Below are 144,179 nucleotides of genomic sequence, written 5' to 3' on the forward strand. Positions count from 1 at the left end.
TACCTAGTTAATAAGGGTAGAAAAATCCCTCCCAAAACAGAACACACATGCAGGTGCACATTGATCACGCATAAAAATAGGCAATATTCACAAGAAACTTAGAAGAATTTTATTTATATAAAGTGTACTCTCTGAACAAGCTGAACTTAAACTAGAAATTAAAAAAGTAGAAACATAACTGAACCATCCTCAGATAACTGATAATTAAACAATACACTTTAACCCACGAATGAAAGAAGAAGTCACAAAGGAAATTGGAAAATATTTTGCACTGAATGAAAATAGAACACAGCAGTAAAAGCAGTGCTTAGGGGGAAACGTATAGCATTAAATGCTTATTCTGGAAAAAAGGATAAAAAGTCTTAAATAGATCACTTAAGCCTCCATCTTAAGAGACTAGAAAAAGAAGAGTAAATGTAATAATAATAAGAAATAATAAAAAGTAGGAATTAATAAAAATAAGAGCAGATGTTAATAAAACAGAAAACAAAAATACAATAGAGAAAAATCAATGAAAAGCAATAAAACAGTATCTTGTTGTGTAAAGGCACAAAAGTCACCCTGACATTCTCATCTGGGCTCTGATGTGACTTATCCATCATAAGCAGACCTTGACAGATGTTTAATTTTATTACTATTCTTTCTGACTCTCTCCCTAGGGGATCAGTCACACCCAGGGCAGCTAATTTAGTTGCTGGAAGGTGATACCTCCCCTCTGTGTGCCAGTCAGTTCGGGATCAGTGTCCCTGCACAATACCGGCCGAGAGGAATCCGACCTTGACAAATCTTAACCACGGAATGACCTGAGAGATGGTCCTGGGTGGCCACATTTAGTGATCAGCTTTAAAACTTACCTAACATACAAACTTAGTTTTCAAAGATTTCCTTTTAGAGGGATGATGTGTAAAACTTGCCTATTTTATATTCCACTAATGGGCTCACAGCATTCCAAACTTCTCATGTCCAGAACAGACCTTTGGATCTCCTCTCCACTCATCCCCAGCTCGTTTTGGCTCCCAGTCGTCACCACCTTAGTAAGGGACATTAGTAAACACCTGTTGCCTGCTGTAAGAAAGAGGACACCAACTTGCTTTCTCCTCCTTCTTCATCTGCCTCTTTTAATCCAACAGCAAGACCTGTGTCTCCCATTTCCGGTATAGATCTGGGATCTGTTTCTCCATGCCCGCTGCCACCGCTGTGGTCCAAGCCACCATGATCTGTCCCCTGAGCTAGGGCAAAAGCCCAATAGCTTCCTCTGTGGACGTTTCACATCCCTCCTTGTCTTCTTCCAGTCTGTTTCCTTCACAGCAGCCAGAGTGGTCTTTTAAGCACACAAATCAGGTCAGGATACTCTCTGCTTAAATCCCTGCGTGGCTACACAAGGCACTTACAAATACCTGAAACTTCTATTTAGGCTCAACAAAGTCCTGAATGGTCTGACGTTTACTCATATCTCCAAACCGATCTCAATCTGCTCTCCCTCTAGCCAACTGTGTGCCAATATCGTTGGCCTTTTCTTCTCTTCCTGAAGCATGTCAAGTGACCGTCCAGGGACTTTGCAATCCCCTTCTCTGCCAGGAATATGCTCTCAGCCACCATACCAACTGCCTCGATAGTACCGTCTTCCGGCTGAGCGTCAGCTCTTCCGGGGAGCATTCCTGACCCTTGTAAGTAGGTTAGTTTCCCTCCCACCCTCATCACCACCCTTTCATTTCCCTGCATGGGCCCCCTCCTCACGGGGTTAATAAGTTCCTTGACAGTGGAAGTTCACACCCATTTTGCCCGCCATTATATAGGCGGCATCTAGCCAAGTATGTGGAAACCAGCAGTTGTTCAGTAAAGACTTCAGGGCCTTCGCGCCTGTTGTTTCCTGTGTTGAAGAACATCTTCACAAGTCCTGCTCCTTCAGGTCTGTTCCCTGGGCTCTGCTCACCAGTCACCCCCTCACAGAGGCCTCCCCTGACCACAGTGTAAGCCTTCTCGCCATACCCGCCCACCGCTCTCTTTTCCTTAGTTAAGCGTTCATTATCTTCCTTCTTACCACCTGATGTTGTGTGAATGCCATTGTTTATTTACTTGTTGGTTGTCCCTCTTCCCCTAGGGAATGTGACCCCACAAAGGCAGTGACTTTGCTTAGTGCTGTACCCCCAGCATGGAAAACAGTGCCTAGAACGCAGGAGACACTTCATAGATATTTATTGAGTGAATGCTACAGAAAGCCAGGCAAGGTCATGCTAAATTCCATAATGAAATGGTGGTGAAGATTAGAAAACGATTTGGCACCGAGGTCCAATTAAACCTTCAGCATTTAGGGATTTAAACACCTTCCCTTGCCTCCTGACTCCATCCCTGTGCTGTAAGATGAGCAAAGAAAATGATCCAGAGTGTTGGTCTCCTTAAATCTTTCTAGTACCCAGTGTATTTTCACTTCACTTTGACAGCTTTGTGTGAGCTGTGCGTTTATCTTTTAGCTGCTGGGAAGCAAAGAGAAAGTGAATGGAAGAAGGAACATTTCAATGAGTAAACGGGAGCATTCTCAGTGGAGGCTTGAAGGTGTCCATCACCCCTCCCCTTGGAGAGTCACAAATGGCTTGCAAAGCTTTGTTGACGTGATAAAGAAGAGTCTCCCAAATCTGGTGCATGACAGAGCTACAGTGTATCCGTAATAAAAATGTATGTTTTACAAAAGATATGTCTCTGAAAAACCCAGAGAGCTTTATCTATATTTATCTCAGGACTCCTTCTCGCAGTCGTAGAACCTAAATCATTTCAATGTATCTGTATTGGTATTTTTCAGAGAGTCACTCACTGGGGGTTAAATTTGAGTGCTTGTGCGTTGTGCCGTTAATGGAGTCCTTACAGATATTTTGGGTTAATATTTGTCAAAACTGAAAGATTATTTTCAATAATCAAGGAGTGTATCTTAAAGATGTTAATCTACTTTTTGAAAACATTTTCTGATTTAAAAATTATAGTTTTATGTGTAAATATATAAAATGTGTGTATAAGCATGCATATAGATATATAAATATATATACATATAAACATATATATACATGTATACCCACACAGAGACACACACAAATCAATAGTAAAACACTGTTGTAACAAGTCAACACACTTGTGGTTATGAAACTAGATTGTAAAACACCTATTAACCTGCTTTGTAAAGAACGAAGAGTTATAGGAAAGTATTACATTATGTGTGCATAATATTTTCTTAGAACAAATTGTGTGTTTTGTTCTGTTGTCTTGTGTGTACTTTGACTGACCCATGATTATTTAGTACAAATTTTGAGTTATTTCCTTTGGTGGGACATAACCAAGACCACGCAATTTGTAATGTGTCCGGCCAAGGTCATGGATAGAGCCTACAGCCCTGACACCATTTTTCTTCCCTGTCATCATGTGCAAAGAATAGCATGAACATCTGGGGAGGTGTGACCCTTCTGTCATTGAGTGGTTGCTCACCAGCTTCAGAAGGAATGCACCGATATTAGCAAAACCCTTAAGAAGAAGAAATGAGGAAATCAAAGATGAGACAGTAGAAAGGCTCAGAAACGCGAGTGCGTGCAATGCTGAATGCCTCTCTGAATTGCTATATTCATTCCTGAAAATCTTTCAAGAGGATAGAAACTGAAAAAAAGAGAGAGAGAGAGAGTGGAATTTGGGGGTTTTGACCCGATCGAGCAAGGCTATAGGTGCCATTTAAATAACCAAGCATATTGGGTCAGGTTAATATGCAGATTCTTCCCCTGAAGCCTGTAAAGCAGATACAAATTTGAACTGTAGGAGCCAGAATACACACAGTAAATATAAAAAATATTTAAAAATATATAAAATATTTTAAATATTTTTAAATTGTTGATATTTAAATATATATATAAAATATAAAAATATATAAATATAAAAATATTTTTTAAATATATAAAAGTATGTAAAGAACTTTTAGGACCTGTGGTTCCTAATCAAGAGGTTCAACAGAATCACCTGGGATTCTTTTTTCAGAATAAGCAGGCCTGGGCCCCCTCTCAGGCTTACTTCTTTGTAAGGTAGGCTTGGAGAATCAGCATTTTAGTGTGGACTCGCCATTGGGTTGGCCCCTCTTCTGTTTTCATCATTTGGAGCACTGGGTTCCTTGAAAAGATTTTCCCAGTCGATGTGGCCCTAAGTTCCCTATGGGCTCGTGGCTCCCATTTGGCGGGAAGTTGGCCGCCACCTGTGCGCCCCATAGGATCTGGCAGCGAGAGGATGGATGGTTTTCTGAGAGGCCAGCAGAGGGAGCTGAGAAACAAATTTTCCTCTGGCCACGTATTCGTTCCTGTGGCTACGGAGGCAGACAAACAGGTACTTTTTCTCTATCAGATGATAATTTGGAGCAAATTAAATCAAGATCCTAAGATCCTGAAATTTGGCAAATGAGTGTGCCTGGCATTTCACCCCACTTTCCTCCCGGAGCCCGCCGTGTGGTCCTTGTCCCACGAGTAACACCCCATGTGCCAAAGTAGAAATCCTTGCTGTCTTATCCTCTTGGGGAGGGAGACGAAGTCCGCGCAATCACATCGGACTCCGGGTTACAAGACAAAACCACCAATACATTCTCTTGTATTTTTTTTTCCTAATTGGTTAAAGAATCGCTTTCCTTAGGGTGATAGTGTTATTCTTTTTGAGAGATGCCTTTTTGAAAGGCCTGACGCCAAGCTCTTCCATTTGATCCATAAAGGAAACAGCTAATTACTGGAGACAGGTAGCATGAGGCTGATTTTATGCTAGGTCTGCCCATGAGTCAAACAGGTAATTTATAAATGAAAAGGAGAATCAGCCACAGAAAGGGAGGAAAACATAATAATTGGACCTAGCTTTACAATTGCAAAGAGAAATAGAGATACTTAAGGAAAAAAAAAAGATGAAACCCGAATTGTAAAAGAAATGTGCTGATGAATGGAATCCTTTCAGTTCCTGAGCAAATGGGATAATAACAATAAGTTTGTACTAGTGGCAGAACTTCGGATTATTTCCTGGGTATTGGTGGGAAATGATGACCAGAACTAAATGGAACATAAGTATTATTTGAATCAGAGTCCTTATTCTTCAGATGATGAATGAAATAATGATTTTTTGAATGAATCAGCCTAAAAACAGCTAGAGGGCCTTTTTCCCCCCTTTCTTTCTTTTTCTTTCTTTTCTTTTCTTTTTTCTTTTCTTTTCTTTCTTTATTCATTCACTCAGAGAGACATCTGCAATGGCCCAGATCTGGCTTTTCTGGTTTCTGTGGAGATAAATGGCAGCCTAGGAGCTCTCAGAGTTGTTCTACCTGAAGGTTCTACCTGAAGGACTCAGTTTTTGGCCTATAGCTCCCCACCCAAGTGGCTCTGGACACTGCTAGCCCACCGCCTCTCCCAGAAAGTTGTCTCTGAGTGACAGCTCCTTCTGAGGAGGTCAGAGCTCCTAGGTACCTGGCAGCTTCACAAGGTTGAAATATTTGCTCCCTGACATGAGCTTAGTGGCCTTTTCTAGTTCTTATATAACTGGGTGTCACCTGGGGGCTGACCTGCCCCTGGAAACATAGGTGAAATATCTTCAACACTCTCATAACTGGGCCTACGGAAGGTGAAAACCCTCTCCCTCAGGAAGACCAACCTTATGTTATTCTCTGAGTGTTCTTGACCTTCTGTTTCTTCCTAGGTTATCTGGATCGTCCCATGTCAAACGTGAAACATAGCTGCTTTAGTTCCCACCATAAAATATCACTCACATAGCATGGGTAAGACTCCTAGCTGAAGAGGATCCTGGGAAAATATGGAGGATGTGCAGATGAACTCAACATAAAGCCCACCCCTCTCAATGGTACCATTTTTCTCTCTTCCTCCTCCCGGTTCTCCCCTGGATTTTCTGAGGAGGTCCGACAGTTTCTCCCCTTATTTTCAGAGCATTTCAGTCTTTTTCTCTTGAGTCTTGGTGCTGGCCTTCATGGAGGTCTGTGCTGGTGGTGGTGGTGGTGATGGCGGTGGCCTGGGGAGGAGCAGAGGTGAGCTTTTCCCTACATTCTTGTCAAATTATTTTCCAAAAAGGAAGAGTGCCATTCTTAAGACAAATTTTGGTGCAAACCATGGGTTAATAGTTTATCAACCTTATTATGATGATTTTAACTCAATTACTGGTATCTTTGAAAGATAACCACTTCCATGTTCATGAAGCTCGATTCCCAATCTTGATCTTCATAGGTACATAGAAATGCCTGGTTGGAGTAAGGAAGAAAGTTGAGACTATTTAGTAGGAAAAACGTGCACTATAAAAGTGTTCTTATTAAAGAATTATCACTCAATAACACCAATGAAAAGAAAAAATCCAACCAATTCAGATGGGCACATACACAAAATAAAATATATCATCACTTCCTTCCTTCCCCCTCCTCTCCTACCTGCTTCCCTGAGGTAGCCACTTGTGACCATTTCTGTTTTTAGTTCTTCTGTTGGTTATAATCATAACTTCCCTGAATGAGAGGGATGACTAAGCTTTGAGCATGAGGCTGGGCTGTGTGCACCAGGCTTAACTTGAAACACGTGGGCAGGAAGTCACGTTAGAACCACTCAAAATGCCGAAACAGGATGGGCCCTTTCACTGTTGGTTGTCTCCTCAAATCTAGTGATTCTTAAACCAGCACCATCAGCATCATCTGGGAGCTCGGCAAAAATGCAAACTCCCCAACCTACCACGGGACTCACTGAATCAGAACCTTTGGGGTGGTGCCCAGAAATTGGTTCTTGTTCGCCAGGCCATTCTGATGCCCACTCAAGTTTAAGAAGTCCTGCTCTGAGTCAACCACAGAAATTCCATTCCTCTTGATAGTGACTGGTTTAGGGGTGGGCATGTGACCCTGTTCTGGCTAATGAGAGGTCGTAGGAGGTTAGTTCGGGGGGGGGGCTTCTGGGAAAAGAGCTCTTGCTCTTAGAAAAGAGGCATGGAGGAGTGGGAACCATCCTCCGTCCTTGCGCCGGATGTTGTTATGTCTTGGGGGGAGGATGAAAGGGCTGCTGGCACCTTGTGGTCATGGGTGAGCTGACACGCTGAGCAGGGCACCAAAGATGCAAAGAATCTGCAGGCTGATGTCCTGATGTCCTAGAGTCCCGAAATGAGCTACCCTGGAACCATCCTACCCTGGACTTGTTGTGCGAATAGGGGAGGAGAAGGGGCAGGAAAACGAATCTACACCACCATTTCTTCCATAGGCATCTGTTCATTTTCATACCCTTCATCCCTGAGCGCCCCCCCCCCCCCCCCGTTCTTTGCAGCTTTATCTGGAGCATGTTCTGAGCTGATGTCCCTTTTGCCCAATGTTTATTCCTCAGTGTACTTCTACCCAATAACTGTCTTCCAGAGATTCATGAGAACCCTGGTCCCGCTGATCGTCTCCTATGCCCTCCATTCTTCTTTCTCTGTCGTTACTGTCATGTAGATGGGATTTGGGGAGGGCAGAGAGAGAGAGGAATATGCTTAGTTTGCCTATTTGCATCAGAAGGCCCAGTCTGTTTGTTTGCTTTTATTGAGATGTGGCGCCCATAGAGAAAGAGGAGAGCTGTTCAGTGAGGTCTCCTCTAGAACGTCCATGGAACCCTTGTGGGACACACACCGATGCCATGGCAATTATTCTTAACCCTTATACGTTGTGGCTTCTCCCCAAATGTGGATTCTTCAAGACAGACAGGAATAGTGCAGTGAAGCAGCATGGCGGTGAAGAAAGCCAGCAGCGCTCCTGAGCTTGCCTTTGGTTGCTTCCCCCCTCCCCCAGAGCTTGGGTCCACATCCTTCCCTCCCAAAAAGTAACTCAGAAGCTGTGGAATATGGATCCCTTTCCCGTCATAATTCTATAAAACTGAAGTTTCAATTGTCCAGCACATGATGATTGAGGATGTATATATAGTTTTATTCCAACTCTCAACCGCATGATGTCATCTTGAGGTAGCACTTACATTGGTGAGAAACCACCATGGGGTCTCCAGGGCCATCTCAGATAGGCATCTGTACTCTACTTTATAGAGTTTTCTGACCTAGACTTCCTTCAGCCCGATGTGGTTTTGCCACAGCTGATATTTCACTTTACTCTTTGACCCTAGTTCGTCAAATAAGATGTGTGATTCTCTCTTTAAATGTCAGAATGTGACATTCTGTTTGTTTATAAGTAGTTGCCTTACGTGTATTCCTGACTGCTTCTCTTAGAGTTCAATCTATGCTAAACAATCGGTCTTACGCTGTTTCTAATCAGGGACCCTGTGAAGGGTAAGGCTTGACAGAGGCACCATGATCTGGCATGATCGTGGTGAGGTTTCCACTGGTTCTAGAACCGAGTCAATTCACTCCTTTCTTTTTGGGCTTCAGATTCTTCTTCTGAGAAAGACAGAGATTAATCACAGCCTCTGACAGGTTTGTGGTGCTGAGGCTTGACAGGGGTGGTAGGTAACAACTGCAGTGTTGTGTAAGTAAAACCAAAGGTCTGAAGCATAAGCAAGTACACGGTCACCACCACCGAGAGTGGTAGCAGCCACTTGACCTTCAATTTTTCACCTAAAAACCAGATGCATATCCTCATAGCTTTTCTTGTTTACGTGTTTGTTATGTATAATGCACTCATAGGACAATTTTGGTTTCTTTAAGATGGAGTGAAAATTTGAAGGCATATTTTAAAACATTGTAAGTGCAAAGAGTTTTAGGACTCCCCCCTTCTCTTACCCACATGTGATTTGACATCTTTTATAGTGATACACATTTTCTCTTTCCAAATCCATTAACTGAATTTTCATAGAAAGAGCTCTGTGTTTTTTATTTGCACTCATATTTTATCAGTTGAAGTAATCAACTTCATTAATTATAATTAAAAGAGTAGGTACAGCTTGTATTACCCTGGGATGCATTTGCTTGGGAACAGATCCAACCAAGATAATATGTACAGTTCAGTTGGTGGGAGTGAAAGTGAATGATGTACCAACAGTCATGAGCACTCCGCAGACCCTGGGCACCCATCAAGGAATTCCACAAAGGACTGGATACACTTGGGAAATCGGTTAAGGGCAAGTCCATTAATAGAGGCTCTTGTGTGCCCAACAAATGTGTTCCCTTCAAAGCGATCCTCTAGAGCCTGGCTACTCAAACTGTGGTCTGGGGACCAGCTGCACAGCATCATCTGGAACGTGTTAGAAATGCAGAATCTCAGGCCTCACCCCAGGCCTCCTGAGTCAGAATCTTCATTTTGACAAGAACTCAAATGATTCAAAATCACAGGGAAGTCTAAGAATCACTACTCTAGGGTCTGCTTTAGGGCTTCTGTTCTTCCCACTCCTTACACTCTCTCCTTGGTGAGCTCATCTACTTTTGAACCTGGTACAAAATAGGTATGGCATAAATATGTGATACTCCTGTTCTGAAAAAATGAGAGAAGTTGTTTTGTTGGAAATTGCCTCCAGAGCCAACTTACGGGCCACCCAAGAAAATAAGTTTTATAACCTTTGTATGAGTTTCTGCTTGCTATTGTAATAAGTTACCACAATCTCAGTGGCTTACAACAACACGGACTTGTTCTTAGATAGTACTGGAGGTCAGAACTCCAATATTGGTCTTTCTGGGCTAGAGTCAAGGCGTCAGCAGGATGAGCTCCCTCTGAAGACACTGAGGGGAGCTCTGTCTCCTTACCTTTTCCAGTTTCTAAAGGTCATCTGCATTCTTTGGCTCGTGGCCTCTCTTCCTTCCTTCCTTCCTTCCTTCCTTCCTTCCTTCCTTCCTTCCTTCCTTTCTTTCTTTCTTTCTTTCTTTCTTTCTTTCTTTCTTTCTTTCTTTCTTTCTTTCTTTCTGATTTTATTTATTTATGAGAGAGAGAGAGAAAGAGAAAGCGAGAGAGCAGGGGGACGAGCAGAGGGAGAGAGACAAGGAGACATACCCACTAAGCAGGAGCCCGAAGTGGGGCTGGATCCCAGGACTCTGAGATCATGACCTGAGCCAACACCAAGGGTCAGCTGCCCAACCAGCTGAGCCACCCAGGCACCCCTCATGGCCCCTTTCTTACCTTATTCCATACTTCACATCAATCTCCCCCTGCTTCCTTCTGATAAGGCCCCTGTGCTTACACTGGACCCACCTGGACAATCCAAGATACTGTCCTCATCTCAAGATCTTTGACTTAATCACATCTGCGAAACCCCTTTACCCTTTCTCAAGTTCTGCAGATTAGGATGTGAACATCTGGGGCGCCTGGGTGGCTTAGTCATTAAGCGTCTGCCTTCGGCTCAGGGTGTGATCCCAGGGTCCTGGGATCGAGCCCCGCATCGGGCTCCCTGCTCCACTGGGAGCCTGCTTCTTCCTCTCCCACTCCCCCTGCTTGTGTTCCCTCTCTCGCCGTCTCTCTCTCTGTCAAATAAATAAATAAATAAATAAATAAATAAATAAATAAATAAAATCTTTAAAAAAAAAAAAGGATGTGAACATCTTTAGGGGGCCATTATTCAGCCTTTTACAACCTGGTTGTCAAATCTTGTTTAAAAGAAATTTAGCATTATCATCATTGCTATTTAACAATGCCTGCTATGTGGCAGGAGCTTTCCATACGGAGAGCCTAATCTTCACAAGCACAGCCCACAGTAGCTATCATCAACCTGTCCTTGTAGACGAGCAGCCTGGGGTTCAGAAATCACAATGGGATGGAGCAGGGATGCCTCCCATGAATCCAGGTTTATTGAGCACCTCTTGCCTCCTGGCTCATGTCACCAACATAATCACCTGATTTATTTCCAAACGTAGCATGCGTGATGTCCGACAGCCCAGGTTGTCCGGTTACCTGTTATGTCCGTTGATCTAAAGTCCATGGTTATTTGGAGAAGGGATCTTTAAATGTAAGGCAGAGACCAAAGTGATGGTTTTGGTGGAAAGCCCTAGCAACTTGCTGTGCACTATCAGCTGACCGATCAGGGCTCATTTCTAGAAATCACACACCCAGACAGGGAGGGTCCTCATCTTTAAAATCAAGGAGTCAGCAGAAATACTGCCCCTTGGCAGGAGGTGGTTTCAGAGATGCCCCTTGGACGAGCTTCTATGACAAATTGTGGCTCAAACTTTTGCTAGAGCAGAGGATGAAGCTGGGTCAGAACAGAGATCACAGACACGGAAATATTTCAAGTAATTTTTTTTTTTTTTAATGATACTAACTCTTCTGCTTGCCCTGGAAGCTCTGCTATGGGCAGAGATCAAATTCCCCTCAATTATGCGGTCATAATCACTCTGTTATTGGAATCATTCAAAAGAGCATGTTGTTGGTGCAAAAGGACCACAGCGCTCCTTCAAAATTTCCCCACCTCTCAGATTCAGATGCTTTTTAGCAAGGTGAGCAAAATCTATGTGGTTTTAAAATGTGTAGGCTATTTTTTTAAAAGATTATTTATTTATTTATGTGACAGAGAGATAGCTAGCGAGAGAGGGAACACAAGCAGGGGGAGTGGGAGAGGAAGAAGCAGGCTCCTAGCTGAGGAGCCTGATGTGGGACTCGATCTCGGAACACCGGGATCACACCCTGAGCCGAAGGCAGACGCTTAACGACTGCGCTACCCAGGTGCCCGGTGTAGGCTATTTTTGATATGATACGTCCCCAAACCCCACAAGATGTTTTGGAATATTTGAAGGTGATCGTGATAGACTCCTCTGCTTGACCAGTATTATCTTTCTAGAAGGAAATACATTTTTATAGAAATTCAGCTATGCTCACTGATGGGATTGAATGGAGAAATGTTTAAGACACCCTCAGACTCCAAAGTCTTGTTCTTTTTTTCCTCATTCTTTTTTCCTTCCTCATGGTCATGAAGCTTCTTGGTAACAACTTTAACTGATACCAACTTTACATTAACATCGCAGATAGTTATGTCTCAAATGAAAATGTGTACAAGTCTTAATGACACTGGCTACTTAAAACTTCATAAACAAAACTTTTTTTTGAACAACAGGTAAAGCATGGTGACTCCTTTTATGAAACTGACGAAAACTCATTTCCTCTTTTTGCCATAAGAACTAATAATCAGAAATTAATTCCTTGCTTTATTTTGAATTTTATACTTTATTTCAAGGGTTATATTATATATTTTCTGACCATTAAGATTTGCAACAATGCAGCGCCCCTGGGTGGCTCAGTCAGTTAGGCATCTGCCTTCGGCTCAGGTCATGATCCCAGGGTCCTGGCATGGAGCCCTGCCTTACGCTCCTTGGTCAGCGGGGAGCTTGCTTCTCCCTCCCCTGCTCCCTCTGCTTGTGTTCTCTCTCTCTCTCAATCTCTGTCAAATAAATAAATAAAATCTTTAAAAAAAAGATTTGTAACAACTCTTGAACAAAATACAGATTTCTGACTTGGCCCTTAAGCAAATTGCCTTGCCGGTCCATGCCTCAGTTTTCTTATCTGTAAAATGGATGAACAATACTTGCCCTATTTACGTGAGGGGAAAATGGATTTGCAATGGGTATGGAAGTCCAAGTGTTCTCTCTGCCAGTGTGGAATTACTTTAAAGTGAAGTTATATGCTCGCACTGACTCTTCTCTTGCCCCGGGGGGTCTGGCTTTCATGAAGTCATGTGAAATGCAGCTTCAAGGGCTCTTTGTGAAATTATTCAACGTGAACTGTGGGTTTCGTATCTTTGGTGGAATCAGCTGCCTTTGTCACTTCCTGTTCTGGCAGCGCCCTGCTGAGCATCTCGTGATCTCAGGAGTGTAGAAGCCGGCTGGCAGAGCAGTCCAGGCATGGCTTAGAAATACCGTTTTCAGACTGTTGGCTCAGATGTCCTCGCAGCGAATCCCCAGGCAGACAGAAGACTGCAGGGGTGACTGTCTTCAGCTTGGATCCCATTCCCTGTTCTGGGCATGAGGATTGAACTCTCCTTTCCCACCTACCTCTCTCCACAACACCACTTCCTTCCTCCCAGTAGGTCCAGGTTGATAGAACTGGGTGTGTCATTGTGTGCACATGTGCGGGCGGCTGGGCGGGCGAGAAGGGGCCCTGGAAACCACACCACGGGGTTGTGGTCCGGAATGGGCCTCCATCGTCAGCAGCTCAGCGCCACAGGGCTGTGTGGACGGACGGCGGCCTCCCTCACGCCTTTCCATGCCCCTCCCCAGCTGGCCTGAGACGGCTTTGCAGCCTCATGAGCCTTTGAAACAGGAAAGGGCAGGCCCCTCCTAGACCCCGGCTTGAAGCAGATGGAGCATATCTTGACTTGTTAACTTTCAGCTTACCTTCTTATGAAGTCACACGAAATGCAGCTTCAAGGGACACCTCATCTCACCCGTGGACATTATCTTCTTTTCTAACATTTATTAAGAGCTCGCTACATGCCAGACACCATGTTGAGGATTTTCCATGTGTAATCTTATCTGATCTTCTCGTCAGTTCTATGAGATAGACATAATTCCCTTCATTTAGCCTATGAGAAGAGTAGAGCCCAGAGAGGTCAGTCAGCCTGAGCACGGTCACACAGGTAGACAGCGGAGGAAGTAGGAATCAAACCCAGGAGGCTGGCTCCCCTAATGCTTCTCACCCCAGCTCGGGCTCCTGAACTCCCTGACCCTTCCACATCACTGCGGGCGCACGAGCGCTCAGGGACAGCTTTGTAAAACACTGTGAAGGACTCAGGGCAAACACAAGCACGTTTTACTAGGTGTCGACACCCTCGGGCTGGCCGTTGCCAGGCACAAGGTTTTCCCCAGTCTGGAGAGTGGCCTGGGTGGGCCTGGATGCACACGGGCCTGTACGCCAGCAAAGGGGCGCTACCTCCTCTTTGCTCTCTCTTCTGGTGGGGCAGCTGTGACAGTGGCTGTGCTTGGCTCTCAGGCTGGCCATTCCGGGGCTCATTTAGATGCATTGGCTGTGGTTGATAAGGAGCGTGGAACAGCCAGCGAATTGCACGATGCCGGACGTCCTGGCAGGCAGTGGTCATAAGTGGGGTTCCCTGTAGGCAGAGATTCCCAGCAGATGACAAAGGAGGTCATTTATAATCTGTCTGTGGCCATCCACTTGGGAGAGGTGAGAGGGGGATCTTCCTGCCCTGAGAATGGGTTCAAGAAAGCGGAGCCCTCTATTTGGAAGCAGGGAGCATATAACGTTAATCTGCTGGTTGGGGCCCAGGCTAGAGCATCAGGGATTAACCCCGTTCACCCAGCTGACAAGCAGGGCTTCTCAGTGTCCGACAGATTCCTGTGGCTCTTCCCGGTCCTTGGTGGCTGTCTCCTCACCTCGAGCAGGCAACCTGCCGGCCTCTGTGGCCTGCCGTGGCGCTACTCCAGTGGCTGCTACAGCCGAAGCCTCCTTGGGGTTTGTCACTCCCAATGCTTGTTGCAGAAATGGTCCCTGCTATGGAGCACAAGTCTACACTCGCAGCTGAGAGGAGGCGGCCCTGGGTACCGGCTGAGCCCCCACCCGTGGTCCCAGTCCGCATGAGTGAGGCGCCGAGCCTTCTATGGCGGAGCGCGCTGAGGTGCAGTGAGTGCTGGCCCACGAGGCCTGGATAGGGGATCAACGGAGTCCTTCAGGGCGGAAGATTGAAGGACAGGGTGACCTCCACCTCTCCGGGCCAGAAAAAACCCTGAGAGGGCGGGTCACTGGCCCTCAGGACGGTTGGTGTCTGGTGGTCACGTCGTCGGCTGTGGACCAAAAGAGCCTGAGAAGGAGGGTCCCTCAGAACCGCTGAGCTGTGGGTGACATGTAGGGGGAGCGGGAGCCGCGGGCTGCGGCAGTCAACCCTCGGCTTCTCCTCATGAATGTGAAGGACCAGGGGAAAAATGGGACCAATGGCATTCGCTGGGACAGAGCAGTTACCGTCCAGTTACACTCTGAGGCCTTGTGGGGAAAGAAAACTGGACTCTTTAAGGCCCACAGCACGCGAATCTTTAGACGGACTCTATGCAGTTGAGTAAAGCCAGACAACCTGCACAAGGGGGTTCATGCAGGGCCTTTTATGGCAGAATAAGGTTTCTAGACTGGCTGGTCAGTGGGGGTGACACACCCGCCCTCCTGTGGAGCCAGACTCCCAGTGAACAAGTCCACATACCTGTGTGGGGTATGTAGCTTCCCAGAGACCCTGGATGCAAAGTTGAACAGCCCTGCTAAGACCACAGGGGTCATGAAGGCTCAGCCTTACGTACTGTTGTAAGATCCCAGACAGGATGGGAGCAACTCCCAGGTGTCTACTCAGGAAAGAGTTAGGAGATGAGGGGTAGAGGAAGCTCAGAAAGGGAAAGTGGGTGCCTGCCATGACAGCCCCTCACCAAATCAAGATGGTTACCAGCTTTTCGATAGATGAGACATGGAGGAGTATCTAATTCTTAAACCAGGGGAAAATACTGAAAGTCTGAAAGGGAAAGCCAGGCTCAGCAGGGTCGGAGGAGAACTGGGGCAAATGCACATGAGTGCTGTCTCCCCGGGCACTTGTCCTGGCTGGCCTGCACAAGGCAATGGGCTCGTGTTCAAGGCCAGGGGGACAAACCTGGGCTTGAGAGCCTGTAGGCAGCCACTTCGGTGTCTGTGCTGCGGCTGCTGGTTGGTCATTCAGGGTGACAGGTGTTCTGGGGGGCTGACCACACTGGGCCTCTTGGGCAGCCTGTTCAGGCCTGTCCCTACTCCAGGACCAGCTCAAAACAGAAAGCCAGGGGGCCATCCCCAATCCTGGAAGGGCCTTTGGAAAATTATAGGAAGGAGCTACATCTATTGGGAACCCGCTTGCGGCAGTTTGTAATCACTGGGAGAGAGTACAAAGGGGTAGATGTGAACCTAGAGCAGTTATGATAAGGAGTGTGACCGTCCAGAACATGGTCAAGGAGGAAGACGGGCAACAACGGCTTCCTTCTTGCATTAGGGTTCCCTCTAGGGATCAGTGAGCAAGCCCCCCCCCCCTAGGTTCCAAGGGCTTGGAGGGAAAGGAAGGGGACCTGAATCTCGGCATCTTGACCATATCAATGTAATTTTGGGATCTTTTGTGAGCTGAGTGCTTTGGAAATGCAGATGCATGGGCTTGCTGAGGGGGCTGTCGCAAGGCCTAGACCCCTCTACCACAGGGAGACTCCTGGAGCCTTGAGCGTGGAGATCTGAGGGATGGGAAGTGGGTGGGAGAAGCTGTGCCTCCACCGCCTTGCTCACCTGGCCTTCTTGGCCCAGGTCATCCTGCTGGTTGTTCTGACCTCCCATCCGGGAGGTTAGTGCCTGGATCTGCAGGGCACTTTTAAACGTGCCTGAGTGTGGGGGAGGAGGAGGAGACAGACTCACCACTGCCATAGTCTGGGACGGACACAAACTGAACATATCGGTGTGCCTTGGGTGATTTTACTAACACACTGGCTGGTCCCTGGAGTCACGTGTGGTGGCAGGATGGGGACGCCCAGATCCCCACAGAGCTCATTGCTCCAGTGAGATGAATAACTCGGCCCACTTTGGCAGAAGTGAAAGACCCCAGTTGGTTGGGCAGGGACACTTTCAACCCTGGCAAGTGGGTGGGGTGGGGTCAATAATCACCCTCTTCCTAATCCAGATACAACAGGCTCTGCACCTGATCGATGAGCTGCTGGGCTCAAGGAGCAGGGCTGCGAGCTGGGCAGGACTGTCCACTGAGTGACCTAAGGAGCTGGGGGTTGGCTTCCTCCTGCCGGTGGGGAAGGTTGAGACCCTCGTGGCCTCGACTTCCCACCGTATTGGGGCCCCCAATTATCCAGGTGTTAGGTTGCTGACATGCCTCCCAAGTTCCCTAAACATCTGGCCTGTGATTTAGTCTGCTTGACATCCCAGCCTATTGTGTCGGTGTCTCCCGGCTAAAACCTCTCTCACGCTAGCCCCACGAAAAAGGAGAATGACACTGGGTAGCTACCTCCTCTCGGTCGTGTTAGGCTTGCTTCCACCTGTGGTGAGGCTCTTGCACTCACTCTTCCTTGTTCTGGAAGGTTCTTCCATCCATATTTACTTGGCTCAATCCTCACTCTCCTTAGATCTTTACTTAAAAGTCGTCCACTTAATGAAGGCTTTACTCGCCGGCTCTTTCAAACTGCAGTCACCCCTCCCGAAACCTGCGTCTTCTCTCACTTCCCACGACATATTTACTTTTCTGCACAGCACTCACCACCAACTAGCTTGTTACACTTCTTTCATTGATTTATTCATTGTGTGCATGTCTGTCTCCTCTCACATAAGCTTCACCAAACCAGACATTTTTGTCTCTCTTGCTTTTGGCTACGTTCTCTGCACCGAGGACTGTGCCTGGTACATTACAGGTGAACAATTCATTTGCTATTTATTGACTGACTACGTGGCAGGAAACAGAGTGGGCCTCTCACAATGAGCCCTATGAAAGCCTTGTGTTTGCACGTCGAAAGCAGTCAAATATCAGCAACTTCATGTGGTTCAACCAAATATGTAACCTGTAACTGGCCCAAAGGAGGTGTTATGTGGGGGAGCATTTCCCCCGATTTGCTTTGTATGCTCCACTTCAAAAACTTCAGGGTCCGTTTATAATCCCGTGGTTATACATTTCCCCTTTTAGATAGACATTCGTCTCTGTTAACCCCACGACCCAGGGAACAGTCTTCCTCTTGCTAGAGCACTGGCAGTGACAATGGCTGCCTTGGCCTTCAGAGCTAGAAATATCTCTCTTTTTCCTTCTTTCTTTGGCTATGGGAAAAAGTAAGGGTTAGTGGACTATCAAACTGTGACCAGACATCAGAACCAACACCAGGACCTTGGCAGAGATGAGATCAGTCACAGGCCTGTCCCCCTCATTGCTCAGGCCCCAGAGGAGCCAGGCTCTGAGCCGAGACGCCTGTAACTGGTCCCCCGAACTCAGAGTGTTCAGAGCACAGAAGTCTCTTCCTCTGCCAGGGTTTTTTGTTACTGCCTTTGTTTTCTGTTTTCCCATATGGCCAAGGGAAAGGGAAGCAAATTTCGAACTCGTGCCTTCTAAATTCAGCTTTCTTAGAGATATAGACTCCTCACCTCCATATGAAAAACATCTTTCTTTTTGGGGTCTGCAAATGCCACGCTCCAGGGCACATATCCTGGGGAATCGGCCACAAGTACCAGCCGTGGCCGTGCGCCTGACACCCATTAGCAGCAGCCAGAAGTGAGCGGCTCGGCGAGCCCTCTGCGTGGGCCCCACGCCAGCACCCGCGGGAGCCATGCGGGGAATAGAAGCAAGAGAAACTGGGGGGCTCACATCCACAAAGAAACACGTTTTCTCCCAACTGTTGGGACCTCAGACTTTTTTCCTTCCCACTTTTGAATGAGACACCGGTGGGTACCACGGATTACATTTTTTCTTCTTCAGTCTGTTCTAAGGAAAACAGCAGGACACACGTGCCTACCAATGATACCTGTCCCTGCGTCTGGGGAACGGACGGGTTTTGGACCTGTGTGAGGAGGGTCAGCCTCTGCCCGTCATCTTGTGGGCATTGCTGACTGCATTGCTGACTGTCTCAGGAAGCCAGAAACATGCATTCCCATGTGAATCTCCTGTTTAAGATGAATTCTGATAAAGAAAAAAAACCCTGTGTGAACAGACAGGGGAAGGGGTGTCCAAAAAATGGGTGCCCTAAGCAGGGGACTTTTAGGGCAGTACACACGCCTCTGTAGGATACCATGATGACAGACACATGTCATTACACATTTGTCAAACCCATAGAATGTACGACACCAAGAATGAGTCCTAATGTAAACTCGGAACCTTAGTTAGTAATAATGTATTCATATTGGCTCATCAATTATAACAAATGCACCACACTAATGCAAGATGTTACTAAGAGGGGAAATTCAGAGTGTGCGGCGGGGTTGAGGGGGGAGGGTGGTGTATGGGAACTCTGCTTTCCATTCAATTTTTCTGTAGACCTAAACATGCTGAAAAAATAAAGTCTATTAATTAAAAAAAAGGGTGCTCTACTCAAATTGTCAGGATACGCTCATTAAGATGCAGTCTTTTAAAGTTTTTATTTAAATTCCAGTTAGTTAACATACAGTGTAATGCTAGTTTCAGGCATACAGTTTAGTGATTCGACACTTCCATACACTATCTGGTGCTCATCACAAGTGCATTTCTCTTTAGCACAGCGTCCTGCAGGCTTTCTGACCAAGCCATCCAGTTCAGTTTCAAGACTCATGGAAAAGCTCACAGGAAGTGGGGGTTTCTTAGGCCACCACTGGGGAAAAGGGGGAAGGGCTTGGATAGAAGTTCAAATCCTTTAAGAAGATGGGGTGGGACGGAGTGGGGATGGTGGGGCTTTTGCAAGCGGGTGGTGTAATCAATCGAAATGCAGAACCTGGCAGGTTCTACAGCAAGGAGGAAATTCCCCGTGGATGAGGTGGGATTATCATCAGCAGGGGTCGTGGGGACCCGCCATGCGGGTAGGGATTGGAAGTGGTCCAACTAAGGGGAGGAGTGTTTAGCACAGACATTATTTAGAATTACAAGGCGTGGTGATGATATTTAAAAGTAGGTGGCTTTAAGTTTTGTTATACTTTTAAGATTCTCTACAGACAATGCACTCAGCTGCCTGATCAGGCCCTTCCCATTGCTTTCCCTTCTTCTCCCACTGCACACTCACCACTGAAAAACGAAGACATTAGATTCAAGGAACTGCCACCATGGTCAAGGCAAGCAACTCTTCAAGGACTGTGGGAGACAGGTGTGAGGGAGCCCAATCCTCAGCTACCTCTTCATATTCCAAGAGTTTTTTTGGTTAAATAGTAAAATGGAAAGTCCCTTCTATTTAAGCTCCAACACGAGGAGGCTCAAGATTCATCTTTGCTCACATCCCTCCCCCAATATACAATTAGTTCTGTTAAAAACAGCATCAGCAACATCATTTGGGTAGCACTAGCAACAAAGTTCCTCTTTGATCTTGGGAAGGAGAAACTTACAGATCGTAGGGAACCGTCCTACCGCACAAGGACCCCAGCCCAGAGAAACCTCCCTGGCTTTGTCTCATGAACAGAGACCTCCTGACAAAGGTGGGCACTCGGGCTGTGACTCTCCTGGAGTCTACTCGGGTGATCGAACTGTGGAGAATCCAGAAAACTGAACCCCCCTTCTCTGCCGTCCGTTTCTCTGATGCTGATCCGTGAGGCAGCTGGTGTATTGTTCTTCCATATCCTCCGGGCGTTGTTAGGAATCCTTGCAAAAATCAACAGCTGCAATCGTAATGATGAGGTTGATGGTAACAACCACAACCTGAAGCATGCAATGGGGAGAGACAGGGAGACATCTGATGGCAAGTGGGTCTCTGAGCAAATCTAATCGCTGCCGGGAAGGTGTGACTGCTTTTTTATGCAGAGCTTGAAAATTCCAGACAGCCAGGCAGGGGGCAGGGGAACGTGACACTTCATTTGGAGCAGAAGTACATAGAAAAGAGACAGCTGGAAATTTGGGATGATATTTAGCACAATGCATATCAGTTTTCCCTAAGGAGGGACTTAAAGAAAACAAAACAACATAGAATGTAAGTCAAAATTGGAGGCTTAAGTTTCAGCTGAATGCAGTCCTTATAGAAATGCAGATTGCCTGCTACATCTCTGGATATTTCAAGAAGCAGAATGCAGGTTTTGGAAAACCAAACCAGCCAATAAGCACACAGAAAGATGCTCAACATCATTGGCCAACAGAGCAACGCAAGTCAAACCCACAATGGCGTACCACTTACTACCCGCTAGAATGGCTAAGATCAGGAGGACTGACAATAACAAGAGGTGGGGAGGATGTGGAAGAAATGGAGCCCTCCTACATGGCTGAAGGGAATGTAAAATGGTGCAACCACTTTGGAAAATGTTCTGGCAGTTCCTCAAAAGTTTTGAGTCACCATATGACCCGGCAATTCCACTTCTAGGTACATACCCGAGAGAAACAAAAGCATACGTTCGCATAAGAGCTTGTACATGAATGTTTATAATGGCATTATTCATAATACCCAAAAGTGGAAACAGTCCGAATGTCCATCAACTATTGAATAGATAAAGTGTGTTACATCTATACAATGGAATATTAATTGGCCATCAAAAGAAATAAGGTTCTGACACCTGCTACCACATGGATGAACCTTGAAAACATTATGCTAAGTGAAAGAAGTCAGTCACTAAATGTCTCATATTATACGATCCCAGTTATATGAAACGTCTAGAATAGGCAAATATACAGAGACAGAAGATAGACCAGGGTTTGCCCAGGGCTGGGTTGGGGGGAATGCGAAGGAGCTGCTGATGTACGGTATGGGGATTCTTGGGGGGGGGCAATAAAAATATTCTAAAATTGATTGTGGCCATGGGTGCACAACTCTGTGAATATACTAAAAATCACTGAATTGTACACTGCAGATGTGTGAACTCTGTGTTATGTAAATCATATTTCAATAAAGCTATTTAAAAAACAAAACCAGTGAGATGAAGCACACACATGAGAGACTGTCTCAAAATGCAGAGGATTAGTAATCCAGGTGACAAAATGAAAGACAAGGGGGCAACAAAGTGGAGGGTTAGCATGCAGATAACCGGAGGGTTTGAAGGAGCCAGGAACCTGAAAGTCACAAATAAAGATTTAAGAACCCGCCCCACCCCCCTCATCTGCTGATTCTTTGCAAAATCACTCAGACGCACAGACACCTAGATGTTTCTGACCCCTACAAATGGGCCGCAAGCACATTAAAAAATAACTTGAGTTGCACTATTTTGTGAAGGATTGTTTGCTTGAACAGTTGGCAATGGTTTGTTTTGTTTTTGAAATAAAAATGCCAGCTGTTAGTGAGGCCAGGAACTCGCCCTCTCATAGAGCCCTGATGGATTTAAGTAAAACCTCCCAGAGGACAGTTTAGACAGACATATCAAGTCTTAACGTTTTCTCATCTGCTTTCCCAGCATTTCCACCTCCAAGAATCCACCTATGGGTGGAGGGGGGTTGGGGAGGGAATGGATTTCCCCAGACATTTAGCTACGGGAATATTATGAAAATGTGTATACATCTCACATTTTGCTCTCACTGTAATTACAGACTATGAGGCCATGAATGATGTTTTGGGAAAACGTTTAATAAGATGGGTTTTGCTTTGTTTCATTTTTGTCAAGGGAAGATAACAGCTTGGAAAACAACTACACACTAATTTTTAAATTAAAAATACATATACACACATTATATATACACATAAACATAAAAAGAGTGTTAGAGATTGAGATGGGAAAATTGTCCTTACACATTAAATGGTTAACAGCGATTTTTGAGTTCTTTTTAAAAAATATTTTATTTATGTATTTGTCAGAGAGAGAGAGAGTGCGAGCACAAGCAGGGGGAGCAGCAGACAGAGGGAGAAGCAGGCTCCCCCCTGAGCAAGGAGCTCCACGCGGGACTCGATCCCAAGACCCTGGGATCATGACCTGAGTGGAAGGCAGATACTTAACCAACTGAGCCACCCAGGCGTCCTGATTTTTGGGTTCTTTATGCTTATTGGAATCTTCTCTGAAGATCAGGCATGGACTACTGTAATGGTAAAAAGAACAATGAAGAGGATGTTTAGAAAAGCTCTCCAAAGACCGTGACCTCAGAGTGCAGTCCGATCCCTCAGGCCGCACATCAGGCCTGGGTCCAGCAGGCCCGGCCCCTCCGCCCCCTCCGTCCGGCTCCCGCTCTGGCCTTACCCTGGAGCTCCATGCCCGGGACTTCCCTGAGAACCGGCCTGTGCTCTAGCAGCCGTCCCCTGTTTCATCTGCCCGGATGTCCTCCTCCTGCTCCCCCGCCTTGCTTCACGCCCGGCTGCTCTCCCCTGGGTCACCTTTCCTGGGAGGCCGTCTCCGGCCACCCAAGCCGAGCCCCCCGTTTCCTGCGGTCACCCGAGCCTGTGCGTGCGCTCCTTTTATACCTCGAACAGCACTGCCGTTATGTGTACGCTTCTCTCTTTTCATTGAGTCATTGGGGGGTTAGGCCAGGATCTTAATCATCCTTGTTTACTCAGCATCCAGCCCCATCCTGGATAAATGTTTATGGAGTGAATAAGTGAACGAATGAATGCATGTGTCTCCTGAGCTCTAGGCTCAGGACAGCTGTGCTCCAGGGGCCCACAGGTCTCCGACTGCAATATACCCCAAACTCAGCCCACTGGCTTCTCGCTGGAGTAACTGTCCCCCGGCTTGTCATCAGCAACCCTCGTCGTTTTGGCGCGCTCTCTGACTTCGTGATCGGAGCTCCATCCGCCTCCCGGGACTGGAGCCAGGACCATGCACATCTCTTTTCTTCCCACAGAAATTCCCCTGGGTAGTCAATCCCGCCACCAGAATGGCTCTTGCCTCTTTTTCCCTACTTTGCCTGCACACTGCCGCTGACCTCTCTCTCTCCCTGGCTCTCACCTGGCTATCTGCCGCAGCCCCTCGTCCTGACCCCAATAACAATGTCTACATGGCTACTCTTTCCTCCAGGGTAAAGCCAAAACTCTTTACCGAGACTTACCGGGGCCCATCCCCAATCAAGCCATCTCTTCATCTCTCCTCCCTCCCTACCCCTTTCATCCTTTTCCGGAGCAATCTGATGAGTTCTTTCCTACCTCTCTGTCTCTTGAATGCCCTTTGTTTTGTCTGGAAGCCTTTCCCAACCCTCTTGCCTCCCTAAGTCATTCATCAAGCTTTCATGTAAAAGACATTTCCCCCAGGAAGCCTTCCTTCACTCCCCAAGTTCTTATCAGGCACCTCAGATAGAAACTCCCATAGCTTCTGACATGACCCTTCTCATGCTGTATTTAACATTTCTCTCTCCACAAACTGTTGAGAGCAGAAACATGAAAGCAGAAACAAAGTCTGCTTGTTCATGGACATTCCTCCAAAGTCTAGCAAAAATGAAGTCCTTACTCAAGAAATGGTTAATATTCAGGAAGCAAATAGATGAATGGATTTTTGCTTTTGTTTTTGCTACTGCAGATGCTGATTTGAACTTTGCGGCCAGACAGGACATCCAGTTCTTCGTTCCCCGAAGGTCAGGAAAAAGGAGAGCAGCCCCGCTGCAGACTGTAGCTCTCTAACCCTGCCCAGCAGCTGGCTGACCCAGAGTGGGCTCCCCAGAGGGAAGGCTGCTGGTCTGGGCCTTTCCAGGGGTGCTTTTCATCTGATTGCCTTTCCAAGCATTCACACCGAACTTCCCCATCAGTCATGAGTTTTTCCAAGACTTATAGGAACCTACCCTAAAGAGCAAAGAAAGTTCTCTGTATGTTTCTAAGTGCTAACTTCAAAATATTTTCAGAGTTCCTGAGTTAAAGGTCCCAAGACTGGAACTTTGGATCATGGCAACTTCCCTGTGGAGACGCTGCTGGGCTGGGGCTCAGGATGCTTATCCATCGCCTCTCCCCTCCAAGTCAAGATGGAGAAAAGAGCGGTGGTGTTTGGCAGTAATGCAGAATTGGGGCTCCAAAGTCTCCGGTAGGCTGAGTCAGCCTCAAAGGAACCCAGCACCCCTGGGGAAGTCGGAGGGTAGCTGGGTGAACTGGGTCAGTGTGATGGATTGGACTCTTGATCAGCAAATAATCACTCCCTTCTCCCCTCCCCCACCACCTCAGGGCTGTGTGTACTTCCTGCCGCCCCGCCTTTGGACTTGGCCATGTGAGGTGTGTTGGCCACTGGAATGTGAGCAGACATGATGCAAGTCGAGGCTGGAAGTATGTGTATGTGGTTCTTCCATCCTACGCTCCTTTCATCCACAATGGGGACATGCCTCAGGTCACCATCGCTCCTTCAGCTTGGTGCCCTGAATATAAGTTTTGGACATGATTTGTTTGAGATGGTTGTTAGCTATCTAAGCATGATTTGGGGCTTGGGGTTGTCTGGGCTAAAGACCTACACTGGCACGACCAGCAGAGGCATGGCACTTAGCCCTGAGGCAGATGAACTCACCAAGGTGTGCGTGCGGATGGAAAAGAAGTCCACTGAGCGAGTCTTGGTTTCCTCCAATCTCGAGAAGGAACCAGCAAGGAAACCGAGAGGGAGCAGCTGGAAAGGCAGGCAGATGACCAGGCCAGTGAGGGCTCCTGGGAGGGAGGCAGAGAGAGAGCTCAGAGCTGGAGAGAGTGGTCTGTGTGTCCACAGCAGCGGGGAGAGCACTGAGCTGACAGGCAGAACTGACAGTGGTTTAGTGACAGGGATGCTGTCGATGTCCTTGATCAGAATATTTTCCATAAAATCCTGAGGGCAGAAATATCAACAGAACAGATTCAGGAGAGAGTAATAGGACAAGCATTTGCAAGCGTAGACAATTCTTACCAAAATGTTGCTCCAAAATGAAGAAAAGAAACGGGGCTGTAGCAGAAGGAGGAAGTGGAATTTAGAAAAAAAAATTTATTTTTAAACAAGCTTGAATGCTGATGGAATGATCCAATTGAGAGAAGGAATTGATTCAGATGGAGGAGTGATAGGGGTGCCTGGGTGGCTCAGTCTGTCCGACTCTTGGTTTCGGCTGAGGTCATGATCTCAGGGTCATGAGATCGAGCCCTGGGTTGGGCTCTGCGCTCCGTGTGGAGTCTGTTTGAGATTCTCTCTCTCCCTCTGCCCCTTTCCCTGCTCATGCTCTCTCTAAATAAATAAATAAAATCTTTAAAAAATAATTGAAAAAAAGATGGCAGAGTGATAACATGGTTCATCCATTGTGACTAGGAGAAGACTGAGTGTGTGGGCTTAACATGTAGGACTTAGATACAGTAGTCGGAGCTTGCAGACATTCTCTTCCAGTTGTACCAACTTTTCTTTTCTTTTTTTTTTTTAAAGATTTTATTTATTTATTTGACAGAGATAGAGATAGCCAGAGAGAGAGGGAACACAAGCAGGGGGAGTAGGAGAGGAAGAAGCAGGCTCATAGCGGAGGAGCCTGATGTGGGGCTCGATCCCAGAATGCCGGGATCACGCCCTAAGCCGAAGGCAGACGCTTAACTGCTGTGCCACCCAGGCGCCCCTGTACCAACTTTTCTCAATAAAACAGGAAGTCAGGTCACCAACAGAGAATGAGCATATGTGAGGTGAAGAAGAAAGTATGACAGAGTCATCCAGGAGGGTTGAAGAATGCACGGACCAAGGACGTGTAGCTTGCAGGCGGGCGAGCGGTGACTCTTGTGAGCACTTTTGCCTACTGTCTAATAAAGCCTCACAACAGACATATGAAGTAGGGCCTATTATTTGCCTCATTTACAGATGAGGACATTGAAACACAGAGTGGTCAAGAAACTTGTCCAAAGTCACACAGCAAGAAAGTGATGGGACCAGGATTTGTATACAGGCCATCTGGCTCTGGACTCAAATCCTTAATCATTAGATTAGGCTGACCCTGTTAAACATATGGAAGCCTGTCACAGAGCTGAACTAAATGAAATAAAGGTTGAGTTAACATTCGTGGTACAGCCACCGTGGGTCAAGCTCTGTACTAGATGCCTTCATAACTCTTTGCAGTCATGGTTATTACTGACCTCATTTTACTGCTTGAGGACATTGAGGCCCAGAGAGATTCAGTTGTTTGTGAAAAGCTGCAGAGCTAGGAGGTGGAAGGCCTGCGTTTTGAACCCACATCCTCTGATTCCTAAACTCATACCCTGTCCACACGCCAGAGAACCACTAAAACATGTGAATGGGGCTACCCGGCTAAAGCTAGCTTAGTGCTACCTACACCAGAGCCCTCGCCACACGAGGCTTTATCCCGAGCAGGTGGGGAACTTACTGTTCGGTCTTAATAGCAGGGAGAATTTAAAAGAAGGAAGCTTTGGGGGGAGGGATGCAGGTTGTCTCACTGACCATTTTTGGATGCTTGATCCACTCGGTTGGGAGGAAGGCTTAGAGGTATATGTGGGTGTCTTGGAATTTTGTATTTCTTTTTCTTTTGATCGAAGCTATAGCCTTATATCAGAAAAGCACTCATTCTACTTATACAAGCATTTCCAAAAACCGTTTTCTCAAGAAAGAGTGCTCATAATGCATCATCTACACCGAACAGCCACCCACTTCCTCAAATGCAAGGAAGCAGACAGTTAAAAAAAAAAAAAAAAGCCGAGAGGCCGCAGTTGTTTATCACGACCTCGCCTCAGTGAGGCCCGAGATTCTTTCGAACGGGAGCTCTGCTTCTCGTGACGCAGAGCGAAGTATCAACCGGGATAGTTCTGGTAAAACCGAAAGCAAGAAAAAGCAAGGTGCACACTTCAGGAAGTACCAGCCCCCGTGGGACTGTTGGAGGCCTTGGGGGGATTTGGGCGCCAACCCCAAGTGACAGACAGATGGATGGACCTTTCTTCTGAAAGAAAGGAGGACACATGCTGGCAAAGCAACCTCAAACCCAAGATTGCTTGTGAAGAAGTCATCAAGGGGAACACACACACAAAACCTAGAGGGAAAGATCGGAAAAGCGAGAAAGGCGGGAATCGAGACAGACTTGTCGCTTCAGCAGCTACTCACCCGAAGCGGGAGCAAAATGTCCCTGAAGTTGCCAAGAAACTGGGATTTCAACCTGAAAGTGGAGGCTGGGAAAATAGGTACGGCCAATGTCTTTTTGTTGCCCTTGGGGTCTCATACTTGAGCACCCACCATTTGCATGTTGGTCTGCAGGGAGCTTCATCTACTTAAAAATGGATCTCTCAGCAAATCTGAGTTTGGGGGAAATTTGCATTCAAGTTGGTATGTTGGCTCAAAGTTCCCAAACACCGGGAGGGGGTTCTTTTCTGTTGGGAGGTGGTGTTGGAATGGAGCTCGCCGGTGCGTGATGGGCAGAGACTGCAATGGGGTACTTCAGGTGGGCTAGGGCTACAGATCACACACAAACCTGAGAGTTTTTCTCTATTTTTCACGAGCAAAAAGTAAACAATGAAGACCAGACAGGATTGTAGAGACAGTTGAAGATGTAATAGGACCCTTTTAGTTAAAAGGACAGAATAGAAGGGAATCTTAGTGATGTTGAAAAAGAGGAATGCATTGTAGATTAATTTAGGGACGATGGTATGTTTTCTGAGATATTCTGGCTTTTAATCCATACCTCTTCTTATTAATGATGATTGTGATACACTGGTTTTAATCTGCTATATAACTGTCATCAGGAGTTTCTTTATATGGGTTTCTTCTATTACGAAGTCCATCACAGTCATTAGGGGGAGAGCAGTTGGGCTGAAACGGATTTCCCTGTGTTTTACACTCACACCTGCACAGTGAGCCAACTTCCTTGACGTTAGATAAGTGGGGAGGTGTTTCATATGGTTTGGAAAAGTTTTGCTTGGAACCAGGTTTAGACGTGGTCTTCTACCGGTGGTTAATGTGTTCCCAAAATAAGTGGTCCACTGCAGAGCCACGTAACGAAGGGTTAATGATGTAGGTCTGAGAAGAGATTTGAAAAAAAAATCGAGGGTAATCAGAGAAGCTATTAATCTTGGTGTCCAGGGAGGACTCGTGGTCCCTAATCAAGCTAGGAATCATTGCATGCTGAGGTTGGTTCTGAGACTAGCTAGTGTGCATACCTCTTACATAAGCAAGAGATTTTTCTCCTAGTTAGCGTTGATACCAGTGTACTTGACAAATGGTCATTTTATGATATGCCGTAAAAATTAGTTTTTAGAAGTAAAACTTCTATGGTTTTGTTCCTTTTTAAGTGTCCCGCTTCTATCTACATGGGGTCATTCTACCCTCTCGCCATCTGTGTTTGAACAGGTCTTACTCTCCTGTTTAAAAATAGGAAACATGAGATTAATGATTAATTGATTAAATGGTTAAATGATTTTTTTTCCCCAGGGATATAGGAAATGACCACATTAGAGCTCAGGTCTGCATGTTCTCTCAGACCTGGGATTAGGTTGGGCAAATGTCATGATTTTACCAATGTTTATTAAATCATGGTCCTATGGAGAGCCTATATGACAGTCACCTCAAGTACCTGCTAAAAATGCAGGTCCCTGGGCATTATCCTGAATTGTGCAATCAGACCATCTGGAGGGGGGCTCATGCCCCTGCAATTGAACAAGCACCCCTCCCTCCATCGCATCTGATGAAGAAGGCCTGCTGTAGGGGCTGTGGTCTATGTTAGTGAACTCAAAGAGCTACCATTCATCCAGCATAGAGCATAGTGTCTGGTCCTGGTGGGCACACAATAAACATTTGTTGACTAAATGAATGATTGACTATAAGCAGATGATATTGTTTAGTATTATTTAATGAAAAAAAATAATTACATCATGAAATATAAAGAAGCCCTTCTCATTATCCATGTCATTTACAAGTTTGTCACCCCAAGAGATTGGACTGCAGCCAGAATATCTTTCATGAGTGTCATGCTGATGAGAATTCAGATCACAAGCTCAGTTCTCCTAGGAGAGAGAGTCACTGACTCAGCCACAGGACCCCGGTCCCCTCTCCAGCATCCTGTGTCCATGTCCAACCATAAGAACTGGCTTAGCGGTGTATCAAAGAATCCCACAGCTATTAAGAAGACATGTGGAATTGGCAGTCATGTCAGGGGAGTCAATGACCAGCCTGCATAGTGAGGAGTAGATCAGGGTTTCTCAACCTGGCCACTGTTGGTATTTTGGGCTGGATAATTCTTAGTGATGGGGGCTCTCCTGTGCATTAGAGGATGTTAGCAGCATCCTTGGCCTCTCCCCATTAGATGACGCTGGCACTCTCCTACTACCACCAGTTACGAGAACCAAAAGTGTCTCCAGACATTGCCCAACGTCTGGGGAGAGACATCTGCCTGAGTTGAGAACCACTGGAGTAGATGATCATCCCAAAGAGTGTGGAACCCGAGTATTACCTCACGATTCACTGCCTGGGTCAATTTTCAAGAGACTCTTCGTAAGCTCTAACTTTAGTGGGATGAACAGTAGCCTAGGGTGAATACCAGAGCCAGCACCTGCTTAGGGAATAGCAAGGCTCTGACACATTACATGACCGAAGAGGGCATCTCAGCTCTTTCTTTTTGCCAGCTGTGCTTCCAATTTCCCCTAAATCTTGTAAGTGTGGAGCTTGGGCTGGAGTGAAAGTGAAAGTCTGTGAGAGTGGGGGAGGGGATCCCCAGTGCACTTCCATCTCAGAGAGCTGAGGGTGGAGTGTGGGGGGATGGTGTGGGGACTGGCTGGCAGGGCTGACCAGAGACCACCTGCATGGGCCCGACAGTGCTGGGAGAATGTGACCCGGGCCAGCCTGCATCTGCCTGGTGATCTTAGTGGACCACCCTGGAGGAGAGGGGAATGGAGAGAAAACAGATTTGACTTCAGGCGGAGCCCAGAGCACGCATTTCTTTGATCCTTTATCATCTTCTATTTAGTCCAACAGTGAAAACATGACCACCTTCCACTGCTTTCATGCACTGTCCGTCAAATCTCCTTTTCCACGTATTCATCCTTCTCACTGAATCGGAAGCTTCAGAGGGCGGGTTCCCAGGCTCAGCATCTTCTCTTGCACGCAGTTGGGGGTCTGGCACATTCGGCGCCCAGCGCCCAGCGTGCAGAGGGCCTTGACCGTCCTGGGAAAGCCCCCTGGGCCACCCGTATTGCCTTCAGTCTCAGGTCCACCTTATTTTGTCCTCAGTTTCCCCAAGTCCAAATGGGAAGCAGACACTAGAGAGCATATGGGCTCTGAGACTCATAATGAAAGGAACTGCGGACCTGGTGTGCTAATGTTCCTTTTCCTCTTTGAAATTTAATGTTGAAATCAGAAACAATTGAGAAACAAAATGTCATTATTCTAGTCTCCCAAGTAGTAAAGGGTATAATGACAATGGTGGGGCTTCTTTTCCTTACTTGATTTTTTTTTCTGTTTGATAAATCATTATTTGTCTGATATAGTTTGTCTAGTTCGGCCCTTTAGAAAACCAGAGGAGAGGGAATGAAAACATTTGTTCCTTAAGACTGTTGTAACTAGACCCAGTTTATAAAACCTAAGGTTTTATGCAACGAAGGTTCTTATTCTTGTTAAAAGAAGTCAGATTTGAAAGTATAGTTTTAGATAAATAGATGCATCAATAGATCCCCAGATACACAGAGAATTCATGTATAAAGCAGTCGTATGAATCAATAAAAGTGATAAAAATAATAAACAACATGAATAGGAATTTTACAGAAGAGGAATGATACCACCGTAAACCTATGGAAATATGCTTAATTGCAAAATCAAGAAATGTAAGTTAAAAGCACGACAAACTCGTTGTCACCCACCAAATTGGCTAAAATGAAAGTCTGACAACACCAAGTGTCCTTGGACACGGAACAAAAGGAACTCTCTCGTACATGGAAGACACAACCATTTTTGAAAAACAATTCGGCACGGCTCAGTGAGATTGACGATGCCTCAGCCCTCCCGAGCCACTGTTCTCGCGGAGATGGTCCTCTGGAGAAGCGGCTGTGCATGTGAACCCCAAGAGAGGCTCGAGGGTTCTGTGGTAGCGCTGCTCGTAATAACAGGGGACAGGAAGCAAGCCAAATGCCCACCAGTAACAGGTGGAAAAAGAAACATTCCATTTTTATTAAATGGAATGCTGCATAAGACCAAAAAAGAAATTACAGTTAACAACTTTAAATGAGATTGAATAGCAAAAACATAAACTTTGGAGGAAAAGGAAAGGCACAGAAGACCAAAATGGGAGTCATGTACAATAAGGTTAAAAACTCTACCTGTGCGGGGACACACTGTAAGGAAAAGCAAGGAACTGACTAATATAAAATTCAGGGTGATAGTTACTTCCAGAAGGAAAACGAGGGAAATGCATTTGGGAAGCTTCAAAGGTGCTTAACCACAGTGGTAGGTACATGAGAGTGGATTTTATTATTGTAAGTAAAATGAAGAAAGAAACATGTACATAAGCCCTCAAAAGTCATAGTAGTTAACTACGGGTGGAAGGTTTGTGGGTGAGATATACCTACACACATGTATGATAGTAATGAATAATAATATTATTTATTTAATAAATTTATTTATTTAATAGATATTTAATAATAATTATTATTATAATTATTATTATTTTGTGCACTCCTTAATCCCCATCACCTATTTCACCCACCGTCCCTCCCTGCCCCTTCTGGTAACCATCAGTTTGTTCTCTATAGTTAAGAGTCTGTTTCTTGATTTGTATCTCTTTCTCTCTCTCTTATTTTTTCCCTTTGCTCGTTTGTTTTGTTTCTTAATTTCTACATATGAGTGAAATCATATGGTGTTTGTCTCTCTCTGACTGACTTATTTCACTCAGCATAATACTCTTCAGCTCCATCCATGTTGTTGCAAATGGTGAGGTTTCATTCTGTTTTTTGGCTGAATGATATATTCCATTATATATATGTATACCACTTCTTCTTTATCCACTCATCAATTGATGGTCACTTGGGCTGCTTCCATATCTCAGCTATTGTAAATAATGCTGCTATAAACATAGGGGTGCATGTATCCCTTTGAATTAGTGCTCTTGTATTCTTTGGGTAAATACCCAGAAGTGTGACTACTGGATTGTAGAGTCGTTCTATTTTTAACTTTCTGAAGCATCTCCATACTGTTTTCCACAATGGCTGAACCAGTTTGCAATCCCACCAACAGCGCAGTAGGATTGCCCTTTTCCCACATCCTGGCTAACACCTGTTGTTTCTTGTGTTTTGATTTTAGCTGTTCTGACAGGTGTGAGGTGATCTCTCATTGTAGTTTTGATTTGCGTTTCGCTGATGGTGAGTGATGCTGAGCATCTTTTCCTGTGTTTGTTGGCCGTCTGTATGTCTTCCTCAGAAAATTGTCTGTTCATGTCTTTTGCCCATTTTTAAATTGGATTATTTGTTTTCTGGGTGTTGAGTTTTATAAATTCTTTATATATTTTGGATACTAACCCTTTTTTAGATATGTCATTTATAAATGTCTTCTCCCATTCTGTAGGTTGCCTTTTAGTTTTGTTGATTGTTTCCTTCATTGTGCAGATTTTTATTTTGATGAAGTTCCAATAGTTTATTTTTGCTTTTGTTTCCCTTGCCTCAGGAGACATATCTAGAAAGAAGTTGCTATGGTCGATATCAAAGAGATTACTGCCTATGTTCTCTTTTAGGACTTTTATGGTTTCAGGTCTCACATTTAGGTCTTTAATCCATTTTGAATTTATTTTGGTGTATGGTGTCAGTTCCATTCCAGTTTCATTCTTTTACATACAGCTGTCCTGTTTTCTAAAACCATTTGTTGAAGAGACTACTTCCCATTGGATATTCTTTTCTGCTTTGTCAAAGATTAATTGGCCATATAATTGTGGGTTCATTTCTGGATTTTCTGTTCTGTTCCATTGATCTGTGTGTCTATTTTTGTGCCAGTACCATACTGTTTTGATTACTACCGCTTTGTAATATAACTTGAAGTCTGGAATTGTGATGCCTCTGGCTTTGCTTTTCTTTTTCAAGACTGCTTTGGCTATTCAGGGACTTTTGTGGCTCCAAACAAATTTCAGGATTCTTTGTTCTTGTTCTGTGAAAAATGCTGTTGGTATTTTGGTAAGGATTGTATTATTATGTTATAAATGTTTTCCAGGCTTCCTGTGATGAACAAGTATTGTGTTATTAAAAATATCTAAAACTAGGGGCACCTGGGTGGCTCAGTCGAGTAAACGTCTGCCCTCGGCTCCGGTCATGATCCCAGGGTCCTGAGATAGAGCCCCAAGTCATGCTCCCTGCTCCGCAAGGGAGTCTGCTTCTCCCTTTCCCTCTTCCCCTGCTTGTGCTCTCTCACTCACTCACTCTTTCTCAAATAAATAAAATCTTCTAAAACATACCTACAGCTAAAACAGATTCCAAAGTGCTCAGTCAAGCGTGCTGGCATAAGCTATTACAGGCACACGCGTTCTTTGGTGATCTGTAGCCGGCTCCAAAGCCTTCATCTGACTGCACAGGTTGGAACAAGCCAGGACCCACAGCTGATTATCTGCAGACTTTCTGCACCTTTAGACCCAGGACAGAGGGTTTTCTTGGAAGAACTACATGGTCCCAAAGTCACCAGGCCTCCTTGTTTGAGCATATTTCTCATTTTATATGAACACAGAAATGCTGGTTCCCCAGGTTGGGAATCCCAAGACTGTGAAGCCCATGGTGAGCTGGTCTGTTTGGCATTCAGCTTTGGTGAAGGCTTGCTTTCTTTTATTTTTAAATGATTTCATTAATTTATTTGAGAGAGAGAAAGCGAGCACGAGCAGGGGAAGGGGCAAGGGAGAGGGACAAGCAGGCTCCCCGCTGAGCGGGTAGCTTGACACGGGGCTCGATCCCAGGACCCTGAGATCATGACCTGAGCCGAAGGCAGACGCTTAACAACTGAGCCACCCAGGCGCCCTGGTTTATTCCTTGTTCAAGCAAAAATGCCCGCCCTATGTTGTCATCAACTTACCTTTAGGCATAAATTAAATTCTTTCCACAAGGTGCGCATCTCCTGCTGCCCAGGCCGAGAGCCTCCTGGCCATTTGGGGAAGAGAGACTGACGCTATTCTAAACAGCAGCAGAGTGAGGGTCAACTTGAGTGGCGACGGGGAGACAAGATCTTGTTTTCTGCTCACTCATTGACCAAGTCCTCCCTGCAGAGGCCAGGCAAGGTTGATTTAGCGTCTGGACTTGTGTTAGATTGGCAACCAAAGTAGGCTTGGATTGGCGGAGGTGAGCTCAGGGGCTTGGTGCGTGTATCTCGGAAAATGGGTCTTGAGTGAGGTACCCCATGGTCCTCGCATGGTACACAGCCAGGTGTCTTCCAGTCCCTGTAATACTGCCGTCTCTGGCTCACAATTTATAAGCATCTGCACAGACTGTCCGGTGGGGAACCATGTGGAGACTCCGCCCGTCCACTTCAGAGCTGGAGTGTGGTCCTTTGCGTAAGGAATGTGCTTTTTGGGGTTTTGGAAAGCTCCTGGGAAAGACTGAGAAGCATAAGCTGGTGATGATGACCCTTCATACACAAGGTGCTTGAAAGGAAAAAAGTATGAGCTCTCATGAAGCAGCACCGTGGCTGGCTAACTGGATGCACGAGAAGGGAGTGTGTGAAGAGCTGACGTGCAGCCCCAGCTGTAGCCACAGCGGTTACGACCCACTGGCAACGGTGAAGAACGGGGGGCAACACCAGGGGACATCCATGGGGAGGCACAGGCCAATCGAGGGATTCCTTCCAGGAGATGGTATGTAAATTTTGTAGAGTTCCCAGACAGGAACTGAGATATGGAAGTTACAAAAAGAGAAAATAATTTACATTTCTTGTTTTATGCTTTACTTGTCACCATGTTTCTCCTTGAATTTTTTCCCCCTTTGATCATTTTCTAAAAATCCACATATCACTTTACACACACATAACACAATTATACCCATAGATCTGGTAGCCAAATACAAAGACAGTCCTGCTCTCTGCTCCTGCACGGCTTACGGGCTTGTGGGGCACAGACAAGGAGACAATTGTAAGACAAGACAAGACCTTTGATGAGAACAGCCATGAGAGCCCGAGGAGGGGACCGTGGAATTCTGGTCCAGCCGCCTCCCGCCATCGCTATCATTCTTTTCTTTAGGACATAGATGTGTGCTTTCTTTAGTGAGTCCCAGCCTTGTCATCTTTCTCGGGCTGGCTTTCCTGTACTTCGTTTCTGTTTCTTTGGAGAAGAAATTTTGTAATTTTGTACAGCTCCTCCTGGCGAAGGGATTCATCTCAAAGCCCTTAGGATCTGGCCCTGCTCACCGGCCCACGTGTCCCCTGCATCCCTGCTTCCCCAGGCACACACGCACACTCATACGCCAGGCCTCGGCTGCATCTGACCTTTCTCAGCTCCCTGCTCTTTCTCATCTGCCTGGAGCCCTCCCTACTCAGGGCTCCCTTTCTACAACCCAATTCGACCTATGCTTTGGTCACAGCGTGGACATCTTGCCCTCTTGGAGACTCTAAGTCTGCAAATCACACTGGAAGGAGAGTAAAATAACCCTTTCTCAAGCTGCTTAATTAGAGAGGTTTATACCTTAAAGACTGTGGCCCTCCTATGACGTGAGCACCGTGAATGTTCCCGAACTTCTGTATATGTGTCAACTCCACCAACCTATGGCTTTTGAACCACAGAAACTTGTCCTGTTCCAAAATATGCAACACCGGTGCTCTGGGCCTCCCTGGAGAGAACAAACTCGAACTGCCTGTAAAAACCATGTATGGGACGAATTGCTCATTGGCTTTTCTCCACAGGAGTGTAGGCGGGTAAGAGGGTGTGCGGTAGAGAGAGGAATTCACGTGCTTAAGAGCCTTCTGCTAATTTGCTGTGAATCCCAGGGCAAGTTGCTTAATTATCAAATAGGGTAATAGCACATATGCTGAGAGGAAAAACATATTTCGTGCACACAGCACGTTTAGGTGTTCAGCAAACACCTGTTTCCTTTCTTTATAGATCTCATTTCCAGCTCAGATCAAACTAGACGCTGTACTTGGACTTCATGACCTTGGCACCCTCACAGAATGGGCTCACTGAGTTATGCTTCCATATTACACGCTCGGATTTGTCTTTACTGCAAGTAATGACTTCATGAAATTCACCCCTGATTTGTGCAGTAAAATGAGAACAAGGAATGGACAATGCCATTGACGCCCATGTGAAGCTCTGTGTGAGAAAACTCAGTGAGAATTTGGCGTTTGAAAATACGCTGTCTCCTTGGAGGGACTGGTGCGCTTTCTCCTTTCTGCAAGGTTGTGCAAGTCCCTGTGTCTCTCTTTTTGTCTTGGCTGCCAGGAAGCTCAGAGCTAAACTGACGCTCGATCACAACTTTTACCCATTCCCTTCACACATGCATGTTTTCCTTTGTCTTTGATATAAATTTATGTCTTCATTGCAAATGAGTTTTCTGTTTGAATATGAAAAGCCAATTAAGCCCTTGAGGAAAGGAGCGTAATTATTGGCAACATTTAGCACACAATTCCTCCTCTATGCTGTGGCTAGGTTTCCCACTTCTCAGTGGCAACTGGGCATGATAATTTTTTAAAGAGTGGAGTTCAAAGAATGTCAGTGCTAAGAAGGAGGTTTTTTTAAGTTTATAAATAAAAATGCAATTCTATGACCGCTTATATTCTTTCCCTGGAGTTGAATGAAATGATGGCATCCTCAGGACATTGGGGCCAGTCATTTCTCTCATTCATTCATAAAACGTGTATTTGCAGACTTCGATATGATAGGTCCTTTTCAGGGAGCATTATCAGTGTTGTACTCCTCACGCTGATAACACACGCTACCCACACCTCCATCTTTCTAAAAAAAGTGTTTTCAACGTTGGTGCCACCACATTTTCTCCATAAACTGTGAGGTGTCAGTCACCAGGACTGTGACTGACTCAGGTGACAGCTGCTTCACTTCCTTGCTTCCTCCTTATGCTACCCGCCCACCCCCCAAATGTGCACACACAGATCTTAGTTCCAGATGGGGCTGGTGATTCTCTACTGCTGGAACCCTGGCCTGTGGCTTCTGAACCATTCGTGTGCTTCCTTGTTGGTTTGGGAATTTCAAAGTGAAAGAGGAAGTGCTATGGTTTAGAGTTTAAGGCTGTGTAGAATTCTCTTAATATTTTATAAGAACGCTATGAAGATGACAAAAAGAATTTTCTGATAAAGTCCGAACGTGCTATAATAAAAGGAGCCAGCTGTAGATGTGGTACGGTAGTTTGAAAGCTAGCTTTGGAGTCAGACTGCCTGAATTTGATCCCGCCATCACGGATCGCCCACGATGGGACTTTGAGCCTCCGTTTCTTCATCTGTAAAATGGGCACAATCGTAGTGCTAAGCAATACGGCTATGGTGAGGATTCAAGGACGTGATCTTTGTAAAACCCTTAGTGTAATAGCAAGCACTGGTGTGTGCTGTATAATATCAGTTGTCACCATCACTGCGTGAGCATTACGACACTGTCGATACGCTATCAACTCCTTCTAACGGGTCAGCGCTGAAAGCCACAGCCAGCAGTGCTCGGGTTCGGTTTGTTTGGTCCAGTTTAGTTCTTCTATCTTTTCTTTAGACAAATGGTCTCTGTAACATCTGCTGATCCACTTTCCTGCCCAGTGTCGGTCCCTGTCCCACCACAATCGAGCTGGGCTGCTGCTGACAAGCCATCTCTTGTCTCTCCTTTTATCTCTAATCTTGGAATGTGCAGTCCTTCCTTATTTTCAAATAGCTTCTTTTTTTTTCTGTTTTCTTTCTTCTTGTTTTTTTTTTTTAAAGATTTTATTTTAGAGAGACATAGAGTGTGAGAGGGGGAGGGGCAGAGGGAGAGGGAGAGACAATCTCAAGCCGACTCCAAGCCGAGCATGGAGCCTGACGCAGGACTTGATCCCAAGACCCCGAGATCACGACCCGAGCCAAAATCTAGAGCCGGCTGCTTAACCGACTGAGCCACCCAGGTGCCTCTCTTCTTGCCTTTCTTTTTCTTCTTTGTCATTTCTTTCCTAAATCAGTAAAATACCTGAGTTATAACTTTCTGGGAAAGCTTAACAGGGAGCTTGTGGTAAGTTCCTTGCAGAACACGCCAGCTGCAGAAATGTCACTGTCCCCATGCTGTTGTGGGAGGAGAAGTCCCTCAGACTTCCCTTCCTTTGGGGAGGAAAAGAGTGACTCTGGGCTGTGCACGGCCTGGGAGACCCTCCCCCATTACTGAGGAAACACTTCCTCCAGAGCTGCTAACCTCTGCCACTGTCACGTGTACCTATGGCCGCTGAGTGAGGTTGGAAGCTGTGTGTCTGGGCCTTACTGGAGTCCGTGTTGGGTGTCAGTGATCAGTTACATGTGGGTTACAGGAGCAGCAGGCCAGTTTTTCCGGTTTACTGTAAGAATCTTACTCTTGTGGCCTCCCATTCATTTTCAGATCATTATTTTTCGGTCTAATTATGAGGAAACGGCAGGACCTTCAGAATGAGGCTCCCATTTTCCCTTGGCCTCAGTTCTGCTGTTGCAACCCCAGGGTTTTTGTGTGTGCGTTCTTCCCCTCTGATATCCTTCTGCATCGTACTCTGTGTGCTCGGTTATTTAGAACTCGGAAACCCATTTTGCCGCTGGGGGAAAAATCTCACCACGAACACCACCCAGAGTTATGAGGATAACAGGGACAGAATATAGTTGTCACCTTCTCAGCCAAGGCTCTTTGTGCTGTGTCCTGCCACCCACTTGCCTTCTCTTCATTCAGCAGCGACCTCCCTGTGAGCCATTCTGAGTTCTCCCACTCAGCTAGGGTGACCAGCTGTCCTGATTTGCCTGGAACTCAGGAGTTCCTGAGTTATGAGACTTTCAGTATGAAAACCAGGAAAGTCGCCCCGCTCCTGGTGTTCAGTCTGAGAAAATAAGGTATTTTGAGAACATCGTGAGAGGTGCTCTGTATATCTATAGAATAGAATTTCTGTGAGGTCACACAGTTTAGGGTAAAATAAAATTATAGGAAAATTTCTTTAAACCTTGACTTGTCCTTTTTTTTTTTTTTTTAGTGTCCATGGTCAGAAGGAGCCCCTCCAAATTCTTTCTTCACCCTATCTGCATCTAATATATTAGCTTCCTCTACCCGTTTTTATGAAATTTTTATTCTTGCTCATACTTTCTCTGGAAGGATTGGGAGCCTCACCTGTCAGCCATGTCACAGGGTACTTCCTTCCAGAATCAGCCCCCAAATCCCTGTCCTGCGGAATCTCTATATCTGCCCCCTAGGTTTGCCATTCTACTTTCTGGATTTTCTTTTTGGGTCTACTCCTCCCACCCCCAGCACCACGGCCACCACCCCTCTCCTCCTGGAAGGCTTCCTGAACTGCCCAAATGAATTAGTCCCTCCTGTTCTGTGAAATTGCACCACTTTGCTCATTTTCCTTCTATTCTGGTTAAGACATATTTATTGGACACCTACTATGTGCTGGGCACTTTACTGGACTCGGGATGTAAGAAGATGAAAAAGACTAAGGTCTTGACCTCAAGTAGCTCACAGTCTCAATGGGGAGACACTCAGAGGGAAGCAGGGCTTTCCCACTAAAGAATCAGAAGTTCCTAAGGGAAGTAACTACGATCGTGAAATTTATTTTTTTAAAGATTTTAGTTATTTATTTGAGAGCTAGAGAGAGAGAGAGAGAGAGAAAGGTAGAGTATGAGCAGGGGGAGGAGGAGCAGCAGGCAGAGGGAGAAGCAAACTCCCCGCTGAGCAGGGAGCCTGATGCAGAACTCGATTCCAGGACCCTGGGTTCATGACCTAAGTCAAAGGCAGACTCTTAAACCTACTGAGCCACTCAGGCGCCCGCGATTTTGAAATTTAAAAAGCTTGTGTAACTAAAACTTCCTTGCCCCACTTGATCCACAGCCCTTAAATATCTACAAGGGGCAAGTTTTCACTTGGCAATTCAAATTACTGTCTTCCAAGAAGAGACAAATCATTTCCGATCCCAGGCTGCTATTCTGACTGATCGCCAGTAGAGGGCGCCCGCAGACGGTGTAGTTGCATTTCTTTTTTAATTATAATAATTTTTTATTATGTATGTTAGTCACCATACAGTACATCCTTAGTTTTTGATGTAGTGTTCCATGATTCATTATTTGCGTATAACACCCAGTGCTCCATGCAATATGTGCCCTCCTTAATACCCATCACCGGTCTATCCCAGTCCCCCACCCCCCTCCCCTCTGAAGCCCTCAGTTTGTAGTCGCATTTCTACCCGCACACTTGGTTTCTATTGTTTCTCTCCAGAAAGCCCTGGATTTTAACCAGTCTCTGGGCAGCACAGTGTTGTCTTTATATCGTATCCTTCTGGGGCCTGAAATACCCAGCATTATAATGAAAGCAAATGATATTTTAGTCCCTTTCGTGTCTTCACAGATAAAAAAGTGAGGTTCCAGATAAAAAGTGTTTCTTGAAAGAAAAAAACCCCACAAATCAATTCGAGTTAACTAAGAAGCCAGACCTGAGTGTAGCTAGGGGGGGGGGGCGGGGGGGTTAAGAACACAGCCCTTGATGTCAAATAAACCCAGATTAAACGTCCAGCTCAGTCTTGGGTCACCTGTTTGACTTTGGGTGAGTAGCTTTAATCTCCCTGTGCCTCAGTTTTTTCATCTGAAAAATGGGTGCAGTAGTGCTGCTCACTTAGAGACCTGTTATAAGAATCAAATAATGTGTGTTCACGTCACTTGGCAACGAGCTGTGTTTTTATTATTAGTTGTGTCTCTCCTTTGACGGCCTCATCTCCGATAATACTTCCTCCACCCAGCTCGGCCGCTCCTAGTCATAAGTAAACTGTGCCATCCCCTACAACTGTACCATCCCTGAGAGCCCGCTTTCAGGCTTCCCGTGCGGTGGTGCCCAGTTCACCCTTCAGTAATCCTCTGGCCTCAATGAGCTACCATCCCATTGGTTCTACCACTTTTTCACTATTCGTCACCCATGTTGACCTCCTTACCATAGATTCCTCGTTCTGGCGAGCTAGCACTGCTAAGCAGATGCCCTTGAGCTCCCCCGCCTCTCTCCCACTGTCATCACCACGTCCCCGTCCCCACTGTCATCACCACGTCCCCAACGACCCCCCTTCTGGGTGCCTGTACCTAGGCAGCATGTCTTGCTGAGTCTACTGAGATGGTCTGCTAACCAGCCTTCCTGCCTCAACTCTTGTCCTGTATCTTCTATTCTCCGCACGGCGGCCAGACTCAGTATCTTCACAGAGAAATCAGGTTATGTCATGTCTTCTAGGAAACCTTCCGTATCCGTAGAATGAACTTCAATCCAGGGATCCCTGCCTGTGGGATCTGAACCCCGCCCCTCTCTCCCCACCCATCTGCCACTCCTGGGCTCTTCTCACGCTGCCCTTCAGCCAAGCCCACCTTCCAGTTCCTTCAACACGGATGCTCGAGGTTATTGCAAGGCCTGTTGGCTGCTGTCTCGGAAACATGCTTCCCTGGGTCTCACCATGGTCTTTCCTCTACCCCATTCAGTTTCAGTTCAAATATCGGCTCTCCGAAAAGCTCTTTCCTGACCACAGTATCTAATATGGCCCCCTGCTCCAGCCTGTCTTTTTCCCGATATCTGATTTTATTTTCTTCATCCTTTTTATACCTGAAATGATATTTGTTTGTGTGTCTGTGGCCTCCAACCCCCGCTAGACCATAAGCTTCCTGAAGGCAGAGCTTCGTCTGTTTCGCTCCCTTTGACATTACCGCTGCCGACAACAGTGCCTGACATACACACAGCTGCTGCCGAAGGATTTTTGTGGGCTAGCTGGGGACTGGCTGGGGGCCCGCTGGCTTCCTTCCATCCCCGTGAATTGAAGAAAGTCAAAATAAGACCAATGCATGTTCTTTGCTGCGCTCGTGGTTGTTGAACAGCAGTTTGGTCCCGAGGGGCAGTTCTGACTTTCTTGTGGAGAAAGAGGGAGAACTTTTGGTTTCTGCAGCTAATTGGGACAGCATTCCCGTATTCTCGAGAGAGATCACAGGGCTCAGACTGCCGAGGAGGGTCACAAGGGTTACTTCTTGCCTCTATAATCAATCTTCTTGATGACTGAGACTAAAGTGTGGCCAACAAGCTCCTTCCCCTCAGACTCAGGGACCTGGGGAGCCATGTTCACCAGCCTGCCTCCTTCTTCTTCTCTTTAAGTGGACGCTGGTTCTCCTCGTTAGCATCCAGGGAGCTCCTCACTCGGGCGCAAGGCAGCTTCACTCAGGAAATGCAAATATTAGAGTTGTGTATCTGTGTTGTCATACAGTCGGTTAGTGCAGTAGCTGGCTGAGCTACGGAGCAAGGATGAGCAAGGCAGGGGGAAAGGAAGGAAGACAGAGCGTAGGAGAGACGTCCTAGTCTCCTGTACCACGCCCAGCTAGCCCTTCCGTGGCTCCTTCCAAGGAGCAGAATCATCAGTCCAGAGGTCTTCCATTCTAGCCGTCTCTCTCCACGCACCCCCTGCTCCACCCTCCCTGCTCTACAAGTGGCCAAGGTCCCCTCCTGAGGGCTGGCTGTGTGGACACGTGACCTGTGTGGGTGCACACGGCCCCCTGCTCCCAGAGTCCTGAGGGTGCTTTAGTGCTTTGCTCTTGCCATCTTGAAAGTCAATAATTTTTTTAAAAGATTTATTTATTTATTTGAGAGAGAGAGAGACTGAGATGGGGAAGGGGACAGAGGGAGAAGGAGAGAGAGAATCCCCAAGCAGATTCCCCGCTGAACATGGAATCTGACATGGGGCTCGATCTCATGACCCTGAGATTGTGACCTGAGCCAAAATCAAGAGTTAAATGCTTAACCGACTGGGCCCCCCCAGGTACCCCAAAAGTCAGTCATTTTTGAACAAAGGGCCACACATTTTCATTCTGCACTGGGCCCTGCAAATAACTTAGTTACGTCCTTCCACTTTGCAATCTGGAAACTGGGTCATCTCTGAGCCCACCCTTGACCTCAGGACCTCTTGCTCCTCCAAGTCGTGCCCATCAGTCTGCTGGTTCTACCTCCTGCCTGTATCGCAAATCTGTCCACTTGTCTTCTCTCCGTTTCAGACCCAGATGATACTGCAAGCCTCCTAAGCATTGTCCAGCCTCTGGTTTTCACATCTTTCACTCCTTCCCCGTGAGCTCCCTAGTGCCTGCATGTGTCCCTAGTTTCAGTGATCACAGCAATCACCCCACAGCTCACGGAAGCCACATGCAGGGGGCACCCAGCTCAGGAATGGAGGCCCCCCTACACGTCCTCTAAATCCCGGCTCTGCAGGCGTGGCTGCTGGTCGCAATTGCCCGGGGAGGTCTTAAAACATTTTGCTAGGTTCCCCTCCAGAGATACTGATTTAAGTGGCAGAGGTGTGGTCTAGGTATTTGGACTATTTATTATAAGCTCCTAAGGGACTAGCTACACGGCAAAGATTGGGATCTATCCACGAGTGCTTCCAAAGGGCAGGACCAGCGGACGCTTCACCTGCTGGAAGTGTGCACGGCCTGTCTAGTGTCCCAGGAGGATGTGCTTTTGCAGTACCATTGCAGACTCAGAAACTGTAGGCCGCTTCTCTTTCCATGACTTTCACCTGTACACAGTGTTGCTTCTATCCCGAAAGGGATTAAGGAATGCTTGTCCTCAGTTAGAGCCCAGAGAGGGTGTGGGGCTCGCTCATACCCACCTGGGTGAGTTGGGGTGCTGGCCTCATCCCAGCCAGTCTTCCCACTCCCAGCTTGGGCCTCACCGGTGCTCTGCCGGGGACCCTGGACAGAAACCAGAGGGAATGGGGAAAGCCCGGAGAACTGAGATATGAGCACAGGGAGCCAATGTTAAGGGGAAGGATACACAGCATGAATAAATACGGCTAAAGAGTCATATGGGCATTTGACACATTCTAGAAGACAGTACGAGGCCTCAGATCCTTCAATGAGCATAGATTTACCCCTGACATTCTCCCTTTCTGTTTCAAATGACTTCAGAGTGGCTTATGGTTATACATTTAATACCCAGCTAACGTCTTTCTCAGGCCTGTATTTGGTGCCCTTCCCTTTATGTCCTGGATTGGCTTCAGTAAGCTCACAATCTTCCCAAAGTTGCAAAAAAAGAAAAAAAATTATGTGTACATGCAGATTTTCAAAGGGATCTGCGCTCTTATAAAGGCTAAACCCACTGCTTTATGTTTCCAAGCACAGCAAAGCATTCAGTAAGGAACTCTGCGATCCTCAGCTGTAATGTGGTGGGCAGATGACTCCCATCCTCGGCCGGCCCCTCCTGCCCAAGAGTCTTTTCTGGGTGTTGCATGTAGAGAGATGTGGAGAAACAGATAAGGCTGACTGGGAAAACATCACATGGGTTCCCCAGTCCACAGCCTCCTCCTGACCCAGGCTTCCGGGCCTGGGGCAATAGGAGGGTGCCAACAACTGGGAAATTTCTAGAATTACAGGTCCTGGCCGGCCACAGAGCCGCATCCCGCCTGTTTCGAAGCTAACCGTGGCCACCAGAGGGCAGCACGCACCGCCAGGGCCGGGATGGCTCCGCGGGCGCCGCCAGACCCCTCAAGCGGCCGCTGGTAAACCGAGCGGGTTCCTGGCGGCCATTTCGTTCGTTTCAAAATAACGTGACCCTGTGGAGCTGATGATTGACTTTCAGACCCCACGTATTGTGTTGGAGCAGGGATTTACCGTACTTTCTGATATCTCACTTGGTCCCTCTGTCATAAGGAGTAGGTAGCAAAGTGACCCCCCACAACCAGACAGCTCTAAGGTGTAACTTGGAACAGCCATAAATATGCAGAACTCACTAAGGCGCAAGCAATCAGCGATGCAAACTGGGAAACATCCGTTCTGTGGCAGTTTAAAAATTGCAAACTATTCTTCAAGACAGGACAGAAAAAAAAAAAAAAAAGAAAAATTATGAATTCCATTTGAAGGCAAGACCTGCCATTTCCGCTTCCAAGTGACCTGAGGCCCCCAGTCATTTATTTAACTGAAGGCTTCTGGAGGCTAGGTGGCATTATTATCACTTTCCTGATAAATATAATAGGCCTCCCTGGGACTGTTTCCCAGCTCCCCTCTCTCCGAGCACTTCCAAAACAATCTCCATGGGTGGCACAGCCTTGGCCTTTGTAACCCTGCCCCTTGGTCAGAACTGACAGGAACAGGATGAACAGCTGACTGAAGCTGTGTCTGTTTGGTTTTCTCTCAGTCTGAGGCTCATAGAGAATGGGCATTTGGAACTGAGCCTTGCAAATCACAGGGCGCTAGGAGGGAAGCCTGTGAGCTCTATGAAGAGCTCAAAACTCGTAAGATCTACCTTGATTTCTACTCATCCTGAGCCATGATTTTTTCCCTGAAATTTCCTTAAGCTTTTGTTTCAAAATAAGGTTATCCTTAAAAAATTATATATACATGCACACACACGCTTTATTTATAGATGCGTGTGCGTATCTATATTTATATCTGCCTCAGCACTATTGCCATTTGGGGCTAGACAGCTCTTTGTCGTGGGGGCTGTCTCATGTATGGCGTGTAGCAGCATCCCTGGCCAATATCCACTTGATGTTAGTAGTACCCCTCCTCATTGTGACAAAAATATCTCTAGACATTGCCAAATATCCCCTGGGGGGTAAAACTGTCCCCACTTGAAAAGCACTGATGGATTGATCTATCTATGTATCTCTCTATCTAACTTAAACCAGTTTGATTCAGAATCTGTTTCTTACAGCCGAAAAATTGTGGACTGAGACACTGAAGAAACATGGGAGAAGTTCTGTGAACTGCCCAAATCTGAACACAGCAAGTTAGCAGCAGAACCAGGACTAGATATTAGGTCTCCTGAACATTACCCAGTGGACTACCTACTGCTTTCCACAAGAGAACTTCCTTGCAGGGTCTCTAACCCCACCAACTTACCTACCCTCGTGCCTTCCCTTACGCTAAACCCCCAGTACCACCGGAATGAAGAGGTTATGTATATGGAAGGAAACACCCCTGGCTTATTTCCTTATTTGTTTGGGACGCCAAAATGAAGACTCTGGAGGAGGGTCATGTTCAAACTGCCTTTACAGAAGGGTGGGCTTGTTGCTGGGGATGCCATGTCATGACCTTCCCTAGTGCCCATGACAGAGATAAGCTCAATGAAGGGCACTACCGCCAACCCTGGGAACCTGATCCCTTACCATCCTGAGAGATTTAGCTTGACGTGTTAATCTTCCCCACATTCCCATGTTTTCTGAGGCCACTCACCTCACCTAAGCCACTGTGAATGGTAGAAATAACTGTTTTTTTCCATTCAGAACTCACATTAGCTATGGAAACTTTTGAAGGTCAGGAGGAGGTGAGAATGCCAAATAGTTCTGTGTAACAAGCATGCAACAAATTTGAGCAGATGAAAAGGATTATTTTGAAATTGACATCTAGTAAAATTTATTCATTGTGGTCTGCGATTATACGAGCTTTGGCCAATGCCCGGAGTCCTGTGACAACCACCGTAATCAGGATAAAAAGAGTTCCATCATCGAAAAGAATGTCCTCCTACTCTCTCTTCTTAATCAACTCTTCTTTACCAACCCTAAGGCCTGGGCAACCACTCATCTGTTCTCTGTCCCTATAGTTTTGCTTTTTCCAAAATGTCTTATAAATAGAATCATGCAGTATGGAGCCTTTGGAGTCCGAGTTCTTTTACTCAGCAGAATGCATAAGATTCATTCCTGTTACTGCTTGTCTCAATAGTTTTGTTTTTATTGCCGAGTAGTATTCCATTGCATGGATGTGGCCATTTGTCAGGTGAAAGACATTAGAGTTGCTCCTAGTTTTTGGAGATGATAAACAAGCTGTTTTAAATGTGTGCTATGGGTTTTGGTATGAACAAAGGCTCTCATATCTCTTGGGTAAACTTCAAGTAGTGGGACTGCTGGGTCATATGATAAATGTATGTTTAACTTTGTAAGAAACTGCCAAATTTTTTTCTGAAGCAGCTGAACCATTTTGTGTTCCCATCAGCCATGAATGAAGATTCTAGTTGTTTCTCATCCTTATCAGTCCCTGAAATTGTTCGTTTGTTTTAAAATTTTATTTTTTTACAGGTACTCTTGTATGTTCGTAGTGGCATCTCGTTGTGGTTTTACTTTTATGTTTATCTAATGACTAAGGACGTTTAGCATCTTTTTACTTGGTAAAGTGTCTGCTCAAACATTTCGCCCACTTTAAAAACCAGCTTGTTTGCTTTCTAATTGTTGAGTTTTAAGAGTTCTTTGTATCTTCTTGATACAACTCCTTGGTCAGGTATGTGATTTGCAAATGTTTTCTCCCCATCTGTGGCTTGATTGTCATTCTTTTAGTGCCTTTCATGGAGAAAAAGGTTTTAATTTTGATGAAGTCCAGTGTCAAATTGTTCTTTTCTAGATTGTGTTTTTGATGTCAAGAGTTGTTTTTGATGATCTCAATCCAGAATATTCTGTGGATATCAAATATGTTTCATAAATATTATGGACTCTTTGAGTTTCTCATTTGGCTCCTGCCTGCAAAGGTCCGCAGAGTTTTCTTTCATTTTTCTTCTCCAGCACTGCCCACGTGAACACACCCACACACTTAAGCATTGCAAACACAGATTTCCTGTGTCACTTGGAACCCTCAGCCCACCCTTTCCAGGCTTCCTCCCAAAGATCACAAAAGTCACATTTTCCAAAGTGATTTTTTTATCAGGCAGGGGAAAGTGCTGGAAGATTGGAATGGACCATGCTATTTTTATGGCCGAACACTCCAGAATGTCATTCTGGATCCCCTTTCTCAAAATTATGCAAGTAGAAATGGTATTCTGGAAACTCATTTCCTACCTTTCACCCCCCGGCCCCAAACACATCCATCCCTGGTGTAACAAAGTCATGCTACAGATCAACGGACTTTAATGTTCGATCAACTAGTTATGATTATCTATTTGTTTTTTGAAACATCTTCCCATATATTCAAAGGAACAGAAGTTTTCAGGGGCTGCTCTTAAGTCCGGGTACAGTGTCCTCCAAGTTCGGTCCAATGCGAAGCCTGCCATTTCGCAGTTGCTCCAATACGGGAATGCCAGGAAAGGGGGGGAGGGTGGAGTTAAAGCACAGAAGAGGAAAAATATGATTCATTCCTGAGCACACGAAGTAAGCCCTTTCTTCCATTTTTTTATTCCACATTAAAATCTTCACCACTTCTTTTCTAAATGTACCCCTTGCTGGTTTATTAGAAGACATGTTTGTTATTTTATGCTCAATGAATCTCCTGGTAGTGCTTACCTTGAGTTTAGTGAAATTCTTGTCTTAAAACAAACCCAACCCAAACATCACAAGTTATTTTTCATCTTGAAAAGGTCTCTTACCCTATAAGATGTGCCAGGCCAGGGGGCCTCAGAATTGGGAGCGAATCCTGCATGTCATGGTGTCAGTCACCGAGTCACCCATTCATGGTTCCCCTTCTTCCACTTCCTGTTTGTCCGTTGGTGCTTCCTGCTTTATCGGCTTCGGCACCCAGAACCTCAAAACTTAGTTCGTCTTTCAGTGACCAAAGTGGCTAAAAGCAAACAAATGGATAAAGGAAAAAGAAAGAATGACATTCGTCTAGTTCTTCCGTGGGCAACAAAAGACTTGGTATAGAGGCTGTGAGAACCGTCAAGTGTGGCCAACCACAAAGGGACATATCAGGGCAGAGGTCTGTGTCTGACCACCAAGAAAGCTCGGGTCAGAAAGAAGCACTACAGGGGCTCACAGGTGCATACAAAATAAATCCTAACATTTTTGTGAGGACCTTGGGCAATGAAAGGGAAACCCCCCCGCTAAAACATGTTGTTTTCAGACAGCTGATAAAATTTGACGGCTTTGAAGAGGAAACAGAAGTGCAGGGTGTCGGTGGCAGAATCACAGGGGAAATTCTGCCTTCTGCAAGGCCTCCCTCGAGTACTGTGAAGCACGGCCTGAAAGGGGTAGAAACGCTGATAAAGGACATCATTTTAGAAAACAGTGAAATCTCCAACATTCCTCACAAGTCAGCAGCTCGAAGGAAGACGTTGACATTGATGTTTTTCTGTTTGGTTGTATTTCATAAATTTTAGAATGATTTCTCCTTCAAACCCTAAAATGTTTTTTTTACCAGCATTGCACAATATCACAGCAATGGAAATTTTCACCCATTCGACAGCCCTCAATTATAGGACACACTTTGGTAGAAGTACACGCTTACGTAGATGTACAGAAATTTTCTGCTGTGTCATTTACTGTTCCTTTGACATGCCTCCCCGCACAACATCATTTTCCCTTATACAGCCCAAAAGCGAACACTTGATCTGATTCCCAACAGTGTAGGCGTCTTCCAATCTTCAGTAGTTGACTTTTCAGGAACACAGAATATTCTTTCAATCCCCTGTATGTATATGCATTCTTTATCACCTAAGAAATATTCTCCCATTCTCGACAGTTGACTTTCTCGTATGAATCAGTATTGAACTTTATCAAGTGTAAGTTCACAATCTTTTGAAAACATATGGTTTTTTGGTTCCTGGACCTATTGATGTAATAAACCATTATGAAACTATTAGAATGATTTTTCTTTTTTTTTATTATGATATGTTAGTGACCATACAGTATATCCTTAGTTTTTGGTGTAGTGTTCCATGATTCATTGTTTGCGTAGAACCCTCAGTGCATCAAGCAATATGTGCCCTCCTTAATACCCATCACTGGCCTATGCCAGTCCCCAATGCCCTTCCCCTCTGAAGCCCTCAGTTTGTTTCCCAGAGTCCAGTCTCTCATGGTTCATTCCCCCTTCTGTTTACCCCCCCCTTCATTCTTCCCTTCCTTCTCCTGCCGATCTCCCTGCTATTCCTTATGTTCCACAAATGAGTGAAACCATATGATAATTGTCTTTCTCTGCTTGAATTATTTCACTTAGCATAATCGCCTCCAGTCCCGTCCACATTGCTGCAAATGTTGGGTAATCGTTTTTTCTGATGGCTGAGTAATATTCCATCGTATATATGGACCACATCTTCTTTATCCATTTGTCTGTTGAAGGGCATCTCGGCTCCTTCCACAGTTTGGCTATTGTGGACAATGCTGCTATGAACATTGGGGAGCATATGGCCCTTCTCTTCACTATGTCTGTATCTTTGGGGTAAATACCCAGTAGTGCAATAGCTGGGTCATAGGGTAGCTCTATTTTTAACTTTTTGAGGGACCTCCACACTGTTTTCCAAATCCCACAACCACACGTCATCAGAATGACAAGGAGGAGGAACCCCCAACAAAGGAAAGAAACAGAGACTGTGGCCTCCGCCACAGAACTAATAAAACAGTTTTTCTAATGTTTATGTATTTTTACATTCCTGAAATATTCTAGACCCTTGGGATACATGAGTGACAAAAACTTTGTGGAGTCTGTGGTCAATTTAAAATGATTTCTACAAAACGAGTTAGGAACAATTTCTTATTTTTCTATGCAGAGACCGTTCTGCTTTTCAGTACTTCCGTGTGTGTGTTCGTGTGTTTGTGTGTATGACCATTAAATATGTACAGTTCTTGATCTTTCCTTTTATAGCTCTACTGAGGTGCATGTTTTTAGGGTACAATGCCATGAAATTTTTTCATTGTAAGCATACAATTCAATGATTTTCGGGAAATTTATAATGTGGTGCAGTAATCACCACAAACCTGTTTTAAAATGCTTCCCAGAAAGTTTCCTCCTGCCCATTTACAGCCATTCCCTGCCCTCACCCCAGCCCCAGACAACCATGATCTGCGCTCTGTCTCTATGGCATTGCCATATCTGGGTATTTCTCATATACGGACTTGGAACGTGCCGTCTGATGCATTCCGTGTCTGTCACTGAGCATGACGTCTCTGAGGTTCGCTGTGTGGGAGCAAGCGTCCGTGCTTCATTGATTCCTTTTTGCCTTTGAGTAGTGTTGCATTCCGTGGATGGACCGCTTTGTGTTTATTGTGTTTATCCATCCCTAGCTAATGGACTCTGGATTGCTTCCAGCTTGACCATGAAGAATAATGTTGCGGGCAACATTTGCATCCGAGAAAGTTTTGCCTCTACTTCTCATGAATTGATTCTTAGAAGTGGAATTGCTGGGCACTAGGGTAAGCTTACGTGTAACTTTTTCAAAAGCATCCAGTGTGGGGACGGTAGCTCCCCTTCTGAAGAGTTTCCTTTTTTTCTCTTTATGGTGGCTCCAGAGGGGTTGGAAAAGTGTCCCCTCCTCTCACTGGTCCAGTGACCCCGTTTAAGAGCCAACAGAACAGGGCCACCAATTTCCTCTGGGCAGACTTTGAGCATCTGGGGTAAGCTGGAGATGACATGGCCCCGCCAGGCTTCTGTTCTCTGAGCGCTTGCAGAAGTGGCTCTTGGGGTGTCCATTGTTCCCCATCGCCAGCGCTGCTGCTCCCCTCTTCGGAGCTGGTGCAGATTCTTCCTGGGACTTTGCCCTCTGGGCGGGCGGCTCTTCCTCCACCGACACTGCATTGCAGGCTGGTCCGCCCTGCTTTCCTCCATCGTACAGAAATCCTCCTCCCCCTGGAGAGCATGCAGGTAGCATTCTTCTTTACTTTTACTTTCATTTCACATTTTCCCAGATTCTTACTAAAGTGATTTTTTTGTCATTTCAATGGAAATTTGGAAAGAGGTCTGTTACGCCATGGGGTTAAACCACCTGAAATTCTAGGTGGTTCTTCCTTCCTGAGCTCCCTCAGAGCATCCCCTTGTGTTCCCTCTGGCATCCCCGCTGCCCTTTTCTCTCTTCCCAAGGACTGCCCCTGTGTAGCCCCAAAGATCGCGTTCAGGTTCTATGGTTTTGATGACGTCTTGGCTGGCAGCTTCAAGCAATACTGATGCCCCTCCTTCCCTGAGCTCTTTCTCTTTTTTTCTTTCCCAAATAATGAATCTCTCATTCCTGCTGCCCTTCTCTCTACTTGTAAATTCTGGATACATTATGGTCTTAGTAGAAACTGCCAGTGTACAGAGAATAGAAGAATTTGGGGGCCGAGGAGGACCTTAGCAAGCATCTTGTTAAACCACCAAGCGTCTTGTTAAACCACTTCATTGTATATATGTAGCAGCAGAAGTTCTTGTTAGTGATAATACTAATAAAGCAAATCTATGCCCGCTTTACATTTCAGAAGGGATCATTCATACATTGTATCCTGCTGGCAAACAATCCCATGAGGCAGGACAGGGTGGGGTGTCCAGGATGACATCACCAGAGCTCCTGAAATGCTCTGTTTCAGAACTTCTGGAATTTGCTTTCGTTTAGATTATGTAAATTCTTTTTAAGATTGGGACAGATTCTCCTTACTAATTTCTCTTTCTTGACTCACTTACTTTACTCTTAAAATCTTTACTTCGGGAGACTCAGGCTGAAGGTCACTGAAGAGAAAGCTAACAGAGCTGTTACAAATAATATTCGTTGTTGTTTTATAAAAAAAAAATGAGAGCAAAGAGAAGACAGAAAGACTACTCATATGCGCACCTCTCAGGAAAATAATCTTTAACCCCACGCCAGTCTGGTGTGAATCTTGCTATTACGTTTTTCTGTGTTATACCACATTTGTATGGACGATTTGCCAATGGTACTTTGTGCATATAGGGGTGTGAACGTGTATTTTTTTTTTTTAACAAGATGGAGTTGCCTTGTATGTACTCTTTTGGAATAAGTAATTTTTAACCCAGCTACATAAATTTAACACTTTCCCATGTCATTGTGATCCAACAAAGCATCATCTTTGAGTCTACGCAGTATTTGACTTTATAGGAATCCCATGCTGCATTCAACCGATTCCATGTTTTTGGACATGGAGGGCTTTACATTTTTTTTTATTTTTATTTTTTTAAAGATTTTATTTGTTTATGTGACAGACAGCCAGCGAGAGAGGGAACACAGCAGGGGGAGTGGGAGAGGAAGAAGCAGGCTCCCAGTGGAGGAGCCCGATGTGGGACTCGATCCCGGAACGCCAGGATCACGCCCTGAGCCAAAGGCAGACGCTTAACGACTGCGCTACCCAGGCGCCCCTTTACATTTTTTAAACAATAGTACTGTAACGAACATCCTTATAAATAAACAAGAGGCAAACATTATGATCTCCTTAACCAAATCACTGGAAGTTTTCTTTGGTTGAAAGAGCATGGGTGTGTTTGCAGTCTTTGATGTAGAAGGCCTGGTTTAGAGTCGGAGAGATGTGTGCAGAACACGATGGGTCCGTAATATTTGGGAGCCGAGCTATTGCTCCAGAAGAAATCGACCACACAGACTGTTGCTCTGTCAGCCCTTGAGTAATAGTCACAGTGGCTTTTGTCTTTGTACCTCCCACCCGTATTATCACTGGGACTCCTCAGGGGATCTTCTGTGGCCTAATAGTGAAATTCACAAGCGCTCTACCCAGGCGCATGCCAAACCATCTGTGTTTCATTAAAACCGCACAGAATACGTCTTTTGCCAAATCCATTTTTTCCTAATCAGTTAAATAAATGCATTGCTAGAGGCCCATGTTCTTGATATAGAACTGGAGTCCTGCCTGAGTTGACAAACTGAGACCTGGTGCACCTAAGATAGGATTACAACGCAAATCAAGCAGCTGAAAGATGCTTTGTAGGTTAATCAGAAAAAATTTAGGGTTGGAAATGCATTCAAGATGGTTTATTTTCATCCTTTGATTTCATACATGAGGAAATGAAGGCTCAGAAAGTTCCAGAGAATCACACCCTGGTTTGTGTCTGAGCTGCAACTTGAACCCGGGTCTCGTGAAGCCCAGTCAGATACACCTTCCACTGCACTATGCTACCTGCCTCTCTAATAGGGGCCAGGGGAGCTAAGGTCAAGTGGGCCAGCTACCATGCAGCCGGGGAAGCCTACGGACTACCACTTTCTCTGACTTCTGTCATTGCCGGCACCAATAATCAGTCACTCCCTTTTCCCCACTGAGCCTGTACTAGGTCTCAGACATCCCAGACAGTCCCCCCAGTTAGCAGGAATTGTCAAACAAGACGGAGCCTTCTTGCCTTCCTTGCCACAGCTGTTTTTCAAGGTGGGGCTGTCCATTCCTCTTTCTCCTACGCTGGGGAAGTGTGTGTGTGTGTGTGCGTGTGTGTGCACGCACGCACGTGCACTGATACACGTGTACAAACACACATACACAGATCATCGCCACCACTAACAGTTTGGGTAAAAGTTGACTTTACAGGAAATACTATCCATAACTGGGAGCATCAGGGGTCCCTCAGTTCTTCGCCTTCATTAAGTGATAAAGTCAGAGCACGGGGGAACAGAGGGGCAGGATGTGTCCGGGAAGGACGTGTCCGTGTGTGGTGGAACGTCTGGGTAGTATCATTCTGCTGTGCTCAGAGGAATAGCTAACAGGTCTGGAAAGGCAGGCCTGGGAAAATGAGCAAGTTGGAGTTCAGGCCAATAGTTGATGTGTGAAAAAAAAGAAGCTATAGAACGTATTTTAAAAAACTTAATAGAATCTTGAAAAAGATTTTTTTATTACATACACATTTCAAACACCAGTATGGAGGGTAAGTCTAATGAACCCCCACGTATATCCGCTACTGAAATTAAACAGTTACTGACATTTTGTCACATTTGCTTTAGCTACCCCTTTTCTTTCTTCTTTTCTTTTCTTTGCTGAGACATTTTAAAGCAAATCCTTGATGTTCTTTTATTCCTCAACCTTAAGTACGCTTCTCGAAAACATGGGCATTTTGCTTCCTAACCACATTGACGGATCACACCTAGCAAAACTCATGAATAATTTATTGGTATCATCTCTCCCCTACCCATAATCCAATAGCCTCAGTTTTTAACAGAATCTTTTTATCAGGTTGTAGAATAAGAGAACGAGATCATGACTTGTAGGCCAGGCCCATCCCACTGCAAGGACTGTTCGTCGTTCACACTCTTAGTAGGATTGTAAGGTTAAAAATCACTATTCCTAAAGACTGGGGGAAGGCTGTAGGAGCAGAATGGAGTGACGTCTGTGGGACGGGTAGCCTTGTGCTTGGTCATGGGGGCCAGTCTTGAGCATTGCCCCTGCTGGACCGCTGCTGTGAAGCACCTGGGGCCCCAGAATTCATCCGGGCTTACAAAATGCAAATACATCACGCATTCGAATGCATTATTTATTTCTGAATGCCAGTGACTAAGCAAAACCTCTTAACTAGAAAAAATGACTAGCGGTGACAATGGAAGGGTCACTTCTTCTCCCAAGGCCCTTCTTGCTTTAGCACACCACGTGAGCACCAAGCAGAGCCTCCTGGGCTAACTGTCCCACGGTCCTACGTGATGCAAAGCCCTCCCTTGCCTGATGTCTGGGAAGGCAATTAGCGTCCATACACAAACAGCCGCGTCGTCAACCCAAGCTACGTTTACCACCCAATTGCCAAATCTCCACTTCACCTTGTGCTGAGGAAGAGGCAGCCCGGGCAGTGCTGAGTAGGAAGCATTCACAATTCTGCAAGCTTCTTGTTATTACACTTGGCTTCCTGTTATGCAAAGATAGACGAAGGGGGGCCCTGAAGTGTTGCAACTGATGGAGACAAGCACCCAGAAGAGGCAAGTGTGCTCTAAATTCCTAAGAAACGCACAAGTCCCAAAACGTGGACACCACAGGGGTGGCCCTGGAAAGGCGCCCTTGGCCGAGAGAATTTGTAAGCACAGAAGACCTTGCAAGCCCAAGAAACAGGAAGCGATTCTCTCCCCTCTTTGCCCCATCTCCGCCCCCGTTCTCTCTCTCTCTCTCTCTTTCCCTCTCTGACACCCCTACCCTGCTCTAGTCTCACACACTCTCTCTCTCCTTTATATTGCTACTGAGACCACATTTTTAACCTCTTCCTGCAAAAGACAGTGATCTGGGCTAAGTGTCTTTCCAAAACAGAATTTGCTCTTCTAGGCCGAAATGTTTGTCAAACAATGACGGGCATTTCTACAGGCTAGAGACCACAGGAAAATTCAACCTGCTCAGTTCCTGGGTATGGAGGCAGGCCTTCGGAGGACGACTTTTAGATAGCTTTTTGAATGGGGTTATGTAAATTTGTCTCATGGGTGAGTGTCCTGGGGAAGCCCGTGTGATTTAACTTCAGGGGCACAGAGCACTCCACCCTTGGCTGCCCTCAGTCTTACGGCTTGTTGTTTTTAGCAGGTGGCAAGGTTTTTCATACTAAAATTAGAAATGAAACTTAGAATTCAAAGAAAAATCCAGGAGAGTAATCACAGGATACATTTCTCCTAAAGTTTAAACGCCAGGTTTTGAAAGTGAAAAGATTTTAAAAGTTCCCCACGTCCCTGAATGGAGAGCAGTTTGCATTGGAAAAGAGAAAAGGAATAAAGGAAGTGAGCCTGGAGGTGCTGAAGTTAAAGGACATAACTTTCTTCTAGGAGGGCCATGTTCCCACAGTCTGGCAACTGGACAGGCAGGTCTGCGTTCATGTGTGTGTGCGAGCGCGTGCGTGCGTACAGGGTATAGGGAAGGCTGTACAGATCCCTGTTCATCAGGGAGACAGTGATGACGGGGGTGGGGCGCTGCTGTTTTGCCCAGGCTCCCCAGCAGCCCCATCCTTAGCCTGGGTGGGCCGCCAGCCACAGGCTGTGGTGTGGGCCTGAGTGCTGGGCTGGCCTGGGTTAGCTCCTCCCTCCCACACCTTGGCCGCATTGGGCTTTGGTCAGAATCCTTAGGTCTCTTCTAATGAGGCTTGGGCAGAGTGCTGGTAAGACATGGCAGGACTACCTAATATGTCCATTTTCCTGTCGGGGTGTCAGCACAGCCTCAGTGATGGGCTTGAGGTTTCCGTACCATTTTTTTACTGTTTTTTTTTCAAGATCTATTGAGGCTTGCAGAGCCTACAGTGGACAGGAAAAGTAGCACAAAATTGTCTATGCATAGTATGGAGGTAAAATGGATAGAGGCTGAAGCAGGTGTCTCAGGTGATGGGTTGGGAATAGTGGCTTTGGTCCTTTGCCCAGAGGAAGGGGAGTACCGTCTCTCCTTCACTTCCCACTTACTGTCTGACCCTGGCAACTATTATTCCCAATTTAGGCGCCTGTCTCTGCCTCTAGAATACATGCTTCTCTGTGGGCGCTGGAGCCTAGGTAGGGGTATTGGGCTTTGAAAACAGATTTCTGGCAGTAAAACTGAGCAAATCATTTCGCTTCCGTGAGCTTCAGCTCCTTGTCTGTAAGATGGAGATGACCTTGTCTGTAAGACAGATATGGTGCTTCCCATAAAGGGTCCATGTGAGCATTAAATGAAACTAGATTTATAAAGAGTTTGCATTGTGGCTGGCACATGATAAATATTCAACAAATATATCACTATTGACGTGCATTATGATTAGATCAGGGGTTATATCTTCTGTTGGCCACTCTGCTTGAGCGGGCACATGTGAACATGCCTAGAAATCCCATGAATAGGTAAACTGGCCAATATTTGTTGCATTTATGCAATATCTGAGAGAGGCTTGCATTTCATTTTAAATTGTTGATTTTATTCATTTAACAAATATTTATTAGGAAACTTCAATTGGCCAGATGCTCTTTGAGAAGGTGTGTTTAGATTGGTGAAGAAATTAGTGGAACTCCCTGCCCCTGGGACCCTACTTTTTGATGGTTGAGCTTCCATTCCACTTTCATCAGTGCTACTCTTTTCTCATTCTGATTTTGCCAGAAAGAAAACCTCAACTAGATGCTTATCTCTTTTTTAACACTTTGTGATTCATGACTGATTATGAATCCCCCTATTTTATACAAAAAGAGTATGACAGGGCTGAGGTCATCAAGAAATAGGGCTGACATTGGGGCAACCGTTGGAAACAGGGGTGGTAGAATGCATTTTTTATGCCGGGGTGCACAGTAAATACTTGAAACCTCACAAGTGTCAAGTTCACTAATCTAGAGGGTTTCCTCTATTTTTTCAAACCTTGCCCATTACCCAGCAGTATGCCCTGCACATAAGAAATGCCCGATTAATTTTTCTGATTGGTTAAAAAAGGTAAGAGAAAGACTAGTTTTTTTTGGTTAAAAATCCATGTTATGAATCTTTTATTTGAACATTATTCGACATTATTTTCTCTCTATAACTCTCCCTCTCTCTCTCTCTCTCTCTCTCTCTCTCTTTCTCTCAGGCACACATGCACACATATCTCTCTCTCTTTTCTTCATTCCTCCTGGTTAACTTTTCTGAGCCAGACACTATGAGGGTGCTCAAGATATAAAATGGGTAAGACATGGTCATTCTTGCTCTCAAGAACCTCTTTACAGCTCTAGGAACTTATCACCTGCAGGCATGCAATAAAAGCACAAAGAAGTTTATTCCTGAGGCCATGGGCTTTTAGCCCACTTTTCGAGTCAAGTATACCCTTCTGAGAGAAAAAACTGAGATCAGAGATTCAAACACTCCTTTAAAAAGAATGTCTTGCTTTTGAATGGTGCTTTATATCCTTAAATGACCTCTTGCCGAACATGGAAGTTTGTATAAGTGTGCACTGTACAAGGGCCTTGGTGCTCCTGTCATCAAGATATTACCCTGGCGTGTGGCTGCATCCATCCATCCAGAGGCAGAGGAAACTATTTCTCCACTCAAAGGCCCCATGTGGTCCCCAAGGTTAGCTCCTGGCCCAGAGATGGATCTTTGCTTGGCACAGGATGACAGCCTCTCTCCTCTGATTTTGCCCTTCCAGGTAGCAGCCCCTTCTCCATCCCCAAACTCTTGGTGATAATGGATTTTCTTGCTACACTTCCATTTTCCCATATTTAGACCTACTGCAAGCTCTCTTTAAGGTCCTGAGGAAAATAGTAACATCTTCCATCTCATATCTAAGTTTCTCTCCATAGTCTCAAGTTAAAAATTCCTGCCTCTGTTCTGGTGTTCCATGCACCCAGCCTTTTCTTTGGTTTCTGAACATCTGTTGTGTTACTTTTCAGATCTGAGATTTTCACAGCACTCCCATATCCTGGCTTTCTCACTTGCACCTCTCCCTCTGATCTCTTCCTTAATCCCCAGGCCTTACCTGGCAACACCAGAGCTCTGGTGAAGTCTACAGCTCTTGGTCCAGCTTGACAACTAACCAGGCCCAGAACTGGATTCCCCTGCCTGTTCAAACCCACTGTGTCCTCTGAGCTCCTTCCCTGCCTCTACGAAGAGGTCCCCCAGACCCAAGAACTATTTGAGGACAGGGTTGCCTCTAGTTGACCTTACATCGAAGAGCCAGACATGGGTCCTGGTGCACACCATGCACTCAGCCAACGTATGGATGGAGAAGGCTGCCTTACTTGAGGCCACCCCAAGTCTCACACAAGTCTTCGCCTCCCACTCCTCCTTGTCTGGTGGTTCCCCTCACAACCGCCTCCCCTATTGTGTCCTTCTCCACTACCACCACCCAAACGAGGCCTCTGGATTTGCACCTGGAATGTTGTACAATGTCCAGCTAGTCTTCTCTTTTTCCTTTTCTCCCTCTCTCTCCCTCCTTTCATCCCTTCTCTCTTTCGTCTCTTCTGTCTGTTCTCTCATTTAACATAAAATCGAGTCCATTTTAATAATAATAGCCTCCTTTCATGCCCACGTTCTAAGAAACAGACAGTGGCTTGGGCCTTTCCACTTATCATCATTCATTTGTATAGACTAGCCGCCCACAAGGTACATATCATTATCACAACTTCACAGAGGAGGAAACCGACCCTCAGAGATAGAACGTGACTCACCCAATGCTACATACATAGAAGCCTGTGCCTTACTTCACCCTGCCTTCTCTTTCAGGCACTGTGTTAGCTGCTGGGAATACAAGGGTGAGCAAGGCCAAAGGCAGACCCCCTTTCTCTCCTTCGAGCCTATGTGAAGTGGGAAGACAGAGTAAGGGAAAGGACCAGACAGGATGAGAAGGGCTCTGATGGACGTGTCCCCAGTTGAGGGAACAGAGCCCAGGGAGTGGCTGAGTCTGGCTGGGCTAGGAAGGCTTCTCATGGAAGATGTGGCTTGAAGTAAGTCTTGAAGGATGAACAAGAGCTTTCAAGAGGTCAAACTGGGGGTGGGTGGGGCGAATGTTCCAGCAGAGAGGATAGCGTGTTGTCATGAAGGAAGGGCAGTATGCGCATATAGAAAGAGTGGGAAATGCAGGAGGGAAACTGCAAGACTGTGAACCCCTGGTAGGGAGTTTAGCCTGCATCTTTTACTGATGAAGATGCTGGAGGATCATGGGAGGCTTTGAGAGTAACGTGATCAGATTTGTGTTTTAGAAGGACCATGTCATAGACAATGTCACCAATGGACTGGAGGTGAGACTGCGTAGAAGAGACACATAAGGGAACTTTTGGGGAAATCCAAGGGAAGAACAGAAGGGCCCACAAAAGCAGGGAGGTGGGTGGGTAGAGAGGAAGGCTGGACCTGAGAAAGAGCTGTTGATTGTGGTGACTGTGGAATGGGGCAGCTTTCTGGTTTGCTTATTGGCTGGGAAGACATCCCTCACAGCACATCATGGAGATCTTTGAAGGTAAAGCAGGTTTGGGTGTGTTTGTGGGTGTAAGGTGAAGGGAATGATGCAGGGGGAAGGGAAACTGCAACAGGGTGACCTTGAGATTCCCATCAAAGTATGTGCAGGCAGTTAGACAGACGGGTCTGCAGCTCAGGAGGGGGTTTCTGGGGGTGAAGCACGTAATTTCTACTCCCTTTTCAAAGCCATTTAAACATAGTTCCCAGACAAATGCACCATTTATATCAACATATTGAGAAAATACCCAGCTTTGGATGAACCATTAGCATCTCACCCATACATTCGGAACCATCAAAAATAGAATCTAAACTGAAGTGGAGCTGAGAGCAGATAGAAGAAATATCTCAAAAGTAGACCCTAGAAGATTTTGTGATTGATTATTTTGGGGGTTAGGGGTCAGAAGATGGGAAGATGAAGAAAGGAAGTGATAATGCTTCCCAAGCTGACTTCTCTTTTTATACTTCTTTTTTTTTTTTCAAATAAATCTTAATAGATTTGCTCTAATCTATCCAAAACACATCAATATTCATCAGTAGGAAAATTATGAGATATTTCACATTCCTTTTTCTTTTTCATACCAAGTCTTTTTTTTTTTTTATGTTATGTTAGTCACCATACAGAACATCATTAGCTTTTGATGTAATGTTCCACGATTCATTGTTTGCGTATAACACCCGGTGCTCCATGCAATACAAGCCCTCCTTAATACCCTTCACCGGGCTAGCCCATCCTCCCCACTCCCCTCCCCTCTAAAACCCTCAGTTTGTTTCCCGGAGTCCATAGTCTTCTGTTTATACTTCTATCTTGAATTTTCTGTTGCTCTAACTTGGGTCAGAGAGTAGCTAACTTCTACGGCAGAAACAGAATCCTCTGGGCATGTGGCACTTCTTCCATTTCTCTTCTTTTCTTTCTGGTGCCCTCCCAGACTGCAGACTAAAACTTAGCATACACGCTACTATTATGGAACTCATCTATATTTCCTCATGGGCCTCCCTTGCCAGGGTACAGGAAGTGGGTCTGTATTACCTCTCAGATCAAGGCTGAGCTCCTCGCTCTGCCCCCTGAAGCCACTTCTTCTCAGGGACCTCTAGCCTGATTTTCTATTTGATGAAATGCTGCCCCACCCTTTATAACCCATTTTTGTCTCATGCTTAGTAACGATAACACTCTGATTCTGGGAAGTGCTGACCAATAGAACTTTCTGTGATGGTGGAAACGTTCTCTCTCTGTGGTGTCCAGTCCTATAGCCATGAGCCACACAGGGCTACTGAGCACTTGTAATGTAGCTGGTGTGACTGAGGAACTAAATTTAATATATTTTAATTCTACATTTACATAGCCACTCATAGCAAGTGGTTAATCTGTGGGACAACACAGTCCGAGGGGCTTCTTCCTTCTCTCTCTACTAAAGTCAGGGTGGGTTTCTGACTTTACTGAGGCCCTCACTTCCCACTTCCCCAGAGTGTTCTGTAAACGCTTAGCAACTGCCTTCTGACTTCCTGCCGTGCCTGGTTTGCCTGCAGCCCCCTCTCCAGCCCGCAGCCTGGCTCCGATCTCCTTCCCACAGGGCTGGGAGCGTGCACTCAGCGTGCAGTGACTGGCTCACAAGTGAAGCTTATCACAGTTATTATTTTCATTATGAGAAACAGCTCCATTAATAGTAACAGATTTCTTTGTTTACTTTATCTGGGAACAAGTCACACCCACAAAGAAGAGAGACTGTTCAAAGGAACTAACAAGGAAACTTAGCCAAAAACAAGTCAAACTCAAAGCCCACCACGCTTCCTTCCCTGATGTTTGAAGCATCTCAGGATAGGTCTGACTGATGAGCAACGCCGAAGGCCAAGGTGGGAGATGATTCTGACGTGGACAGAAAGCTCCCCTGCTTAGTCACTGGCTCTCTGGAGGCCCAGCTGTCACCTCCCCAGTGTTTGGGGCTAATTCTAGCAGTGTGGAGGCTTGTACTGAGCAATCCACCCTCCAACTTGTAAGCATGACCCAGTGTGTATAGTCAAACCACCCACAATGAGGATGATAACATGTACTCAAGAAGCGTTGGGTGGATGTATGGGTGAATGGTATCATTTCTGGAATATAAAAGATGGTTAGTCAAGGCCTTGACCATATTCAGGCAGATGAGGTAGCTGCCTACCAGTCATAAGGGCGTCCAAGACCCTCTTGGCCAGGTCTGAGAACATGAGATCCTCGTACCTCCTCTTGCCTTTGCCAGGCCATTCTGTAATACACAGATGTTTCTAGAGGAGGCTTTGTTTTTGTGTATTTGTTTTTGTCATCATTTTTGCCACAACAGACCACACACATTTCACAGAACTAACCACAGAATAATATCCCAGCAATCAAGTTCCAGGCTGAGTTCATTCTCTTCAATCTATAGTGTCTTTTTGGCTTCTGTTTCCCCCATCCTGTTTCTTCAGTGCTGTTGGAGATCTTTAATTTTTTCCTATCATGGTTCTAACAATTTCTCTGGGTCTCTGGGTGTGGCTCAGGAGGCCTGAGTCCTCATAACCATAACCTCATAACTGTGTGGCATCTGCTTGTTTCTCTCCTTTCCCGGGCTGGCTTCACTTGGTGGCATCACCCCAGAAGCCAAGTGAAGCTTCCTCATTATGGCCCTGTTTGGAGGGTAGCCCTCCCTCCCTACTCTGATGCTGCTTCTGGAGAATGGCTGGGCTATGCTGAGGAGAACACTCCTGAATTTGCCAGAATGCCTCACTTTTCCATTTTCTCTAAAGACTGTGGGTGCGAAGCATTCTTTTTCATTTCTGCCTCCTATCTGTCCTCTTCCTAGGACAGATAGGAGTCTTCACAAGTTACGGTCTCTGATCTAGAGAGACACAGAGCTGTACACAGTTCTTCAAATTCCTTCCTCCCATTGTATTCCTGTCAAGACCCTCCTATCGTTCCTTTAGATATACAGCCTTAGAGTACGTGACTAGGATCAGTGTGGCTGTTGTTTGAGCTACAGGTGGAAGATTGTGAAGACAGCTGTTAATTGAGGAGCAAGATCTAAGATAAAATTCTTAACTGGGGTGCCAGGACACACGGATATAAAGCAAACGCTTTGCAAGCATGCTGCCAAATTGTCATCAAAATGTCAAATTACTTTTTACTACAACCGAGATTACGCACTGTCGTGATGATGTCTGCCCAAGAAGAGGTTGAACCAAGTATGCCTTGTCCCCCGGTGTCCAACATAGTATGACCTCTCCAGTCCCTGGTGGGAGGTGAGGGGTGACTACAAGCTATAAGGGATGTGACAGGAGCATAGGCTCCTTGTGAGGATCAAGGGAGCAGAGTCGTCTTCAGACAGTCATATAGGACCGAAGGATAAAACACATAAATAGTGGTAACTCTGAATATAATTAGTCTGTGATGCCGTATAAAATTCTGGTATTTCAAAGAATGCCATGAACAGAAAGAAAGGTTGAAAACCATAGGCCTACAAGGAGATAGAAAGGAATCAAAAGCAAGGGGAAAGGTTGTCGATTCAATGCATTAAAGATAGGAGAGAAGGAAGAGAGGAAGCTTAATGATGGAGTGACATCTGGAAATGCACAGGGAAGTTTAGGAAGCTCTCAGAGATGATCTTCAACTTTGTAGTGGAAGCAATACCACCTGATGATAAAATGAACGAGTACCTTTTGCTGACCTTGGAGTAGTTATATATCCAAGTTATACATGTTTATATATGTTAGCTTGTTTAATCTCCACAATGATCCCATAGAGTAGGGACTGTTATCACCCAGTTTAACAAGCCAGGAAACTGAGGCTCAAAGAAGTTGTGTACTGGACTCAGGGGTCTAAAAGCCAGGAAAGGAAGAACTGGTCTCCAACCAGGCTGGGAGAAACTGGTCAAAGTAAAGTTGGCTGCGTTCACCTGCATCACGAATGTTCCAGAGACCCACAAAAGCTGAACAAAGGGGCTGTAAGACAGAGACTTCTTCCAGCAAGGACAGGAATGCAGGCACTGGGGTGTGTGTGTGTGTGTGACAGCACATAATCAGGGTTGGCACTCTGATGTGGCACTGTAGAACTGGCCGGGAAAGAAAGGAGGTGGGGCTCAGAGGACATATCCAGCCAGACCACAGGCTTGAGGACCGGCTGCTGTGGAGGGAAGGAAAGGAGACAGTTACCCTGGCTGGGAGTTACCCTGGGGACGGGCTGTGGACTCCTGGACCTGATCCAGTGACAGCAGCTGCGTGGTGTGCAAACATGAGGGTCTGGATTCAAATTCCCCTTCTGTGTTCTGCCGGCGGCTTCGTGTTCCATTGCCGTCCTTGTGCGTCGTCAGCGCAGGGAAGGACCCACCCGACTGATCCCGTGGGAGGAAGGCAGCTACAGGGAGGCAGGCCCCTGGTCGAGCATACAGGGCTGTGAACACTTTCGGAGGGCTGGGGCCAGCGCGGCAATGGATGACACTGGGCAGGAGCACTCAGGTGGGGCCAGCTTCCCGCACGCGGCGGGCGTGGCGCGGCCGGGGTCTCGGGGTCCGTGGGGGGGGGGCGGGGGGGGGGGGGAGGCCCGGGCCGCTGGAGCTCCTGCTCTGGGGGCGGTGGCCGGCGGCTTCCGGCGGCCTCTGCAGCTGCCTCGGGCTGCCCGAGCCCTCGGAGCGGGCACTGTTTTCTCTTTCTCTTGTCAGATACCGACTCCCACGCAGGAAAAAGGAAGCACCTTTTGTCAGATGCTGCGGCCACTTCCTCTTCAGAAGGCTCCAGCCAGCCTCTTTCTCTGCAGAATGACGGGGCCGGCGCCGGGCGCCGGACTGCTTGTGCTTCGGGCCCCCGGCTGTCGCCGGCTTCCCGGTCCCTGGCCGGCCCGCGCCCGGCGCTGGCCGCTCGGCTGCCTCTCGGGCGCTCGGGGCCTCGTCCCTCCGGCCGGCCTGGCCCCCTGAGCCGGGCCCTGCTGGGGCGCAGCCAGCTTCTCGGCCCTCTGGGGCTTCCTCTGTGGCCTCGGCGCCCCCCGCGCGCCGCTCCATGTCCCTCAGCCAGCCTGCCTGTCTGTTCCTCTCCATAGCTCGGTCCCGGAGCGTGATGACCGGCGAGCAGATGGCCGCGCTCCACCAGCCCACCGCCCCCAACCCGCTGGAGAGACCCATCAAGATGGGCTGGCTGAAGAAGCAGAGGTCCATCGTGAAGAACTGGCAGCAGAGATACTTCGTGCTGCGCGCGCAGCAGCTCTACTACTACAAGGACGAGGAGGACACGAAGCCGCAGGTACCGGCCGGACTGTTGGTCCCCACTGGGGGACACCCGCAGGCCTTCTCCCTAGGACTAGATGCGTGTGGGTCGGAGAGGCGTTCCTTCTCTCCTTTCCACCAGGGTTTAGATACATAAACTGAGTCTCAGAGAACACAGGGTGATCCTCCTGGGCTAATCTTCGAGGGGAGCACTGCGGAGCTTCCTAAACTCAGGCCTTAAGTCAAGGCTGGTGACACGGTCTTGATGGTGACGCTGAGCGTGAGGGCTCAGAGACAGCGGACTTGCCTTCAGGCAAATTGATTTGTCCGGCTGACATTTACTGAGCATCTATTATGTACCAGACATTGTTCTGTGTACTTAAAATCAACCAGTGAGTAAAACAGATAAAAATCCCTGCCTGTGGAACTTAGAAGGTAAGGGGACAGACAGAAAATAATAAATAAGGAGAGTATGTGGTTTGTTAAAAAATGACGTGTTCCATGAGATTAAAAAAAAAAAAAAAAGAACGGGTTAAGGGGAGATCAAGCGTTTGGGGAGGTAATATGATTTTACAAAAGGTGGTCGGTGTGATTAAGGAGTAGAGGCAGTTAACCAGGTGGATCTCAGACGAAAGAGCACTTCATGCCGAGAGGAAGGCCGTTGCAAAGGTGCGATGGTGGAGCATGTCTGCTGCACGCTGAGAATACCCAGGAGGTATTCTCCTTGTGTGGGACCAACAGAGCTAGGGAATGAGTGGACCAAAGGGCATGGGGTCAGAGAGAGGAGGGCGGGGTCTAGGATCACAGGGCAGATAGCAAAGAAGAAGACCACTGTAAGGACTTGAGGGTTTATGCTGAGGGCTGTGGGGAGGCATTGCAAGGTTCCCAGCAGAAAGGGGACATTCTTTGGCTTACGCTGTAAAAAGATGGCTCTGGCTACAGTGTTCAAAATAGATTCAGGGCCAGAGGAAGGAGGCGCGAGGGTAATCTAGGGGAGAGGTTATGTTGTTCAGAATGTCATTGGGGGTTGTGGGCTGGAGGAAAGTGATCGGGTTCCTGGTATACTTTCAAAGTACAGCAAACAGGATTTCCAGATGGAGTCCTAAATCTTGGGACTAGTGATTCCTCGTGGCCATGACGGTGCATGAAAGTGAAAGGGTGTGTTATTAACATTACCTTGGGGCCTCAGGTGTAGACTGCGTGTCTTGGAGCAACCAGGACTACTGGCCACCCCATCTAGAGCTCATGTCTGTGGAGGTGGAAGAGTGAGCTTGGCCGGAAGGAACTTATTAGGGAAGACAGACTCTAGAATCTTCTGCATCCAGAAAAAAAGCCCCCAGAAGAGTAAGGATATTGGGGGTGGATGGCAGGGTATGCAAAGAAACAAGGCAGCCATTTTGGAAGAGGACAGGTCTCTTGAAGAACAGGCTTGGGAATCTGCGGCACATCAGCAGCACCTGGTTAACCAGGCCTCCACTTGAGTGTCTGTCTCTGCAAAGGCTAGAGAAGGGCCAGAGACCCCACCACAGCCTGGGTTCTGGCTCAGTGACCTGTACATGGTAACCAGACTTCCTTTAACTTTATGAACAGCCCAGACCCTATCAGAGCCCAGCAATCATAGGCTAGGATGGTGGTGACTGGTGCAGGAGAAGCCGATGCAGCAAGTCTTCCCATCTGCAGAGTGAGGGAGGTGGCATTATCAGCAGGAAGAACAGCTCAGTGGGTCTGCTTCCACGAGGTGTAGATGGTAAGAGGTACAGTATGTCCAAGCTTGTGTTCTTTCCCTGGCTCTTCTGCCAGGAAACTGGCCAGGTAACTATTTAATTTTTCTGGACTCCTCTTTCCTCTTTTGTAAAATGAGACAATCATATCTGGCCTGCACTTATCACAAGGTCAAATGATATGAAGCATGTGTAAAAAAAATGTTTTGGGAAAGCATAAACTGTTGTCAAAGGTTAAATAAATTATTGGAGGTCCTAGCTTCTCTCCTTTGCTTCTGAAGGAGGAAACTCAAAATCCTTCCAGGGATACAGTAGCCTGGGATAATTAGGCAAAGCTTCTTCTAGGATGAAAGTATGTTTTTTTTTTTTAAAGGAAATCTATTAATATAATAGATCAGTTCAATAGGTTGAGATCAATAAGTCAAATAAGGAAAAACTGCACAACCCCTAAATTGTGGCCATCTGATAAAATCCAATACTCATTTCAGATATAAAATGTTTTTAAAAAAGCTTTTAGGGATGAAATGATAATGTATTAGAAAGAAGACTTCACTGTATATAGATATGGATACTTTGATGACAAAAGCTGTATGTGTGCCTGGTAGGAAATTGGAAGATGTGGAAGAACACAAAGCAGAAAATGTAAACCATCCCATTAGCAAGAAATAGGCACCTGAATTCTCACTTCTTCCAGTTCTTTCTGTACACACACATTTAGAAACTCATCTATTCTATATGCAAATTAGTATAATATTCTTTAATTTAAAAATTAACAATAAGTCATGAATTATTATTATTATTACTGAATATTCTTTTATAATGTAATTATTAATGGTGGAGGATAATCTACCCTATAGATATTCTATAATTTATTTAACTAATTTTCTGATGAAAATTAGTAGAGAATTTGGGCTGATATTTTTATATTATTATTACAAATAAGAGTTAAATGGGCATCCTTGTAGACTTTTTATCTATCCATAATTATTTCTTTAAGATAAAGGAAATCTCTTAAAAATAAAGCATTTTTTTAATGCTATTGTTTAACATTGTTTTGGGATTCATAGACATTGCAAACATCTAGAAAGGATATGAAAGTTACAGACACGAGCTAAATTCTTGGGGAAAAAGAAAAGCATATTTCTATGCTATGTTTCACACCATTCATGATTCTGGATGGACTAATGGCTTACAAGTAAAAAAAAAAAAAGTGAGTTCATGAAAGTCCTAGAAGAAAATTTGGTTATCTGCATAATCTTTGGAAAGCAGGTGTCTTTCAAGCATAGTATAAGCGACAAAGACAGCACAAGGGAAAGGCTAATTTAATTACATAAATAAAAATATTTGTATGTGAAATCATAAAGTGAAAAGGCAAATAATAAGAAGGAAAATATTGTATATGTGCATATGGTAAACAAATATTCCTCATATTTAAAGTATTCTTTCAAACCTATGAAAAAAGTCCGAATAGCTCAATAGAAAAGTGAGGAAATGATGCAAATGGACAATTTACCAAAAAATGTAATCGCCAATACATGTATATAAAAAAGTTTAGTCTCGGTAGGCATTAAAGACATACAATGTAATCTAATGAGACATCACTGTCCCCTTATCAAATTAGCAAAGCTTTTCTAGAAATTTCGGTGTCAGTAAGGACAGGAAATAGGAATTCTAATGCACAGCTGATGGAAATGAAACTCTGTACCACCTTTCTGGAGGGTAATACATGCTTTTAAAAATGCAAACTCTTTGACCCTGCATTTCTAATTCTAGGAATTTAACCAAAGTGGCTGTTTAAGAGAGAGAGAGCACAGGCTTGTTTAAGAGAGAGAGAGCACAGGCTTGGCGGGCTGGGTACAGAGGGAGAAGCAGACTTCCTGCTGAGCAGGGAGCCCAACGCAGGGCTGGATCCCAGGACACCGAGATTCGACCCGAACCAAAGGCAGTTGCTTAACCGACTGAGCCACCCAGTTGCCCGAAGACTGATGTAGATAATTTAATTTACCTGAACAGATTTTCACTACAGTATTGTTTATAATAGTGATGTTAAAAATGATGCCCAGAGGTAGGGGCTAAGTTATTATCAAGGAACTTCTATATACTACCACAATAGAATACAATTCTGCTGTTATGCCCTAAATCAATACTCTTTGAAATAGTAAGATATCCATAATATTGTTTTGAAAACAAAAGAAAAATGGCCAGTTTACAACAGAGGATGATATATCTAACTAATCCCATTGTTGAGGGAAAAACTAATGAATGTGAATTTATGGGAAAACGGCTGGGAGAGAAATACAAAGACCTGTTAATAGTGGTTATCTCTTCTGAACATTGGAGTTTCAGACAATTTTTAATTTTCTTCTTTTTTGTTCATTTTGCAATTTTTCTATGTTATAAATTAGCTGTAAACTCAAAAAGAACATGCACAATTCTATCCCTTAAAAAAAAAAAATCTCAGACAGAAACTCCAGTGATCTTGGAGCAGTCAGGTGAAAAAGGCCCTCATGTACACTGATGATATGCATATAAGCTGGTGCAAACTTTCTAGAAAGCCATCTGGCCAGATTTCTAAGAGCCAAAAAAGTATCATACGCTTACACCAAGTCATTTTATTTTATTTATTTTATTTATTTTATTTTTAAAAGATTTTATTTATTTATTTTGACAGAAAGAGACAGCCAGAGAGAGAGAGGGAACACAAGCAGGGGGAGTGGGAGAGGAAGAAGCAGGCTCCTAGAGGAGAAGCCTGATGTGGGGCTTGATCCCAGAACGCTGGGATCACGCCCTGAGCCGAAGGCAGACGCTTAACGACTGCGCCACCCAGGCGCCCCGAGTCATTTTATTTTTAGGAAGTTATCCAAGAGAAATAAGATACATGCAGTGCTGTTTATAATGAGAAACTTTGAACTTAATGTCCAACAAAGGAGAATGATTAAACAGATGATGGAACCCTCTCTGATGGACTCCTGTGCCTGCTTCCCGGGCAGCTTGGGGATGGACAGAAAGCAGTCTGTGCATTTTTTTCCCCTGAGGTCTCAGCAGGGTCTCTCCAGCTTTAATAGTATAATGCTCTGGAAATCTTTGATTTAGCTTGATATAAGTCATTCCAAAAGGTTCTTTGCCAGGGAAATTGTTTAAACCAGGACCTCAGCAAACTGCCCTCGAGTCCCTGCTGCAATGATGGTTCTGGACAATCCTAGCTTCGTTGTTCCCTTGTCTCATCTCCCTGCTTTTCTGGGACGTTACCGCAGGTGGCTGGCTGTCAGCGGCAGGGAAGTGTTTCACAAATGACTCTCTGGTGGCCGAGCTGATCGTGAGGCAGCATTAGCCAATTTCCGTGGTGTGAATACCCCAGCATGGCTGCTCCCGACATGACATCACTGAAGACAGAGTTGAGAAGAGATGTGCCAAGCACAGTGTTCTAGAGCATTTTAACCACACGAATAGAACAGGTGTAAATAACCACATGAACAGAAGTAACAGTAAAATATAGTAAATAAATAGGAAGTGATGAACTCCAAGTATTATTACCTTTATTCTTAATATAAAATATTAAACACATTATATTAAAATGTAATTTAACTTTTGATAACGGCTGTGTTGAACAACTGGCTCACATTGCTCCTGAAAACATGACCGTTCATTCTCGAGAGCCACTGTACGTGGGCTCTAGCCTCCCACCGACAAGGCTGTTTGCCCTGCTTCATTGCGGTAGGACGTGGGGCCTCCTTCTTCCTTCTTCGTACAGAGTCCACTTGCAGTGTGGGGGAAAGTGGCAACTTGCGCCTTCCCTGTCCAGAGCCATTCCCCCCTCCCCATCAGCGTCCCCGCCCCCCGCTACTGTCTCTCTTATGGCTTCCCACTCTCCTCTTCATTTATGACGGTTCAAGACTCTTGCGCTCAAGATGAGCTTACAAGGGCTTGCAAGTGTGTCTTTTATGTCTTGGTGTGAATAAGTTTAACTCTGATGGTTACTTCTTCCCCCAAAGTAAGTGGGACTTGAAAGTAAACCCTTACTTGTCATTCTGAAATCCCCCTGACTGGGGTTTGAATCATAGCATTCTTATTGACTAGCACTGTGATCTTGGATCAGCTAGTTAACCTCTCCTCTGACCCTTACTTCCTCATGTCTCCAGGGGGGGAAAATAACAGTCAGTCCTTCAGAGAGTTCTTATGAAGATTTAATGTGATGATATATTCAGGGCATTTAGCACCGAGCCTGGCACCTAGTAACTGCTCCATAAATGGTACTTATGTATTTTGCATTTCATTTTTACCGTGTTTGGATGAACGTGATTTGGGCATATCAAATAAGAGAGGTCTTTAGGAGAGGCAGACACCTCTGAAATTGTACTTTCCTCTTCTTCTGCCAGGCAGTGCTCCTTCTCGTCTAAAAGTAACATGGCTTTTTATTCTGGTGCCATAACTCAGGCAAAGAAGCCCAGCTGCACAATCTCAGGGTCATTTTTTTCCCCCGAGGCCACTGGTATTATTTAAAGATGATGAGGACGATGTAGGTTTGAGGTTATTCCCAAGTAATGAAATTAGAGAAATGTAGAAAAATGAAGAATTCCCTTATATAGATAAATACTTCTCTTTTTTTCCCTCCTTCCTCCTTCCACTCTGCCCCCTTCACCTCTTCTCCTCCTCCTCCTTTTCTTCTTTTTCTTCTACTCTTTTTCTTACTCGGTCTTAAACATTTTTATTTCTAGACTCTTAAGAAGCATTTATTCTTTTATGCTCCTGAGCTGATCTGAGAGTTCATTAAGACTCTTGCCCTTATACTCTCAAAAGTTCAGAAATAACAGAAGTAAAACCAAAGAATCGCCAAAGTAGTAATTAGTAAAAATTTATTGTGCATGCACCAAAAAGACAGTTTGCGAACTAGAAACGCTTAAACCAAAAACGTGGAGTGAGGCTCAGGGATATATTGTTATAAAGCAGCATTCTAAGTGAGAAAGCAGTGACTGTTTATTCTTTATCATGATTGGTTATAATGTGAGAATTTCCTTAGGGGAGCCTGGGTGGCTTAGTCAGTTAAGCGTCCAGCTCTTGATTTCGGTTCAGGTCATGCTCTCAGGGTTGTGAGATCCAGTCCTGCTCAGTGCAGAGCTGCTTCAGATTCTCTCTCTCCCTCTCTCTCTGCCTCTCTCCAATGCTCACCCACATTTCCTTAAATGATAGGAAACGAGTCAGTGATTACGGTTCAAGGTTTGCTTATGATTTCCAGAGGCATAAGCAAGAAATGATGCAGGTCAAGTGTGTCTCGCAAAGTAAGCGAAATTGAGCTTGGTGTCACTAAACTGGTTTCGTTTGCTCAGGGAATTGTCAAGGCTGCCTCTCTGTTTTTGATGTTAATGGATTTTCTGATGCCAATCCACTTCACGGACGCTCTATTCTAAAGACACATACGTTTACTTAGCTAGAATCAGACACGCTATCTGTCGCGGCCAGTGAGATGGACATTCAGACAAGCCAACTCTAGGACAAATAAGCTATGTCCCTTGGTGCAGTCGCTTAGACTTCCACAGTATCGATTTCCTCTTCTGCAACGTAGAAGGGGCCATGTCGCCAGGCTTATGGTACGGAGCTGTTGTGGGGATCTAATGAGATATTGCATGTGATGGTGCACGTCAGTGCTAAGGCACTGAGCACATACGTGGAAGAAGTGACTGATAACACATTCACATGTAAGAGGTCACATAGCCTTCTGCATTCTCACTCTCTTCCATGGATCCAGGATCCTCCTGCCTACTTCCGGGGACACGAGGCTGATGGGTCCCCACCACCTCAGCTTTAACTCACTTCTGAGATGAATTACCATTCTGTCACTTACTAGCTCTGTGACATTAGGCAGATTATAATACCTTTCTGATTCCCGGGTTCCTCACTTGTAAATGTGCATGACACCTGGCTGGGAGGATTGTTGGAAGGACTAAATGGATAACATATTCAACGTGCTTAGCAAAGGGACAGACCCTTGAAATGTGCCGCTCAGCAGCTCTTGCTGCTACTAAGAGCTCTATCTTCTTGAATGGCTGGCTCCCTGTGGTTCAGCCCCAGTGGAATCTCTGGCAGCCGGGCAGGTAGACTGTCCACCATACGACCTCTGCAAGGCATACCAGTCTCTGCCCTGCTTGCAAATATCAGATGTCTGGTTTGGCCAGGAAGTCAGGTCCTTGGAAAAGGGGGAAGAGGCGAGTGTTGCTGACGGCATCCTCTTCCCTCACTCTTCTGTCAGGACCTTGTTCTTTCCTCTCTAGGCACCTCGCTTGCTCTCAGATAGCTGTTGCTTAATCTGGCAGAGGCTTGAACAGCAGAAGGGCCCCACTCAAAACTGGGATGCTAGCTTGTCATGTTCCTCCCCACCTACCTATCTTCCTCCTTCATCCCATCATTATCCAGTCTATCCTTCAACTTAATTTTAGGTGACAAAATCGCTGCGTATTTATGGGGCTAACTTCTGATCTTTCAGGGTTGCATGTACCTACCCGGAAGCACGATCAAGGAGATCGCCACGAACCCAGAAGAGGCGGGGAAGTTTGTCTTTGAAGTCATTCCAGGTAGGCGACAAAAGTGGGGACAGAGGTACATTACCCTCCCGTTTACTTCTGGATGCCAGTGTCAGCCCGCTAACCAACCAACCGCGGAAGAATGCACCGTCGTTCTGTATGTAGCCGGTGAACCTACACCAGTTCATCAGCTAGCAGGCCAACTAAGTGGGTGCGCGCTCGCGGCAGCCCTGTAAGCCCCTCGTGCACGCGTGCTTGGTGTCAGGCATTCCGCCGGGCGCTGGCACGCTGCTCTGCAAAGCACAGCATCCCTGCTCACTAAAAAGAGCTTGGTTTCCGAAGCTGAGTGGGACATGAAAATGAACAGTTACAGTGCACACTGAGCGATGTGAAATCGCTGCGCTGGTAGGTCAAAAATGGTCCACAGTCAACCGTCACACAGGGTGCGACGCGACCTAATAAGAAAGGACAGCCGCGAATTACGGAGCACTTAGCACGTGTCAGGTGCCGAAAGTCCTCTACTGCGCATGTTAGCAGCACCCCAGAGGATGCTTCTGCCCAGGCAAGAGCTCCCTTCCTCGAGTGCGTCTGGGGCAAGGGGAGTTTCAAGGGGAATTTGGGTTTGTGTGAGTCTAGCACACTGAAGCTGCTTCTCCTTGTCTCCTGCTCCTTTGCCAGCCCCAGTCCCGCCAGGAACTCCAGAGCTGCTGGTCTGGTGGTGCAGCCAGGCTGCTGCTGCCGCCTCGCTGACACAGCAGGGGAGGCCACCAGTCCCCTGGGCGAGCGCCCCTTCCCTGAACCCCTTCCTTACCCCTCGCACAAGGCAGCATGCACATGAGAAATGACAGAGAAGGCAATGTAGTCAAGAGCTTAGAGTGCCTGGTCTGGAGCTAGCTTGCCCTGCTCCGAATCCTGGCCCTGCCACTTTCTGTTTGTGCAACGATGATCAAGTTATTTCATTTCTTCCTGCCTCTGTTTCTTTATCTGTGAAATGGGGACAATGATGAGAATAGTGAGGATGAAAGAAAGAAATCGATTTGGCACATTTGGTATAGTGACTGATAACATAGTTAGTGCCATGTAGAGGTTTCATATTTGGGGATAACTAGGGGAAATTATAATGTAGAAATCAATCCTAAAACTGGCTACTACTATAGAAAACAAAGAAAAACAATTTTTTTTTTTTTTTTTAAAGTTCAGCTCTTCCAGGTGGCCTCCTTCCTAGTGGGCACTCCTTTGCTTTTTTTATCTGATGTTCTGTCCATCTCTCTTCCTCCTCAAAGGAAGAGGTTATTTTTTAGTCTCTCCTCTCTGAGAAGACCCCACCTCCTTCCCCACAAGATTCTTCTAGTCCTAGGACCCCTTTCCCAGCACAGTTTAAGGGATGCAACAGTCCATGGTAACATGTGTCCCAAAGCCTGAATTTTCCGCCAAGGGCAATCCTACTGAGAGGCCTGGCTGAAGATCACTGTGGGCTTTGCACCAAAAGCCCAATACCCCTGAAGATTGCTCTGCTGCAGTATCTCATTATCACTTACACTTGCTTACACTTACACGTCTCATAAGAACAAACAGCAATTCTAAAGCAATTATAAGGTAGGGAACCATTTTCCTAAAGGTTTCCTAAAAGAACCATCATTCTCAAGTCTTCATCCAACTTAAAGTGAGGCAAGCCTTTGTATTATGATGTAGAGACTTTTTTAGTTCCTCTTTTGGTCATGCTCTTATGCAAGATGATTCTCAGGGACCGATGTTGGCAGAGGAAATGGTCTTCCTAACCAGGGCCCTCTCTCTGTGATCACTGGTGTTATAACATTGCACAAAAGACAGAGAGAAGAATTTCATTATACTCATGCTATGTTTTTCTTTATTTGGAGCAGGAAAAAATTTAGAACAAGCTTCCCTCTCCCTACTTATAGCACAATAACTCTCTGTTGTTCAACCCAAAGGAAGTCGTCAGGGGTATAGAGAGTTATTCCTTTTGTTGCATTTAATTCTGACACTGCCTTGTGAGATGTCACAACAGATTTATTGAGTACCTGCTATGAGCCAGGAACTATTGTAGGAACTGGGAATCCAGAAAAGAACAAGCCTGCGTGCAGCTCACAGTCTAAAGGGGGAGACTGACAACTGACTGCTTATGATGGAATAAGCCCAGTGGAAAAAAATTAAAGCAAAGAAAGAGAGAAAAAATTGTGGTCGATGTGGGGATAGTGGCAGGTCACTTACCTTTTTATTTTTTATTTTTTTACTTTTTAAAAAACATTTTATTTATTTGAGAGAGAGAGAGACAGAGATAGTGAGAGAGAGCATGAGTAGGGGGGTGGAGAGGGAGAAGCAGGCTTCCCCCTGAGCAGGGAACCTGATGTGGGGGCTCGATCCCAGGACTCTGGGATTATGACCTGAGCTGAAGGCAAACCCTTAACCAACTGAGCCACCCAGGCACCCCTCACTTACCATTTTAAATAGAGCAGGCACTCTCATGTGCCCAACATTAGTTGTTTTATAGGGCAGCAAAAGATTTTCCAATTCCCTTTGCTTTTTGATCTCTTGAACCTATCTAATACCATGGAAGTTCATCGTCTTTACCCTTCATTGGGTCATCTGCTCTTTTGACCAGAAGGGTCAGTCCATCGAAGCCCTGGCTGTTCAGGAGCATCCTGAGAGCTGGGTGTTTCTCAATGGAGTTGAGGGACAAAATTAATGGCAAAACTGAAAGATTTCCCAGAAGTCAGGGTAAGCTGAAAAGACGTGTTTTTGATAATACAACAGACTGGAGAATAGGCATGGTGGAGAAGGGTGCCAGATAAATTTTGACCAATGTCAAATTGGAAGCAATAGGGGCCAGTGGCAATTATTGGGAGAAAGAACAGGGGCCTTGCTTTGAGTCTGGTGGTATCTTACTGCGTGCCAATAGGCAGGTCTCTTTGCATCTCTGGACTTGAGTTCCATTAGCCGTAGAGTGGAAATGATACTACAGCCCATTCTATTTCAAAGGGATATCATGATTCCTACAGGATTCTTTAGTTCTACTCTGACCACTTTTCACTTCCCATTTTACTTCTGGAAACACCTAGCTCTCAGGAATGGTCAGGGCCTCCGTGGACTGATCCTTCTGGTCAGAGGAGCTGATGACCCAATGATAAGATGGATTCAGAGTTGGGTTGTCCCAAAGCATAAAAGAACGTGGTGATATTGATGCAGGTTCAAGAGATCAGAACCAAAGGGAATTTGAAAATCTTTTGTTGCCCTGCAAGGAAATATGGGTTTGGGCACAACGGAGGTGCTAGAACAAACTCTTTTTGAGAGAAAGGCCCTGACATTGTGAGAAGAATGGGTTGGTGTTTACACAGACACTTTGACATTTCATAGCCTCTTGTAATTGAAAGGGATCGCTGTTATGTTGTCCTTCCTAAGGCCTACGTTTGATGCTTTCCTTCTCCCTCTCTTCTCCTTCTCTGTCCCGATTTTCCTTTTTGTCATTTTCTTTCATTCTTTCTCTTGGCATCCTCTCCCTGTTCCACCCCCTTGTCATTTCCTCCACCCTTTTGTCTGATAACACAAACCCAGGAAACATTACATATGTCTGTCCATAATCCTGGGTTTAGAGTGCTAATGGTAATGAAAGTCCTAACAAACTTCATTTGTCCATCAACTATGTATTGAGAACCTCCCGTTTACAATGTCTTGTGCAGGTAGGAGAGTAGAAACTCTGAAGAGGAAGTACTGATTGTGTGAGAAAGGCACCCACGTGCTCCTTGTCCCTCTCTCCTAAGTCGCTCTTACCCTCCCCACCCCAACAGCTGAGCTCACGAGTAGCATAGGAAAATATCTGTAATGGTGTGATGGACTAAAGTCTTCAAAATTGTGTGGGCTGAGCCTGCCTCCCCTAACACCGACGCTGCCCGTTGAACTTCTCTTCCTTTCTGGTAGGAAATGTCTTCTCTCCCCAACAGGAGCAGTTCTCAGCCCAAGACATTCCAATTGCAAACCACGGGTGCTCAATGGTTTATCTATAGAATCAGAGTTTCGGGTGCATAGGTATTTGGTTCCCTTGAGGATAAGTAGATAATGCTTTTGTGCTGTTTGACTGGTTGATTAATTGCACCAAGAGAGCAGCTGAAGTTCAGCTTGCCTTCGCTTCCCTTTGTCCCGGCCGCTTCATTAATATTACTTCTTCCTCCAGCCTCATGGGACCAGAGTCGCGCAGGACAGGACTCCTATGTCCTCATGGCCAGCTCTCAGGCGGAGATGGAGGAGTGGGTTAAATTCCTTAGGAGAGTCGCTGGCACACCCTCTGGAGGTAAGGACTCTGCAGGCTTTCCTGGCCATGTGTCTGTGATAACTCGAAGACGGGGAGTTAGGAGCTCCAGACACGATCTCTCCTTGAACAGTGTTCAAGGGAGACCATGAGAGGACAACTCTGAGGCCATGCTCAATGCCAAGCATCTAGCTTCCCTCCCTGCATGACCTCAAAGAGCCAACTTTCGGTTAGCTGGGCGCACTGCAGCCCTTTGCACCTCAGCGGCAAATGTGTGTGATGCCCTGAAGCACCAACATTCTGCAGCACCAGGAGTCTGCCCGGTTATGGGGTCGTGGGGCCTGAGAGGGTGGTGGCAAGATCTATGCCTAAAGCTGGGGGGGGGGGGAGGGGGCTGATCAGCACAGGAAAGTGAAGTGGCTGGCCAGAACTGGGGTGGTCAGACTGGGGAGAGGTTCAGGAACTGTGTCCAGCTCACAGGTTCTCAGTGAATTCAGGGTGAGCACTTTTCTGGGTTCCATGACTCAAGTGTTCGAGTTTTCTGGCAACCCTGGTGTTAGGCCCACACTAGAGGAGAAACTGCTGTGAAAAAATATCAGCAATTAACCCAGTGTCCACAAGAGCCAAAATATGGAAGAAGCCCAGTTGTTCATCAACAGAAGATGTGGTATATATATAGTATATTCTATTGTATGTATATATACATACAATGGAATATTACTTAGCCATCAAAAAGCATGAAATCTTGTCGTTTGCAACAACATGGATGGAACTAGAGGGTATTATGATAAGCGAAAAAAGTCAGTCAGAGAAAGAGAAATACCATATGATTTCACTCACATGTAGAATTTAAGAAAAAAAAAAGCAGATGAACATAGGGGAAGAGAAGGAAAAATAAAATAAGACGAAAACAGAGAGGGAGACAAACCGTAAGAGACTCTTAATTCTAGGAAACAAACTGAGGGTCGCTGGAGGGGAGGTTGGTGGGGGTGATGGGGTAACTGGGTGATGGGCATTAAGGAGGGCACGTGATATAATGACCACTGGGTGTTATATGTAAGTGATGGATCACTAAATTCTAACCCCTGACACTAATAATACACTATATGTTAGCTAAATTGAATTTAAATAAGACATTAAAAAAAAACCCCAAAGCCATCTGCAATTAACAAACAGGTGAATCCAGTATGTGTTTTTTCCTTTCTTAAAAATATGAAGAACTGATACAGGCGATCTCAAGTGACCACTTTCCTTCAACTTTTTAGGAATGCACTTTGGGTCAGCTCCAGGATAACTGTATATAATTATTTATCAACTGTGCTGCCTGTTATTTTGGAAGTCATGTTGGGGGGGAGGGCTTTTACAGCTCAAATATTAAATATTTATTAGATTGCCCAATGGTTTCTTTAAAAATTATGAACACCATAATAATTTTGTGGAAATTTGAAAAAATATAGGAAAATAATCACCCCTAAAACCACCAAAGGCATTTTTATGTTTTTCTTCCAGGTGGTATTCATATATACATTTCTTTCTTTCTTTTTTTCAAAATGACAAGCATGGAATATATACAATTGAATACCTTTTATTTGATAGCTATGTTATATTGATTCATTTCCGGGATTGTTTGGTTACAAAAAATAGAAATCGCATGCAGTGATGTTCGGCAACAAAGAGGGATTTGCTGGGTTGGTGCAGCAGCTGTTCAAAGAGACCAAGGGAGAATTGCCAAGAGGCCTGGGGCCAAGAACTGGACCGTCGGCCCAGAGCTTATCCTGTCAGTTTCTCTGGGGCCGCGCAGCTTCGCATTCCGCTTTTCTCTGCATGCCTGCCTGTGTTTGCGTAGTTAGCAGTGCTCCGGTGCTTACTCGTGGCCCCACAGAGCTGTGCCAGCCCCAGCTTTCCCGTACCTCTCTCTCAAGCACAGCAGAGGCTGAGCTCAGCCTCCGCACCCCATTCCACACTCCTGAGAAAGGAGATCTACCCGGCTCAGCTGGGGTCAGGAGACCACTTGCAGACTCCGGAGCTGAGGCAAGGAGGCAGTTGTGTAGCCTGGGACCTGCCTAGCGTGGGGGCTGGGAGAAAAGAAGTTACAGGTGGGGGACACCCAAACTCGAGTGCCTGCCACAGCCATCCTGAGCAGCCCATCCTATTACAGAAAGAGGAGCATGGTTTCATTCACCGTTTCCCAGTTCCTAAACACTTTCTTTTTTTGCTGTGCTAATCACCAAGATGAGGTCTTGATTGATTAAAGCTCTCTTCTACGCCATTCAGCCTGGATCAGCTTAGCTGTGACCCTCCTTATTGCCCCGGATTGTGAGGTCGTGAGCCCTGGTCGATGTTCCCTGCTTCCCCTCCCCCGCCCCCTGCTGTCCAGCGCTTTAGGCAGCGTGCATTGACAAGAGACGTGGACGTTGCCTAAGCATGCACGTATTCTGAGTCAAAATGCGGTCCCGCACTGTGAATAGCCTCTGTGCCTTATATGGTGCTCGGCTCAGCCTTGCCACGGTGAGCTGCTGTACGGGGTCCTACTCCACGTGGGGATTTCTTCCTTCCCCATCTCACCACCTGAGAAGCAAGTCAAGCATAAATCCTGCCGGCAGGGGAAAGTCCGAGGGACGAGAAATAAGAGTGCAGCGTATTTATTTATTCAAAGACCAGGATTTGTCTCTAAAGGGACATTTCAGAAGTTTCTAAAGCCTCTCGTTGAATCTGATGCTAGATCTCAGATGAGAAGGCCTTTTAAGACAACAGAGTCCAGTCTGAGGCCACAAGGCAAGCCAGACATTTGTTCTTCCTGTTTGTAAGTCAGGAAACTTCTGTCCTGAGGAAGTAGATGATTAGTCCAAGGGGCCCAGCTGCCGAGGAGTGGGGCCAGGGCCCCCGCCTCTGTAGGCAGCTCTTGTCACAGCATGGCCCCACTCGGAAGGTGCCCCTGAGCCGGGCCCACTAGATCTGCAGGGCATGCCCCTCAAACACTGGAAAGTCCCTGAGACGTGTTGCCGCTGCCTCTTTCCAGCCCTTCCTGAAGCTTTCTATGGCTTTTCCCACCCAGAATCTGCTCTCTTCTCGTCACCTCCACTACCACCATCCTGGCTGAGGCACCCCACTGTCTTGTCTGAATTACAGCGCTGGTCCCGAAACCAACTCTTTTGCTTTTCCCTGGACACCCAACGCACGTTCCTGCCTCAGGCACGTTGCTGTGTGCTCTGCCTGGAATCCTCTTTCCCTGGGTAGCTGTGTGGCTTGGTACTCTGCTTTTTTTACAGGTCCTTGCTTAAACATCACCTCAGTGAGCCCTCCCTGGTCATCCCATTTGACACTGAATCCCTCCCTTGCCCTACCCCTGGCCCTCCCTGGCCCTCTGTCCTGCTTCATCTTTCTTCTTAGTACTGCCCTCTTAGACCTTGCTATATATTTCACTCATTTGTTCGTAGTTGGTCTCCCCTGGCTAGAAGGAAACCTTCAATCTACGTGGCAGGAATTTCTCTCTCTGTTTTGTTCAGTGCTGTATCCCACAATCTAAACAGCGTCTGGCACAGCAGACATGAAGGAACAGCCTTCTCTTCCCCTGGTGGTCCTGGGTTCCGCTCCCGTAGGCTCTCCTCTCTGTTCAGTGACGATCAGCTTACCTGGGAAATTATTTGGAAAATGGGTTGCTGCCTCTAGAATGATCTTGCTCCAAGCGTATTAATGGTGAGCTTTGGTGAAAGTCTTTATGGTTTGTAGACCCCTTAGAGAATCTGATAAAGGCTGTGGAAACTCTCCCCAGAAAAATGTTCAGACAGAACAATTTTGTGTTCAACTGCATTCAACTGCAGACGCCTGTAATCCCTTTGTGTTACCCAGGCAGTGAGTCCAAACTATGTTTTAGAAGTCACTCTTGTGACAGTTTTGCAGAGCTAAGGCCCTTCTTGCCCCAGTCTCTTTTCTGGCCCCGTTTCTGCCTTGACAAGAAAGAAGGCCCACGTAGTTCTCACGACACACCCAGCTTTTCTCCCTTGGCTCTGCCTGCCTCGTAGCTGGCTCTGCACCTTCCTCTCACCTTGTCCCAATCTGGGACCATTTCCAGTGTATCTCCTCACATCCCAGAAATTCTTGAACACCAGCTAGACGTGCAACAATTTAACTCAATTCTGACGCCATCTACCCAGAGATAGTATCAGATTGCACAGGCAAAGGGCCTGCAAGGCGTCTCTGCTTCCATGCATTTCAGGTGCCAATTTCAAGTCCAGATTGGCACCTGTGCTTCTGACCCAATGGCTATTGATTGGAGGTTCCAATGACCCCTTCCCTGGGTTCAATTAATTTGCTAGAGGGGCTCACAGAACTGAGGAAGCCAGTTTACTTATTAGATCGCCAGTTTATTATAAAAGGCTATAACTCAGGAATAGCCAAATGGAAGACGTGCATGGAGCAAGGTGTGGTTAAAGCCTCTCCAGGATACCAGTCTCCCCCAAATCTTCAGGTATCCATCAAGCCAGAAATTCTCCAAACCCCATATCCTTTTGGGTTTTACGGAGGCTTTATTGCATCTGCATGACTGATTAAATCATTGACTTTTCCTGACTGATCTCAATCTCCAGCTCCTCCCCCCTCCCTGGGAGTCAGTGGGTGGGACTGAAAGTTCGAACCCTGTAATCACTAGGTTGGTTAGGGTTAATTAGCCCCTATCCTAGGTGCTTTTAAAAACTCACTTCATTAACATAACAAAAGATACCTTTATCTCTCTCAGCACAGCAGATTCCAAGAGTTTTAGAAGCTCCCTGCCAGGAAATGGGTGAAAGACCAAAAATGTATTTTTTATGGTAAATCACAATGTCACACCTTGGAAAGCAGCACCATGGAGTGCCTTGGTGTTCTAGTCTTTTCATGCCTAGCCAGCCCATTTATCTCTTTTCTACACTATTCTTTCGTGAGGGCCTGGCTGGAAAGGATAGATTAATTTTTTCCCACAAGTTCTGGATGCAATTCCAAGTGTTCCTGATTTAAGTAGAAGAAAAGGAAGGGAGGTGATCACATCTGGACTTCAAGTGACTTGTCCCTTTTTCTCTAAGCCACGCCTTCCCTTCCCCGAGTTGGAGGGCTCTGTGTTCCCTGGATCCCCACCCTGAAGCCAAGTGTCTGTCCCACTCCCAGGGAGCAGGCAGCATTGCAAAATGCTAATTGGTTGGAACCTGCTTTGCCCTCTTGCCCTGGAGGCAGGCCTCTGTTTCTCAGGCCACTGCTGGGTACATAAGCGCTGCACTAAGTTGTGCACAGTTTCCTCTGACCGACCTGGTTGTAAGGCCCGGGCCAGGTCCCATGTTTTAAGCATCTTTGTATGTTGGCCTAGGCGTAGAGTATAGAAACAGTGCACTGTTACATGCCTTGGGTTCCTTTTTCTTCCTCTTCTTTCCTAAGTTGTCCGCATCCTTCTGGACACGATTTCACCATCTATAGCAGAGTTTAGCCTGTGGGAGTGTGCTATCTCTGTGATTCATTGTTATTCCACGTGTTCTAATTCTTTTCCTCTAGCCAAACTGGACATGAAGAAGGATGGGTTTTTTTCTTTCTTTCTTTTTTTCTTTTACTGTCGCCCCAAAAGGATGATTTTTACTTATTTTCAGGAATCCCCCTCTCCCCAGATCCCAACACAAGACAGATACTTTTTATTTTTAAGATTTATTTATATTATTTGAGAGAGAGAGAGTACGAGCAGGGAGAGGGGCAGAGGGAGAGAGAGAGAATCTCCAGCAGACTCCTGGATGAGCATGGAGCCTGACATGGGGCTCAATTCCACAAGCCTGAGCTAAACTTAGAGTCGAATGCTCAACCGACTGAGCCACACAGGTGCCCCAAGACAGATCCTTATTTATTCATTTACTCAACAAATACTTCTTGAGCATGCGCCAAGCACTGTGCTAACCCTGGGGTTATGCCAGTGAGAAAAGGACTAAGTCCCCTCTTCAAGGAGCTCACAGTCTAATAGAAGACACAGACCTGAATCGAGCACCACACCATAACACGGCAACTGGGAAAAATACCAGGAAGGAAGAACCCGTCATGCACAGTGGGGAAAAATGTCTTTGTCAAGAAGTTTAGAGAAAGCTTCCCTGAACTAGTGATGATTCAGCTTAAACGTGCAGGGTCCGTAGAGGCTAACTCGGCAGAAGAGGGAGAAGAGGAACAGTATCTCAGCCCGAGGAATAGCGTACACCAAGGTCCTATGCCAGAAAGAACAGGCTCTGGAGTGAGAAGAAGGCGAAGACAGTGGACATAGCCTTGCTAAAGCTGTTGGTCTTCATTCAAAGGTGGCTTGGATGAGGGGGGTGGCGGTGAAGGTGGAGAAAAGGAAGCAGGTGTGCACAACGTTTCAGAGGTAACATTGCCATGACATGGGAGTGAATTCGACATGGAAGGAGAACGTGGTGTCGATCGAGTCCTCGAGTCCCAGCCTATGAGTGAATGGTGGGATGAACATTTTTTGGCAGCATCCCATGACTCCTCCTGGCAATCCTTCCCTCCTCCTGCCTGTCCCCTCGTGATGCAGGGACTCCATTTCAAGGCTCCTGGGCATGTCTGGCAGGGTTGCCGCACTATTTGCTAAACCCTTCTCGACGGGAGGGGGAAATCGTCTCAGTTTACCCCATAACCCACCTCCAAGATCATTCTCTCTGAAGACTGAGCTACATGCAAGTCGGAAAGCATTTCCAGAGAAGGGTGGGCTGGCTTCATCAACACTAAGTGAAGTCCTGTGTTCCTGCCAGACACTTTGATATATGGAGCAATGCTGGTAAGGGCTTGTGTGTGGGATTTTTTTTTTTTTTTAACCCACCTCCAATCTATCCCTTGAATGGCAGTTGACAATTAGCTGCTAAGTAAAAGGAGGCACTTATTTTTATTGCGGACCCTGACAGCTTTATGTTCACTCTTTAAAAGCCAAGACTCATGTGTGTAAAGGTGAGTGGGGAGGGGAAGTGGTGTGGGAAGAAGGAAGGGAGGGCCAGGGGCAGGTGCGGACAGATCCCATGATTTCCGTGCTGGAGTCAGAACCTGAGCAGTATTTACAAGCATGTGCTGATCTGGAAGCAAGAGAGGATGGTTCTTCCAGGGTGGAGAGGAGGGAAGGGCTGAGGCTGGCCCGGCAGAGGCTGTGATTCCTCGGCCCCCACCATGCCTCATATTCTTAGGGTGCCGCGGTGGGACCTGGGCTGTGGCTTTTCTGCCCTGGCACTGCTCTCTTGCTGGAATTTCAGGACGAAAACCCCCAAGCTCCAAAAGAAAGGTATTTTTTTCCTATTTTGTGATTCAATTCTAAAAGGCACTCTGCCCAGCTCCCCTTCCTTCTCCTGCAGAGATGGGGACGTTCCTGGAACTGAGCCGCTGGGAAGCAGGTACCGGTGCTGGGTCACAGGGCCAGTGGGAAAGAGGGTACAGCGGCGGGGTGGGCCATCCTGGGGACCTGGGAGGGACCAGAGGCAGGCTGGGGAGGGACTCTTGTCTTGAACCCAGGGTGTCTGTGTGATGAGGAAGGGAGGATGAGGTTAGAAAGGAGGTGACAGATAATTCTTCCACTTTCACTTCCCCAGAGCAACACAGTGTCCTGGGGCTGCCTAGCAGATCTGAGGAGGAAGCTTAGAAGTAAAGGGGGGAGGATGGCCCACAGGCAGAGACTAGGCAGCTGCCTACCCCTTTCTTCTTCCTCTTAGACTTAGTGATTTCTGAAATTTCACCTAGACAGTTGTATTCCACTGGCTTTAAACAAGAGAGATCAAACTATTGAATTTAGATTCACGGGGTAAATATGACAGTGGACAAATTCCTAATCTAAGTCTCAGTTTATCCATCTGTAAAATGGAACAATAATGTCTATTTTTGTAAGGTTCTTATGAGGACTAAGCGAGAGCACACATGAAAGCTTCTAGGGCACTTCTTCATAAAATTAGCTTAATTAATTAAATGTGTGAATAATTAGAATTATTAAATTATGTATTATAATTAATCAATTCAGATTTGTACCCATTAGGATGGCAATGCCTCTGTTAATAGTGACTGATCCAAAGTGAGGAGCAATTCTGAGTGATTGGCTGGCTGGCCAAGGGCGGGAAGAACAGGGGCACTAGTTCCTTGAAGGAGTGGGTACATCCCAGGAGGCAAGTTGCTGATGGGGGAGCCTGGTGGAGAATGGTCTTCAAGGGCCTCCCACCCACTGTCTGCTGTCTTCCTCTTTCCCTCGTTTCCTTGGGGTCTAGGCTCTGTTGTGTCCTCCTGGGATCAAAGGGTGGTGATCAGGACTGAGAAGTCAGAGGTAGGTGCCACTCAGGATTGGGTCTTTGGAGTTCCAGGAAGGTTTTCTACTCTAGACTTCTCATATGTGATCAGAGATGGAGAGGGCCAAAGCCCGACTGAAACAAGCTGAAGACAACCGGGATGCTCTTTCTCTCCTGTGGGTCTTGAGGTCTCTAGAGCCTGCAGTGGCCACTTCTTGTTGGAAGGAAGAGCTCTGACTGATTTCGAGTCAGGAGGTGTGCAGTTGAGTGTCTTCATATGAGTAATATGAAAGCAGTGGGAGTGCTAAGAAGCACACGAGGATGGGGGAAGGAAGGGCCAGCACACTCCAGCATTTAGAGGGCAGGGAGAAAAGGAGGACTCATCCGAGGAGGCTGAGGAAGTGTGGCCTATGAGATAAATCAAGAACCACGTGGGAGTGCCAAAAGCCATGTGAAAAGTGTCTCAAGAAGGAGTGATTTGCTCTGTCACATGGTGCTGATAGAGCAGTGAAGAGGAAGACTGAGAATTTGACTCCTCAGTTTTAAAAATGTGAAGGCCATTGATCTCCTTGACAAGAGCAAGTTTGGAGAAGTGCTGATCAGAGCACTTTCAGGAGAGAAGGGGAGGAGGACGAGAGGAATGGGAGACCACCGGGGACAGCTTTTCGAGGACTGGCCCATCATGTGCCAGGCTCTGTGCCAGGAAATAAAAATAGATGGTGAACCAGACGGGCTGTCTACCTTTGAGGAGCCCACAGTCCAGTAGAAGAGAGACATTTTTAAAACTAAGCTACACGAGAAGTGGTAGGATAGAGCTACCTATAGGGAGTTCTGTGAGGACAGAGGGAGGGACCAGTTCCCTCTGAGAAGACAGTTGGAACTTCTGCTGCTGGAAAATCAGGCTCCCAGGTGGGGAGAGGGAGGAAGGGTATTAGCTCCAGAGTTTTCAAAAGCAAAGACCTTTTTTCATTCTTTTTATCATAATCTCTAGCTACCAAAGAGGCTGGCCCACAGCAGTTGCTCAGTTTGCATTTGCTGAATGATTTTGTGAATTCCAGTGGAAGGCGTTTACAAAAAACAGAGCTGCAAAAGAAACCATCACAACAATTTTGACGTTAGCAGCAAGGACAGAGAAGAGAGATGGTTTCGTTTGGAAAGCGTTGATTGGTTTGGAGGGAAAGAGGGTGTTGCAGACAATCCCAACACTTACACTTTAGCTGATGAGGTTTGTTGAGTGCAGGCACCTTGTGTTGATGGCTCTGTATTCTCCATGCCTAGGAAAGTGCCTGATGCTTGACTGCTTGAGTGACAGAATGCTATTGCCTGGGGAGAAGGCTACAGGATAAGCAGTGATTTGGGAGTGTTGGGGGTGGGATGAGAGTGAGATTGGAGAAGACACTGGGAGAGCTGCCATTAGACATTGGAGGGGAAAGGATGGGTAGATAGATAGATCGATTGATCTGGACCAGACATGTGGATTTACAAGTTTGTGGGTGATAGCCAAATGTATGGAATCATAGGAACTTTGCCAAAGAGAATGTCTAGAGGGAGGAGACAACTGAGCTGGAATGCCGGGAAGTGACACACTGAAGGAGCAGGTGGAGGAGGAAGCACAGTATAGAGACTGCGGAGGAGCCGGCAGGACGATGGGAATGGAATGAGAGTAGATGGTTTTGTCATCTACTGTAGGGAGAAAGTCTTGATGAGGAAGGAGAATCAATAGCATCAAGAGTCTTCAGGGAAGCCCAGCAGGGTATGGAATGAACCTAGGCTATGTCTGGCCATTAGGAGGGCACCAGAAATTTTACTGAGTGGATTGGATGGAAAGAGGCAGGCTGATGAAACCAGACTGGGATGGGTTGAGAGGCTGAGAGGTTGATAAGTGAAGAAGTAGAGGCTGTGAAGATGGAAATAGACATGTTCTTTCATGAATATACTGATGAAGAGAAGGAAGGCAAGCAGTGGTCATTTGAGAGCTGGGGCAGGAAGTTATTGTTTAATAAGTTAGCAGACTTAGACTCACTTGGGCTCTTTTGATTGAAAACAGGAAAGTTTAAGATATAAAAGCGACGGAGTGAAGTCCTGGAAGAGGTGCGAAAGGATGGAGCCCCCAGGCTGAAAAGGCAACATCTTAGAGGAAAGCACAGTGTCCTTTTCTTCCTCTGAGAGAAGACAGACAGACAGAGGAGGAGGGACCAGAAAGGCAGCGACTGGGGATGAGAGAGTCATCATGACGTCCTCCACTTAGGGAGAGAAGGGAAAGAGGAGCCAAGGTCATCTGCTGAGACAGAGAAGGGAAGGAAGGGGTGGTGAGTGCAAGGCGAATGGGGAAGATTTGGAACCAAGGTTTTACAGAGAGCGGGAACATAACCTTCTATGATATGGAATGCTGTGTTCCTGGGAGCTCTGGTGACCAGATGAAGGTGTGGAGAGGGTACTGGGAGTCAGCCGAGCCAGTGGGAAGTGGGTTTACTGGTGAGAGTGGCACCCCAATGACTGACTGTGGAGCCTGGGAGGGATAGAGGATGAGCGCAGGATGAGGCTGAGAGGCTGTGATGGTGAGAAAAATTATAGGACTTGCTACCCAAAGGGTTGTAAGAAGGAGCTGGATTTCAAGTCACCTGCAAAGAGAGCATCTGCCTCTGGACCTCAGGAATGGAGTTCCCATTTGACAGCTCTGGAATTTCCACATCCATCCCCACATTGTGCTTGGGATATGGTTCCCTATCGGGGTCCAGGGGGCCCCTTGAGCCTGAGTTTCAGCTGCTCTGAAACACATCTGCCTCCCCCTTTGAGGTGCCCCTCAAGGGGTTTTTACAAATGCCATGTGGTCTATGTTTTAAGTCAGATTATTTCAATCATTTCCTTCCATATCTATTCATCTCCTTTCACAGACCTATAGGAACCAAATTCTGTGCTGCTGTTGACATTCTCTAATTGTTTCTCATTATATTGCATGTTGTCATTTCATTTTCATAACTCGAGTGTAAGTTTATTGAAAGCAAGAACCATATCCTATGTTTTCTTGTCCGTATTATCCATTCCACATGGCCTGTTGCTGGCACGCAATGAATGTTAAGGTGAGGCTGAACTCTTCATGGAGGAGATCTCTACTCGTATTTAAACTAAAGAAATGCCACGGTTATCATTAATCATGGAAAGCACTTGCTTAAAGATGAAATAATTCTTTAAGTAATTCAGCAAAACACACTGTCTATCTACCTTGTGCCAGGCCCCATGCTGACTACTGGGGATGAAAAGAGAGCATCCCCATACTCCCAGCATTGGGGAACATAGTCACGCAGAGGGTCTGGATACATACAAGTAATTACCATACAGCGTCAGAAGGGATTGGGATGTAAGGAATACAGGTACACAAAGTAGGGACAGAGTGTCTCAGGCTGGGGTCAAGGAAAGCTTGGCAGACGTGATATTTGAGTCAAGCCCAGGAAGAAAAATAGAATTCCAGCAGACAAAGAAGGAGAGATGAACAGACTGGGCAATGAGAAGACCATCCAAGGGCATGAAGACTAAAGAGTGCTGTGGGTTTTGGGAACATCAGGGTGGGGTGCCTTGGGGAGCATGAGCTGAAGTCAGGCTAGAGAGGTAGGTGGGGGTCAGACCGAATGCCAGCCCAAGCAATGCCAGCCCCAACTTTCAAACTTCAGCCACAAAATATTTAATCAAACAGTCTCACTGAAATACAGTAAGTAAAACAGACAAGAGCCCAGCAGATCTGGTGGGGAGTAGAGAGAGTACAGAGAGCCCCCCCACTGCCCCATGCTCAGCTCCTCCTAGATTCACTGCCCTCACTTCCCAGCACCCAGTGTGATGAGGGAGGGGCTGCAGAGGAAGCCTCTAGGACTTTGAGGGGTAATTTGGAAAATGCTATTGTGACAATTGGGGAAGAAGGGGATGACTATTAAGAACAGGGTTGAGGGGCAGGGGAGTGTGCTTAGGTAAATTGGAGGCGGTTTAGAAAGGTTAGCAGCAGGAGAGCTTTGACCATGTGGGAAGAGAACAGACCACAGCTGTCATAAGTGAGAGAGTAGTCTAGCTTGGCTTAGGGCAGCGGGTGGGAGTGCAGGGAATGCATAGATTCGAGAGCTTTGTACAGCTCTTTACAGGTGGAATCCACATTAATAAGAGACTAGGTACAGGGGACCAGCCAAAGAGGGAACCATGGGGAAAACCAAAGGATTTTGGGAAGCAGTGTCCTGGCAATTGAAATGGTCTGTCCTAATTATGACAGACGGAAAATCAGGCAGGACAGAGCTGAAGCCATGACTTGTCTTCTGAGCCTCCAGGAACCAAAGGGCCTGGGGGCCTGGTGGGAGAATGGGTAGTCGATGACTGTCCTGATTTAACAACTAACCTTGTTATACCACTAGGGTGGGGAAATTAGAGAGCCAAGTACTGACAGGGCCGGGTTAGAGCTGGTCCACACATGCTTTGCTGGAGGCAGTGTAATTTGGAAAAATATTTTTGGACAACAATTTGCATACCATTGAGTCATAAAAATGTTCAAACCACTTGACCTAGTAATTCTACATGTGGGAATTTGCCCTAAGGAACTAGTTCAAAAGAGTGAAAAGCCTATGTTCACCTATCCAATTGTTAATTAATTCATTAAGCAATTAATTAGAAATTATACATTGCACCGAATATAGCCCAGGAACTCTGTTAGGTGGATAAGCATGTTCACCGTGGCAATTTTTAAAATAATAAAACATATGGGGTGCCTGGGTGGCTCGGTCAGTTGGGTGTCCAACTCTGGATTTAGGCTCAGTTCTTGATCCCGGGTCCTAGGATCAAGCCCCGCGTCGGGCTCCTCGCTCAACAGGGAATCTGATTGAGGATTCTCCCTCTCCCTCTGCTCCTCCTCCCGCTCATACTCTCTTTCTCTAATAGATAAATATATCTTAAAAAAATAAATATAGCAAAGCGTAGTAAAACCATCTAAATTATTAAAAATGCCGCACCGGTTTAATACAGTAGGAGACATCTGTGCAATAGAATGTGATATTTTGATGCTGTATAACACGAGCAGAATTCAAAACTGCCTCCTTGCTGCTGTGGTTAAGAGTACATTCTCTTCAGTTTGCTGCCTGGGCTTGAATTCTGACTACCATGCCCTGGCACCTGACCTTGGCAAGCTCACTAGTGCCTCTAAGGCTCAGTGTCTTTAGTAGTAAGGTGAGTATAACAATTCTGCTACCTCATAGGGTTGCTGTTAAGATGAAATGAGAACAGGTGTGCAAAGTGCTTAGCACAATTTCTAGCCCACCACAGGTACTCAGGAAAAGCGAGTTGTTATTCTAAATATGTAAAAATGTGGGGTAAGAGAAAAAGACGGACAGAGACTGCCCCAATTGTATAGCCCCGGGAAATATTATGGGTGACGTGTCTCCTACATTTTGTCTAGTACCATGGCACTAAAACTTGGGGTTATAGGCAACACAAGCAAATCTAGAAAGAGGGAAAGCACTTTGACCTATCCATTCACCCAGTGGAAGTCAGACTGATGTGCAGGTCCCGTTTTTCTCTCACCAGCTGTGTTTGGCCAGCGTTTGGATGAGACCGTGGCCTATGAGCAGAAATTCGGCCCCCACCTGGTGCCCATCCTGGTGGAGAAGTGTGCAGAGTTCATCCTCCAGCACGGCCTCAACGAAGAGGGCATCTTCCGACTGCCTGGGCAGGACAACCTGGTGAAGCAGCTCAGAGATGCTTTTGATGCCGGGGAGCGGCCCTCCTTTGACAGGTACGCTGTCCTCGCCACGCCCTCCCCCTGCCTCACTCAGGTAGGAGAAGCTCTCTCTGCCAGCTGAGCTATAGGACTCGCAGAGATACCCCCAGGCCATGGCTGGCAATAAAGAGAGCCTTTTGTTTTGCTGATCGCTTATGTGAGGAATGATGTGAACTAGAAGTAGGGCCTTGCTGAGCAGTCAAGAAACCATTTTGGATGTAGCCGAAGGGGAAGTGCCGTGGCAGGAGGGGAGGAAGACGGGACCTAGCTCGAGGCCCACACTGCCGGGCTGATGAGGACTGTGGAAGAGCCGAGCTGGCTGAACAAACAGACTCAGTGTGATGGAGAACGTACCATAGCTATACCCAAGGGCTCCGATGTTCTTCCTCAGCTTTCCAGAAATGGCCAGGACTTCCTGTTAGTTTGGGAGACCACTAGTGTCCACCTCTGAACTTAGTTCTGATCGTTTTCAGAGAGAGTACGTACTGATGTCTTAGCAGACTGGCGTCCCCCCGCATCTCCCCTGTGGAGGTTGCCCAGGTTTGGTTGGGGCATATCAGCTGTGGCGACATTTCTTCTCACCGTCGCCTACCCACCCCACCTCCTCCAGCTACCCCGCCGAGGCTTTCGCTGTGCCACAGTCAGCTAGTTCAGCCTCCGCCCCGATGTGGGACTTTCTCCACCTATTGTGCAATGTTCGCCCTGGTTGCCTGTGTGTGCTTGTCCTGCTGGCAAGAAAGAGCCATTGTTCTTTCCAAATCAGCAGCCCATAAATCAAGATTTGGTGAGACAGGCCTCAACTCTATCCAGTTTCCTAAAGTTAAAATTCCCCCAAGAAGTTATTTAGGACCTAGGAACAGGGCTGATCCTGGGAAAATCATGAACAGCTAAGTGCCATTAGCTCCCTCTCCCCACCATCCACCCCGGTCACCAGCGACGCCCATTCTCCCTCTGAAGCATCTCTGATACCATCTGCTCTCTCCATTCTCACAGCCACTGTCTGAGTGTGGACCACTGCATGTCTGTCTTTGCTGCCGTTGGCATGCAGTAGGTTAACTTACCAAGGGTGCTGTATTTTTACAGGAAAGCCGTGGGTGGAGTTGTTACCAGAACTATAACAGGTTATGGGCATCGAATTTACGGACCTCTCAGCAGCACTATAAATTGCATTTCAGTATCAGGCACCTGTTCAATTAAGCTCACCACTTTTATATTCTGTTTTCTTCTTATGTTTTTAATTAGCTTTGAGTTGATCAGAAGATACAGGTGGGTTGTTGCTAAAGCAATGTGAACAGTCAGCCAGGAGGAATAGAGGTGATGGCAGGGGCTCGTCAGATACTTGCCCTAGGCTTGATTTTATGTACCTATAAAGTCAACCTGGGTGGTGGAGTCATAGTCTTTGATTCCCGTGAAATATTTGGGGCTGGAAAAAGGAAAGTTACACGGCTTGTCATGACCTCTCCACCCCCAGAACTAAGAAGTGGAGTTTATACACCTAGAAATAGGAGGGGTCGCCTGGAGCTCTTCAGAGGCCTCCCAGGGCCGATTCTTGGGTCTATGTGATCCTTGTGGGTAGTCATCTAGACCTACATTGGTCATATGTGTGGTTAGAAATCCCCCAAATTGTCTCACTGGAATGAAGAGAAACAAAGGAGCTTTTATTTGGTAGATTCCAGTGCAGCTGTATCGGATTCTCATTAAACATATACATATACATTTTAAAATCTCTTTGTTGAGTTTCTGCTGGGCTGGATACTATCCGGCCACAAAACTAATATGCTTCTGATACCTATATTTCTGTGAGAAACATACAGATGTGCCATATTTTAAGGTCAGTGCTACCAGGGGAGGATTGGCAGAGCCATCGGTGGTGCCTGGGCTTGTCTCTGGTGGATCAGGTATTGAACTCAGAAGTCACCTGGCTCCCGATTTGCCCTTAGTCCTTGACTTAAAAAAAAAAAAATCATTTAAAGATGTTTCATTGGGTTGAAGGAATAGCAAACTCAGGAAAAATCATGCTGGAAATTTAGACTATAACAGTGACAACTGATTTGTCCCCGTTATGGTGGGGGCACAGACATTAAACCAAAAATTAACAGAAATAATAGTATAATTTCCATTGTGTTAGGTGTTAAAATGGAAAGCTAGATGGTACTATGAGAACATAAAACAGGAGCCTCTTTTTTAAAAAGATTTATTTATTTATTAGAGCGGTGGAGGGACAGGGGGAGAGAGAGGCTTAAGCAGACTCTGCATTGAGGCTTGATCTCACAACCCTGAGATAACGACCTGAGCCAAAACCAAGAGTGGGATGCTTAGTGGACTGCACCACCCCGGCACCCCAGAACAGGAGCCTTTTGACATAGTGTGGTGGATTTAGGGAGGCCCCCAAGAAGAAATCACATTTATACTCAGACACATTAAGCAGGCATGAAGAGTTAGGCAGGACAAGCAGCATTATCTCCCCCCGATAAAATGAATCAGGAAGCTTTCTCTGGTTTTAAATGTTCCAAGATGATTTACACAGATAATTGTGTTTTTGGGTTATAACTTTGAAGCATCTACACTATATCAGTGGTTATAATCCTTTCTTTTTTCTAATGTTGGATATTTTTGCTGTCGTAGTTTCTTCTGATGGAAATAGCTAGTAGCTTGTGATTTTTGTTGTTGTCATTTGTCTTCAAAAGATTCTTCTCTTTTTTTTAAGATTTTATGTATTTATTTGACAGAGAGAGAGACAGCCAGTGAGAGAGGGAACACAAGCAGGGGGAGTGGGAGAGGAAGAAGCAGGCTCCCAGGGGAGGAGCCTGATGTGGGGCTCGATCCCATAACGCCGGGATCACGCCCTGAGCCGAAGGCAGATGCTTAACCGCTGTGCCACCCAGGCGCCCCTGTTTTTTTAAATCTATCATCGATACTGTCTTTCTTATTTCAAATTGTTGTTTGCAACATTTGTTGCTTGGGTGTATTTTGTGTGTTGGGGGCTGTTCCAGGCAGTGGACAGTACGTCAGAGAATGGAACCGTGGAGGCAGGAGGCCAGATAGGAAGCTGGGGCAGGATCCCGGCCAAAGGCTATTACCTTCTGAAACAGAGCAGTGTAGTGGGGGGCAGGACTTAAAGAGAGCCACGTGACATTTGAATAGAATTGAGGGCCTTGGGGAGCGTAATTGGATGTGGGGTGAGGGAGAGGCCCTGGATTCTGACTAAGACCAACGACAAGGTTGCAATGCTGGGGCTGGAGGAGAAGCCACTCTGGGACTTAGGAGAACATGTGTCAGCTGGTTGTTGTTCTGTCATTTTCTTAGGAACTTCTCATGTATTTTGACAAGAGGGCTTTGCCCAGGAATATTTTTAGGCAGTGACTCAGCAGGGAAGGCTTTTCTAGAACGCCCACCTTAAGTGAATGGTTCCCACCCCCCATTTCCTGAGGTAGCCCTGGAGCACAGTCAGGGCTCTGTGCCAGTTCACGTTCTCGCTTTGAGGCAGAGAGCTCACCGGCTGCAAAGGGGGAGCCTTTTCAGGAGACAGCTCTGAACATTGGCTATCAGAAACAAACAAGCATGAGAGACTATGGACTCTGAGAAACAAACTGAGGGCTTCAGAGGGGAAGGGGGTGGGGGAATGGGATAGGCTGGTGATGGGTAGTAAGGAGGGCACGTATTGCATGGTGCACTGGGTGTTATATGCAACTAATGAATCATGGAACTTTACATCAAAAACCAGGGATGTACTGTATGGTGACTAACATAATATAATAAAAAAATATAATAATAATAATAAAAAAGAAACAAAGCGAAAAACTTCTTAGGACATCAAGGCAGAGCTTTACAGTTGAGTCCTGATGTTCTTGCGTCTGCTCCCTCCACTGCCTCCGTCCTCCTCCTCTGCCCAAACCGACCCCTCCTGTCCCTTCTCCAGGAGGCACTTCTCCAGGCAATTCTATATTTCCCACCGCTGAAACTGAGGAGACACTCACACGGTCTGAGCCCCTTGCCACATCATAGCTTTTCAAAGTAGCACCCGGACAGTTGCTCAAGACCAGTTCTTTTTGACATGAAGTCAATCAATACGAAGTAAATGATTTCTTCACTAATGAACGTCAAGCATATGGCAGAGTCAGACTTACTTTCTCTTCCAGAGGTGCAGACCAGATGCCACAGCTCTATAAACCCGGGGTCAGCGGACGCTGATGAAGGGCCACGCACGAAACGCTGAGGCTTTGCGGCTGCGGCTGCTCCGCTCTTAGCAGAGTCACAGCGCCAAATCGGCCAACGACGATGCAAGAAGGATGCCCATGACTGTATTCCTGTAACACTGTGTGGAGGAGGAAATTCAAATTTCATATTGTCACGGGCCGTGAAATAGGCTTCTTTTGAGTTTTGTTCCCAACCATTTTAAAATGTAAAATCCGTTCTTCGCTCAGAGGCTGTACAAATACAAGCAGTGGGCCAGACTTGACTCCTGGGCCGTGGTTTGCCTGCTCCTGCTGTAAGCTGGAGAAGCTGAACTGGAAAACCCGAGCCTCCTTCAGTGAACAGGCGGTCGTCTGAATGCCGTGGGTCTGCAGCAGGACCTCTGCTCCCCACCCTCCGGGCTGATACCTGTGCTCCCTTCCCCACGCTGTAACTCCTTGCTGCTCTTCTGATCTTGTCCCCATGGCTCCCCAACCCTGCACTGGGGGTCCCTTTCCCATAATTCCATACAATCCCAGCTGCTGGCCTTCCTTGTCATGGTACTAAACTCACCATATTGTAAGGACTTGGTAACGTGGGAGTCCGCACAGCTCTGGGGCTCAGTGAGGCCAGGTGTCCCGTGTATCGCTCCGGTTCACTGCTGAAATTGCAGTGCTCGACCTGGTATCTTGTACCTGGTAGCTTCTCTCAATGCTGACTGTTTGAATGCATGATTGTGTAAATATTATGCATGAATCCCAGAAATGTTTTAAGCTCTCTGAGGGTTTAAAGAGATCACGGACCATGGATATAAATGAGTTAGCACATGAAAAATTAGAGACTAAGTAGAGAACGCAAAATTGTGAGGTACTAAGTGACTTGGAGAAAAAAGAAAGAGACGAAGACAAAAATAATTTAATAAGATTAATGAAAAGGTCGACCTTGAACTTACCTTTGATGTAGTGGGTGGAAGAGTTAAAGAAAGAAGTGTTGGGGGACATTTTTCCAGAAGATTAGCAAAGGTGTTTTGTTTGGATACATCTTTATCAGACTCTACTCCTTTGTGAAACTCCCTTTTGGAACCTGGGATTCTATTCGGTGGATCACCAAGGGGAAGGTGAGGAATGTTCTGGAGTTTCACTTTCAAAGAATATTGCTTTTTTTTTTTTTTTTTTTGCAGAGAGACAGACGTGCACACAGTGGCCTCCCTGTTAAAGCTCTACCTCCGAGACCTCCCGGAGCCCGTGGTTCCCTGGAGCCAGTATGAGGGGTTCCTGCTCTGCGGGCAGCTCATGAATGCAGATGAGGCCAAGGTTTGTATCTCATTAGAATTAGTTGTCCTGCTGCAGAAGAAGGTGATGATGACTGAACGCTATTCTGGTGGGCAAGCAAGTGGGTCAGGGGATCCATACCTTTGAGAGAGATATTTTGTCAAACTGGAACTTGGTCAGCAACAAAAGGCAATTGAAGCCAATCATAGTGACAGCCTTGCTGGGACGTAACAATCCAATGCAGAACTATCATTGACTACACCCAAGTCACTTTAAAATTAATAAGAGAAAGAGGAAGCTTCTGAGAAGGGTTTCAAGCAATATGGCCTCGCTGAGACCCTGTGGGACACAAGGAGAGGCTGTCGAGGTCCGGTGAGAGGCAAGAATGTTCTAGTTCCACGGTGAATGAATGTCAGGCATGGGCATACAAGGACTGCATGTGCCAGAGAAAGGAAGGACAAGGAGTTTTCTTTATTCTTTTCCGCTGCAGCTGCTTACGGGGCTGTGCTCAGTGTCTGCGGCTGCGTGCTTGTTAGAGTGCACACGTTTGCCGGCAGGATTTGTGATCTTACGTAAATTATTTCCTGAAAGGTCTTAAAGTCAGCAGTCGCCACACTGGAGTCATGTTAATTAAACAAACCAGCCAACAAAAGAAACCAGGAAAACCCATCTAACAACTATAAAACCTTCGTGGTTTTTAACCAGGATTTGCAAAACCAAATGCCTGAGGAATACGTTTATGTTATACTGCTAACAATTGGGGTCTAACTCCCCACTTTGGGGGCGTTAGTTCTTAGCACTACTTTGTTAAACCTCTCTTTGGCAAAGTGGTGCATGGAAAAGCTTACGGTGAAGACCTGGATTTAACTTTGATTTTGCCTTTAGGCAAATTAAGCATTTTCGACAAGAGTTTACTTACTTAGAGCAACAGAACATTCTGTAACGGTAGAACCGGTACATAGTTGCATCGATCAGGATGACAACCACTAACCGCACATGGTTATTGGGCCTTGAAATGTGGCCGGTTCAGCTGGAGAAGCAAATTCCGAATTTTATTTTATTTTATTATTTAAATAGTCACATGTGTCAAGTAGCTGTTGTACTGGACAGCACAAACGGAGGCAAATTTCGTAATAACAGCTGCTATACTTAGGATTGTTTTGAGAACAAGGGATAAGAGGTAGGTGAGTGATATTTTTAAATTATTGGTTTAAGGAGAGGTGTATTCTCTGTTTTAGAATTTGTTATATAGTATACCCCAGAACATAATAATTGTATTTATCTATCTATCTATCTATATCTATCTATATCTATATCTATATCTATATCTATATCTATATCTATATCTATATCTATATCTATCTATCTATCTATCTATATATATATATATATATATATATCAGGTTATTATCATTTTTAAACAACAGAACGATAGTACCCTGGACCTGGTAGAAAGCATAGCTGTGAGAACATGTCTCCTGACTCAGGATGAAGAGCCCATGATTTAAGTGGATCCTGGTACAAGAAAAGCAGTGATTTTGTATTTCAACATTAGGAAACGAAAGGGAGGATACAGATGCTGCTAACACGCTGGAAGCAGTTTGGCTATTTTCTGCCACAAAAGTTAGGCTGTGTGATCTCGTATAGATCTTCCTCAGCAGCATAAGGCAAATGCAGACACTCATGGCGACAGCCTTCCTGGGATGTAACAGTCCAATGAAGAACGGGACTAGAATCAAATACTCCAAGCCACTTTAAAATTAGTAGCTGAGTGTATGATTTGGGGCAGGATTTATGAACTTTTTTGTGGGGGGTGAGACGAGGACATGACAAGTCTTAATTAATATAAGCATATCAGCTCACCTTTGTCAAAATAATAACACTTTAAGGAATGAGGTGTAAAAGTTGGCTAAAAAGACGAGTGTTTCACGCAACCTCTCACCCCCCAGCTCCAGGGAAAGCCAAGGAGGTACAGGGACGCAGATCTGACAATAAGAGTCTCACCCCTGAACTTCCCCACTTAGGACCCACTTCTCCCAACTTCCTCCATCTCAACATATTTGAGTTTCTAATCTGTGGTAATGCACATCCGGGCAGGGCAGAGGGACGACGGCCTCCCTCATGGGTGAAAACGTGGCTGGGGTGGTAGCTGGGAGCCCTGAGTCTACAGCAACCTCTGCGAAGAATTCACTCGTTAAACTGAAGAGGAGGGAATCCCACTATGAAGCGGGCATTCTGGATACAGAGGGTTTGCCCCAAGTCACTGCATGCACGCTCACAGGCCGTAGGGTGCGTTTTCTCCAGGACGAGCTGCTCAGAGTTGAGGGAACCTGCATGTCTCATGTTAACTGGCGCGCTTTCCCAATCATGATGTTACCGGCAGTGACTACAGACCCTACAGGCAGCTGCGGGTAGAAAGAGCTAAGAAAAGCTCTCTGTCCTTCCTCTCCCTGGCACATGCATTCCTTGTACGACAGTCTAGGGAGCTAGAACATTCTGACCTTTACCTGCCCCACCACCCCCTGGATTAGTCAGCCTGTCTTGTGTCCCAGCAGGTCTCAGCAAGGCCCTATTGCCTAAAACCCTTCTTAGAAGCTTCCTTCTTCTCTCAATACTGATTTTTTTTCCTTCTCTTGGGGTATTCGGTTTTAAATACCAAATGGCTTGGGGTATTCGGTTACGATCCAGTTCTTTACTGGAGCGTTACATCTCAGGCATTCACTAAGCAAACAGTTATTATATGAGGTGTCAAATCGCCCTTGCCTTAGAGTAGCTCTGAGTTGGGGAAGAGGGTATGATTAGAGACAAATTAAAAAAATGTGCTGTAAAAAAAAAACCCGTGAGCCTCTCCATACTATTTCTTGCAGCTTCCTGTGAATTTATAATTATTTCAAAGTAAAAAGCTTTTTTAAAAAAACACCAGAACTGTGGCAACAGGAGTGACTGCCCGTGCCGCTCTGCACAGATCACCGATCATGTCCCCTACGTTCCAGAGTCTCCTTGCCGGCGAATGAGCAGGCTCGTTTACGGTGTAAAATCTCTTCCCAGGCTCAGCAGGAGTTGGTGAAGCAGCTGTCCATCCTTCCGCGAGATAACTATAATCTCCTGAGCTACATATGCCGGTAAGAGTCCCCTGGCACCCGTTTCCAGCCGCATCAGAAGGCAGCCCCCGGTTAGAGGAGGAAAGAGTGTCTCTGTGAACTCAGAGCTTCTGGTCCAGACCTTGGGTAGGTCAGCTGTATTCACACAGCACTGAAGTAGTTCCCTTTATCCGCAAGATAATTTAAAGGATCCACTGAAAGTCTGATTGGCACACAAAGTGAACATGCCTCCTCCCTCAGGCCTGCCCCCGTGCTGCCCAGAGTCCTGGGACATGCAGTAACACCCAGAATCCTTACAACGTTTCTAGAATTATCTCCCACCTTCTCAACTCTGGGGCTATAACTTAGTGCCCTGGAGACATTCATGGCACCATGTAACGTATAGATTGACCCAGGTCTGTCTGAGCTGGGCGCCTGGATCTCTATGCCAGACAGAGCTGAAATTTATCTTCTTTTTAAAAAATAATTTGTTGTAGTTTCCATGTTATAAAAGTGATACATGCTTGATGTGGAAACCAGGAAAATACAACATACTATAAAAAAGAAATAAGGAGAATACACAATGGGTATTAAGGAGGGCACATATTGCATGGAGCACTGGGTGTTATACGCAAACAATGAATCATGGAACACTACATCAAAAACTAAGGATGTGGTGACTAACATAACATAATAAAAAAAATAATAATACACAATGTCCTCACTCAGAAAAATCACTATTACTGCTTGGTCATGTTTCCTTCTGGATGTTTTTTGAATTTCTATGAAAGATCTTTACATACATCAATATAAATATAGGGGAACAATTCTTTGTATATATTTGTATCCTGCTGGTTTTGGCTTAATATTATATTGTGAGCATTTCCCTATGTCATAAAATAGGATTATAAATAACTCTGTAATATTCCATAATGTTTCCTCATTTGAAAACATCACCATTTGTTTGATAATTTCTATGTATTTGGAATTTTAAGTCGCTTCAGCCTGTCCATTTAAAAATGGGTTTTGGAGAAGGTATTTAGAAGTTCCTTCACTGGTATTTTCAGTTTTCTTTTTCTGTGTGTGTGTGTGTGTGTGTGTGTGTTTATAAGGAAGCTGAGAGGTACATGCCTCCAATGGATGGAATTATAGTAAAAATTCATTGCTGAGTTGTTGAGCACCCACTGAAAATTTGGGACGCTGGGTGCTGTAATTGGAGGATGAGAGCAAAGAGGCACCGTGGATTCCCTTCTGTGACATCTCCTCATGATAAAGTTTCCGTCTCTGGAAACTTGGGTGGGTTGAGTGCTGAGAATCCTAGAGATAAGCCTATAAAGTCGGGATGAGGGGTAGTCACATACCCATTTGAGTTTTTCTGGTTTCCTCTTAGCTCCCTGAACCGGAACCTACCTCCTGCTGAAGGGGTGCCCTATCCCAAGCCCCCACACCACCCCCAGCAGCATGGCAGACCCCTCCTGGTTTCTCTTCCTCTTTGATCTTGAATCTTCAGGGTGAAGCTAAACTCATGTGGGCCCATTCCCGAGACTAGAAGGAAGGAGATGGGATCCATCTTTGAGGTCTCATTGGTACCTGGAAGTGTACCTTCTGGCAACTTCCTATTTCCTACTATGGGATTTCCTGGCTGCCCACAGGTTCCTACATGAAATCCAGCTCAACTGTGGTGTTAACAAGATGAGCGTGGATAACCTGGCTACCGTGATTGGTGTGAATCTCATCAGGTCGAAAGTCGAAGACCCTGCTGTGATCATGAGAGGTACAGCTGGTCCTGTGGGGAAGGCAGGTGCAGAGGAAGTGACAGCAATTACCTAGCTACCAAAGTGCATTGCAATTTGCCAAGCATTTTCCGTTGGTTACCTTGCCCCAACTGTGAAATAGCCCTGTGAAAGGAGCAAGGCAGAAGTTATGTCCATTTTCCAGATCACAGCAGAGCAGAGAGGTTAAAAATTGACCCGATGGTCACACAGTACAATAGGCTAGCAAAAAACAGTATTTCTTAGTCTTTTATGACTTTTAAATACTCTTAGCCAGAGAAAGCAAGTTTCCAAGAAAGTGGAGAAAGCAAGGTTAATTTTATAAGACAACTCATAAGAAAAGGTTACTTATAAAGTTGTGTTGAAAAGGCTTCTGTGGCTGTGTCTTGGTTCAGTGAGCAAAAGTCCTGGCATAGAGTACTGATGTCTGCCATGGATTTGGAAAAGCAGTATGCCTGGCACATATTTACTATGCGTGCAATAAGAGATCAGATGACATACTGAGGACCATATCAGGGGAGAAAGATGTCTCCATTTTCTCTACTATTATATTGCCTATTTTCTGATCAAGACTGACCCACAGGACTGTATAAGCTGAAAATAACCCTCTTTCACCCTACTCCCATATCCTTCTTCTCTCCCTTCCCTTTCACCACAAATCTCCTACCTCAAGCAATTTAGAAGGGTCCCATGAGAAGCAAAATGAGGTCCTCTTGGGCCCTGTGGTTTTAGAGCCAAGCTTAGAGACATCCCATGGGTGGAGATCCTGAGGACTGCCCACCTCTTGCCGTGGTCCAGCTCTACAGATCTCTTTCTTCTTTCAGGGACTCCTCAAATCCAAAGAGTGATGACCATGATGATCAGAGACCATGAAGTTCTCTTCCCCAAGTCCAAGGATGTACCCCTGTCACCCCCTGCTCAGAAAAATGACCCTAAGAAACCTCCAGTAGCTCGAAGCTCTGTGGGCTGGGATGCCACCGAAGACCCTCCAATTTCTAGGACAGATAGCTTCAGTAACACGGTAAGATGCAGAGAACCTTCTTCCTTCCATCTGACTCTTCCTTTAGTCCAAGTCATTCCATGTAGGAGCTCGTCTAGGGTGTCAATTTGAGGAGTTTTAGATGATGCCATGACAGTGGGCACAGATGGTACAGACCCATTGGAATGCATCTTGAAAGCCTGGCCTCTTTCAAAATCTAATCTCTGTTGGCATTCTGGAGGTGGGGTTAGTGACACGTGTGCCAGTCTCCTAATGACTGAGCAATGGGAGTCCTCACTAAAGCCCACTCTAATAGGGAAGCCTTTCCGAACACAGTCCAGGAAAGTTCAATAGGGGAAATTATATATCACATTGTAAGTGTTTGAGTGAGAGTTGTTGAAAATTCCGGGTGAAAGTCCAGAGACAACTGGTTTCCTGCTAACCCGTGAAACGTGATTTCTTTCTCAGAGTATGTGATGTGTTCATGTAATATTTCTCATTCCCTGATAAGCTGTCTCAGCAATGTCACCCCCCTCATTTGTACTGAAGGGTTGGCGCTCACGTTCCCAATGTCAAAAAACTCTGCAATCTCTGAAATGTAGACTAGTTGAGGCCAGTAATTTACAAAGCTCAAGTATTTTTATATATTTATAGAGACAAATATTTAAAAAAACATGAACTTTATGTAGCAGCTTGATTCTTTGTGTGTGACCAAGAGATGAATTTAAAATTTCTGGTTGACCCAGTAATGTAAGTTGTCTATAGTACTGTTCGTCCTGAGGATAATTAAGAAAGTATTGAAAAAAAGGTAGGCAGTGGTTATGATTTTTCTTAGGTGATGTCTGTACACAATGCATTTTACCAACACTCGCAAATTAAATTAATATTTAGAAATTTTCATACTTCATATAATGAAATCTTATTAGCGGTCCTTGAGAGTAGACATCGTTATGCTTATTTGACAGGTTTCTACTATTTATTTTAACAGTGCGGGCAGCTATGGTCAGGCACTGTGCTGGGAAACGTAAGTCGCCTCTGGGGTCCTCACCATAACTGGGCAGAATTTGTTGTCCACATTTTATCGTTCAGGAGCTGAGTCTCAGGGAGGTTGACCAGCTGGCCCAAGGTGGCAGCACTAGGACGCTACAGGATGAGATTTAGCTCTAGTTCTCACCTCGAGGCCCCAGTGCTTCTGATTCCAGGTGGGGTTGTGGAAGCAGGTGATTAGCTAGAGTGATTAGAAGGAGAGCTTGAGCCTTGATTTCCTCATTCTTTTTCTTCTTTTTTTCTTTTTAATTTAAAAATATATATACATGGTTCAAAAAAGTTAAAATGAGAAAAAGATATACATTGAGAAATCCTGCTCCCTCTGCTATCTCCATCCACCCCATCCTTCCCCGCGTTCATTAGTTTCATACTTACCCGTCCAGTGTTCTTTTATGCAAATATAAATAGATATGAATGTAAATTATTTATTTTTTACACGGTAAAATTCTCTTGCTCTCTCTCTAAACACACATACACACAGACAGGCGTGCACATGCACACACACATACACACACGCTACTCTTTATCTTACATTTTTCCATATAAGATTATATCTTGGAGACTTTTTTATGTCAATACATGGACAGGCCTCTCATCTGACCAGGTTGATTTCATTCCTTTGTACAACAAACAAGGCTGCAATGAATAGCCTTGACCATGCTTCATTTTATACTCAGGTAGATGTATTTCTGGGATAAATTCCCAGAATTGGGATTGCTGAGTCAGAGGGTAAGTAGATTTGTGTGTAATTTTTACTAAAATTGTCAAATAGAGGTTGTGCCATTTTGTACTTCCACCAGCAATGCCCAAAAGAGCCTGTTTCATTACAGTTTCACTAGCAAAATGTGTTTTCAAATTTAGGAAGGTGTCTTATCTGATAGGTGAAAACTGGTATTTCACTAATTTATTTTTATTTATTTATTTTTTTTGAGAGAGAGTGAGCACATAAGTGCATATGTGAGGGGGGTGGGCCAACAGAGGGAGAGGGAGAGAGAATCTTAAGCTGGGCATGGAGCCCAGGTGGGGCTTGATCTCAGGACCTGAGCCGAAATCAAGAGTTGGACACTTAACTGACTGAGCCACCCCGGTACCCTGATATTTCAGTAATTTTAATTTGGGTTTGGGTTTCTTTAATAATGAGAGAAGCTGAACACCTTTTCTTATGTGTAAGGGCTTGTTGCATTTTTCTTTTCCTCTGTGGACCATCTGGTCCTGTCCTTTGTCCATATTTTTGTTGGTCTTTTTCTTCTCAATTTGTATGAACTTTATACATGAGAGAGTAGCTCGTTGTCTGTGATATGTATGGCAGATATTTTTGCTGTTTTGTCATTTCTTTTTTGATTTTATATATGGTGATTTCTCTGTTTTATTTTTGTTCTTTTTTATTTGGGGGGTCACGGAAACCCATGTAGGTTGAATTTATAGAACTTGTATTTTATGGCTTTTGGATTTTGAGTTCTAGTTGGAAGTCCTCCTTGTCCTCAAGCTATGGAAGAATCCTAGTTTAAGACTCTCTTACCACTAATAGAAAATTGATTTTTAGAGCATGAGTTAGTTCCCTTTCAGTGCAATATCATTTTGAAAAAACAGCACACAGATAATCAATAATGTGACGAATTAAGAGGTGGTCTTCTAATTAAGAGTTTCATGGGTGTGCAGCCAGGAGATTCTTTCAAGTTGCTAATCCTTATCCTGGGGACCTGACACACAGGAAAAAACCCATGTGACATCCGTGACCATTTCTTTCTAGACCAGCGACTCAGACACAACCAGCCCCACTGGACAACGGCCGAGCGATGGGTGTCTGGAAGAGAGCAATAAAGCCCCCAGGGAAAAGCTTGGAGATTGGAAGCTTCAGTCACGAAAAAGGACTCAGACACTCCCCAATCGGAAATGCTTCTTGACGTCAGCATTTCAAGGTGCCAACAGCAGCAAAGTGGAGATCTTTAAAAATGAGTTCTGGTCACCTTCTTCAGAGGGAAAGGCCGGGGAAGGGCACAGGAGAACGATGTCTCAAGGTGTGCCCCCCTGTCCCGACTCCCAGCGGACTTCCACCTATGATAACGTTCCTGCCCCGCCTGGGACCCCTGAGAATGAGGCCGCCTCCATCTCTTCCCACGCTTGTGACTCCAAGAGAGAAACTCTTGCCAGCCCCCAGTCTGAAACCGGGCCTGGAAAAAAGAACTCTGGAGAAGAGGAACTTGAATCCTTGCAGAGGGTGGTCCAGGAGCTGCGAAAGGAAATAGAAACACAGAAGCAAATGTATGAGGAACAGATTAAAAAGTAAGTCACCTGCAGAGGGGCCTCGGGCAGCCCCTCGGCTTCCATTTTCAGAAGGAACAGGGAAATTGTTCTCCTCTGCCAAAGAAGTGATATTTGAAACCTCGGGTTTAGAGAATACAGTAATCTCTAGCAGTTGGGCTTAACTGAGGAAAGGGGTAAAGGGAATGATGAGAGGACTACATTAGTGAAAACTCTGAGTTTTAGGTTAAACTCATGAAAAGTTAAGTATGTAGTTTATGCAGCTTAAGCGACTCTTTCCAAATAGTGGTTCTTTAAGGATCGACGTGCTCTAAAAATTAAGAGGAACTTGAAATTTTTTTCATATTAATGTGATTCATCCCTTCTGAAAATATTTATTGAGCACGTGCTGTGTGCCACATACCATCCCAGCTGCTGGGGAATGGCACTGAACAAAGCAGACAAAGTCCTTGTGCTTATAGAACTTTCCTTCTAGCAGGAACAGACAGACAATATATATACGGGTAATTAAACTATATGCATGTCAGATGGTGGAACATGCTATGGGGGAGATAAAGCAGGACAGGAGGTTGGGGGGCTCAAGAAGGGGGTTCCTATGTTAGATAGGGTGGTCAGGAAGCCTTCACTGAGATGGTGGCATTAAAGCAAAGGCCTGAAGAGAAGAGGGAATGAGTCAGGCCCACCTATGGGAGAAGAGCAGGCCAGGTAAGGAGAAGCGAAGGTGCAGAGGGCACGGAAGGGAGCAGGTCTGGTATGTTCACGCGTGGGAAGAGTGGTGGTAAGCTGGAGCAGTGGGGAATAGTCGATAGGGGAGAGGACAGACGAGGGCAGGGGGCCTTGCCAGCCACCTTCAATCCTGTGTGAGGCAGAGCTTCTGTTCAGATCTACTTGACTAAAACTTCACCCAATCACTGGCTTCCACTGAGCCAGACCCCCGGGGGGTGAAGGGAAGGCTAGTGCGGAAGCCATTGCCACAATTTTCATGTATATCCTTAAGGTGTTTGGACACAAAGTGCTCTCTTGGGGAGATAAACTATTTTCTTAAAATCTTGTCCACACCACTGACTTTTCATGAGCGTAAAGCTCAGTCCAGCTTAGCCCATGTGAACACTAATCATGACGTAGTACAATGTGAACTAGTGGGGTTTTCAAATTATGGCTACTTTTTCAGTCCATTAAGGCTCAGGTACAGGAAAGGAAGACTTTTCTGAGCCCTCGTTCTTGGTTTCCTCCACAGAGGGCTGCCCATCTAAAAGCAAAATTGGGTCCTTTGTCTAAGCCCGTCTAAAAGCAAAATTAGGTCCTTTGTCTAAGAACCTGAGCTCAGTCATTTGTAGGACCACAACACTCATGTGCCATCTTGTCTGTGACGGAAGCAGCCCCAGAGATGTTTCCCAGTGCACTCTCACGGGAATGTCAGTGACAGGGAAAGACCCAGCTGCCATGGAGGGCCATCCGTCCTGAATGGAATCAAGTCCTCTGAATTCACCCATCAGAGGGGTCCTCCATCCTCAGCAGAGAGAGGAGAATTCACAGTCCATAGCGCCTGCTCTGAGCTTTGTGTTTCAGACACACCCTCTCACGTAATCCCCACAGCAATGCTGTAAAATAGACAACATCCCCATTTTACAGAAGAAATGGGGGCTCAGGAAGCATAAAAAGATTCCTCAGGAGGCACACAACTAATCTTCAGGAGGGCTGGGATTTGAACCTGGGTCAGTCAGGCTCCTGAGGCCACCCAGATTCTACCTCTCCACCGGAATCAGTGGTCAAAATCTAGCAGTGGTCTCTCAGTTGAGATTTCTCCCAAAGCAAGAGGGCAGCAAGAGTCAACTTGGAGAAGAAAACTGGATTTGTAATGAGAGGGCCAGAAGGAATGAGACTCATTTAGCTGTAGGAAGAAATAGGCAGGGGAAGGCAAGCGCCAGAGAATGAGCCAAAGCACCCGAAAGACAGAAGCCAGACTGGCCTCAAAAGGGAGCTTGAGTTTCTATTAAAAAAAATAGTCCAGTTGGGGAGGGAGGCACCGGGCAGGGAGGCAGCACCTCACAGAATGAAATTCTGAAGCCAATTTCCAATCATGCAATCTCCCCACAGTCCTGAAATTTCCTCTTTGGGCTTAAAAATGGCATTGTACCCTCATTCCTGGGAGTTAATGCAGCACAGCCTGGCAGAGCAGGGAGCACCTGGGGCCAGACTAAGATTTGGGCTAGTAACAGGGAAACTTCTGGGAATTCAGAAACCCAACAGATTCTTCTTTTTTTTTTTTATAATTTTTATTTTGTTATATCAGTCACCATACAGTACATCCCCAGTTTTTGATGCAATGTTCCACGATTCATTATTTGCATATAACACCCAGTGCACCATGCAATACATACCCTCCTTACTACCCATCACCGGCCTAGTCTGATCCCCCAACCCCCTCCCCTCTGAAGCCCTCAGTTTGTTTCCCAGAGTCCACAGTCTCTCTTGGTTCATTCCCCCTTCCCAACAGATTCCTCACCTGAAGTGAGGGTGGGGCGGCCAGGGCCTCTTGCTCTCAAAGGGCAGTTCCGAAACTTCTCCAAATCTCCACCCCTAGGGGGCCTTAATAAGAGAAGGCACCAGTCCTCCCCCTGGAAGCAGGGTGGGCAGGCACTCATGTGTGCGAAGGTGTTGGGATTCTGGAATATGGGGCTTCAGCAGTCAGTCAACATTTCTGTTGAGCAAGACATGTGCAAGGGGCTGTGGAGGTGAAAAAATATATATATTAGAAGTGGTTCCTTCTTTCAAAGACTTTATTATCTGGTGGAAGATACAAAACATAGAACGACATGAAAAACGACAACACAAAAGTTGTCACAAGATCATGTTAAATGACAAAAGAGGGGCTCAGACATGCCCTGGGAATTCAGTTTTCCTGAGAAGTCTGCATGTGGTGGGTGGAACAGGAGGTATAAGCTGGATATAGGACTTGTGATGTAGGAAGAAAAAGGACAGAGCATGTGAGCAAGGGTGAAGGGAGAGTCTAGACGTCATACCCTGTTCTTTCATTCTGTTATTTCCTTCCTTGTAGCCTTGAGAAGGAAAATTATGACGTCTGGGCCAAGGTGGTGAGACTCAATGAAGAACTGGAGAAGGAGAAGAAGAAATCTGCAGCCTTGGAAATCAGTCTCCGCAATGTGGAGCGCTCCCGGGAGGATGTTGAGAGGAGGAACAAGACCCTGGAAGAAGAAGTCAAAGAATTTGTCAAATCGATGAAAGAACCCAAGGCCGATGCTTGAGGGTCTCACGTACACCATGAAGACAGCCCGCAAGGCCCACCCAACACGCTCCCTTTCTCGGTGCTACCTGATGACTGGAAAGCAAAATTACTCCCTAGGAGGGAGAAGACATTTGTGGGGGGAAACATCACTTTTCCCAGTAAAATAAATCGATGGAATTTGCAGGAAGATGAGGGTGAGCAGGGACATGTGGGGACATCTATGACCCTTGTGGCTGTATTCAAAAGGATTGCATTATTCCACGGTCATCTCAGGCCGAGTGAAAGGGAACCTTCCGTGGGCTGGGTGATTACATCCAATGGAGACATTTGAAGGAGGACACATCCCAGGACCCTGGCAACAGGCTGGCCCCAACCAAGGCTGGACTGAGGCATTAGTTCTTTTTTTCTCTTTGTGGAACAATTCATCTAGTCAGATGGCCTCACAGTGTCCTTGAGACACAGGGGCAGAAAATGACATTTAGCTTTCTTGTACTCACCTGTGGTGAGCTGTGCTGTGGGGTGGGGGGGGGGGCTGCACCTGCTGACCAGAGCCCCATTCTGTAACCCCCTTCCATGATGCACATTCCCTAGGGGCTGGAAACTCAAGATTATTATTAGACGAAGACAAAAGAAGGAATAAACTTTGTATTTATGAAGGCAAAATTGATGAGAAAAGCCTCTTCAAATAAAGCAAAAAAAAAAAAAAAAGGCAGTGCTGTTGGTAATGCTTACAGACACCTTTATGAGCCTTAGTAAAGGTGCCCCTTCCTTGAGGCAGACGCACTCCTCTCCGGGCACACGGCATGGTGAGCAGGGCCTGGCCTGGGTTCCAGTCCCGACCTGCCTTTCCATGGCCACAGTTGTATACGGCTGGCCTGTGAACAGAGGCCTTCTCCACATGATGGGACTTCCTTAGAGGCTGGCTGGGGGTTAGATAGAAAAAGTCATGATAATATTTTTTCTGTTTCACCAAAATGCAAGTGATTTCACTCTAGAGAGGGACCAGAGGCACTGGAGGGCAGCTGGGAGAGGAGCCCTCCCGGCAGACAGCTGACTTCTCCTCCTACAGGAAGGCAGCCTAGCAGAGGGCCCTGGTGAGGCCCCACGCCTCGCTAGGTAGGAGAGTGGAGTCTTTCACGGTTTTTGTCATTGTCCGAGTTAGGTGGTCTCCAAGCTCTTTTGACTATGTACCCCATCAGTAGAAAATACTTGAGCAGACACCCCCCAATAGATTTCTTTACTTATAAATTATATACATGTTCCACTACATGGCTGTATCACATATATCCTAAAACACACACGGGACAGACATTGAATAAGGATGAGACCGAAACACATATAAATAGGTGCTCTCCAAGGTGCCGTCCGCTCTGGAGGCCACTGGCCCGATTTCCCAGGAGGCGTTACCCGTGCTTGGCTTACAGACGTTATCCCATTGCTGCCACGCACGTACTTGGACTCCTGAAGCCGCCTGGCTTCCTCAGAGGTCTGAGATCGATGGTCACCGTGCTGAGAGTTGAGATTTCCCAGCACGTGTTTCCTCCATTATTCCTTTTTCCTCTTGTGTTTTCTCACTTTTTCTCCTCTTCTCTTTGTTTTCGTCACTCTGGTTATTTCCCCCCCTGCCTGTGGCCATGACACGTTACCCACAGAGCAAAAGGTACAGATGGGAGGGTCAGTGTGGCTCAGGCCTGCTACTCAGGCCCTGCAGCCACCAGACTGCTGGAGAGCGGGGGCGAGACCTAGCACATTCTCTCAGAGACCTGCTTGTAGAAGACTGGGGGGTGGGGGAGGGGGTGATTTGGTGCATCCTTTAAGTAAAGCCATAAGATATTTTATTTCCTGGGGCTTACTTGTTTTCTAATTACAGAATAGCAAACATGGAGACACTTGTTGAATACCTAATTTACACGGACGAGAGTCTCGTTCTGCCACGGGTGGATTCCTCACACTGACTCTTGAGGTGCTGAGACAGAGCTGAGGATGGAAGTAGCCGGCTTCATAACTCTCAAGGGGACATTTGCTTGAAGGTGCGAAGAGGAGGACTTGAGGTCTCTGTTTGGAAGTCGGTGTTGCAGACCTTGCTGGGCCTCGGAGCAAGCGCTCAGGCTGAGTAGAAGGGCTGCATCTGAATTTCAAGCTCGTCCTGGTCAAGGGATGCCTCTTGTTCTATTCCTTCCACCAGGACTGCGAGATAACAGACCGGCCGCTCCAGCCTTGGAAGCCGGAGTGTCCGTTCCTCTTCATGACCAAGAGGGGGACCCGGCTGGCTGAAGTTGCCCTTCTTCCTCCTGTGCCACTGTCCATAGAAGGAGAACACAAGCAACAGGAGTTTTTCTAGTATCCTAGGCCCTGTGAGTGCAAGGAAGGGCCCGCGAAGATCTGGGGTCTGAGGCCACTGGCCTCAGTGCCCCAAAGGCTACAGGAGTGGGGAGGACAGGGCAGCTGTAGACCTCAGCGGGACCAAGAAGCCGGTCTTTGGAAAGCAGCTCCCAGAGACTGACCTAGGTCATCAGTGTCCTGTTAGCTCCCACCTTTAGCTCTCCCAGAGGCAGGATCTACTATATCTGCCTTTTTCCAGCCACCCGCCCCCTCTTCACCTTACCTCCCTTCCACCTGCACAGATAATGAGACACTAAAAAGGGTCTGCAGCATGCACTTGAAAACCCCGGGCCTTCTTCCCTACCAACATTTGTCATTTACCTCACAGCCTCAAGTCTGGCACATGTCACCCATTTTCTCTCAAGTTTGAGGCAGAGCTGAGGGTTTTTCCAGTAAGTCTGTGCACCGGATAGGACATTTTGTAGTAGGGGACTGGCTGAGAAGATTCCTGTCGTTGTCCGTTTGGGCAGCTCTGACAAAATACCACAGACCGGTGCCTTGTGACAACAGATATTTATTTCTCACAGTTCCAGATGCTGGAAGTCTGGGAGCAGGGTCGAGTGAGGGCCGTCTTTGGGCTTGCAGATTCTTAGTGTGTCCCCCATGGTGGAGGGGCTCGAGATCTCTGCGGTGTTTCTTTTCCGTCACTGACCCCGTTGATGAGGGCTCCACCGTAATGACCTAGACGCCTCCTAAAGCCGTCGTCTCCCGGGCTTGGAATTTCTACATATGGACTGGGGGTGGGGTCGCAAACACACAGAAAGCAGCAATTCCCTTGCACGGAATTTTGGTCACAGTTTGAGGCCTGGAGTGTGACATTCCCCACGCAGAGCTTGTGCAGAGGATATAAGCACCAACGCTTTTTGCTGTGGTTCTGATCGATTCCTTCAGCCCTGCTCAGCAGCCCAATCCATTTTTAAATGCACAAAGCAGGGGACTCCGAGGCAGCTCGAGGCTGCCCAGACGGGCGGACAAGGAGCACCATGGCACAGCAGCTGTTGGACGGGCTCCCGGGGCTCAAGACAGGAGGATGTGCGCACGCTGACATCGTGTAAACTTCCACATTCCGCCACTTCCTTTGCAGATATCATCAGTGGTCAGGCCGTGCGCTTGCCGGGGAGCAGAGAGATCACTGACAGGCCGCCCCTGCAATTCAAACGAGCTGCCTCTACAAGACCTGCACACAAGCTCTCATCCTGCTGGACGAGGGCCCGAGGATGGAGGTCTCGCTCCTGCTGGAGGAGGCCAGGCTGGCGTTTGGCCGGCAGCAGAAGAGCTGGAGCTGGAGGGCCCGTGGGGCAGCAGGCTTCCCTGGGCGACTTCACTCCCTCATTCCCAGGAAAGAGCAGAGAGCACGGACGCACAGCTGCACCTTTCCTCTGATGTTCGAACACGATCTTAGAATCATAGAATGACAGCACTGGAAAACACCCATGAACTTATCTAATCTAATCTGTTCATTTGATGGATAGGGAAACTGACGCCTGAGGACAAGCTGAACTGCCAGTCCTCACACAACAATGTGGAAGAGGGTTAAAGGTAGGGGACTTTCCAGCTCCTCTAGCCGGCTATCTAGTGATTCTTGACTTCTATCCACGGGTTCTTTCCCCCAGGCCATGGCCACAGGGTGAAACCCACTGAGCGTCACTTGCTGAGTACGTCTGGAATAGAGCTCCAGCCCGCCTCTTGCTCACAACCAAAGCTTGGCTAATAGGATGCCATTTTCCGCTTACTTTATATTACTGATGCTGTTTTGAGATGGTGCTTCTCAGTCTTGGCCGCGCTACAGAATTACCTGAAGGGGATTTTTTTAAAATTCAGACGCTCAAATCTCACCCCCTGCCAACTGAATCAGAATTTTGGGGGGTGGAGTCTAAGAACTTTTTTCCTTAGAAACAACTTCCAGTTAATTCTAATATGCAGACAGAATTGTTAACATCGTTCTAAAACTGCTAAGTTCGGCTCAAGTCATGACTAATGATAATATTAAATCTATCTACTCTTTTTTTTTAAAAAAGATTTTATTTATTCATCTGAGAGAGAGAGAGCATGCACGAGCAGGGGGATGGGGGGTGGGGGAAGGCACAGAGAAAGAGGGAGAAGCAGACTCCCCACTGAGCAAGGAGCCAATGCAGGGGTTGACCCTAGGACCCTGAGATCATAACCTGAGCTAGAGGCAGATGCTTAATCAACTAGCACCCCCCTTTGTTTAATGATTTTTTACCTACTCCTTTTTTTCTATCCCCAGTCAACACAACTGCACATTCTCTGTCCTCCCTACTTGCTGATTTATCTTGTGTTCACTCATTTAGGATAAGAGATGCTTAAGAAATTGAAAATGGATCTATGTTATATACCCATTTTTCAGACAAGGAAAACTGAGCCCAAAGATGTTATCAAAAAATCTCAATCAACAGTCGCTTAGACATGAGCAAATTCAAGGAGCCTGAGATTTGTTTAATATATGGGAATGCTCTCAGCTTGCTTTAAGAAAGTCAGCACTTGAGGGCTTGATTTAAAGAGTCTCAAGAACAGCTCTGACTAAAACCATCTTCCTTTCAAACTCATAGTGGATTGAGAAATCTCCATCAGGAACCTTTGGGAAATTAACCATGAATGTGCTGTATCTGGGAGACAGCAATGAAGTCTCTGGTAATCAGTAATACCGTCTTTCTGTCGGTTACCTGGTTCCAAGCTGTATAATGAAAGAATGCGAGCCTGGGTGGGTGGAGGTAGGTCAAGAGTGTGGGATGTCCCCAAGGAATGGTGTGGTGTGGGGGCACAGGGCATACAGTCTGAGGCAGGGTGTGGGGACAGGGCCCTAAAAGGGGAAAGGGGGATTTAGGTAACAGGATGGAAAGCTGGTTTGCCCTCCAGAAAACCTGACAACTGGTCAAAGCTGGCACTCGGACTTCCTTTTCTGCTCTCTCTTCCTGATTGGCAGCGTCACGAACAGCGTAACAGTCACTACCACTTGTGAGCAACAAGTACTATCGGCTTTCTGTCAGGCACTGTGCCAAGCATTCCATACATGACATCTCCTTTAAATCTTAAATAGAGTCTTTGGATTCGGTGCTACTCTACCTATTTCAGAGATGTGGAAATTGAGGTTTCAACACAGCAGAGCTAGGAGCCGAGTCTGTCCCCTCTGTTCAATGCTATATGGGCCTTGCCCTCATGTGGGGAAGGAGCGCAGCATAGAAAGCTATCTCTAAGTAGTGATGAACTAAAACAAAATTTCCAAGGCTTCTTCTTTTTTTTTTTTTTTTTATAAAGAATACTGGTGCAGGTCCAGGAAAGAACCATTAATTTTGGGGGCACCTGGGTGGCTCAGTCGTTAAGCGTCTGCCTTTGGCTCAGGGCGTGATCCCGGATCCCTGGGATCGAGCCCCACACCGGGCTCATCTGCTGGAAGCCTGCTTCTTCCTCTCCCACTCCCCCTGCTTGTGTTCCCTCTCTCGCTGGCTGTCTCTCTCTGTCAAATAAATAAATAAAATCTTTTTTTTAAAAAAAACCACTAATTTTGCTCTGATTCAGAGTCTAAGTAGAGAAATACCAGGATGCCTTCCCCACGCCCCGAGTCACAGCCTGCCTGCTTGTCCTGAGGGTGGCTGGGGGCCACGTACCACACCAGGCCCTCGCCCAGTATACGTTCAGGGTCCCATGTCATGAGCTGTTCACCGGAAAGGTCTCTTGGGAGTAACTCCAGGATCAGGGTCTCCCAAGAGTCTCTGGCTCCACGGTGCGGAGGGGTGAGTGTCTAAGACCTCTTTGCTGGCTTTCATGTATTCTTCACTCTCTTTCCACTTAGAAACAACTTTTCTCCTTCCATGAGCCTAGAAGGGCCCTCAAGTGGGCTTATTGGATAGCTTTGAAGGATATACTGCCAGTGAGTCCCTTAAGAGAGAGAAAAAACCCTCTTCCTATTCCATGTAGAAACCTTAGGGATTCTATGTGAATGGGGTCATGTTGTTGGGAGGAAATAGGGACACAATTCCCCATCCTTTCCTCATCTTAAGATGTGTCAAGTTAAATATAGGCTCTGCTGTGTGCATGTTTACAGGCTAAAAGAGCCCGTTCTGGCCGGAGGCTTGCAGCTTCTGAGTATAAAGCACTGGAATGTCTTCAGCTTGCTTCGCATGGTCTGATTGCTTCCAAAGCCCTCCAGTGAATCAGTGAGCAGAGCCAAGTATCAGTACGTGACTCCTCGGGAAACAGGGCCCATCTCATGATGCATCTACTCGGACTTGCCCTCTGCCTCTTGCATCTTATCATTACTGATTTTCAGCTAAGATACAAAAGCCTTATTTCCCTTTGAAGTCACTCCTTCCTGGCTGTGAGAGGGCAATGGTTTGCCTGTCGGCGTCCTTTTAGGGAAAGAGCTGGGGGAACACGTGGCCTGGCTCAGCTGCCTGGGGAGACATCAGACACATTCTGTGGGAACTTGAACTTGATCACCAGGAAGCAGGTGGTCTGGATTAGGTACTGTGTCTATTTTGGGGCTGGATAGTACCTTCAATGGGAAACCAACCCATCAGAAAAAGCCCACACCACGCTCTGCCATCCTGAGTTTACTTACCTGTTGAAATGCTGGTTATTTATTAATGCAAAACTCAGACCCTCAGAATTCCAGCCACCACTTTCATTAAGATTTTCTTACGTTGGATTTCATAGACTCCGTTGAAGTCAAGCAGGTGCACATCAGTTGTTTGGCTTGCTATTCATGCTACTTGCTTAGTCACTGACGGTCACTCTTGTGTGTCTTTGTTGCTCTTCTGAGAGTATTGGAATCTATCTCCCAAAGAATTTGAGGGTTACTGGAGAAACAAAATACTTGAAAATCACACAGCATCTGGCAGTGGCCATGCCAGTCTTGAGAAAGCTGACCCCTATGCAGTGACCACCTGGACAGTTGTGTTGCCAATGATATCTTTACTTAGCACAAGCTCAGCTGCACCCAAAATATAGCAAAATGTTGCAACACTGAGTCTTCCTAGTGCCTTGAGTGTTCTAGAAGAACTACATTTGAATAAGGACATAAAAAAAATACACTTGTTGCGTGCTTTCTATTCCCTAAACATGATATACTCTGCTTTCCTGCAATATCGCATTTAATTCTCACAGCAAGCTCTGAGGTGGTTGCCAGCATTACCGCTGTTGTACAGATGAGGGAACGGAGGCTTTGAGAGGTTAGGTAATTTGCTCAGACACATAGTTAATATCTTATTTCTGAGAGATATTTTTTTCATTTGAATACTTTTGAAATTAGCATGTCCAATGTGTGTTTTTCCCAACACAACCAAGCAATTAACTCAATTCTGACACTATCTGGCAGCGTCAGACCCCATAGGTTAAGGGTTCCGTCCTACAGCAATGCCCCCTGCCCCAAACACTCCAGATACCAATCGAGATCTGTGCTTCTGACCAAAAAAATCTGGCTATAGATCAGAAGTTCTCTCCACCCCTCCTCGGGTTTGATTAATTTGCTAGAGTGGCTCACAGAATTCAGGACACATTTTACTTGTTAGATCGCTGGTTTATTATAAAATGATGTAACTCAGAAATAGGCAGATGAAGAGGTGCATAGGGCAAAATATGGGGAGAGGGGCTCGGAGCTTTCCTGGGACACATGTTCACGTGTTCAGCAACCTGGAAGCTTTTCAAACCCTGTTCCTTGGTGTTTTTATGGAGGCTTCATTACAAAGACACGGTTGATTAAGTCACTGGCCTTTGGTGATTAAACTCAGTCTCCAGCCCTTTTCCCCTCCCCGGGTAATGATGAGACCAAAGGTATGGACCACTGACTCAGCCCTAGTGATTGCTATCCGTCTTCTTTCCCAGCATTCCCATTTAAATCATGATTTTTATTTTTCATCTAGCATATAGTTTAATTCCTATAATTTAAATGCATGTGTAAAATTAAAAGTAATAATTATCATAATAGCAATAATCACTAACATTTACTGGGCGCTGAATATCGCCTGCCAGACTGTTCTAAGTGCTTTATTTGTATTAACTGAGTTAATCCTAACAAATCTCCCACAGCTAGATAGCAGTATCCCCTTTTCACAGCAGAGTAATTTGCTTCTGCTTTTGCTCCTGCCTTTGACTGTGGCTCTGCTAATTGTCTCCCGTTTAAAGGAAAACATTTTTCTGACAGTTTCTAGGGTTAGAGATGGAGCTGGGGCAGGTTTAGGGCAATGCTAACACTTCAAAAAATCTCCAGTAATTGGGTGAAATGCTCATGTGACAAATTGGCTTTTGACAAATTAGTCTGCTTTCACATATTAATAGCCAAGCCGGCCAACTGGAAACAGATTTACTAGAAACCAGAGTGGAGTGAGTAGGGAGGGGACAGCATAAGTAAGTTCACAGCTGACGGGGACAGTTGCACTGAGTAACAAGGCAAGGCAGAGACCTCATCCTGGACCACTGAACTGAAGGTCTGGCCAGGGGGCGTTGGGTGGGGCAGTGGTTAGAAACCCCAAAGACAAGATCAGAAGGGGACCCCCACACTCTGCCCTCGGTGCTGTGTTCCCTGTCTGCTCACCCAGGGGAAGGGGGACGTTTCCTCCACATGGAGGTACAGCCAGCACACTAAGCCCAGTGCCACCCCATAGTGGGCAGTATTCCGCTCACGCCAAGGAGCCATAGGCTGCCAGGGGGACTCTTCGACAGATGGTCTCCGTGGAGCAGAAATAGCGGCGTAGCACGGTGAGAATGAGGAAGGTCAGGCACGCCACCCTTGTGACAAGTAACTGAGTAAAAACTCAGAGACAGAGGGGTTAAGAGGATTCTCAGATTTCAAGAGATTTCCCAAGAAGTCCATCTTAAGATAGCTCTTTATTAGTAGATGAAGCTATTATTATTATTACTTATGGCAAATGAGAAGCTCTTTTTATAGATAAAAGACTTAATATTGGAGCGCCTGGGTGTCTCAGTTGGTTAAGCGTCTGCCTTGGGCTCGGGTCATGATCGCAGGGTCCTGGGATCGAGTCCCGAGTAGGGCTCCCTGCTCAGTGGGGAGTCTGCTTCTCCCTGTCCCTCTGCCCCTCCCCCTCCGCTTGTGCTCTGTCTCTCCCACTCTCTCTCTCGAATAAATAAATAAAATATAAAAAATTTTAATATCAAAAAGATGTAATAACGTAGAGAACAAGTAGGCTGAAACTCCCCATTCTAAAATGACTCCCTTTTGCTAGTCTAGGTGGTGGATGGTACTGGTCAAATTTAAACAGGAGCATTATCTCAGGGAATTGTTCCAAGGTTGTAATTATTTACCTCAAGGTGTAAAAACTTCTCGCAGCACTACCACACCACTCTGCCTTATAAGCCTTTGCCGGCCCACAGCACAAGCTCAAGTACCTTCACTCGGTGTGGGGGGCATTCAGAGAATGTGGGACCTGCGCACATGCCACCCTTATGCATGCATACACCCTTGGTCCCAGTGTTCCCCCGGGAGCCGCCATGTCAGCTCACCACCTTCCTCCGCCAGCTTGGCTGCCTTTCTGCAGAGCCCAGGACGACTGCCAAGACCATGTTGCCACTGAAACCGGCAGTCAGCTGCTTTAAGGGTGTCTCTTCTATTCACATTTGGATGCCATTCATTTGACTGGCAGCGTCGGTGTCCTCCATGATCACCCTGTGAGACATCACCGTCCTCAGCTGTGACCTGGGATAACGGTGACGGACCTGTGCTACTCACCACACAAGAAGAGTCATATGAATGGGGAGGAAGGCACAATTCAGCTCATAATACTTGGTAACATTTCTGAAGTATCATCACTTAGGTCTCCAATGAAGAGGGATCCTTATCTTTCAGAATCTCTTCTGCGAATCAGTACAAATTGTAATATCTTCGTCACTAGAAACCGTGGGTTATTGCTGCATTTTGTTTTAAATTTTCTATCCCTGAAGAGCAATAGGATCGGAACTCTAAAATCTTGCTGACCCCTGGGTACTGTGAGAAGGACGCCGGATGGGGGTCAAGAAACCGGGCTTTACATGATGAGAAAGAGCATTTTTATCAAATTGTTTATTAAACTATAATTATTATTAATATTTTTAGTAGTTAGCTGTAATGAGGCAGTATCGAACTTAACCCAGGAACCCTGAATGCTGAACTTATTCTCACTCAGTTGTTTACTGTGGTGGGTTTGTGGGGATATGCCAGACAATAGCACATTCTTTATTGTTACAAAGGTTTCGTCCAAACTACAGTTTAATCCCCCAGGGACCTGGGCTGGACCTCATGGCAGCTCCAGGCCCTTTGCACGTGGGCTAGAGGCGGGTTTGCAGCCCGTACCCCGGCAAGGCTGAGCGGCCTCCTTGGCCCCTTCTTGTGCCTGCTCACTACCCCTGCCAATCTCACCACTCTGACACTGAGGAAAAGCAGACTTAGGAAGAAGCATCAACCAGGAAAGGAGCGGAGGGAAGCACTCTTCTTAATCCCCGAGAGGAGCTTTTCTAAGACTCCCCAGCAGCCCCACCTATCTCCCTGCTGGTGGAAGACAGGAGTAGCCTAGTTGCGTGTGTGTGCGTGTGCGTGTGTGTGTGTGTGTGTGTAAACTTCACATCTTGATTCTGAACAGTCCTCAGAAAAAGAAGGGAAGAGGGGAGGCGGGGAGGTGGTGGTCGGGAGGAGGTGATTCATTACACTTTCCTCCTAGTAGCCGAGGCTTTGGGGGTCAATAATGAAGAAGCATTCATAAAAGCCTGGAGACATCCATTGTTCCCTGAAGGTCCATAGAAAACTGCCAATATTTGGGAAAATGTCCCCATACAAGTGAAGAGGGCATTTTTGAATGTTTCTTGTGACCATCAGCTTACCTGTTAAGCTCAGAGTGAGCAAGGCAAGAAAGAAGGGCAAGTGGAACAATGTTGGTGTCCCTCTCCTGCCACTAGTGGGAGCTCTAGATTCACGCCGCTCCATCACCCCAAGGATGGGCTAGAACTCGGGGTGAGGATATTTTGGTGGGACTGGCACTAGGGGCTGAGAGACTGAGGTCAAAACTACCCCTTGCAGTGTTATCTTCTGGGAGTCATTACTTCACACAACTAGTTAGGTAAGAGAGACGTGGGGCCTTGCCCCGCTGACACATTGTGAGTTTAAAAACTATAGTTCAGGGGTGCCTGGGTGGTTCAGTTGGTTAAGTGTCTGCCTTTGGCTCAGGTCATGATCCCGGGGTCCTGGGATTGAGCTCCACAATGGCTCCCTGCTCAGCGGGGAGCCTGAATCTCCCTCTTTCTCTGCCTGCCACTCCCCCCGCTGTGCTCTTTCTCTCTCTCAAATAAATAAATAAACTCTTTAAAAAATAAAAATAAAATAAAAACTACAGTTACAGAGATGAGGGCCAGGGTCCAGTGTACAGAGGCCCAAGATGCCAGATAGCCTGCTTCCGGGTTGTAAGCTTAACCTGTCCAGGACTGGGACGAAAGACATCCATCCGAAGAGGCCCAGACACACACCCTGGCCGACCAGCAGGATTTATAGCAAAAGCCTTGTGGAAATAAGGTGATTTTTCTTGGAGAGTCCCCTCTGAATATCTTTCCTGAGAACCGGGGACAAGGCGATGATGCTGAGGTAAGTATGGGCATCCTTGACCCCACCAGATGCGTCTCATTAAGGCTGACGTTGTTATTTTTAACTCCCCAGTCCTAGCCATACCGATTTTCTTCTCTGTCCAAGTCATTGTTTAGGAAGGACAGTGCTGAGTACAACTATAGGTTTGCAGCTGCCAAAGGAAACACCTGCTGAGAACCGAATGAGGAGAGATTCTTCTCTCGGGCCTAAGAACAAGGCCCAGCCAAGAATGCGCTGGTTTCACTTCCCCGCACGTAGTTTATAATAATGCATTTTTTGGTAAGATTCTTTGATTAATGTTGGTCTCATCCACTAACCTCTAAGAATCATGGGGCACAGGCTGTGTCCATCTGATTCATGCATCGGATCCGGGGATGGGCAGACTTCTTGGCGCTCAGCCGCCGGGCGATCCAACTGGTAGTTCCCAAACTGTGTGCCGAGGCACCCTGCCCCAGGAGCTGCCACAAAGCCAGAGGGCACCGCAGTATTTTACCTTTCTGAGGGAAACACAGCGATCCTCAACATCCACGAGACCCAGAGCAGACTACCAGCTGGAGAGAGAGCGCAGCTTCCACGTTAGATCATCTGCATTCCTTTCAATGACATCAGACCTTTGGAAATTTGGCTTTTGGCTGTTGCTGTGACAACATGCACAAGTTGCACAAAATCCATGTGGAACGGGAAACAAGAGTGGCGGGTGCAAGGTTATGCCAAGGTTTGGGAAAGCATGCAGTGCCCAGCGAGAGCCCAGCCTGCCAAGTAACTGTGGCGAAAAAAAAGTAACATGAAAAATAGTATTGTTTTTGTTTCGATGTATGTGCCATTTTTTTTTTTCTGAACAGCAGCTTAATTATTAAGTAAGTAAGTAAATAAATAAATGCTTCCTGGATTGTTCGGACTTAGCCACCCAGTAAATGGTGTCATCAGATAATTCTTCTGGCCCAGGGACATGGAGAACCGCTTACTGAGGAAGCAAGAGCGGCATGAACGGAGGGGTGGGAGCCTCTGGCTTCGTCCGCAATGCTGGACTGACTGATGGCCTCAGGATCGCAGATCTGTGCCTGGTCACTCTACCTACAAGATAATTCAAAACGAATAAAAAGGCACTGGGGGAGAAAAGGAGTCACTGAGCTTTGTCCTCACAGAGAAGAGAGTTCTGCCACGGAGCTCTCGTCTTGAGCAACTCACGGTTTATTGAACCTTACCTCCTAGCCAGGCCCTAAGCTTTCATTTCTTTATGAAACGAATCCCCTCTGCAGTCTTTGGAGGGTGATTATTGCTTGTATTTGCACAGGGGGAAAGAAGCACAAAGATAGCACGGGGTAGACGCAAGGCTCAAGAGCTGGTGTGCTTTCTACCGACACCCATTCTCTTAATCATCGTCATCACCGTAATGATGCTGATGAATTTTGATCGTTGATCATGATTCGCCATCATTTTAACTCGTTATATTTTTATTACTGTTGCCAAAATGCAAGCTTTAACAGTACATTAGATGTTGTATGAACAATTTACACAGATTATTCCATTTAATCAGAAAACCTTAAGAAGGAGACGTTATTAGGACAGTGACTCCTATTTCGCTATATAATAACACATAAGCAAACAATCAGTGAAGGAGGGTGGGCCAGGCCACACGCTTAGCCTAGCGTCTCGCTGCAGTTGCAGGTGCGACCAAGTTTTGAATTCAGACTGAGTGTGCTCTGTGCTAACACTACTGGCCAAATAGGGAGGGCTTCTGGAGAAAACTTGGTTACCAGACAGGGAAATTACTTAGAGGCAAGTAATAGCCACCAATGTCAAATGCAGGAGGTAACCAAGTAAGACTCATTAAATTCCGGTGTTTTGATGTCATTCTCTGTGCGGCAGTCCCGAATGAGCTGGAAGTTTCAAGAAATGTGTAGGCAAAGGAAGCCAAAGTTCTCTTCTTAAGAGTCGGTGGCTCTTTTCAGAGGAGCGGTAAAGCCATCTGGGAGCACATGGGCCTCTCAGCACCAGGGCACTTCACCTACGTAGAGACTTCATTGCTTGAATTCACTGTAGGGTGATTTGTACGGACGCGACCAGGTGAGAGCCGTGGCCTGGGCATCCGGGGGATCCTCATCCTGCCTTCTTCCACCACCTGCAGGACCTGAATGACAGCTACGCCAAGAAAAAAATGCATAGAGAAAGAAAAGATCGTGTCTTGTCTACTCCATGGTGACAAACAATATTTCTCTTTACTGAAAGGAATATTGAGGAAACAATATTTTCCAATTTTTCATCCCCACCTGGATAGGTAAGTGGAGGCGGGAACGTTAATCGATGGGTCTGGAGCACCGGCCGGGAGCAAGCCTCACACACGTCCCAACACGGCCCTGCTCTAAAACCTAGAATGGAATGCCCAAGGATGCTTCCAGCAATTTCAAAAGGAAGGGTTTTTAGAGAAAATGTGCTTTGTCTCAAAGCCCTGAAGAACCAGTAGTCTCCAAGAAGTATGTAGCCCTTGTCACTGGCAGACACCATCCCACCGAAAAAGCCTTTTGCATCATTTCCACCTAAACACGTGTGTGTGTGTGTGTGTGTGTGTGTGTGTGTGTGTGTGTGTGTGATGTTAATGATACTAATCAGCACGAAATAAGAGTTTTCCACAACAACAAAAAATACAGAGAATTCGCTTTTGGAAAGATAAGCAGTAATGCAGCTCTGGATTGAATTTTAGGTATTTTTTGACTATCGTGTATATGCCAGACATGTTAGTATTCATTCTAGGCAATATTTTTGGAACACCTAGTGGAAGCCAGTGTCTGTGATGGAGACGAGAAAGCAAGGTCCTTGCCCTTATCCGAGAGTCCTTCTAGAGGGAGAGAGAGACAGGTACTAGAAAGCTAACAAATAAAAAACACTGCAGATGATGATTAACACGATAAAAGAAGCAAATAGGAAGAGCTGGGTTTTCAGAGTGAACCCTAAGAAGGGCGTTCTGGCAAAGGAAGCAGCAAAGACAATGTTCCTGGTAGGCATGGGATGCAATTATTAAAAACACAGTCCTCTTACACTGTTGGCGGGAATGCAAGTTGGTACAGCCACTTCGGAAAACAGTGTGGAGGTCCCTCAAAAAGTTAAAAATAGAGCTACCCTATGACCCAGCAATTGCACTACTGGGTATTTACCCCAAAGATACGGGTGTAGTGAAGAGAAGGGCCATATGCACCCAAATGTTCATAGCAGCATTGTCCACAATAGCCAAACTGTGGAAGGAGCTGAGATGCCCTTCAACAGATGACTGGACTAAGAAGATGTGGTCCACATATACAATGGAATATTACTCAGCCATCGGAAAGAAAGATTACCCAACATTTGCAGCAACATGGACGAGATTGGAGGAGATTATGCTAAGTGAAATAAGTCAAGCAGAGAAAGACAGTTATCATATGGTTTCACTCATTTATGGAACATAAGAAATAGCAGGGAGATCGGTAGGAGAAGGAAGGGAAGAATGAAGGCGGGATAAACAGAAGGGGGAATGAACCACGAGAGACTGTGGACTCTGGGAGACAAACTGAGGGCTTCAGAGGGGAGGGGGGTGGGGGATTGGGATAGGCCGGTGATGGGTAGTAAGGAGGGCACGTATTGCATAGAGCACTGGGGGTTATATGCAAATAATGAATCATGGAACAATACATCAAAAACTAAGGATGTACTGTATGGTGACTAACATAACATAATACAAAATTTTTAGAAAAATAAAAAATAAAATAAAATAAAAATTAAAAAATACAAATAAAAACACAGTCCTGTAAATAGACTTTTCCAGATCAACAGGACAAGTGCTGTAGTGGTAATGCGTGCTGGCTGCTGATAGGACACATAAAAAAGAAGAACCCAACACCAAATGTGGGGGAGCCACTTGGGGAAGATGACACTTGAGTGGTAGTCTTATGGTGGGTAAGTTAAGGGTGGTTCCAGTCAGAGAAGATGTCACATGCAAAGCAGAGCCATCAGTTAATTCAGAAACCAGCCATCAATCCAGCTGGATGGTTCTAGGTCCCAGAAGGGGCTAGACAGGATTGGATTGAAATAAAGGTGAGAGTATTTTATGCTAGTTATTCAAAGTTCACAGCTCTGAAGGGACCCATTAAGTATTGTATGCCCTTAGTACCCAGCTCAGACTTTTAAAAATTGGGCACTGTGCAAATTGGTGCAAATCTGGAATTTCAGGACTTTATTTTCCCTTTTTGCTAATGACCTGGTGCCAGCCAGTTTCTCATCTCTTTCTTTCTTTGACTCCATTGTCATCTCTATTTATTCTGTCTGTGGTGAGGCAGCTGGAAAAGCCACATAGTCAGATGAGGAATTTTGGGGAATATATTATTACCTTAAGTAAGTCCAAGAACAAGTGCAATCAGTGAAAATGAGGAAGAGAAAGAGCTGGAAGAGTGGACAACTGGCTGAGTGGCCAGAGGGGCAGACCAAGCAGAATCCCTTACAAAATAAGAACCAAATACATCTATTTCTGTCTGCCCATGTCACACATTACAGATCTACCTTGTTTGACATCTGTTTCTAAAAAATAGTTCTCAAGAGTCCATTTTTCTATCAAGATTGGCAAATGCCCACGTATTTCTGTTACATTTTCATGGTTGTATTCCACCTCCTAATACATCACCAGCAGAGTTGAGCCTGATAGTGCTGAAACCCCTGCCTCCTCTGTGTCATATTCCAGGATGAATATTTAACTGGGGCTGGGTCAAGTTCCATGGCTTGACCTGACTCTCCCACTGAGGCTGCCACAGTCACTGCCCTACTTGATCCAAAGGTCCCAGGCATAACGGTCATTTATCAAGAGAGAAGATGTAAAGGTCCCTACCCTGGGATTTTGGGTAGAGGACCAGGTAGTTGACTATGAACAGAAGAGCCTTCCAGTGGTAACTGGTAGTTTTCCAGTAGAGGTCTGTAGCCCTGACCTTTCTCCCATCTCCACATTCATGTTTCTAACTGCTGGACACACCCATTGCAGCAGTGGGGGTCTCACACTCAAGATTTTCAGACCACAGCTCTTGGTGTTCCCCTACAGACATCCTTCTCTCCTTCATCATTCTTAGTTAATATGTCTCCAGCCAGTCATCCCAGCTACAAAACACTGAATTTTGGGGGTTCACCACACCCTGATCTCTGTTCCCAGCACATCCATTTCCTCACCAAGCTTAGGTGATTCTTTCTCAAAATATCTCTTGAATTCATCCTCTCCACTCCTCAAGTCCTTGCCGGACTCCCTCTCTACCTCCAATAGTTCTCAACTGGGAAATAGGACAATCTTGGGCATCAGTGACGGTGGTGAAAGAGATGACCTAATAGCCTGAGTCACAGGGAGTGGCCACTGGGTCTTAAGAGTCAGTGACTTCCATCTGTTTTAGCTTCTGCAACTGGGGCAGCAGGAGACACTGTCTAGGATCTGGTATGAAGTGAGCTGCTGATATTCTGGCAAGCCTAGCACCACTGCTTCTGGATCGGAGCAGGATAAGCCAGACATCTTCATTCACTATACGCTTAGCTTAGGAAATTCAATTCTGTTTCTCTTAAACACTATTTATTGAGTACCTACCATGTTCTAGGTTCTGGTCAAGGCATCAGAGATATCAGGCATTGAGTAAGATCAACATGGACCACGCCTCACGTAGGAAACTGACAGTGTAGCTGGGAAGACAGACACGAATCAAGGGTGTTGAATGCTACAAAGGAGGAGGGCAGGTTTCAATAAAGCATAAAACTGGAGGATTTCACCCAGTCTAGGGGTTCAGAGAAGCCTTCCCTGGGAATATGGTAAGAAAAGGTCAAAGATTACACAGTTAGGTGGAAAGAGGAGGAATTGTGTCCAAGAGAGACAAGCAAAGGAGGCAATTTTTTTATGCATCTAATTTCAAAATACATTAGATTTCAGTAACATACCAAAAGATTTTCAGATACGCACATGGCCACAATCTAGCTGCTTCTTTGAGACACCTGGTTTTAGCATCACTATGGTGTTCTCAGATATTTCCACTGACATATCTCTAAGGCCATTGTAAGCTACAGTTTTTGATAAAGTATCATATTTTATTTCCAACATTCATTCAACAAATATCGATCGATGGCGCACTAGGCCAGGTGCTGTACTGGGAGCTGAGGAGCAGGCGATACCTGGGATGTGAATGGTGGCACGTGTGGTATGAAGATTGTTTATGTATTGGCCAGAGGGTAAAACTGACTCTCCAGGAGGATACCCCAAGTTGTATCCTGTTACTTTTGTGTACATTGTGCACATAGCTCAGCTCCAGGGGAGCACGTGGACCCCAATGTCAAGAACCCTGGAGTAATTCTTAGAAAGGGTTGTGTTTGGGGGCGCCTGGGTGGCACAGCGGTTAAGCGCCTGCCTTCGGCTCAGGGCGTGATCCTGGCGTTCCGGGATCGAGTCCCACATCAGGCTCCTCCGCTATGAGCCTGCTTCTTCCTCTCCCACTCCCCCTGCTTGTGTTCCCTCTCTCGCTGGCTGTCTCTCTCTCTGTCAAATAAATAAATAAAATCTTAAAAAAAAAAAAAAAAAAAAAAGAAAGGGTTGTGTTTGGGGAGCTCTTGGCTCAGTCCTGCTATGAAAGTGATTTCTGATCCAGGAAGTTTCCATGTCAAACATAACAGAGTTCAACTAGATGAATTCTGAAGCCATTTCTAGCTCAACAAATATATAAATTTATACATCTGCAGAGTTGGAAGAGACTCTAAATTGGATGGATCTTGCCCATCAAGTACTTAAATTGGTCATTAGTAGAATCTTGAGGAAAGAGTAGCTAAGTGTCTGGGCACTTAGGAACAGACATGAGAAACACAGACTGAGAAGCTCTACTAGAGAGTGTTTATTCAGAGACAAACAGACACAAACATACAGAAGCATTGCTGTGAGATCACCTTCCCCTTATCTCCGCAATGCTGACGGAGTACACACATCCGTCAGAACTCTCAGAACTCCATGAGTCAGCCGGAAGTCAGGTCACAAATAGGGCCGCAGTTAACCCAAGAGGTAGGTGTCTTTGCTTTCTTATCCCCCCGCCACCCTCATTTCTCTGGTGATGTGAAAGTGTAAATTCTCGGGAGCCCAGGGGGAGGTTCTGCAAAGAGCAGAGTCCAAAAGTAACTCAATCTCTGTTTTTCTGGAGGAGGAAGAGGAAGGCGATCCGACCTCCAGGATTCCCCTCCCAACCTTTTCCAAACGCTCACTGTGGAAAAGTTCTGGAGAGGTGGTCTTCCTTTTAAATCTGGAATTTTCTTCTCACTGGTCATTTGCAAATCTAAAAATCTCGGGAGTTCCATTTTGGCCTGTTTCTGTGGCACTTTCGTTGCAAACAGAGACAATTTCAAATCAGCCCCGTTTAAAAGCGTGTGTTCCAATCCCTCAAAACTCTGGTGTGCAGGCTTTGTTGGGCTTTGGGAAATTTCTTTGCTTTTACTTAGAATGCACATCAGGAAAGCAGCCTGAGAGCTGTTCCCTGAAACCATCCAGGGTTATAAACATGGTGTTTTCCCCTCTTAAAACCAACTGCACATGTGCTCACATAAAAGTATGATGAAGTCAGTTTTATATTCAGCTTTCTGGGAGAAGAACGGAAAAATGTAACAGGGAAAGGTGAACAAAACGTCAAAGGGGCCCAAAATTTTCAGCAGAGGGGAGTTGGGCTTCCTGCCTCTACTTAGTAACACTATTGGCTGACATTTATTGCTTCTTTATCCACTGGCACTTCGTATGTGTTCGCACGGTTGATTCTCACGGTAAGTCCATACGGTAGATGCTTTCATTTTTCTCTCTCAGCAAATGAGGGAACAGAGACATGGAGGGGCGAAGTAAGAGGCAGGCAGGCTGGCTCTAGCACTGAGGATTTTAGCTCCTAGGACACACTGCCCCTTCAGGAGCACTGGAGGAGATAATGCTAAGTGAAATAAGTCAGAGAAAGACAATTATGATTTCTCTCATCTATGGAACATAAGAACTAGGATGATCGGTAGGGGAAGAAAGGGATAAAGAAAGGGGGGGTAATCAGAAGGGGGAATGAAGCATGAGAGACTATGGACTATGAGAAACAAGCTGAGGGCCTCAGAGGGGAGGAGGGTGGGGGAATGGGATAGACCGGTGATGGGTAGTAAGGAGGGCACGTATTGCATGGTGCACTGGGTGTTATACACAACTAATGAATCATTGAACTTTACATCGGAAACCGGGGATGTACTGTATGGTGACTAACATAATATAATAAAAAACATTAAAAGAAAAAAAAAAAGAAAGGAGGCACAGCTGGCTGGGATGTTTTCATGGCTGTCTGTAGGTTCTCCAGACTTTGGTAGTCTAGGGAACTCTTCTCTTAGCTCTCTCTTCCCACACCTCAGGTCAGCTGCACAAGTGGATATGCAGAGCACTGTCCACTATTAAAGATGTTACGAACTCTTCGTTTGTAAAAATGTGGCAGGAGAATGTGGATTTTTTTTTCCTTCCCCTACGTCCCCTTCCCGCCTCTGCTCTCGCTCTTCTAATCGTGCTACCTTCAATGTCACCAGACCAAAATGGTCATGAACATTCGTTCAAGTGAGATCTATTTAAAATAGATGTGTATATACACACACACACACACACACACTCACACAGGCACCCACTCATGCACACAGATATACACAAAGAAAAGGAGAAATTCAAAATATGTTCACTTATTTTAGGTCATTTTCTCACTTTTTAACAGAGTTGGTTTCAGAATTAAAAGGAAACTTAAAAGTTGCTTTAGTCCAATAGATGGCAACTGGAGGCAATATCGCCCCCTAGAGGGTTCTCTCCAGGGTTCTGGGTGTGTTACAAGGACTGAAGATGGGGTACAACTTGTGTTTAGTGGGGGAGACAGAGATGTTAACTATCCCATAGCACAAAGGACAGTCCTTCACAGTAACACATTTTTCTGCCCTTGTATGCCAATGATGCCTCACTAATAAACCCCGACTCGAGTTCCAAACTTCCATTTTAAAACAGAGAACCAGCCGTAGAAAGGTGAGGAAACTTTCTAAAGATCACTCAACTAGCTTGTAGCACTATATATAGTAGATCTATATAGTTCTGGAAAAGGGCTCTTTCTGGTACACCAGAGGGTCCGTAGAGGTCAAAACCATTTTCTCAACAATCCAAGATACTTGCTTTTATCATTTTTATTCTCTCAGGGAAGGTACAATGCAGTTTTCCAGAAGCTTCTTGATGTGTGATGATGTGTATGTATAATGAAGTGTGTCAACATTTAGAAGATCTGGGAACAGGTATTTTCCAAATGTCGAATGCATGATGTTATAGAATCATTCTTAGGTAAAATATTCATTAAAAGTGCAAGAAGACCTCTAGTTATGGAATAAATAAGTCACAGAAATGAAAGGTACAACATACGGGATATGGCCAGTGCTATGGTAATGGCGTTGGTGGTAACAGACGGTTGCTCTGCTGTGGTGAGCACAGCAGAACAGAGAGAGATGTTGAATCACTCTCTCATACATCTGAAACTAATGTAACATTGTGTATCAATTATACTCAAAAAATATTTTTTAAAATAGAAGAAACAATCCCTGCCGACACCTTGATTCTTGGCTTCTGGCATCCAGAACTGTGAGACCAAACAAAGTGCAAAAAGGTCGATGGATTCTAATGTAACTAAGTACAGAGTTCATTCATACGATTTAAGATTCCACTTTGCCACTAACATTTAAGAAACTATCATTCACTGAGTTCTAGTATTGTATCAAAGAATATCCACAGTTATCTGAACTGGCTATTGAAATATGTTTTCCTTTTTTAACTGCAAATTTGTAGGAGGTCAAATTTTCTTCATCTCTTCAACCCAAACAACATATTGCAATGGATTGAATGCAGACGCATATAGGACAATCCAGTTGTCTTTAAGTAAGCCAGACATTGAAGAGTTCTGTGAAATTGTAAAGCGATGCCAATCTTCTCTTCACTTTTGTTTTGGAAAATATATTTGTTATTCACAAAATATGTTAGTTTATATTAACGTGCAATGAGTTTATTCATTTTAAAGTGGATTAATAAATATATATTTAAATAGTCTCAGTTAAAAATATAATAACTATAAGTAGTAAATACAGTAAATATAAATAGATATAACCCACATAAAGTTCTTTGGGATCTCCAGTAATTTTAAGGATGCAAAAGGGGTCTTGAGGACAAAACATTTGAGAACTGCTGCCCCACATCATATCCTTTTGACTGAATCTGATTCTCCTGGGTAAGACCAGACCCTTTTTCAAAAGTTATTCCTCCAATGATTCTGATGTAGCCTGAGAACTATTGGACTAGAATGCCTCTTTGGTGGAGAAAGTCCCATTCCAATGTTGAGCTGTAGGAACGAACGATGCCAGGATCAAGGGCAGGCCTTAACAGGCTCCTGGGGACTCTAAAGATGCCGTGGACTTTGCATCACCAAGGAGTAGATGTAAACCTTCCAGCTCTGGGGTGGGGGGTGCTGTGTGGCAAGGAATCTCCCAACCCAATTCCTGATTCTTCTTAACTAAGAGAAGCAGCAGAGAGAATGAGCCTCAACAGGGACAGTCCCAGTTCTGGACACAAGTGCTAGAGCTCTGGGCTTGGTAGGACAAGTCAGAGACCCGGTCAGGGGGATTGTGACTCTCCCTGTGTTCCAACTAATCTCGGGACCAAAGAGGTAGGTTGTGGGCCACATCTGGCTCAAAGAGACACATTATGTGTACTTCGCAGAATGTAGACACTTTCTGGAATCAGATGGAAGCATTCAAAAAATTTGAAATTCCAGATTTCTAGCTCGTTTTAAGAATTGGAAGATCTGGCACACGTGGGCCTAAACTCTACCGTGGCGACAATTGTCTGGACCTGCACCGGGGCTGCTGCCAACAGGGGGAACCTAAGCCCTCCGCAGTCTGCAGGCCACCTCACTGCATTACTCGCCCGGCCCCGGGAGTCGCCACCCCTGTTCTAGATAGCTCAGAGAGAAGGGTGGGATCATTCGGTGACCTATGGAGAAGACAAGGCGCAGGGCTCTCCCAGGGTCTGTCCTGTACTTGTCCAGACTAACGAGATGGCCACGCAAACTCAGGGTGGCCTAGCAGAGTCTGAAATCTGGCCCTGGGACTTGAAGTTGATCTAATTTGCCTGGGTGCAAGGGTTAGAGGCCAGCAATTTGATCTTTCTATTGCCGATTTTAAGTGGTTGTGCTAGTAATAGCCCTAGTCATAGCTCTAAAGGGCTCAAGTCAGCTGTGTGTGATTGACTCACAGCATCTTCTCTGTGAATGTAAGAGCTCAGAGAAACCAGTATTCTCCATTTGGTGCCTTTTTGACATCACTCGTGCGATCATGAAAAGAGCGGTTATATTGACTCCCTTCATATCCTCCATAGAGAAATCTCTTGCTCTGTTGCTTCATTTTCATATTTGTCTTCGTTCGTCAATCCAGTTAAGAAAGGCCACCTCCTCAAGTGTCAGCTGTGGATCCAAAAACATCTACCAAAGATAAGCCGTTGTCATGGCAAAAAACAACAAACCTACAGGTGATGGATCACGGGACGTGCTTACTGTACTTGCCCTGGGAATCCACACTGCCTCCAACCGTCTCTTAACTCCACATACAGCTTTTCAACACCGTGCTCCTGGATTGTTTCAAAAGCACTTTGCTTCTCACTTTGCAGCTCCTCGAGCCGGTGGCATCCAACCTCACTACGCAGATCTGTACTTGCTGAATAATATTGCTTGGCAGTATTCATTTGTTAAAATCTGGCTTTTGTTCAAATACGTTCATAAAACTTTGGAAAATATAGAAGATCGTCTATTAGGATCTGGAATGTTTTGTGTTCTGCTCATGAAAAACAGCAACAACAACAACACAAGTATTGAGGCACATCTTAGGATAAAGGTTCACTAAAAACATCTTGGTTGCATGTCAGGTTAAATCCTGACATAAGAAGTTGGAGTACCTAGGTCTTAATGATTAATTCTTCCACTGACTAATTAGTTGACTTCAGTTGGGTTACTTAATTTTTCTGTTATTCCTTTGTCCAAACAGCAAGATTTACAAATCAGAATTTTAGAATCTAATAAACAAACAGAACCAAGAGAGGTCTACAGCTATTGCTTAAACATGGTGCTTCGCCGTGTTGAGTCGTCAAGTTTTTAAAACCTATCACAAGTGGACCCAAGTTAGGAAAAAAGTTTTCCTATTAAGGAAATATTTTCCATGCCTACACGTATTCACAGTGTGATTTTGTGACTATGAATCCATTTGGACTGTATCTGCATTTTGGAATTCAGGGGAGGGGAAGAACGCCCACCCTACCCTTGAAGTGGGTTAAGAGTTGCTTCAAACTGTGCCCTGCAGAGAGCTTGACATGCATTTCCTATGTTTGGGGGGAGGAAGATCAAAGACTCAAGTTTGAGCCCCACGCAGGAAATCCAAGCTCAGGAGCCAAGCTGCTGACCTGCTCTGCTGGAGGAGTGAAGAACAGAAGTTACTGTTGAGCAGGGACAAGCTGGCTGTCTTGGTGTTAGTGGGGCAAGGAATGCAGCCGTATCCCATGGACCCATGAAGGACAGTGCACAGAAGAGAGGGAATCAGCTTAGAGATTTCTTAGGTTCCTTAGATGCGAGTGAAGAGAGTTTTCAAGGATGTCTGAAAATCATCAACATACCTCCCTTCAGAAGATGGGTCTAATTCCCATCCTGTTGATCATGAGCTGGCCTTAGTGGCTCACTCCTACCAAATAGAACATGGAGGAAAGGTGCCTAGTTAATAAAAGACAAAACAACTTCTGCCTCACTATCACTCTTAGGACAGGTACTCTGGAAATCTTCTGCCACCGTATTAAGAGGGCCAGTTACCCTGAGCCAGCCATGTAAAGAGCAGAGAAGAGAGAGACTCAAGGAACGCCTGACCAGGTTCCACACTTGTGAGCCATTGCTCCGAGTGCTGTTCGGGTATGGTTTGTTCCACGGGGACCGGTAATGGGAACATCCAGTAAGAATGCCTTAAGGCGTGATGGACTATTAGCACAGAAGAACCGGGGTCAACTCCTGGTTCCCTGGGCGTTGAAGGAGGAGGAAGCAAACCAGCTCCCAGGTCACAGGAACTACAGACTGAGAGGCAATTACAAACTTGGAGGTTTCTGAAGAGCTTACAAGAGAAAGTGAGGCTTTCAAATTCTTCCAGGCCCAGTGTGAAATTGGCTTATTATGGTCTGAGTCAGGAAAAAACATTCCTATTCCATCAACCTCCTCTTCTTTGTTTGGCTGTTTCATGAAGCTCAGCCAACATTCCCCTGCTGAAAAAACATTTTCATAATTTTGAGATGGAGAAACCATTTCTAAGCATGATGCACAAAACCAAGAAGTCATAAAGGAAAAGAATAAAATAAATAAATATGTAAATAAAACATAAATATAAGTAAAAATGTAAATAAATGTAAATAAAAATGTAAAATGTTTGAACAACAAAACACAGTATTTTTGAAATGTTAAAAGAGGAACAACAAACAGGAAAACTCGACAGCGTGTAACAAAGGATTAATTGCACGCCATAGATACGGCATAACATATGCCAACAAATCAGTTAAGAGAGTATGAACAATGGGTCAAAGATAGGAAGTCTATTGATAGAATAAAGAGAATTAGTCAAGAAATATAAGCAAATACATTCAAACCCACCAATCATTACAGAAATAAATTTAAATGTGTTCCTATTTATCGTGCTTCGCATGTGTACTGGTTTCCTAGGGCCACTGGCACAGAGTACCACACACTGGGTGGCTTGAAAAACAGAAATTGTCTCGTGCTTGTGGAAACTAGAAGTCTGAGATCAAGGGGTTGGCAAGCTTGGTTCCTTCTGCGGGCTGTGATACGAGATCTTGTCCACGCCTCTGCTAGTTGCCAGTGGTCGCTGACAGTCACTGGACTTGGCTTGAAGACACACCGTGCTGACCTCCGCCTTTATCTTCACATGGTCTTCACCCCGTGGTGATGTCTGTCTCTCCGTTCAAATCTACCTTTTTTATAAAGACATCAATCATGTTGGGTTAGGGCCTGCCCTACTGACCTCATCTTAACTGACTACCTCTTTGAAGACCACACTCTGAGGTACTGGGGGTTTGGGCTTCGACTTGTGAACTTGGGGGACACAATTCAACAAAAGCAGCATCCATTAAGAAAAGCGATAGTGGCGACTATTGGGAAGCGTGGAGAAACTGTACTCTTGTATACAGCTGATAGAGTAGAAATTATAACATTTTGGAGAGGAACTTGCTAGTATCTCTCAGAATGATATATTCTGAATGTGCATGTCCTTTTCTCCAGCAATTTCACTTTTATGAATAGAACAAAATCTAAAACAGGCAAAGTCAATATGAAAAAGAGAACCTTTAAAGGTAAGACTTTTGGGGAGCCTGGGTGGCTGAATCGGTTAAGCGTTGGACTCTTCATTTTGGCTCAGGTCATGATCTCAGGGTTGTGAGCTTGGGCTCCATGCTCAGCGGGGAGTCTGCCTGAGAGTCTCCCTCCTCTCCCTCTACCCCTCCCCTGCTTCTCTCTCTCAAATAAATAAATAAATCTTTAAAAAATATACAGGTAGGATTTTCAGGGGAAGGGGGAGGATGATGTGTTAGGTAATGTTACTGTTTTCAGTATAGCTGGTATCATGGGCAAGTAGATTTCAACCTCCAATCTCAAAGCTGTTCTTCAACCACGAACCCTGCTGGGCTTGATCTGTGATCCTCTGGATAACCCATGTGGGAACGGAAGGATGGCTACTTTATTTTCCTCTTGCTCTTTCCACTCCTGTAACCAGCCAAGCACTAGCTGACTCAGGTTGCCACATTTAGCAAATAAATGCACAGGACACCCGACTCAGCTTGAATTTCAGATAAGCAATGAACATGTTTTTAGTATAAATATGTCCCATGCGGTATTTGAGACATGCTTATACCAAACAAGTTATTCATTGCTTATCTTAGATTCAAATTTAACTGGACATCTGTATTTTCTCCAGCAATCTGATACCTGGCTCCAAACCCCACGAAGCAGGTGTGCCTGACCTGGGGGAGCTAGGATGCTGTGACACGATTCCACTATCTGTCCCTTATTCGGGCATGGTCTCAGTTACACTTTTGCAGGACCTTTATAAAAACAAAAACCAAACCATGTGACAGTCGCAGCAAAAGCTGTACCAGGAGCTGGTCTCATGTAAATATTATGTTAATTAAAACAGATGGGTCTTATAGCATAAACAAAACAACCGCAGGGGGCTGGTTTTTGTTCTGTCTGGGCTCCTTAATATAGTAACTCAGTTCCCATCTTGTTAGCACTCTTTCCTTATCAAGCATTGAACTGGGGTATAAGGAAGTTTAAATTACCAGTGATTGGAGGTCCGTTTTCTAAACACTTGAAACAGATGGTTTATTGCCTGGAAAGCATGCCTCTTTTCGGGGAGTGGAGTGTTGAGCTTGGTTATTTCAGGAAAATGTTTTGTTGTAGTGCACGTACTGACGTCAGGTTAGCCGCACTGATGAAGTGCGCCCCCCCCCCCCGCCCCCCTCGCTCTGTTCCTTCCATTGAGTTTGCTTACTGGGCAAAGGTCTCATTTTTAGTGCGGTCTGCTTGCTTCTTTAACATTGCCTTGGGCAAAAGCCCACTTACTCCTCCTGTACAAAATTGAAAAAGAGCAATAACTTCTGAAAAAGAGCAATAACCATGCAGAAGGTTTTTGAAAATAAATGTCATTTCAGAGCCTACAATTGATCAAGTTGGACACCCTCCCAACTGAGCTGCAGTGAGCCTAACAAAAAGATAATTTCTTTTTTGGCCATTTTTTAGCGATCTAGGATCCTGTCCAGGATCACATGTTCCGCTTAGGTGTCACATCTTTTTCGTCTTTTTTCACCTAGAACAGTTTCTCAATCTGTCTCTGCCTTTCATGGATGTTTTTGAAGAGTGTACAGTCTAGTTATTTTGTAGCGTGTCCTTCTAATGGGTTCGTGTGATGGTCTTGCATTCGGGGTCAGGTTAGGTTATGCATTTTAGGCAGGAATACTCATAAGGTGTTAGCACCGATTTTCTAGCACTGTTTCCATGCGGTGCGAGAGAGTTGGCCCTGTGTCCTGTGAGTGAAACTTTTCTACCAAATCCTGACGTGAACATGGTGCTTCCTGCCTCCCACCAAGAATCTTAATTTGAACTGAATGACCTTAATTTTTTGTAAGATTCTCAGAATCACATTTAAGAGTAAGAATGGATTGAGGTGTCCATGGGTTTTGGGGCTTCCTTCTCAGAACGAGATGGGCACTTTGGATCTGTGCTAACGGTCTGAGGAAGGTTAAGAGAGGGCGGGAACTGGTTCTTGTAAACTGACAGTTCGGCAGAGTGAGTTGGAGATAATCGCATAATCCATTTATAACCACCCAAGTTAACAAGCTCTCACCTTCTCCAAATAGGCCCCTTATTTACAAATAGTCACTTCTGGTGCAAAAGTGGGCTCCCGTCCATGTAACCGGAGTCACATGCAGCCCATCTCCTGGCATTATTTTCCTGCAACACCCCCAAGACCAATTCACATTAAGAACACTATCAGAAACTGTATTCAATGCATAATCCAAGCTCTGAAAATAATGTTTTCTCTCACTCTGTAAACCCACTACCCCCCAAAATAACTTGTAGCCGTGTCTCCCCCAGTTCGATTCCAGGCTGTCTCAGTAGATAAAAAACTCCTAGAATAATGGTGTCTGCTCCTGTGCCACCATGCTTGGGTCAGACCACAAGTGGAGAATAGGTCCAGGCATCACACTGTGAGAGACAACCACAAGTGGAATTATTTACAGAACAGAATGAATAGGTTGCTGAAGAATTCAAAATCAAGTCAGAAGAATGGCTCTCCAGGCCTTTTTAGTCCAGCCCCGTCTCACACCCCATCTTGGTTTCTCAGCTCCCTTTCCTTCACGACTAGAACTCTTGTCTTGGCCTTGTTAGTTCTCCTGATCCTGAGGGCCAAGGGCTGCTCTCTTTGCTGACGCTCTTGCCAGATAAAGCCTGTCAGCCGGGACATCAGAGGATTTTCCCCAAAAGAAGTACACAATGATTGTCCAATAGAAGGAATTTTAGTTCACCTGGCTCTGTCTCTATGCCCTTCAAATCCCACAGTCTGCCATAGAAATGAACTTCCTGCCAGAACAGGCAGCAGGGTCTGTCTGTCCACCAGGCCCACTACCCACTCAGGGGTTAGGTCTGGTCCAGGAGCAGACCTTCTATGTGTTTCCATCTGGCTGAGGGAGCTCGCTGCGTCTGGCTGTGTGCTCAGAGGCACACCATTGCAGGAAATGGGAACGGTGGGTCCAGAAGGACAAGAGAGCTATTCACGTGCTGAGGGGCTTTCATAAAGATGGATTTCATGTGTATGTGCTGCCCCAAGACCTGTGAACCGGGAAGTTATGAGGGACAGGAGGAGACACTTCAACTTCATAAAAGGAAGAGCTCCTCATAACTTTCTGCTTACCTTTGTCTCTCCTGCAGTGACTTATGCGCATAGTGACCTAGGCCACTGGTTAACTGAGTACAATCGAGGCAGAACCCCCTACAACTGTAACAGGTGCCTTAAGAAGGGGGGGCACTCCCTTCTCTTTACTAGTATTTGCAGAAAAGATTAAAAGTACTTTGGTGGGTTGCTGGGGGCAGTTACTCATGTTTACAAGTCCTTTCTAGCCTGAGATTCTATGAGGTTCAATCATCCAATTTCCGGGACACTTCGTCTGAATGTGCTTCCCAAAGTGATCTTTCATCTGCATCATTCTAAATTTGAAGAAGAAATATGTCTTGGTTACGGACCAAGAAGAGCTCATTTCATTTTCTTGCAATGTCTCCGGCATTCTTGGGATTTACAGAAAGTTGTGGGAAGTGGGAGAGCCACGTAACAGAAGCTCACTCTCTGGTTTAGAAGCTAAAGCCCAGACGCTGTTTCTTCAGGCCACGTTCTACTGATAGAGCAGGAAGGTTTAGTCCTCTTGGATTTACTGTGAGATGAAAATGTAAAAAAAAAAAGGGGGGGGCGGGGGCGATAGGAGTCGGGGGGAGTGCAGAAGACGTTTCACCCTAAGGAAAAATAAGTCACAAGCAACTATCGTCAAAATAACATTTTATTTAACACGATGACTCTGAACGTGCACATCTGGTTGACGAACACAGTGTGAAATACCCCACCTCCCGGGTAGTCTAGTCGTCACTACGGAAATGTGGACACGATGATGAATGCGCTTTACACACGAGCAGAGATGCGCACGCGCGCTGCGGTGGTTGCGCGTGACTGTGGTTCAGCGGTTCCCGCGCCTGCGGAGCTTTGTCAGGGGGGCGGGAGCGCGTGCCCCTGCCCAGTGCCACCAAGCCAGACACACACAAAACGAGTGCTCGCGTGTGAGACAAGCATGCCCAGCACGACAACGGTCATTCCTACATGAGGTTGTGGACGGACGGATACATTTCCACACCCAGAAACACCTTCTGTTTTTATGCCGCCGGTGTACGGCATTATAGATTGTCCTTCCACCTAATGTGTGCAGTCAAATGTCCTTGTTGGGAGTGAGCACACACGCGGACTTACAGCCGTGTTCCCTTTTCACTAGAACTGCAAAGGCGAGGTACGGCCCACAGTGATCCTGCGAAAACGTCCACCAGCCTTTGAAAAGGCAGCATCCCTTCCGCGTTACAGACAACTTGTAAATGGCTTTGCCGCAAAGCTTCTGGGCGTTACAGGCTGTGGATGGGTCCAGTGAGAAGTAATATGTAAAATCCTGTCTGCGGAAATCTGTTTTACTTGAAGACTATAGATTCCAAACAAAACCAAAACATTTACTAACAGTTCTGGGGAAAGTATTTAGCATTAATGTCTTGGGCCTAAAAATTACACACAAGGAAAGAATTAGGCATTTTGAGGCTGACTCCCTTGGGAGTCACTTAATTAACATTTTTAAAACATTTATAGAGTAATTGGTCTAATTACAAGTGGATTTGTCCAACTGCATCTCTGAATTGGTGGTCAGGGAAGGCAACCATTATAGTCAGGAGGAAGCACCTAGTTTGGGGAATGAAAAGCCCCAATTAAACTCTGCCTCCACTCACTGACCCGCAATCACAGCCCCTCACGGCTTGACAGTATTTGCCTCTCACAGAAAAATGACAACATATTGGTTAAATATTTTCTGGAACGCCTACACTTCAGTGAAAACTACACTATCCAGTTAAAACTATACTATTTACAAATGAGTAAATATGCCAAGGGGCTCACAACATGCTTACAGGACACAAATACACAATGTGATGGCAAGCTTATTGCGAAGTCCTCTCAAAGTAACAGGAAATATTGAGGCAAAAAGAAGAAAATACAGGCCATAAATTGTAAAGGAGCCGTATTCTGAGGAAGCATTATTTGAAAAGCGCTATTTTATCCAAGAGGGAATCACAAACATTAAAAATAAAATATTTGATATTCTACAATATATTACAAAAATAAATATATCCACCAATAAATAAGAAGAAGCCTAGAAACTTTCACATGAATATTTTGGTTGTTGGCTGTCGAAGTCCCTCTGCTACAATCCTCCTCGAGAGTCATTTAGGTGTATCAACTTCAGTGATAATTCTTCCATAAAAGAGTAAAAAAGACTGGTGTGGGATGCAGCTGGGGTCTACAACCAGAGAGGACATTTAGTGACTCCTACTTCCTAAGGATGTGACAGTTTTCTAGCTTTGCATTAACACGGTGGTGGAGGAGAGGTGCAGACACGCTGCAAGGGGCCTGATGGGAGCAGGGGTCTCCTATTAATGGTTTCTGCCTTTGCCTTTCTTGATGAAAGAAAATGCAACGAGCAACACTTGAAGAACCAATATGTGGCTTTCCATAGCGAAGAAGCAAATCATAGAAATGATGCTTATGTTTGTCCTGTAGTCTAAGGACAAACATCTGGGAGACACACCCTAATCACTGACAGCCTAGATCTTCACATGCCATTAACAGAAGAGCGATTGTTAAGTGCTTGCCCCAAGTTTTTCACCAAAACCTGGCTGCGCTGGCAGACAGCACGCAGAAAGCAGGGCCTGGCACATCCTAGTGTTCTAACGTCAGCGTGCTAATAGCAGCGGGGTGCCAGGGCCTGCACACCTGTCTCCTGAGGGCAGCCTGCTCCGTTTTCAGGAATTTTGCAAGCCGCTCGGTATCACATGGGTAGTTTGAAAGAGGCTCTGGTGAGAGTATTTACACCACTGAAATCTACAAATCAAGATGGCTGGCGGTAAAGCAGTTACTGGCACATCACTGTCATATACATTTTATCCAGAAAGAAGATTTTGATGTTGATCTAACCAGAACTATCCTGCTCAGCTGAGGTTTTACTTTGTGTCTATTATAGACAGTGTCCTTTAGAAAGGAGAAGCGGTAGCATAGGGTAACAGTGTACAGTGTGTACTATGGATATAAAGGACACGCCACACCCCACTGAGGGCTCTGAGCGCGGCTTTCCAAAGCCAGTTATACACACAGACATACTCTCTCTCTCTCATGCACGCGTGCACACCATTTTATATGGAGGCTCTTTCATAAATGAATAATTCTGAGTTGCATGGCCATCTCAAATTGTGCATCACTGTATACTCATGGAGGGTCAAAACTGCACTTTTCTGGGGCAGTGAATTCCCAGGATCTGCCCTCTGGACACCAGTGGACAGTAGATGTACAGAGCAGATGTCCAAATTAGGCAAAATGTCCTTCAAATAGCTTCCCTTACCTCTATTTTCTAGTGCAATATGAGTTTATAACCCCAAGAGGTTTGTGAAAGGGAGGCTGATGGTTTCCCAGGGTAAAAAAAATGCAAGACTTCTTAAGGAAGCATTCAACGGGGTGAGTGGGGGACAATGTACTGGAAACTGCATTCCTAGAAGTGCGAACCGTCAGTGTTGGATGCCTGGAGAAGTCAAAACAGCTTGAGAACTGCACCGTTCTGGTTCTTCCCGCACAAAGCCCACGATCTTGCATGGATGGGGGTGCTGGGGGTGCTAAGATCAAAGCCAGGGTCTCCATGTCCTTCTAACTAGCCAACTGCCGGCAGACCCGTCAGATCATCCCCATCAGGAACGATTTCCAGTCCCTTAGTCTTGGCCGGTTCCAAAGTGGGAAGACCGCAGAATGGGAGGATCGGGAAGCCTACAGGGTTTCTACGATGGGGCAAACCTGATTTCAAAATTCAGGCTTAGCTTTGGAATCATTTGCTTGCGTGTCTATTTATTAATTCATTTATTTAGAGGTATCCTTTTGGACCCTGTTTTTCTGGTTTTTTTTCCTTATACTTAAGTATTCTTCATAAGCAAAATGTTCCACAAAGAATCTTACTAGAATAAAATCAAATTAAATATTGGGAGGAAATCTAGAAATTACAGCACTACCTCCACTCACTCTCACAGCAAGTGCTTTCAGGTGGTTCCTCCCAACCCACAGCAAGGGCGCTGAAGGCCAGTGAAGACCGGGGACATAGGAATGAGAGGATATGAGGAACTGGGGCAAGAGAGCAAGAGGGAAGGAGAGAGGTGGAAAGAAGAAAAAGCAGAGGTGCAGAGGCAAGGGGGAAATAGTAAGAACTGAAGCAAAATATTAAGAAGAGCCCAACAGACAGATCCTTTCTGGTCTTCCTCCTCTTGGTCTTGGGTAATTTTATTTTGTCCAGAAGATTTAACTCTCCAGTTAAAACTGCTTATAATTTTATACACGT

At 45.8% G+C, this 144,179-nt stretch overlaps 2 protein-coding genes and 1 long non-coding RNA gene across 5 annotated transcripts in view; 1 reads left to right on the plus strand and 2 right to left on the minus strand.

The window, feature by feature from the left end:
* Positions 1-22,102: 22,102 nt before the first annotated feature.
* Positions 22,103-27,509, minus strand: LOC148109669 (uncharacterized). The gene is made up of 3 exons (XR_015725212.1): positions 27,434-27,509; positions 24,899-25,032; positions 22,103-22,505 (listed from the first exon to the last, which is right to left on the minus strand). It is a non-coding gene; the product is annotated as an uncharacterized LOC148109669 (long non-coding RNA).
* On the plus strand, positions 27,061-111,075 carry ARHGAP25 (Rho GTPase activating protein 25). Of its 3 annotated transcripts, none has more exons than XM_045788142.2 (11): positions 27,061-27,510; positions 65,924-66,123; positions 74,286-74,373; positions 78,509-78,625; positions 92,389-92,596; positions 97,935-98,067; positions 101,074-101,147; positions 102,758-102,879; positions 103,702-103,898; positions 106,654-107,186; positions 110,224-111,075. In XM_045788142.2, exons 1-11 carry the CDS (start codon positions 27,450-27,452, stop codon positions 110,429-110,431), a joined length of 1,941 nt encoding a protein of 646 aa, XP_045644098.2. In that variant the 5' UTR covers positions 27,061-27,449; the 3' UTR covers positions 110,432-111,075. The 3 variants fall into 3 exon arrangements, with proteins under 3 accessions (XP_045644098.2, XP_045644101.2, XP_045644100.2); XM_045788145.2 differs by lacking the exon at positions 27,061-27,510 and adding an exon at positions 65,003-65,346; XM_045788144.2 differs by lacking the exon at positions 27,061-27,510 and having other exon boundaries at positions 65,471-66,123.
* A 29,468-nt stretch (positions 111,076-140,543) lies between these two features.
* The window catches only part of BMP10 (bone morphogenetic protein 10), a 10,337-nt gene continuing 6,701 nt past the window's right edge, over positions 140,544-144,179 (minus strand). The window contains exon 2 of the mRNA XM_045788398.2: positions 140,544-144,179. This exon is cut by the window's right edge and continues 1,823 nt beyond it. The gene's annotated coding sequence lies outside the window, so the exon portion shown is untranslated.

This window comes from Ursus americanus, chromosome 7 (assembly GCF_024610735.1).
Source record: "Ursus americanus isolate L20-20 chromosome 7, mUrsAme1.1.p, whole genome shotgun sequence".
NCBI lineage: Eukaryota > Metazoa > Chordata > Mammalia > Carnivora > Ursidae > Ursus > Ursus americanus.

Bases quoted from the DNA above. Each gene is read 5' to 3' on its own strand.
- ARHGAP25 (XM_045788142.2), top strand. From the start codon at position 27,450: ATGTCCCTGAAGTTGCCAAGAAACTGGGATTTCAACCTGAAAGTGGAG. The intron at 92,597-97,934 runs GTACGCTGTCCT...TTTTTTTTGCAG, and splicing joins GAGCGGCCCTCCTTTGACAG to AGAGACAGACGTGCACACAG. The intron at 107,187-110,223 runs GTAAGTCACCTG...CCTTCCTTGTAG, and splicing joins TATGAGGAACAGATTAAAAA to CCTTGAGAAGGAAAATTATG.